Consider the following 117618-nt stretch of genomic DNA (forward strand, 5'->3'; position numbering starts at 1 on the left):
AAAGTTTTAACCAGGCGATGTCTGTATATGAAAAATTTATATTTTGAAAAAACTGTTTATATGAATTAGTATAAGACTTATTGGTGCTAAAACTATTACTTTTACATTGAATATTAATCTGTATGTTTGTTCCGGTGTCGTATGTGAAACCTGCTACGTTAAAATTTAATACGGTTTTCACAGTAATAATACAAAAAAAAACCTATACTAATATTTTTCAAATTAGTACACCGTCTAGAAGGGAAGTTATTCCTTAGCATATAAAAAATATATATTCATGTCATAAAATACGGTATGGAGTGCGGCGTCAGGCAAGGTGGACCGACCTCTCCTTTGCTACTCAACCTGTACATAAATGAACTTATCGGTGAGCTCAGCAGCACTCATAGTGGTTGTTATATCGACAACGTATGTGTCAATAATATTAGTTACGCGGACGATATGGAGTTGCTGGGACCAACGGTGGGTGCCATTCGCAGGTTGTTGAATGTTTGTGTATCATATGCGCTGGAGCATGGACTTACGTATAACACTAAAAAAACTAAATCTAGTGTATACGTGTCAGTCTGTGTTCCTCTAATTACGTTGTACGGTGTGAGCTGCAGCGGGTAAACAGTTTTAGGTATCTAGGGCACGTGACGGACATTTCGACCGATGACGAGAATCTGGAACGTGAGCGTAGGACTCCGGCGGGCCGAGGGAATATGATAGCCCGTAGATTCGCTAGATGCTGCGTTAAGTAAAAAAAGGAATTTTGATATAAATATCCTATGTTTTATTATTTTCCTATGTTTATTTTTTCTCTGTTTCTTCATTAATTATTTTTGTATACTGCTGTTTGAGTGTATGGACTTTGTCTGAAATAAAATTATTATTATATATTATAAAATATTGAAGAACGGATGAAAACACGTTTCTTATCTGCAGACAGTTTTCTAAAACATATTTTTATAACTGTTGAAATAATAAACATTCACTTTACCGTTAGTGATCCTGCGGTATCTCTCAAGAATAAAGCTACACGTTATAAAAGTTTTGATCCTCTAGTCTTCTTATAATATATCTACTCTAGACTGGCTCGTTGGCGCAGTTTGTAGTGGCCCTGCTGTCTGTTCCGCGGGTTGCGGGCTCGATTCCCGCCTGATTCTGGGTGTAATATTTGTATTTATGTATGTAATACTAGCTGACTCGGCAAACGTTGTCTTGCCGCTAAACGCTATTTAAAAACAGGGTTAGTGGTAGAAGAGTGAAAATTTAGGGTTGTATGTATTTTTCAACGCCAAATCATAATAAAATAAAGAATAAAAAAATTATCTAAAAATTAAAAAAAAATAGGTATGGACTACCCTTAACATTTAGGCGGATGAAAAATAAATGTTCTTCGATTTTCAGACTTACCCAATATGCACACAAAATTTCGTGAGAATCGGTCAATTAGATTTCTGTAAAAAAAATATTTGACTATATCAGCCGGCTGTTACCTATAACACAAGCATTAAGTTGCTTACCTTAGGAACAGACGACCGTGTGTATATGTTGTAGGTACTTATTCATTTATTTATATTTAAAAATATATAAAATTCTCGTGTCACGATGTTTCTACTTTATGTATGTATGTACATGTTCATGTAAGTGTGTATGTAGTCAAGTATACATGTATTTTATATTATTAATTCTGAATAAGTTTATAGATTTATAATCATTATTATTAATCACTCTTGCAATTCTGTGCCCCGCGATAACAGAAATTCTCATCACCATGGGTAGACTGGTAGAGATCTCGCCTCTCGTAAGTTTGCCCTTGCCAACTTTCTTCGTAAATATGATTTTTACTTGTTTCTTTTTTTTAACCGACTTCCAAAAAGGAGGAGGTTCTCAATTCGAATGCGTTTTTACTTGACGCTTTTTTCATCGACCTACGTTGTATAATGTTAGTTACAATACTCCTCCGAAACAGCTGGACCGATTTTTATGAAATTTTGTGTGCATATCGGGTAAATGTGAGAATCGGGCAACATGTATTTTTAATACCCCTAAATAATAATGGTGATCCACCCATCAACTTTTTTTTATTTTGTTTTTGTCAATTTTTTTTATTTTATTTTATTCTAATTTGGCATTGAAAAATACATACAACCCTAAATGTTCACCCTTCTACCACCATCCCTATTTTTAATAGCGTTTACCGGCAAGACAGCGTTTGCCGGGTCAGCTAGTTGTAATTATAAATCTCAACAACAACTGTTGGCATGCCAAAAAACGTAATATCCTGATAGTTATGACCTAGTGTTTTTATGTATACAAAAATAAATAACACACAATATTTATCATTTTTATAACATAACTTTGTCAAAGTACCTGTGTTCGATTCCCTAAAGTGTTTATATGTGAACTGCGTACGAGCGGTTAGCGGTCTGCACGCGACCGAATACACTACCAATGTAGAGGATGATTGTTTTCATTTTTATTATTATATTATAAATAGTTCTAATATTAATAAAATACAATTAAAAAGAATGATAAAAAATTTCCCATAACCTTTGATTTGTTTAATTTTACATCAACTTTGGGTACAAGGAAGGTTAAATATTTGACTAATTTATTTATTTAGTTTTTGTTGGAAATATGTACAAAAATATTTCTGTTATATTCTATTCGGTAATATTTAAATAATCATAAAAATAGTTTCGGAAAGCTTAAACAAATTAGCTTAGCTATCAACAATTTGAATAAGTTTATAAATACCTACATAGCTGTGAGGTTTTTTGTTCATTTACGAATTGTTTAAAATGTCTATTCATTTATAAATCCTTGTATTCGTATCGTAAATAACCGGCTTTTTATACAAGATCATACTTCAGCCTGTACTATCCCACTGCTGGGCATAGGCCTCTTACCCCATGTAGGAGAAGGATTAGAGCTTAATCCGCCACGCTGCTCCAATACGGCTTAGCGGATCCTCAAGGTCTTTTAGTCAAAATAACATTAAAAAACCCAAGTCTGCTAGTTTTGTGTATGATATAGATAACAATCATGGTGTACAAAACCCCAGGTCTACTATCTATACAAATAAATAAAATTGGAGTGTCTGTTTGTAATAGATATTAAAATAACCGCTTTTTACTAAATGCATATGGATGTATACAATAGTACATATACCAAAATAGCATTTTTTTACAATTTTTGTCTGTCTGTTTGTTCCGGCTAATCTCTGAAACGGCTGGACCGATTTTGATGGGACTTTCACTGGCAGATGTAATAAGGAGTAACTTAGTCTACTTTGATTCTAGAAATTTATTTATTTTATAACTCTGCGATTTGAACAATATCTTTATTATTAAATTTCACGCGGACGAAGTCGCGGATGCAGCTAGTTGTTAATACAATAATAGAATGTAATGAAATCTATTACCTTGATGCTATCATTATAGCGCCATAATGACGCGAATCACAGCAGCCTGTATATAAATGTTTTGACAATATACTTTGACATTTATTTCGTGTAACGCATCGGCACGCGTTCTCATTTAGAAACCGAGTCACGTGATTGGTCGTTTCAACCCCTACTAGAAGGAGGCCCCACCCCCCCATTTATATACAGGTTGTTTGATCAATAAATGATATTTATGTGTATCTATAGTTGTAATGTTGTAGCCTTGAAAGTAATGGTGTGGTTTTGAAACTGCGTGATGCTGCAGTTTGTTGGTAGCCTTTCGTTTTTATGTTGAAAGTTTTTTTTTTGTTAAGTTTTGTTTTAATAATATAAGAGAATTAATTTATTTCGTCACGAAGGTGATTATTATGTTAGTAATTATTTAGCTAGCTGTAAGCTGTAGCTTAAAAAAATAGAGCGGAATTGAGACACATTTTATTTTTACGCTTCTGCCTGTAATATCCCACTTCTGGCCATAAGCCTCTTTCCCCATGTAGGAGACGGATCAGAGCTTAATCCACCATATTACTCCAATGCGGTATATTCCCTACTATGAGTAACAAACGCTATCTGGTGTACAGGAGAACAGGCCGGGACCGACAGCTTAACGTGCTCTCCGAGGCACAGTAGCGAGATCCACAAGGACTGCACAAACACCCAGACCACGGCAAACATCTGTATGGTCAATACAAACTTTTGTCGTGTGCAGGGATCGAACCCGAAACCTTTTTATTTCTTACAAACGGTTGATTGGTATAAAATGCTACGCAATACGTTCAGAATGTTAACGTTAGCTTCAAATCTTGTTCTCAAATGACTAGTATAAATAATTTAACTATCTTTGATTATACTCACCCTAGGTCTTTGACATTAACTGTTTACGACTGTCGTCAAAATTATATCTAGGTAGTGAAAAAACATAGAACGTAGTTCAAATTGATTATTAAAACTAAACATATAAAATTTAAATCTAAAGATTAAAAAAACGAGTGTTCTTTAGACCACACGACTGAAGTAAAACTTCTTTAGCGATAGGCCCACACTGTGTCTTAGATATACGAAACGTAACTGGCTATGAGAGAAAGAGCAAAAGAAAATTGGTGCTCGCACCTCTCTCTTGCTCCGTTTGCCTCACCCGATCACACTTTTCGTAACGCTCTCGTCACGCATTCACCAGCTTACTCCCCAAAGTTAAGCGTGCGTAAAGATGTTTTTCTTGAATAAGGTAGGCGATATAACAAGAATTATGGACGAAATTATTTCTTGGAATTCCCTCAATATATTTAGCACTTTGCTTTTGTCTGAGCTATTTAAATGACTAAATGACTTTAAACCTGCGTCAATGGCTCGAATAATAACTTACGAACTGCGTAAGGTTAGATTTCGGCTCGCTGATTTGTCCATTAAAATGAATTAGTTATAATCTTGATAAAGTAGGCTTTGTAAGCAATTTTTATTATCTTACTAGCGACCCGCCCCGGCTTCGCACGGTTGCAAAAACTATCAATGTTCCACTATTTTATTACCCATGTATTATACAGTGCTGTGTGGCTACGGCACTAAAGAATTTAGCCACCCCCTCTCTTCCCGTGGGTGTCGTAAGAGGCGACTAAGGGATAACACAGTTCCACAACCACCTTGGAACTTAAGAAGCCGACCGATGGCGGGATAACCATCCAACTGCTGGCTTTGAAATACACAGGCTGAAGACGGGCAGCAGCGTTTTCGGTGCGACAAAGCCAGTACTGCGGTCACCAACCCGCCTGCCCAGCGTGGTGACTATGGGCAAAACACATGAGTTCACGTTATTTTTGGCGTAAACTTGTGGAGGCCTATGTCCAGCAGTGGACTGTATAGGCTGTAATGATGTATTATACATATAAACCTTCCTCTTTAATCATTATATCTATTTAAAAAAACCGCATTAAGATCCGTTGCGTAGTTTTAAAGATTTAAGCATACATAGGGACAGAGAAAGCGACTTTGTTTTATTCTATGTGACAAGGCATAGACTATTTTTTCAGTATTTATTTATTTGTTAAATCAACGATTGTTACAATTTTACATACAACTGAATAAAACTTAAATTAATTGCGCTAATTGCACAAATCGATTATGTTTATACAAATTCACTCCATGCTTTTTACATTGTGTATATAAAATAAAATCTCATCATCATGTCAGTACTTTATCATAGTTAATGTGATCCCCCCACCGGTAACAGTCACTTTAATGAAACAATTTAATATATATCTTTTATATAAAATTCTCGTGTGACAATATTAGTTACGATACTCCTCCGAAACGGCTGGACCAATTTTCATGAAATTTTGTGCGCATATCGTGTAGGTCTGAGAATCGGCCAACGTCTATTTTTCATACCCCTAAGTTATAATTCGTCTCGTTCGGGACGTCTTGAAAAAAGGCCAGGTCAAGAGTACCCTAAACCGACGAGCATGTATGAAGGGAATAATGAAAGTGGATGAAGCGAAACAAGTATGTAAGGATCGTAGCAAGTGGAAAGAAGTGGTCTCTGCCTACCCCTACGGGAAAGAGGCGTGAGTATATGTATGTATGTAAGTTATAATTGTAGGGTTAAGGGGGTTAATAACATATATTGCAAAACACCGTTTGCGGAGTTAGCTAGTATAAATATACATAATATCTTTATAAAGTCAACCAGCATAAGACTTGTATGATTTTTTTCGTGTTTCGTAGTTCTAATTAGGTATCCACTCAAGCATCTTTATTATAGATATTGCTATGTACTTTTCATTATGTATTTTTAAATCAAGATTGCAATTTGCATAAGTTTCTGTCTGAAGATAATATACCTTGTTTATATAGGCTCTAAAAATTATAGTTCTTAATTGGGATACTCATGTGTGTTGCCCATAGTCACCACGCTGCTGCCCGTCTTCGGCCTATCTATTTCAAAGCCAGCAGTTGGATAGCTATCCCGTCATCGGTTGGCTTTTTAAGTTCCAAGGTGGTAGTGGAACTGTGTTATCCCTTAGTCGCCTCTTACGACATCCACGGGAAGAGGGGGTGACTGTATTCTTTACTACCATAGCCACACAGCGATTTTGTCTTTTCGTCAACTTACGTTGTAATACTTGGCTATGTAATTGAAGTCGGTTTTTTTTTCGTTTGCGAGCAAACAATTATTACGAACGCAAATAAAAGACAAATTAATATCATTATACATATAAATTATATAATTTTACCTCACATAAATTAAATAATTAGTAAAGCTTCTAAAATGTTAGGCTTTTTCATTCGTAATAGTAAACTATTTCGTAAGCCAACCACAAAAATTACTAGTGTTACATCTCTTTTTGTGCATGTTGTGACAACTTAAAATGTTGCGCATTTAAGCTAAATTGTAGTACCTATAGTTTTTATGTGAAAATTGTAATGTAGCAACTACTGTTCGTCCAAATGAAATAAATAAATAAATAAATTAATTAAAATTGTTATAACAATAAGCCGTATAAATAAATTAACGTAATTACAACACTGGTACGAACAATTCGTGCAAGTCGAAAGTCAGTCATTTTAATTGTAGCGAGATTTACAACTCATAATTAAATTCAGTTTTCAGACAACGAAAGCTCAGTAATTTTGGATATTAAATGCAAATTTCGTAATCAATATTTGACATCGTCGAGGGCGAGAACGTCATTTCAGTCACGAGATCGGCTATGGCAACGGATTGTTGGTTCGATGATCGGTTGATGCTAATGTTGAGCTGAGGACATATGAGGAAATTTAGCTATCTCACTCTAACTCAGCTATGAAGCTTTTAACTGATTGGAAATTTAATTAATATCTATATTATTATTACTATTTTAAATTTTATAGATAAGTTCATATATAACTTGAGAACGCCTTGAAGAATTTAGTTAATTTTTGTTTTAAGTTTTCTGATACTTACTTTTTATTGGAATGAAATTTTAAGAAAATTGAAAAAATTTACATAACGCAAAGATTATTTCAACTGCACGCATTTGACAGTTCGCATCGATGTCCTGCATCATCTGTTGGATAAGATATCGTAGTTGTTACTTCAGGTCAAAGGTACTAAGCGCGTTACCTCCACCATCCTCACACCTCCTCCTGATAAACATATCAGTAACTTATGTGCCAGATAATTTTATCAACAACCTGTAAAAAAAACTATAACAATAGAATATTGAGCAGTGTGGGGCGCCCTCCCATCAGACCGATAATCTAGTAAAATCGCCGGTGAGTTTTGGATAATTCCTATGTCCAGCTGTGGACCGTGATAGGCTGAAGCAAGCGAGAATATTATGCACACTAAACATAATATCGAATCTGAAGCTTATTTTCTAGATAACTACTAGCTATAAACTACTATTGACTGCTATGGATAATAAGAGCAAAATTCAATATTTTAAAGTAATTAATTGTAAGCTTAGTAATGTAAAGGAAACACGCATTAGAGAAGGTCGTGCGACCGACCGATATCATTATAAACGGTTTTGTAATTAATGTGACTGTTAGAAATTTTGATATTACAAAGGGGAGTTAGTAGTTAACTTGTTTTTATTGTTTAGTTGATCTTAATAATTAATAATTAATGTATAATATTGATAATAATTACTTTTTTTATGTATACCATTAAAAAAATTTAAAACAAATAAAAATAATTACGTAAAAAGAAAGATGAACAAAGGCGGTCTTATCACTATAAGGCTGATCTCTTCCAGAGAACTTTTGGTATAGGACATTAAAAATACGGTTAGGGAATAAATAAATAATTGTTTTGCGAATTATTATATTTTATTTTATAACGGTAATAAGATATTTTTAATGAATCGCACAATTTGAATGAAATTTGTGTCAAAATTTGTATTTTTAGCAACTAAAATTAGCTATCCTAGCCGTGTATTGTAAGAGAAAGATACCTATGCCCAGAAGTGGGATTTTACGGGCTGAATCGTAAAATTAGTGGTTGATTTTTGAGGCTAGCTATTAGAGAAATTTTAGAATGGAAGGTATTATATTTAGTCGACTATATTAGAAGGAAACCAGTGATATATAGTGTTCTTCTATCTTAATTTGATCCATTACAAAATCATTTTTAACATCTAGAACTAGAGCTTCTGGACGATCGAGAAAGCGGTGGCTAGACATCGTGACAGTAAACAGGCGTACGATCCGCCTGATGGTAAGTGACTACCGTAGCCTATGGACGCCTCCAACATCAGAAGCATTGCGGATGCGTTGCCGACCCTACTCCCGACTATCTTCTAGATTTCTGGCTATCTTACTCACACAGGAACAGAACACTACTTGAGAATAATTTTATTAGACCTTCTGTAATGTTGAAGTACTTGCCCCAGTGGGGCTGCTATAAACTGTGAACAAGATGCTTCTCCTCTCACTAGAAGTTACCTTAATAATACAGGAACACAACACTACTACATAGCACGATATTTCCTGCTGTGTTCTACCTTAATTTTATTTTATTTATTTTATTTATTTATACATACATATTTTTATTTCAACAGTAACAATGCCATTAAACTCTTATTGGGTTTGTGTTGGCATATTTACATTCGAAGTTCTATATTTTAACGTTCGAAGTTCTATATTTAATATTAATGCCAAGCAAAAGAAGATTCGATGAAGTCTTATCGTACTTCATTAGTAACAACTTCATCGTATAGGGCAAATTTTACGGCTCGGTGATACAGTTTCGGATAGTCATCTGACATATAACAGTGTCTAAGTGTAAATGTGTAAGTTTTTTTTTCTGTTTCACTTTTAACTTAATTTAACCTGACCTCAAAGGTTATCCATGTCAAAGGACCCTAAACGCACCTGCATCACGAATTAGCGTCCCATCGCAGTTCCCACGTCACGTTTGACTGTTAGGGGCGAATAGAAACAATCGTTTAGTGTAATTATTGTTTTCATTGTGATTAAAGTTTAGCCACTTTCATATTTAATTGTATTTTTACTTTGTTATTGAGATATTTAGTTATAAAATTTAACATCAATAATTGAAATGATAATAATATTGCGTAACTAACAGAGTAGATTTATTTTGTGTTCCTTAGAAGGACCGGACCGAGCATGCCCGATCTGGACCGGATGAGGTATGTAGCGCAGAAGATTTGTCTGGACCTGATCAGGAAAATCTCATCGATCCGGATGAATTTTCGGGATTTTAGAGGACCGGTCCCACTAGGTACTTCCGTTACATTTGACACTCTTTGAGACTAAATGAAGCATAGGAATATCTTCATAATACCATGCTATACTTGGTATAAGTACCAAGGTACGTACTCGACCACTAGATCATATTGTAAAATTCTCGGGACTAGCAAGGTACCTAGGAAATTTATTGCATCTCCTAATGTGTCTATGTTGCTACCTAGAGCGCGAGTTACTAGTAATACTTAGTCCATCAATGTTGTCTTTTTCTGTGATTAGCTCCGTTGGTATCTATAATCAGTAGTTCGGCTCGAACGTAAATCTCGAAACGTAGCTACAATAAAATTAATCTTTATTGCAAACTAAGTAAAACAGATACACAGGACAGGATAAGACCAATAAAGACAAATAATACTAATACAGATTACGTTGTACAAATATTTTTTCTTTTGTTTTTTTTTTCGTACTCCTCAAATCCTATAAATCAACTTCAACTATCAACAATTACTAGGTAAGTACTATGAAAAATATGAGAAATATAGGTAAGTACCAATAAGTAGGTAAGTACTATTTTATACATTACTAGCTATCCGCCCCGGCTTCGCACGGGTGCAATGCTAATACTAAATATGCTAGACTTTCTCTCATAATACAGAATGTCTTTATATACAACGTTCACAGCTTTTAACCGACTTTCCAAAAAAGGAAGAGGTTCTCAATTTTTTTTATGTATGTTACTACAGAAGTTTTGACTGGTCGGACCGATTTGTTTCGACGATTTTTTTTTTTATTAAAAGGTGCTGCGTGTCATATGGTTCCATTTAAATTCAATTGAAATCTGACTTCCTAAGGGTGTCTCCTAACGAGATCGCACCTCGGCTTAGGACAAAGTCGGTGTGGTGGGCGAAGCGCGGCCTTCGATGCGCTAGGTATTGTTTTTATTACTATTTATTTAGGCACGCGCCGCCGCCGGTTCCCCGACCGGTACCACCGCAACCGTTATGTCCCTGCATTTTAAATCTGTAATATCTTCGAAAATATTCATTTAAATTATATGCTGTAAAAAGCCATATTGATCTTTATTAAATGCACAATATATTTAAGGTACTTAATTGGATAAGAATTAGTGCTGTATTGATTAAAATCGCTTCGCCAGCCATTATTTCTCATAAAAAGTAAAGGATAAAAAATGGTTATTGTCAGTTTTCCCTAAGAGATAGACATATCAGCGCGGACTTTTTTGTAGATCTTTTTAAGGTGTACAATACTGTAGTACATTATTTTGATCCATCTCGTAGGGTTCAGTCAGCGTTTGCAATGTGAGCGCAAAAAATGTGTTTATTTACGACATCACATTAGAAACCCCTAAAATTATTAGTGTTTCTCTACTATATTATGCATATATTATACATATTGAATCACCCTATCCTAATAAACCCCATCAAAATCCGCTGCATAGTTTTAAAGATCTAAGCATACATAGGGATCTGAGCATACATAGGGACAGGATAATTCTTTTTTTGTTGCAAAGGAAATATCCCAAGTGTGGTGCCACAATAAGAAAACCAGGATCTGGTGATGGAATCCCAAAGAAAAATCGAGGGAAACCCTCAAAAATTGTTGTGACGACTAGTGCATTTGTTGATTTTTTTTCGTCTACCTACGTTGTATTACTTACTTGTCGATGTAATTGAAGTCGGTTTTTTTTTTTGTTTGCAAGCAAACACAATTATACTATGAAAGTGATGGCTCATATTTCAAAAGTATCTTGCAAAAGAAATAAGTAAGTAGGAGTGATTGATGATTTTCAAAAATATCCAACTATGAATCCAAAGTTTTCGAATATATTTTTTAGATGACATGCAATTGAATTACTTTTAAACTAAGTCCGTACGTACTGACTTCTGCTAAGATTTTCATTTGAACCACTTGGTGTATATGATTATGGTAATGTACATGCAATGCTTAAAGTAACGTAGCTTTATCTATAGAGAGGCTATTTGTGTATAAACTAAATAAATTTTTGAACCTTTCGCCTCCTATTCAAGATCAAAATAAAAATTACTTCAAGTAAGCTTTAAAGCACTTTTGAATCGTCATTTTAAAAATCGTAATTAGATATAAGGTCGTAAGCAGTATTATTTAGATGTGATCTTCTGTAAGATTGCGGTTCTTGACCAGATGGGTTGTACCAGATTTTGATCAAGATATATATCCGCCTGTGTTTTACCTCCGTATAAATATACATATAGTCACATTATTATAATATATGTATATAGTCACATTATTATAATAATAACAGTTTTTAGCATCTATGTGTGTATGTTTGGGTAGCCCAATTCGAATCCAGGTGCACCGACCCTAACGTCACACATGATCGAACCGATCGCCACCTGACGAACTGCGATTACATTACACGCGTCATTGCATCGGAAACGGTACAGCACATGGTCGCAAGGTGCTCGATTTGTTATGGTCAAGCAGTTGTTTTTTTTTGTCGCTATTTTTATAAAGTTGTTTAATTTTAATAGAGTTTGAGGATGTGTTGGAATAGTGGTCACAGCAAGTGACTGCTTTTTTCCTATTTTAATCGACTTCAAAAAAGGAGGAAGTTCCTCACAACATTTTACTGGGTGTACCGATATTGATGATTCTTTTCGAAAGCTAGTGCTTGTCGTGTCGAATACTTTTTGAGTTATATCTCTATCCTAATAAATTTGTAATTGAAGTCTTTTTTTTTTTTTTTGTTTAAGAACAAACAATTATTTTTAGTACTAGAGTGAAAAACAAGCGTACGGACCAGCTGATATTGACTGGTTACGAAGTTTCTGGTTTCCTTTGAGTTAGGGCACATCAGGGACTACCTTGTTCGAAATTTCAGAACGGCCATACCGTGGAACTTTAACCTTATTATTTGCGATGTATTTACATTTCTATGCTTGGTCACCCGTGACCGTGCCGTCTGCAATGTCGCGCATATATCGGGAATTTCAAAATGACAATCGCGGTAAATTCCGTAAAAGAAAAGTGATCGGTAAAATTTTAGTCGGTGGAAGTTTTTTTTTTATCAATTGTATTTATAGCTTGATCTGTATGACTAGATTTTTTTCCAAATTTAACTTCTTTAGATAATGGATGACCCTTCACCTACATGGAGAAAGAGGCCTATGCCTGCCGGCAGCAGGAGTGGAATGATACAAGCTGAATCAATCTATGAAATTTTAAAACGTACAGCTTCAAGATCTGAGTGCCAAAATTTGGTCAGTTATTTGTCTCCAAAAACACGTTTATAAGGAAAAGTTAAATACATAGCTAAACTGTTCTTTTGAACAAAGCATCTTCGATTTTACACTTATACATATAAACGCAAATTCATGTTTACTAAAGCTAAATATATAAGGGGCGTGATCACCTCATTGGTCAATATTTCCCTCCAAACCGCCAATGTTTTTCGTGAAAACCATAAAACGACAAATATATCCGTCTCTCTCTAGCGCACGGATCGTCACGCTTGCTGACTCTTTCACGCAAGGGTGGTAGCGATGATACACCGTCAGTGCCTTCCAGGTTTAAACTATAAACGGACGTATAAAATAACTATTCTTCTTTTTTTAAACCAAGAAAAAGGGGTTTTATATTTTTTAATAATATATTTGACAGTTCTCTGACATTTGTTCTAACAGGAGTGTGTTTGTGGACAGTTCGAGTGTCAATTAAAATTAAAAAAAAAAAACTTTTTTTTAATTATGTCTCCCGATTTCGCCCTGGACGCAACGTAAAGGAGGTTGAGAGAAATGAGTTTATTGTATTGTTAAAATGGAATTTTCATGGCAAATGGAGGACTCAGGGAGCCAAGACGCTAACGGACGGAGTAACAGGAATCAAGGCAGGAGTCAAGGTAGATTTTTTGACTCTAACATGTAAAAAAAATTAACTTATAACCAGCCAAAGTTGAGTTAATACAAATACGTAGATTTTTACCACCGAACTATAGAATTTGTTTTTTATTTATACAGCACATTGCAATAGCCAACATCTATACCTAATATTTTTGTAATAAATTTAAAATATCTATACACATAAAATTGGAGTGCTTGTTTGTTTAATAGCCGCTTTTAACTAAATACATATGGATGTATACACGGTATACACCAAAATATTTTTTTTTTACAATTTTTGTCGGTCTGTTTCTGTTCCGACTAATCTCTGAAACGGCTAGACCGATTTTGTTGGGACTTTCACTGGCTGATGTAATAAGGAGTTACTTAGGTTACTTTTATTTTAGAGATTAATTTATTTTGTAACTCTGCAAACTGAAAAAAAAAATTTTAATTCCACGCGGAAGAAGTCGCGGGCACAGCTAGTATATTTATAAATCTATTTATCTATCTATAGTTATATGAAAATGAATCTGTGCCCTTTTATAAGTCGGTCAAAGACTTAAACCTCATATACTATTACTAGCGACCCGCCCCAGCTTCGCACGGGTGTAATGCTGATACTAAATATAAAATAAATATGCGCAAAAATGTGTTTATTTATGACATCATATTAGAAACCTCTAAAACTATCAGTGCTCCTCTACTATGTTATGCACGTTATCATCATCGTTTCATATCGCAGTCCACTGCTGGACATAGGCCTCCCCAAGTTCGCGTCAAAAATGGCGTGAACTCATGTGTGTTGCCCATAGTCACCACCCTGGGCAGGCGGGTTGGTGACCGCAGAGCTGGATTTGTCGCACCTAAGACGCTGCTGACCGTCTTCGGCCTGTGTATTTCAAAGCCAGCAGTTGGATTATTATCGGCTTTTCAAGTTCCAAGGTGGTAGTGGAACTGTGTTATCCCTTAGTCGCCTCTTACGACACCCACGGGAAAAGAGGAGGATTATGCACGTATTAACCATCTCTTTATTCTCTTATATTATTATAAACCATCCTCTGGAATCACTATTTTCTAAAGAAAACCGCATCAAAATCCGTTGCGAAGTTTTACAATAGATCCAACCATGAAGACAGCGGGAAGCGACTTTGTTTTATACTATGTAGTGGTATTTCACTATAAATTTTATTTAAGTTAACTTCAACAATTAATTTTGGTCACGAGATGTTTTACTTTAATACAAAAACGGCAAAAAGTAATAAAAATAAAACTATAAATATTTGAGTTTTTACATAATCAGTACATTATTTGTCTGTTTTATTTTATATTTTTATAAAACTACCAAAATTTAATGTGCCTCGTTTTTATAGATGGATTTAAATTATATTAAGTAAATAATAAATTTATTACACGTTTTATAACTGAGGTAGTGCACACAGCTTGAATTATCTCGTTCAAAGTTTGTAGCAGCCCGACTGGGGAAGTACCTCAAGGTCGAGATCTTACAAAAGATCACAGATAAATAAAACTGCTCTCACGCAGTGTTCTGTTCCTGTGTGAGGTAGCCAGTAAACCAGAGGGTTGTAGGATAGAGTAGGTAGGTTAGGTGGCGAATGCTACCGCGACCCCATCTCGCCCCACCCAGACGGATGACTGCTAACACGTGGTGGTTTTTAGTCAGTCTGACATAACCCTCTGGCGCCCCCGCGCTGGAGGGTATCCATGATGGATTTTTCCCACGTAAAAAAAAACGTAGGGTTGGCAACGCATTCGCAAGGTTTCTGGTGTTGCAGACGTCTATAAGCTTCAGTAATCGCTTACCATCACATAAGCCGTACGATTGTTTTCCACCTTCGTAGTATAAAACACACTCAACAGACCCTGTATCCAGAACACAACACAATGACAAACGCCCGGACCACGAAAAACATCTGTATGGCCAATACAAATGTTTCTCATGTGCGGGGATAAATCCGCGACTCGCGTATCAATCAGTTGTTATGATCACCAACACGTTGTTGATTTTTACATTATTACATTCATACATAATATGTATGACTCATATTTTATATGTTTTATATCTCTCAAGAAACAGGTTTTCTTATTAAAATCTATGTACATATATTGAAGTTATTGATTTAGCCTTTAATATCCCATTGCTGGGCGTAGGGTTCTTTCTCCGATTAGGAGAAGGGTCGCAGTTTAATCCACCATGCTGCTCCATTGCGGGTTGGCGGATATATTCCGAACTAGGAGTAACGATCGCTGTCAGGTGTCTATCCGGTTTTGACTAAAATTTATATGCCTAAGTAGGTATATAAAATTATAGAAGACCGCCGTTGTGCGCGTTTGACCGAAGTAATCTTACTACTTAGTAGATTTTGATTTAGTCCATTGAGTTTTAACTCTTATACACTTGGCTCTCACTTAAAAAATGCTGTGATATCTTAATTTAATGTAAATTTATAAGAAACTATGATTATTGTTATTATAAGTACTACTTATGTATTTTTTACTAAGACATTTTTGAAGCAAAGTTTTTGCTTCTGATGGTTTCTTTTTTACGTTATGAGCTTCTTTGTAATCATACTAGGTGTGCGCCGCGGTTTCACCCTCGTTAATTTAAGAAAAAAGAGGTACTTAAATATTATAATAGGCTTCCTCGATAAATTGGCTATATAACACTGAAATAATTTTTCACCACCGGAACCATAACACCGTTTGAATCCATTATTATTTGACTGTAATCTTCCCTAATCGAGCTGCTCACGATTTTGAGCAGGATAAATTCAATACGATTATTCGTGCTTTGTGATTTAAGTGCGTATGGTATTTAATTTCAAATTTATTTTTCAAAACATTTCCCATGAATGCTGATGTAACTAGAGTTATATCCCTTTGAACCTAAAACTTTCGTTAACTGGTGAATTATGTGAATAGACGAGAGATAACATAAAAATAATAACTCTCTCTTATATATCTTTACCTTTTGTTGATCTTTTATTAAGTTAAAGGTGTAAGTCAATTTAACTGTACTAGGATCATTTCTTACAATTTTAGCAATTAAATTTAAATGTGAAAGTATAACTCATAACTTTTTCGTAAATAAAATACATATTTATTATTTACCAATGAAAACTAAAATGTAAATTGAAAAAGAATGTTTTACTTTATAAAAGAAGATATTCCTGTTGAACCTCACCCACTCAGTTCACGAACAAGAATTTTTAAAGCTTGTCTTTGCTTTCCTGTAAAATGATAAATTTCGACTTGTATCACTTGTCACAGGGGCACAGATTTAATGACTTAATTACGGTTCATCTTTTTCATTTTGACCTGTTTCATCATCTTCATCATCGATAAAGTTTATCTCGTAAATAAGTTGCGGATGAGATTTGTAATTAGGATGTAAAATAAGCCCTAAGAAGACCTTAACTTTTGCCGGTAACTAAAGTTGTCTGTTAACACCGTTAACAAATAAGAAGACAAAATTTTGGTCGCCAAAAATTTTATCATTAACTTTTGCATTTTATCTGTTACATACCGTTATATGTCAGATAGATTTATTAGTAACCGATGAAGCGGATCTTAATGTTATTAAATAACCCACGATTTAATTAAGTCAGTACAACAAAACTGGTCAAACAATGCAGAACAAATGGACCGATAAAATACAAGTTTACATATGTACCTATATTAATTGTAGTTATTCAGACGTTATATTTGTATGTACCTAATGACTAGTCTCCTGCGGTTCTCGGCGTAACCTGAATATTTGAAAAATAGTAGATTTGCTATCCTTTACGTTTTTACCCAACATCAAGAAGGAGGAGGATTCCTAATTCGACAATATGACGTCATTACGATTCCGCTACAAATGTATACAAAGTAAAAACTCCACTTCTAGAGGGTACACTAAGGTTAAATGTACCCAGACTTTAAGTCAGGCTTCCTGGATCACTACTGTGACCCGCATCCAATTTCGTGCAATAAAGTTAAAATGGCACAGATGATGTCGCTAATATCACATAAGATAGAGAATACACGAAGGAGATTGATTTGTATCGTCGAGATTACAATCTTCGTTAAAATTTTAGGATAGAAAAAATAAACTATTGTATTTTACATTATAAATCTTAATCTAGTTCATAGCTTCACTTAGCGTGAAAATTTTAAATATATTACGAGTATGTACAACGTTATATATAGTTTCATAATATAATAAGTATACTTAGAACTCTAAAATTATAGCTCGATAGTTGTTACGTGTTTTATAGAAGACGACTGTGAAACGGAACGTCAATACTCATTGTATATAAATACAGGTTTTTTTAATAAATTCTATATATCCTTATGTAAATAAAAATTTAAACTTAATAAAGATTTAAACTTAATAATCTCAATAGAATCATTCAAATAAAACAAATAGCAGCTCATTGACGTCACAGATGATAAGTTCTGCGACATCGGTAATTACGTTATCTGTGGTATCGAATTTCTAAATTTGAACGTAGCTATAAATAAAAACACACATGTATGTATCTGTTGGATAATGGCAGGAGATACTTGGACTCTGGTACATTATTAGGTTTTTTTTTTCAAATGTTTTCATTATTATGCAATAATAAATATAAATATATCGCTTTAGCCTGTAATTTCCCACAGCTGGGCATAGGCCTCTATCCCCATGTAGGAGAAGGATCAGAGCTTAATCCACCACGCTGCTCCAATGCGGTTTGGCGGATATATTCTCTACTATGAGTAACGATCGCTTTCAAATGTACATGATAGCAATCGGGGGCGACGGCTTAACGTGCTCTCCGAAGAACGGTGGGGAGACCTACAAGGACTGCACAAGACCCCACACCACGGCAAACATCTGTTTGGCCAATTCAAATGTTTGTCGTGTGCGGGCATCAAACCCGCAATCGCCAAAGCAAAAGCCACAAACCAGTGCTGTAAGCGTTGCGCCAACGCGTCGTCAATATCATAAATGTCGTAATATCAAAATATATACAAAACGTTGTTTTAAATATGACAATTATGGAAATGTATAAAAAAACATTTTAATTTCAATAATTAAAGCTCAGTTCCTATATCCATTCGTTAAACAATTCGTTTAAAAACCGTTAAATTTTTTATTATTATGTTAACAACGTCCACGACCTCTTAGTTGCTCATGCCATTTGTACTACATGAAATATTTGTTTTACTATCGGCGGCGTGCGTTTTTTTACAATAGATTGACTTCAGACCAGTAGTATTAAAACTGTCTAGGTTTGCTAGGATGGTCCGACACTGACAGCTTTTTGTTGTTATAATAATATTAAGTATAACAAATCAGGTATCAGAACCAAGACCAGACTGGTACGAGCCCTTGTATTCCCTATCTTCCTCTACCCGAGTAGAAAGTTTTTCGACTTCCTGAGAAGGACCGGACCAGGCATGCCTGATCAGGATTAGATAAGGCATGTAACGCAGATGATTGGTCTGGACCCGATCAGGAAATCTTATCTCATCCTGATCAGGTCCAGATCAGGAAATCTCATCTCATCCTGATCAGCCGGTTCGGTCCGGTCCTTTTAAAAAACACGAATGTATATTCTTGAAAAAATTGTTTAACAAAAAAAAAAACGACGATATTATAAATGTTACTTATCATAATTATTATGATATTTATTTCCGTTTATTTTACCAATGTATTATTTATTTATGTTTTTACTTTAGATATTAATTATTTTTATTTATTTTTATGTTATTAATTAATTATTATTAATTAAATTTTATTTCTTAACTTCTAATATTTAACTACTAATTAACTATTTCCTATTACTTACGACTGCTCCACTGTGTAGAAATGGACTCCTTGCTAGACTGTCCTAATAACTGTATATATACTAAGTGCGCTTAAAAACTTTAATAGCGCGATTCAGGCTCAGTTCGCGTAATTTCTTTCAGGCTATCCTGATCTGGACCGGACCGGGTCCTGATCCAGTATGCCTTACCATACTTGATTATATTTTACATCAGGCTATCCTGATCTGGACCGGACCGGATCCTGATCCAGTATGCCTTACCACACTTGATTATATTTTACATCAGGCTATTCTGATCTGGACCGGACCGGGTCCTGATCCAGAATGCCTTACCCTACTTGATTATATTTTACATCAGGCTATCCTTGTCTGGACCAGATCTGATCCTGATAGAGCTTGCCGGATCCGGCATGCCTCATTGTATCCTGATCCGGTCCAGATACATGATCTGGTTGAGCCTGACCTTTTTTCTAGTCGGGTATGGAGTTGAGAGATGGACAATCCTGATCCGAGAAAGACAAAGGATTGATGCATTCGAAATGTGGTGCTGGAGGCAAATGCTGAGAATACCTTGGACTGTGAAACCCACTAATGCATCGATTCTGGCCCAGCTCCATATGAAAACCAGGTTGTCCACCATATGCCAACAACGCATTTTGTCGTACTTCGCAATAGCACCGCAGAGGCAATGAAAATCTGGAGAGGCTGATTGTGGTTGGGAACAGGGAGGGCAAAAGATCGCGCGGTCGTTCACCAACGAGATGGGCAGACCAAGTCAAAAGCTCATCTGCCACAAAGTTTTACACGGTCGTTAGAGAAGCCATGGACAGAGACCGGTGGAGGCAAATCATCCGCTCCAGATGCAACCCTGATGCTGACCACGATCTTCACACATGAGGGACCGACAAGAGTGAGATATATATATATATATATATCTATATATATATAACAAAACGTATTTGTATGTTTTAGTTTTTTTTATTAATTTAAAAAAAACCGTTTAATTATAGAAATGGACCACTTTAAATGACTGTTATTCTTGTTATTAAAAAATCACAAAGTTAAGAGTTTTAATTACGTTTAATTGATGAATATCACAGAACTTGATCCTATTAATACTTATTAGCTGGACCCTACGGTTTCACCCGCGTTGATTTAAGGAAAAAATAGCCTGAAATTGAACAAAAAATTACCGATCGTCACTCATGATGAGATTCTTTCAAAATTAAAGCCGCCATATAATTTTAATAAGTAATTAATTTACAAAAACAAAAGCAATAATAAATTTTTTAGTTGTGGCTGCTGGTAGAGCAAGCAATTATCTATAAAATTGTATTTGCTCACAAACGAAAAGAAACCGACTTCAATTACATCGACAAGTAACACGTGGTTCAATAAGTCCCGAGACTAAGTACTAAAAAAAGGTCTTTTTTATAAAATTAATTTTTATTCATCAACATAGTCTCCTCCAAGAGCGATACAGTCCCTCCAACGCTTTTCTAACTTTTCTATCCCATGTGTGTAGAACGATTTGTCTTTGGCTTCAAAATAAACCTCCTTTGCTGCGATAACTTCACTATTTGAGTCAAATTTCTTACCCTGAAGCATTTTTTTGAGGTCTGCAAACAGCCAGTAATCGCTGGAGGCCAAGTCTTGCGAACAAGGGGGATGAGGAAGCAATTCGAAGCCCAATTCGTTAATTTTGGCCATCGTTCTCACGGACTTGTGACAAGGTGCGTTGTCCTGGTGAAACACCGCTTTCTTTTTGTTCATGTGAGGCCGTTTATCCGCAATTTCGTACTTCAATCGCTCCAATAAGCACATGTAATAGTCACTATTTATATTTTGCCCCTTTTCAAGGTGGTCGATGAAAAGTATTCCATGCGCATCCCAAAATATAGATGCCATAACCTTACCGGCCGATTTCTGAGTCTTAGGACGCTTCGGGCGGCTTTCACCAGCCGCTCTCCACTCCGCTGCCTGCCGATTGGATTCCGGAGTGAAATGGTATATCCAGGTTTCATCTATTGTTACATACCGACGTAAAAAATCCTTTTTATTATGATTCATCAGCGCCAAACATCGCTCTGAATCATTGACACGTTGTTCCTTTTGATTAGTTGTAAGCAAACGCGGCACCCACTTAGAAAAAAGCTTTTTCATGGCCAAATTTTTATGTAAAATAGTGAAAACACTACCAGCTGAAATCTTCACTATCTCGGCTATCTCTCGCACTTTTACCTTCCGATCTTCCAATACGATTTTGAGGACTTGGTTAATATTTTGTTGAGTCACTGCTTCATTTGGACGACCTGAGCGTTCCCCATCATTGGTGTCCATGCGACCGCGTTTGAAGTCGGCATACCACCGACAAATGGTTACTTTAGAGGGAGCTGATCCTGCATAACATTTTATAAGCCATTGCTGTGCTTCAACGGTATTTTTTCCCATTAAAAAACAATGTTTTATCAACACGCGAAACTCGTTTTTTTCCATTGTATCGAAATTACAACCGTAGCGTCACTTAAATGTTTCAAAATCAATAATTTTATTGTTCCATTTTTAAAAATTTGACACATATTCTTGTATTGATAGCCAGTACTTTTTAAAAATCAAAAGAGTTTTTAATATATGCGCCATTTCCAGGTTAGTCTCGGGACTTATTGAACGATCTAGTAATACAACGTAAGTAGACGAAAAAATAGTTAAGTAAATATATAATAATATACGCGTTATCAAAGATTACTCAAAAATTGTAATCCGATCTCGATGAAATTTAAATGTGACGACATGATAAAATCAGTTTTCGATTAAATTCACCCAGTAAAAAATTATGTGGTATAAATACAACGTAGGTCAACGAAAAAATTGTCAAGTAAAAACGCATTATTAGATATAACTCGAAAAGTAGTTGTTAGATCTCAAATAAATTTAAATGGGAACAAATGACACACACCACCTTTCGATTAAAAAAAAATTGTCGAAAGCGTTCCACCCAGTCAAAAGTTCTCAAATAACATACCTAAAAAAAACAGTCGAATTGAGAACCTCCTCCTTTTTGGAAGTCGGTTAAAATGATATATATAATTTTTATTTTATATTTTATTTTATAATTTATGTGGAGTAACTTAGGGTTTTTTCATTAGCGTATTAATATACAATATATGATATTTGACATTAAAACATTGTTTTCATACTATTTCTATCCGTCTTTTATCTAGGCTTAAGAAATCCTGAATTTTGTATAGATGTTTACTATCGAGGAAAATTGTGTTTGATCGGAAACAAAAAAAAAAAACAGACTTCATTTCACATCTACTAGTAGTAAAATGACATCATCGTAGTCGAAAACAATAAAGATATACTAGCTGTGCCTGCGACTTTGTCCACGTTTTGGGTATTTATATGTTCAAAGTGATTCTTTAAATTGGCATAACTTGTTTACTTTATGAACCGATTGACATGAAACAAACAACAAATAAGTAAAACCTACTACAATATATTAGTGAAAACTACGTCTAAATCTGATAGATTAGCGTGCACAAACGCACAGACAGACAAAAATTCTAACAATCATTGTTTTTGGTGCTATTTTCGTTGATAAACGTAACAATATTTTTTCTCATATATCTTTCATGTAGGTACTACGGACAGCGATCCGTTACCCGAGTAGAAATTTTTTCGTCTTCCTTAGAAGGACCGGACCAGGCATGCCTGATCAGGAATAGATAAGGCATGTAACGCAGATGATTGGTCTGGACCTGATCAGGATGAGATGAGATTTCCTGATCTGGACCTGATCAGGAAATCTCATCTCATCCGGATCAGCGGGTTCGGTTCGGTCCTTTTAAAAAACACGAATGTATATTTTTGAAAAAATTGTTTAACAAAAAAAAGCGAATTGATATAAATATGTATTAACATAATTATTATAATATTTATTTCCGTTTATTTTTTCCAATGTATTATTTATTTATGTTTTTACTTTATATATTAATTATTTTTATTTATTTTTATGTTATTAATTAATTATTATTATTAATTAAATTTTATTTATTAACTTCTAATGATTAACTACTAACTACTATTTCCTATTACTTACGACTGCTTCACTGTGTAGAAATGGACTACTGGATGCTAGATTGTCCTGATAACTGTATATATACTAAGTGCGCTTAAAAACATTAATAGCGCGATTCAGGCTCAGTTCGCGTCATTTCTTTCAGGCCATCCTGATCTGGACCGGACCAGGTCCTGATCCAGTATGCCTTACCATACTTGCTAAGATTTTACATCAGGCTAGCCTTGTCTGGACCGGACCTAGTCCTGATCCAGTATGCCTTACCATACTTGATTATATTTTACATCAGGCTATCCTTGTCTGGACCGGACCTGGTCCTGATCCACTATGCCTTATCATACTTGATTATATTTTATATCAGGCTATCCTTGTCTGGACCGGACCTGGTCCTGATAGAGCTTGCCGGATCAGGCATGCCTTATTCTATCCTGATCCGGTCCAGATACATGATCTGGTTGAGCCTGACCTTTTTTCTACTCGGGTACATGTATTGATTAGGGTCAAACTCAAAATCTACTTGTCAATTCTCGCCCAAATTTAAATTACGCGAAAATGTTTAGAATAAAAAAAAATCATCAAAATCGTTTCACCTAGTACCTAAAAAGTTATAAGGTGAAAAAAACAGCCGAATTGAGAACCTGCTTTTTTGAAGTCGGTTAAAAGAGATAATTTCCATAAGTTTCGAATAATTCCACAGTCGTAAATAATAATTCTGTTTAATGATATCTGCGCATGAATGCAGGTGAATCGAAATTATCATTGTTGTAATCGTAATTATTGACTGGCGTGTTACGATGAAATGATTAACATAGCTAAGGTTAGCTTTGTATTGCTTTTGAAGATATGTAAAGCAATGTCAAGCGAATTAGTCGCTATTTTCAATTTACTAGTTCAGTAATAAATTTTCATTTGATTATATTGTTGATGTTTTTTTTTTGTTATTATTAAAAAAAAATTGTTGATGATTTTTTTTTTAATTATTATTAAAAAAAGAATATTACTACATACAACTTATAAACTCATTCCAGCTTTACCGGTCGTCAATTTCGTCAACATTTTGAGTAGGACACAATTAACTTAATGATGAAATAGAATTTAGTTTAGTAAATAAATATTTTCTGAAAGTTTGTGGGCTTAGGTGCCGAATCTCACGCAAAATTTGACTTAATCTATACATATGTAACAAGACAGTTTTTTTTTTTTTAAAGTATAAATGCGAAGTTTCTCGCCGATTCATCTCGGCAGAGTACATTCCGAATCGGTGACAGCTTCGCTTTCAGTTGTAAATTATTTATATTAAAAACAAATATAATTATAATTTGTAAAACGACAATTCCAAAGTGATTTGAATTGAACTTGAACAAAGTAATCTTTGATTTTTATGTTGATTGATAACATAACATAACGTAACATAACATAACATAGGTACACATTGCAATGCAAACCTATTGAATAGATTAAAATAAAATAAAAATAAGGTTCAAAATAAATATATCCGTGTACAAAACCCTTAAACGAAAAATTTAAATTCATAACTAAATTAGTTAAACGTATTTTTACAGTCGAACGGTTCGGGGGTGGTTTCACACGATTATGTTTACAAATTAGCGATCGGGGGTCGAAAAGGGGTAGCTTGATCATTGGAGCGCTTGATTTTCGTGCACGCGACATTGTGATGTCAGGATATTGATATTATACCGGAAATGATAAGTACGTTCACGATTATAGTATACTAGTTCCAGACCGTGGTTTTACTTGCTCAGGCTTATTAGTAGAGAAAATTTGGAAATCATCTAATATGAATTTGAATTTGCCTTAAGTGACTGCCAAGCAGAAAGTTACCTATATAAACTTCCATCCCCAATTTAACCCTATAAACAAGGTAGGTACAGAAGTAGATACGGAAAGGTAGTCAGAGTTCCTGGGTAGAAATAGGGCAAAAGTCGGTAGTTTGCTATATTCCTGGTATTGAAGGTGTCGATAGGCTACGGTAACTGCTTGCCATCTTTAACCCTTTTTCCGGTCAAAAACAAAAGACAGAGTTGTCTTTTCCACGAGGAAATCTAATTATATTTTTCTATTAAAGAACATTTAAAAAGCAAAGTATTCAAGCGTTATTAGCAATTGAACAAACGAATAATATTCAATATAGCGTGCGAAATGACATATATACTTTCCCGCGAATGTTGAGTATAAAGGAAATTGACAAGTTTAGGTATTTCTTTTTCCTGTCTATACATCTATATACAAATAAATAAAATTGGAGTGTCTGTTCGTAATATTAAAATAACCACTTTTTACTAAATACATATGGATGTATACACGGTACATATACCAAAATGACTTTTTTATCATTTTTGTCTGTCTCTCTGTTTGTTCCGGCTAATCTCTGAAGCGGCTGGACCGATTTTAACGGGACTTTGACTGGCAGATAGCTGATGTAATAAGGAGTAACTTAGGCTACTTTTATTTTGTGTTTTGTATTTTGTGACTCTGCGTTTTATTTTTCTCTATTTATTTTATAATTCTGGAACCGAACAATAACTATTTTGCTAAATTCCACGCGGGCGGAGTCGCGGGCACAGTTAGTTTTTATATGTTGTGAGCTATTTATGGATATAACAATATTATATATGGATACAACATTATCGATATAACATAACAATAGTAGCCTTTGTTTTTCTATTGCTTTTATTTATTTACTATCTTTATACTACCAACTAACGTTGAATACAAGTATACGCGGATACCGTACGCACACATGACACCAGAAGCATCACAAGCGCGTTGCCAATTCAACCTCCAATCCACCTAGAAGCCCTGCAGGCCTAGCATGCGCGCCACGACAAAATTTTGTCTACCCCTTTTCTCATATTATCTCTCTATGTCTACAGTAGCTAACATGCGTGCACGTGATACTCTTCTCGTTACGTCAATAGAAGAGATAATCATTAAATTTTAGTGATCTGTGGTATTTATCTCTACGGAAGCTAACATGACATCGTAATTTTGTCGAATTTAGACGTTTTAAGAAGAGAAACTTCTCGTCTTCAATATTATCGACGAGAAAGACGATAAATAAAAAATAAATAAAACCGGGTGCCTATTTTTTGTATACAATGGCGTTTCCCTATTAATTATATAATTTCGGTATACGAAGAGCGGGAAGCGCGAAAATTCGAGTGAAGTGTGCCATATAATGGCACAAAAAACGTATTTGTATAACGTTGTTGCTTCTTATTCTAAAACAATGCGTGATAGAATTACAATTATCTAATGTGCGACAAGATATAAAGCTCAACACGAGCATATTGTTTTACATATATAATTAAATTCATTTACTTACGCCGTTTTATTTTCCATATTAGATTTTTTAAATGAGATATACACTTTTTATCTTAGCCAAAAGGCCGAGAACATTGTTAAATAAAACATGTGTCACTCGTTTGAAATTTACTGTGAATCCAAACGTTGGCTCATCCCGGTTTGGCACGATTGGTCAATAACCTTGTAAATTCAACTTTACGATATAAGAAATAAGAATGATATTCAGTTGTGATTATGGTTGATAATGTTTCATTTTTGAAATTCCTTCTTTATTAAAATTTCATAATCGAACGAATTACAGTGTTTTGAATTTTGGAAGTGATAGGCGAAATTTTAAGATTCTTGTATTTCTTGTTTTTTAAATTAGTTTAATAGTTAGTTGTTAGTGTTAGTTAGTAATATTTAGTTAGTGTTTATATTCATTGTATATATAGTTTAGATTTCGATTAAAAATAGTCTATAGTTAGTTGGTTTTCTTATTATTTGTTAGGACTTAGGTTTAGGTGTACAATTTTTACCTATTTAGGCATAAAAATGTTTTTCAATAAAAAAGTGAGTGAAACATCGGAATCGGTCTACCCAGTGAAAAGTTCTGAGGTAATACATTAAAAAAAAAAATACACTCGAATTGAGAACCTCCTCCTTTTTTGGAAGTCGGTTGATGAAGGGAATTGTTTAGTTTACAATGTACAAGAACAAAATTCGTTATCCGCATAAACTTAAATAACAGGTTGTTATTTTATAACAGGTATTGTATATATCTGTTATTTTTCTATAACAGTATCAGATATAACAGGTAACATGTTTCACCTGTTATAACCCACGTCTAATGCTGACAAGTGTCAATTAATACTCAATCAAAGTACTCAATAAAAAAATACAGTCGAATTGTGAACCTCCTCCTTTTTTGGAAGTCGGTTAAAAATTAAATATAATTAAACGTAGTGTAAATTTAGAATGATACCAGTGTTGCATTATAAAAAATGGTATATTTTTTTGTAAGGGCAGCACAAGTGTCTCTACTCGACAAGGCGAAGTCTTCAGAAGAGAATTTTGTCTCTCGTAGTGCGCATGTTAGGGTAATCGAGAAAATACTCGATGTAGACATTATCTCTCTCTCTCGTCAAGAGATATCTCGTTGTATGCATGCTAGGCCTGCTGGTTACCTTACCACAGGAACACAAAACTGCTTGAAAGCAGTATTATTTAGCTGTGATCTTCTGTAATGTCGAGATACTTCCCCGGGATGTTTCAGATTTTGAGCAGAATATTTCCTGCAGTGGCCTACCTCGGTTAAATATTACAACATTTGAATAGCTCTTTTCCTAGTTGTCAATGATTCTGCGTCTCGATCCAAGTGTTTTGTCTTCGTCCGCCTCGAGTCTGTGTATAAACATCCGGTCCGCCGAAACCCACATACAGCTTCCACCGACAATCTTACGATCGTCAGTTCAGTCAGCTTAAATATAGTTTATTTTATTTTATATTACTATATAAAAAGAATATATATGTATAAGAGTCAGTTGTTCGCCTTTTTTACATAATCCAATATCGTGACGCAATCGGAAAAACCGCAAATAAATTAACTGTTTTGAACAATGCCTTTTTGTACATCTCTATGAAGAAATATTTATAAAAAATGGTAGGTTTACGTTATGATCCTAAAAACTGTGTTACTATTTGTAAAAATATTTATTAAAAACAATACTGTAACATTATTTTTTGAAATTCGGCGGCGGCGTCACGCTTAGCAAGGTCTGGTCCTAGGCCTGTCCTGTGGATAATAATTACGATTTACAAAATTTTAAATCTTTTTTTGACGATTTTAGTTTTATTTTTTACGATTTACAAGTCATAAAAAAAATAGACTTATATTGCACTTATTTTTAACCTACTTGAATAAAGGATCACGATCATGATTTAGCTTGTAACATCCCACTGCTGGGCCTTATTATATTTCTATATGACTTTTTCTCTATTTGGAGAAGGATTGTAACTTAATCAACCACGCTGCTCCACTGCGGGTTGGCGGATATGTTCCTACTATGAGTATGATAACAACCGGGACCGACGGCATAACGTGCTATCCGAGGCACGATGGGGAAATATTTGTACAAATACAAATAAATATTCAAGCCGAGCCATAATTGAAAAATGCAGGATGTTGTCATTCCACTGTATTTCTTATGTGTGCTATCTCATATCTATCTATTTTGTGTTCGATAGCTGTTTCTTGTCGCGTTGATTTAAAATTGCGTGAGATCGAACAAGTAGTTTATTATATTACTAGCTGTGCCCGCGAATTCGTCCGCGTGGAATTTATTATAAAAAAAAATATTGTTCAGTTGGTCGTGTTACAAAATAAATAAATTTCTCAAATAAAAGTAGCCTAAGTTACTCCTTATTACATCAGCTATCTGCCAGTGAAAGTCCTATCAAAATCGGTGCAGCCGTTTCAGAGATTACCCGGAACCAACAGTCAGACAGACAAACAAAAATTGTAAAAAATATTATTTTGGTGTATGTACTGTGTATGCATCCATATGCATTTAGTAAAAAGCTGTTATTTTAATATTGCAAAAACTCCTATTTTATTTATTTGTACCTATTGATAAGTACCTATGCTATACGATTATCTACTTATTTTATTTTTTGCCAAGTATTAATCGTTAACGTGACTATGGTGTGTTTGCACAGTGCTCACAAAGCATTCTTTTGATGACGGCAATTGGAATTTGTATTAGTCATACAGATGTATGATGTTGTCTGGGCGTTTGTTTTGGTTTTGAGTGTTGCGGGACTCCCGACAAATTACCATGTTTTTGGGTGCTGTTTAGTGTGAAGCGTTTGATAATGTTTTAACCTATGTTAACCCTCTCCTATATTCTCCAGCTTTTAAGGGTGATAGGGTCGGCAACGCGCTTGCGATGCTTCTGGTGTTGCAGGCGTCTATAAGCTACGGTAATCGCTTACCATCAGGTGAGCCGTGCACTTGTTTGTCGACCTACTTGTAAAAAAAAATATTAAAAAACAACAACGTAGTATCTGCCTGATAGTATAGAATAACAAAAATTTAACCTAGATGTCCCGGTGGATGGAATATACAAAGTATTATTAGGGATCTCTGCGTTTTCGAATGATAAATTTGTCTATAGATTTCATCTCGTGCTCAGCGGAATAGGAAAATGTCTGAATATTTTATAATGCCTTGCATAAATAATTTTTTACATGTAAGTTATAAAAATTGAATTAATCTAGATTTCTGCTTATAGGCTTTTTATGTTTGACTGTCTTAACTATTATAATGAAACAACTACTTCGGATTCTATCGCGGTTTATTAGGTTTTTCCATGCCCGACGTTTTGGATACTTTACAGCTACAATGGTCACGGGAGGACTTTTGTCTTAACTATTATGTAGTCTGATGACTAATTGGATACTTCTCGTCTTCGGTTGGATTGGCCTGAGTGATATCACACATCTTTAAAAAATAATTGTATTTGCTCGCAAACGAAAAAAAACCGACTTCAATTACATCGACAAGTAATACAACGTAGGTCGACGAAAAAATAGTCAAGTAAATACGCGTTGAGATTACACAAAAAGTTGTTATCAAATTTTGATGAAATTTTAATATGACCACATGATAAACATCAGCTTTCGATTAAATCAAAAATCATCAAAATCGGTACACCCAGTAAAAAGTTATGCGGTATAATACAACGTAGGTCGACGAAAAAAATAGTCAAGTAAAAACGCATTATTAGATATAACTCGAAAAGTATTTTTTAGATCTCAAATAAATTTTAATGGGACCAAATGACACGCACCACCTTTCGATAAAAAAAAAAAATTGTCGAAATCGGTCCACAGAGTCAAAAGTTCTGAAGTAACATTCATAAAAAAAACACAGTCGAATTAAGAACCTCCTCCTTATTGGAAATTTGGTTAAAAAGGCGTAAAATGACTACTAGAGTTACATTTCGTATTTATAGAAAAAGGACCTGGAACCATCCGTTCCTCTTTATATTTAAATCCCTCTCAACTCCCTTCCATTCTTTTTAAGCCAACCAAGTGCTATTATCCTTTTGATCTGGTGACTCATTTACTGGTTATTTTTACAAAGCAAAATGGGTACTCAGTAATAGTCATTGGGGCCCTATTATTACAGAGTGTTAGTGGCCTCCAATAGGTAATACAGGTACATAAATCTTATAAGAAAATTATAAAGTTTTGTATTGTTCTATATGTATCAAATCAAGAAGCTTTTTGAAGACCTTTGGAGTTTTATGTTAAATTCTTTTTTGTTGCTATATAATATACCTGCCTGTTTTTTGTTCGAGGGAATCAGGCATAAGGCGATTATGAGCTTAATATGATAGTTAAATATCCAAAAATATTTGCTATAATTTTCGAATTAGTATCTTGGTGGCAGCCGTATTCTATATTTACGCGTTAATCGGTGAGACACAACTACGAGTATTTATTTATTTTAAGGCTGAAACTATTTCACTATCTACGTTTTTACCCGACTGCCAAGGAAGGGTTATGTTTTTCGCGCGTATCTTGTATGTATGTATGTTTGTATGTAATATTCTTCACTACCTCATATTTCCAGAACCACTGAACGGATTTACATAATTGAGGTATCGTTAGGTTCGTCTTAGCTGCCCAAGTGTTCTTAGATAGGTGACATTAAAAAAAAATCAAACGGGGCGGCTGGGCGAAGCCATTTTAGTTATGAAAAAAAAATTTTTTTCTTGAATACTACAATATGGGTATCAAATTGAAGGGCACAATACAAGGATTTTAAAAAGGTATATCATGATTATTATTACCGTAATACTAATAAAGAAATACAATATTAAAGTTTAATAACAAAAAAAAAAACTGACTTCAAACAGGAAACTAAAAAGTGAAAAATAAATTTACTTAGTACAAAGTAATTCGTATTTTGATTTAGTTAATCAGAAATGATTAAATAAATATTTTATAATTATGAAGTCGGTGCCAAGTAAAACAATAACTACTCTAGTATCTACTCGTAAGTTGTATTCAGTTTTCTTTCATAATTTGTTTCATTGACTATTAGGTTGAATACTTATTATTCTGTTATTGTTTTGACATATCTAATAATATTTTTTATACTTGTTTGTTGTGTGTGTTGTTTGTATTTGTTATTGTAGCCAAGTTGTTGTAGTATTTACTTGGCACCAACTTCAAAATTATAAAATATTTATTTAATCATTTCTGATGAACTAAATCAAAATACGAATTACTTTGTACTAAGTAAATTTATTTTTCAATTTTTAGTTTCCTGTTTGAAGTCGGTTTTTTTTTGTTAAAAATTATTTTATTTTACAATTTTTAGTGATGGGTAGACCTAACAAGGATGCTTTTTCTTTTGTGTCGGGGGTCCGGAAACACACATAATACACAAGCACAAACACCCAGACAATGACAAACATCTATATGGACAATACAAATGTCTGTCGTGCGCGGAGATTGAACCCACTAACGCCAGCGCAACAGCCGGTGCTGTGACCGCTGCGCTAACGCGTCGACATACTATGAGTAAAGTTCGCTATCAGGTGTACGTAATAACAACCGGGACTGACAGCCTAGCGTGTTCTCTGAGGCTAGGTTGGGAGAACCACAAGGATTAACAACTAGACCGGAAATGAATATTTGTATAAACATAAATATCCACTCCGAGCGGGAATAGAACTCGCGACCGTCGGTGTTTAGGCGCCGCCGACACGGCACATGCACCATTATATCAAAGCAGTCTTCAAACAGCAAAAGGTAACTGCTGTAAATTCTTGAGAAATTCCCTCGAGTGTTTATGGGCTCCATCGTCAAACCTGGTCCTGCGACACAGATGATCACACAGCAGGTAATTGCTATAAATCGTTGAAAAGTTCCTTCGACTATCTTTCGTCTCCATCATCAGACTGTAGTGGCACTTGTAACTCATATAGGTGCAAAGTTCTCATCAATAGAAACGAATTAAGTTCAAACGGAAGGTAATTGCTATAAGTCGTTGAAGAGTTCCCTCGACTATCTTTCGTCTCCATCATCAGACTGAAATGGCACTTATAACTCATACATATGCAAAGTTCTCATCAATAGAAACGAATTAAGTTCAAACAGCAGGTAATTGCTATAAATCGTTAAAGAGTTCCCTCGACTATCTTTTGTCTCCATCATCAGACTGTAATGACACTTATAACTCATACAGTTGCAATGTTCTCATCAATAGAAACGAATTAAGATCAAAAAGCAGGTAATTGCTATAAATTGTTAAAGAGTTCCCTCGACTATCATTCTTCTCCATCATCAGATCGACTCCAGACCGTTATTAAATAGTAGTGCTTTATAGTACCTAATGAAAACATGATTAAATTTACTAGTCACCCTTACAATTTTTGAAAGTTTCCCTCGATTTCTCTGGGATCCCATCGTCAGATCCTGGTTTCCTTATCATGGTACCAAACTATGGATATCTCCTTTCCAACAAAAAAAGAATTATCAAAATCGGTTCATAAACGAAGAAGTTATCTCCGAACATACATAAAAAAATATATATATATACGGTCAAATTGAGTAACCTCCTCCTTTTTTTGAAGTCGGTTAAAAAATGTGAACTTTGCTCTTTCCCACGCCTATGCCATGCCAAACTCGCCTCCTAGGCGACGATCAACTTCGGGGTGTAGCCTTTCTAATAAAATACAATGGTTAAAAAAAACATACAATTAAAATTACAAATAAAAATTAATAAATGTCACACCAATTTACAATTACATTAATAAAATCAATAACAAATACATAATACCAAATACAAACAAATAATTTTAATAATAATTTCATTATATTAAAACTAATAGTTGTTGACTTAAGCAGTCACCTATTTGCTAAAGGTCAGGCTTACGTTGCTTTGAGCAGAGTGAGATCTTTCTCCGGGCTTGCTATCAGTTCTCTTGACCCTAAAAAATTACTTAATCAACCACATGATGTAAACTGTTTTAATGAATTGAACCGATTACGTAATTTGTCTGACTAAAAAGACATAAATAAAATAATAATTAAAAAAAAAAAACAAAAACCCGCCTGCGTGAAGAACAACTAATAGAAAATCAACTGAAAAAGCTGAACAAGATAAAAATTCAATATGCACACAAAGTCAGCGAAATAAATAGAAACAATATCAAACATTTTGTGCTGTACATTTAAACTTTTGCGTTCAATACGAGTGCTACCGAGATGTCAAATTATAACACTAAAGCTCTCGGTATTTCGGTGACCTCACGGACATCATGGTCATGGGCGGTCTGGGGAGTTTCAAAATACGTACGGAGTCGTTGTGTGTACCGTATGGGTAAAAGCCTTGTAACTAAATTCATTGCATATCATTATTCTTAACTAGCGGTGCCCGCGGCTTCGCCCGCGTTGAATTCAGTGTTTCTGAAAAACTCTCATCAAAATCTACTTAGCCGTTCCGTAAACCTTCCTCTTGAAGCCCTCTCTCCATTGGTGAAACCGCATGAAAATCGGTTCAGTAGATTTTAAGGGAATCGATCACATACACTTTTGGGGACTTTGTTATATACTATACTAACTGTTGCCCGCGACTACGTTCGCGTGGTTATGAAGATATGCATTACTATTAAGATGTTGCACTTGAAATGCTTATCACACTGAGTAACTTTTTAAAAGGCACAATTTAGTATAATTTAATAGTTATTTTTATAAAAACCTCTCTATACACCACATTTTTAGCTTTATTTTCAGGCTGCAGTATAAATAACCTATCAGGCGAACTTATAGCTGCTGTTTATGTTTCGTACAAACTATCAACCCCAATTAAACCCTCTTAGCGGTGGAATATCGCAAAATCCGTTCTTAGCGGACGTCTACTTACTATAATCTACCTCCCTGCCAAATTTCATCTTTGTCCATCCTGGATGGATTAAAAACCGCTGGATGGTCCCAGCGGTTTTTGAGTTCTCGTGATGAGTGAGTCAGTGACCTTTCTCTTTTATATATAGATTACGATACATTATTTTGACACCTCCTCACCATCTATTGAGCATACATTTTAAATTTCAAGTCTCTTACTCAAAAACATCGGACTTTCATATAAACTTCCAACCCCCGTTTTATCCCCTTAAGGGTCAAGTTTCGTAAAAGCCGATCTTAACAGATGTTTACACTCTATAAGGAACCTACCTGCCAAACTTCAAGTTTGTGGCTATTATAGTTTCGGAGATTTCGTGATGAGTGAGTCAACCTACCATCCCCCGTTTTAACCCCAAAAGGGAGTTGATTTCTAAAGATACGTTATTTGGACACCTCCTCACTATCTATAGAGGACACATTTTAAATTTCAAGTCTCTTACTTTAAAAACATAGGACTTTCATATAAACTTCCAACCCCCGTTTTACCCCTTTAGGGGTCGAGTTTCGTAAAATCCGTTCTTAACGGATGTTTACGTCTTATAAGGAGTCTGTCTGCCAAATTTCAAGTTTTGGCTATTATAGTTTCGGAGATTTCGTGATGAGTGAGTCAACCTACCATCCCCCGTTTTAACCCCAAAAAGGAGTTGATTTCTAAAGATACATTATTTGGACACCTTCCCACTATATATAGAGCATACATTTTAAATTTCATGTCTCTTACATCAAAAACATAGGACTTTTATACAAACTTCCAACCCCAATTTTACCCCCTTAGGGGTTGAATTTTGTAAAATCCATTCTTAGCGGATGTCTACGCTCTATAAGGAGTCTTCCTGCCAAATTTCAAGTTTGTAGCTATTATAGTTTCGGAGATTTCGCGATGAGTGAGTCAGCGTACCATCCCCCGTTTTAACCCCAAAAGGGAGTTGATTTCTAAGGATACATTATTTGGACACCTTCTCACCATCTATAGAGCATACATTTTAAATTTCAAGTCTCTTAATTCAAAAATATAGGACTTTCATACAAAATTCCAACCCCCGTTTTACCCCCTTAGGGGCCGAGTTTCGTAAAATCCGTTCTTACCGGATGGTTATGTCCTATAAAGAGCCTACCTGCCAAATTTCAAGTTTGTAGCTATTATAGTTGCGGAGATTTCGCGATAAGTGAGTCAGCCTACCATCCCCCGTTTTAACCCCAAAAGGGAGTTAATTTCTAAAGATATATTATTTGGACACCTTTTCACCATCTATAGAGCTTACATTTTAAATTTCAAGTCTCTTACTTCAAAAACATAGGACTTTCATACAAACTTCCAACCCCCGTTTTACCCCCTTAGGGGTCGAGTTTCGTAAAATCCGTTCTTAGCGGATGCCTACGTCTTATAAGGAACCTACTTGCCAAATTTCAAGTTTGTAGGTGTTATAGTTTCGGAGATTTCGTGATGAGTGAGTGACCTTTCGCTTTTATATATATTATTATTATAGTAAAGTAATAATTCTACTTCTAGACTCACTTCAGCCTATCACACTCCACTGTTGGACATGGATCTCCCTAAGTTCGTGCCAAAAATGGCTCGAACTCATATGTTTTGTCCATAGTCACCGCTCAGGGCTGGCTTTGTCGCACCGAAGACGCTGCTGCTCGTCTTCGGCCTGTGTATTTCAAAGCCAACAGTTGGATGGCTATCCCACCTTCGGTCCGTTTTTAAGTTCCAAGGTGGTAATGGAAATGTATTATCCCTTACTCGCCTTTTCAGACACCCACGGTAAGCGAGGTAAGGGTGGCTATATTCTCTACAGTTTCTGCCGTAACCACACAGCAAACTTCTAGATTAACTTCAAACCTGCACCAGCTTTCAAATAATATTCTTCAGAATATTAAACTCTTAGAATTACCTAAGTTACCTAATACTTTTCCTACATGTCTCTCAGATACTAATATCGGTCGGTTACAATTTTATTATACGAACAGATTAACATTCCGGTGCAGTTTCGCCCGCGTTGACTACACAATTTTGAACGCCTTATTTTTTCGCGAAAATCTAGCCTGTGTCAGTGGTAATGTAACATTCTACTGGTAAAAGAATTTTTTAAATGGGTTTTTGAGATTGTCAATTACAAAAAAAAAATCCTTATGCCTGATTAGCCCGTCGGCGCAGTTTGTAGAGCCCTGCTTTTTGTTCCAAGAGTTCGATTCCTGCCTGAGTCTGGGTGTATTTATATATGTTTTATTTCTATGTATATTAATATGTGCTGTCTGGCTACGGCACTAAAGAATTTAGCCACCCTCTCTCTTCCCGTGGGTGTCGTAAGAGGCGACTAAGGGATAACAAGGTTCCACTACAACCTTGGAACTTCCGGCCGACCGGTGGCGGGATAACCATCCAACTGCTGGCTTTGAAATACACAGGTCGAAAACGGGCAGCGGCGTTTTCGGTGCGACAAAGCCAGCCCTGCGGTCACCAACCCGCCTGCCCAGCGTGGTGACTATGGGCAACACACATGAGTTCACGCATTTTTGGCGCGAACTTGTGGAGGCCTATGTCCAGCAGTGGACTACAATAGGCTGGAATGATGTATATTTAAAAAATATAAAGTTATAACAGTCAACACAACTTAACACAAGCATTATGAGTAAGTTGCTTATCATAGGAACAGAAGACCATGTGTGTATGTATGTTATAAGATATTTATTATTTATTTATTTATATACACTTGGGATCGATGGGGACTTTTTTCACTTTCCGTCTATTGATGCTTTAAATGTGTCTAGAAAAATTCAGCTCTGTCGGAGTTTTGTTACTTAATCACAAATTAGACATAAAAATAGTTTTTTATGTCTAATTTGACCGGACTGTTAATATTCGTATAGATAATACATAGGTTTATAATTCCAAACTCCTTTTCGTAACTAACATCGATGTCTTTGCTGACTTATTTATCAAACTAAGACGGGAATCGCGCTAGTCATAGACGCATTGTTTTTAAGATCGCTAGTTGGACTTATGGTATAATCGATGATTGTTGATTTTTTTTTTTTGTAATGTAACGCTTCTTTTTGTATACTGATGATCCAAAATAAATAAATATAATATATACTAGCTGAGCCGTGCCCACTTCTTTGGGTGTTAATTATTATTTTTGTGATGCATATATATAGTAAAGTTTTCATCTCGTTCGCATTTCTCCGACTTGATTTACATATACTATTATTTTAACTAAATTCGAAAAAAAATTCAAAAATCGGATCAGTATTTCCGAAGATTACTCCCTACAAACAAGCAAAGTTAGAAACTGTACCTCTTTATAATATTAAGTATAGATTGAACAGTTATCACTACAAAACATTTAGCAAACGTCATTCTCCTACCTCATCTGTGTAAGTGCGTACTATTATTACATCTCAAGACGTTAACCCAACTTTCACTCTGTTGGCTCTGTTGGCATTCTTCAGCGCTGTAATTTGCTATGCCGCAGTGCGGGTGTAGTTTAAGACTGTTCTTTTACAGTCGAGGTTTTGTAATTTGATTTTTTTACATTTTCTTTTATTTTTCAATCAATATTTTTTGCATATCGAATTTTAGTCATTTTATTTTATTTTATTGATAAACATTTTTTATGCTATTGTTTTCTATTGTTTACGCGAATTTCACTCGTTATAATGGAACAAATTTTTCGGATTTTATCGCGGTTCGTTTTAAGTTTTTTAGATGCCCGACGTTTCGGACACTTTACAGCAACCATGGCAACGGAGGAAGCCATTTTTATGCTTTTAAACTTGTAAAAGAAAACATAAACTGTAATAAAACACTTAATTGTTTTTTTTTTTAATTATATACGCTTATTGTTTCAGAAACCTGTGATCTTATACTTTTCACACATTAACCGTAACATTTTCTTTCTGATTAATCGTGACGCAATTAAACACGTAATAAACGTAACAGAGCACTTATTTTCTAACAATCGGACAATCAGCACGTATAAGTATACCTACATACATACGCATTGCAAAAAGAAAATTGTCATACAAACACACTTAAAAAAATAGTGTCATACAAACACGTTTGAAAATAAAAGTGTACAAACGTAGCTTAAGAAAAAAAGTTATATAAACAACAATATATATAAAGAAAAGTACAGTGTTTGTATTTCTTTCCAAAGTTGTGAAGTGTCGTGTTTTGTGTTTTTGTAAGTGAAGCTGATTTTGATGTTAATCTTTTCAGTGTATTTTGAGAAGTTTTCTTAAAAGGATTTTATCTGAAAGTTAAAGTGAGATAAGGTATAAGTAACGATCACACATTTTCTTTTCATTTATTGAAATTATTCTTCTTTTAACGACGCCGCGTTGGCGCAACGGTTACAGCCATGGATTGTACCCGTTGCGCTGGCGGTTGCGGGCTCGATCCCCGCACATGACAAACATTTGTATTGGCCATACAGGTGTTTGCCGTGGTCTGGGTGTTTGTGCAGTCCTTGTGGGTTTCCCCACCGTACCTCGGAGAGCACGTTAAGCCGATGGTCCCGGTTGTTATCATGTACACCTGATAGCGATCGTTACTCATAGTAGGGAATATATCCGCCAACCCGCATTGGAGCAGCGTGGTGGATTAAACTCTGATCCTTCTCCTATGGGGAAAGAGGCCTATGCCCAGTAGTGGGATATTACAGGCTGAAGCGTATTATTTTGGCGAGTTAGAGAAAAATGATGAGAGTAAATTTTTACGATGCGCGCGCCACCGTCACGATAAAAACCGACACCCTGAAGTTAGCTAGTCAACGAAGAAGAAGCTAGAAACGTGAGGTTAGCTAGCCAATGAAGTATAACTTCTTGCGTGCGTACATACGTATACACACACTTTTTTTTAACTAGATATTTAGTTTCTTCTTGTTATATATACGTATTGTAAGTAGTGTGATGTTATATAGGCTGTTCATTTGTGTTTATCAAATACAAACAAACACACGAAAGGTGTGATAAGCAGTTTCTGAGATTAGCACAAACGCTCAAACAAACAGAAAAAAATTCTAACAATAATTGTTTTGGGTGCTATTTGCGTTGATAAAGGTCCCAATAATATTTTTTCTTATATATCTTCCATCTACAGACAGCGATCCGGTACATTTTTATTAAATGTATTGATTACTAGTGGTCGCCCAGTGGTCGAAATTCGACCATAATTAATATAAATATTAAGTTTCAACATTATTAAGGTCCTGTTGCCAAAGACTTAGCTCTTCTATGCATAATTTATGCGCTGCAGAAATCTGTAAATGTTTAGTTAAAATAAAGAATTTATTTATTTATAATTAAAAAAAAAATACCATTCTGAACTACTTTTCCATATAAACTATAAGTGTGTGAAATTTCATAATCCTCCGTTCGCGCAATTTTCGTAAAAAGAGGTACAAAGTTTTTGCTTCACGTATTAATATATAGATTTTTAACTTTTCGAAAACAAATAATGCAATGTCAAAGTGTAATTAATAAACACTAAGATATCTCATAAACCAGAAGTTCCCAAGAACAATAATACAATAATTAATTAACGAATAAATGTAATCAGAAATATAAATAATTAATTACATTATCAAAATAAAAATTGTAATTTTTTTTATTATTTAAATTTTATTTAATTACACACCGAAAATCGTTATTTGAATTAAATATTTGCAAAAAAAAAAACAACGAATTATTACGTACCTATTTATAATATTAAATTTATTCGAATAAATATGAATAATTGTGTTTGCTCGCAAACGAAAAAAAAACCGACTTCAATTACATCGACAAGTAATACAACGTAGATCGACGAAAAATTAGTCAAGCAACTACGCGTGATCAAAGATTACTCAAAAAGTAGTTATCAGATCTCGATAAAATTTAAATTTGACCACATGATAAACATCAGCTTTCGATTAAATTAAAAATTATCAAAATCGGTACACCCAGTAAAAACTTATTACGGATTTTCGAGAGTTTCCCTCGATTTCTCTGGGATCCCATCATCAGATCCTGGTTTCCTTATCACGGTACCAAACTAGGGATATCCCCTTTCCAACAAAAAAAGAATTATCAAAATCGGTACATCCAGTAGAAAGTTATGCGGTATAATACAACGTAGGTCGACGAAAAAAGCGTCAAGTAAAAACGCATTATTAGATATAACTCGAAAAGTAGTTGTTAGATCTCAAATAAATTTAAATGGGACCAATTGGCACTAGTGTTGCCCAAATGCAAGAACAAGACGAGACTTAGCCAGTCTTGGTCTTGGTCTTGCGCCAATACACCTGGTCTTGGTCTTGGTCTTGGTCTTGCGCTCCCAGTCTTGGTCTTGGTCTTGGTCTTGCAGCAAGAGTCTTGCAAGTCTTGCAATTACCTATTAGTCTATTACTATTTATTAAAGTTTACTTTAAATCTTAGAAAAACGTATTAGAATTGGAACATTGTGAGCTTGAATTAACATAGCCATAGTAAAGATCAAGCAGATTAATAAATAACTGAAGATTTGATAAGAAATTCGAAAAATCAACTGACCTATATGTCGTTTTCCATGGAAGTAACTGTTTCTTAATAAACATTTATGATTTATAAGCTTACATTTGCTAAAACATGTAAAAAAACAAATTAATTACAATAACTTGACTGTATTTTAAAGAACAATACTTATCTGTCTAGAAAGAGATTGAACCCTCAACTTATAAGAAATTTAATAAAAGAGTTTTACGATTTATCATTTATTTGAATAAAAAATAAAATACAACACAAATCAACAGCTTTATCATTAGGTTATGATACTTTATATCAATTTTTTTGACCAAGAATTAATACAAAGTAACCATCTGGCTGACTCATCACTTAACCTATTTCTATGTTTTCTAATTACTAATGATGCTTTAGAAAATAACCTCTCAGCAGGTACTGAAGTTGCAGGTATTGAGAGAAAATCACGGGCCATTTTCGATAAAATCGGATACTCTGTCTCATGCGTCCTCCACCAATCTAAAATGTCTTCCGAGCTGGCAGTTCTTGGTTTTCTCAGGTACTCCTCCAACTCGTCTATCACTAAGCCTTGAAGACAAGATCCAGATGACGTCGAGGGACATTCATAGAGTTTATCAAAGTCTATTACGTCTTCATCTTCATCACATACTTTATTTTCTTTTTCTGGTAATTCCAGAGATTTGTTCAGTGAGTGTAGACTTTTATATTCTTCATAAAGTTCATTGAACTTGCGCAGACTTTCTGTATACCTACGTTACCTACTTGTACAGACGCGACGCGTGAATAAAATATATGTAAAGAATTAGTGCCAATCACTATTCTTTACATATAAGTGAATGTTTTGGCGTACATCTATACTAATATTATAAAGCTGAAGAGTTCGTTTGTATGTTTGATGACAGAAGTTTTAAAATAAATAAATAAGTCCTGAACGTCACTATACCTCCAAAGTTACTATTCCTCGTGGACGAAGTCGCGGGCACAGCTAGTAAATACTTACTCTCATCATCTCTCTCAGAGATATTCGGGCTGGTAAGTAATACAAAACTCTTATCGCAGGCTTTTTATTTTATTAGTAGGTAAGTACCTACGCTTTTTATATTATTTTATTAGTTTTGTAGAATTTTTTTACACGTTTCAAGTATATTTAAAAGTGGCTACAATATTTATTAAACGGGTGATATTTGAACACTTTCTGCTATTTTTTCTTGTAAAAACTTAAGAAATATAATGACTAAATGTACAATAATAGTACCTAAGTAATTAGTTTAAAACCATATAAGTAATCAATATTATAATATATACTTACTAGAATGAATTAATATGACATCTACTACCTATCCTTACCATTTTATCCTAATCATAATACTACTTGCGTGATCAGTATAATGTATTCATTTTCATTCTAAGCACTCTGAAACTTATTTATTCTTTGGAACACCTGTAGGTATTCTTAAAATTCGAAATTATTTTGCATGAGTATACCTACGCCCTATGGCGGCAATCAAATAGTGTCAAATGTTATGATTTCGGCGTGGCGGCAACGATTGTTTTAGATTTCAAAAGAAGCCGCCGGCGCGTGTATCATAACCATGTACTTCCGAAAAGCGGCAAATTTCTTTGAGAAGTAAGTACAAAACCTTTGATGCCGCATTATCAAAGTGCCGATGGTTACTACATAACTATGCATGCACTCAGTTTGATTTTAATAGATATTTTTTTATTCGCTATGTTTATGGTATTAGTCGTAATGCGCATAGGTCCAGTTTTTCATATTCTTTGATACAGTTTTTTGCGTCTCATAGAATTCCTAAGCGTACCTACCTATACACCGAACTGTTACACCTAACTACTCAGTGAAATAGCGCTAAGTCCTAGCTGCAAGACGCAAGAGTCTTGCAGGCTATGTCTTGTTCTTGCTCAAGTCTTGCACAGTCAGTCTTGGTCTTGGTCTTGCTAAAAATACGCGGTCTTGTTCTTGGTCTTGGTCTTGCAAAAACGCAAGAACAAGACCAAGACTGCAAGACCAAGACTGAATTTGGGCAACACTAATTGGCACACACCACCTTTCGATTAAAACAAAATTTGTCGAAATCGGTCTACCCGGTCAAAAGTTCTGATGTAACATACATAAAAAAAAAAAAAAAAAAAAAAAAAAATACAGTCGAATTGAGAACCTCCTCCTTTTTTGGAAGTCGGTTAAAAAGTGATTTATAAGGTTTTTTTTTTAATATTTTCTTTTATGTACATCTAATTCCCATAATTTCTGTCTGGATTGTTCGTTTTCGAGTATGGTAGAAGATATCTTTTGTATAAGGGATAAGCAAACTTTTGATGTCCTATGTTTAAATGACATGTATCTTTCATATTTCTATGCTTCTAATATTAATAAATAAACCGTTACTTTTTTATTTAGGTTGAATTTCAAATTGTTTCAGGCCCAGGATTCATAGACGAATTGGAGGCTTTCATGGCCCCCGTCGGAGAGGGATGTTACCCGCCGCAGCCTGTCGACGCGCGCCGTATTGGGTATTTGATTTATAACTTTTTAAAACTTATCCGTTCATTTACACTGTTGTAAATAATTTGGACGATGGATCTTAAAAGAGTCGATGAACATTCTAACTCTTCACTATCTTTTAGGGGCCATCAACTACCAGAAAGCCCGCCAGATTCCGGTTCCGAAAATCCCTACAGTCCGGAGACCCAAGTCTCGCATACCATAGCCGTGTCCCAAACAGTCCTAGGTACAGACTACATGCTAGTACCAGAACATATCACGTCACACGAGATGCTACACCAAAATGGCGACTACATTTACGAAGAACTCAAAGCTGACAACATTGACCATGAAGTCTTAAGGAATAATTTAAACGAAGTTGTAGTTTTACCCCAAGACCCTAACATCGATTTGGGTCTAAGAACAGTCCGCCATGATTTGGGCCTGACTGACCAAATTGCGTACCAAAATAGGTACAACCAAATCAGGGTCGAGTTACCGGATTTGGAGCAAGGTATGATCAATTCGCAGCTGGTCGCTTTAGGTCATGAGACGTTGACGCCAGTTTACACGAATCTACAGGAACCGAGCAGTAAGAAGAGGAAGCATTCGCAGGATATTAATTCTCAAGTAAAATGTGAACCAGGTAAGGAAAAGAACACTGCATAGATTAGTGAAATTAGTATATTAGATAATTTGATTATATTAGTTGCTACAATTTCTTCTTCTTATTATTTACGTTTAATGACTTTCAATGATGCCAAACCAGCACAGAATTTTTCGATTAATAATTTTAGACAAATGTTAAGTGGCATTTTAGTGACATATTTTTAACACAATAATTTCTAATTTAGGCTTTGGGATATGTTTATCTTTAACTTCAACGATTCAGCACTCTAGACTCAGTCAGAATTAAAAGTGTAAAGTAAATGAGTTAAAAGAGAGAAATATCCTTTAAAATGTTAAAAAGGCGCAAATAACTAACGAATTAGCTTAATATCTTCTAACTTTTTTCCTGACGTAAAAAAAATCCTGTTACTAGTTTTAGAGTTTATGCAGAGCATTATTTCAAAATACGAAATAAACGAAGAGTGTTTAAAAAGTAGCTTATTATTCATCATTATCATTACAGCTTATACAGTCCACTGCTGGACATAGGCCTCCACAAGTTTACGCCAAAAACAACGTGAACTCATGTGTTTTGCCCATAGTCACCACGCTGGGCAGGCGGGTTGGTAACCGCAGTACTGGCTTTGTCGCACCGAAGACGCTGCTGCCCATCTTCGGCCTGTGTATTTCAAAGCCAGCAGTTGGATGGTTATCCCGCCATCGGTCGGCTTCTTAAGTTCCAAGGTGGTTGTGGAACCTTGTTATCCCTTAGTCGCCTCTTACGACACCCACGGGAAGAGAGGGGGTGGCTAAATTCTTTAGTGCCGTAGCCACACAGCACAGCTTATTATTATGAGTAACGTATTTCAATTTTTGTGTGTAATATACATATCTCTCATCACCAAGAATTAAAGAAAATAAACAGATTTTTGTCAAATATTAATCTTAATTAACTTTGTCTAGCTGCTCTATCGCCAGAGAGCGTGGTAGCGCGGCCAACTCCGTCAGTGGATGGATCGGAAGCTGGTGACGAGTCACCGCTCCAGTGCATAAGATTCGCACACTTTCAGCAGAATATTTGGCACACGCTTTATGACTGTAACGCGAAGCCATTGTGAGTCGTCTACCTAATATTTTTTTTTTAATAAAAGGAACTCCTAATAATGTTTGAAGATAGGTTATCCAATGTTATATTATCAAGTATAAACATTTGGGATACTCGTTAATTCCAGTCTTAGGCGATAAATGATTGATTTATTCAACTTGTACGTCTCACGGCTGGGCCAAGGCACCTGTCTCCAAATAGATAGGTCAATATTTAATCCAGCACGTTGCTCCACTGCGTGTTCACGAATGATTTCCCTATCAGTTATATCGATCGCTATCAAAACAACAGGGACCGGCGGCTTTACGTGCCCTCCAAGGTACAATGAAGAGAACCACTCAATGTAGATCCAAACCAGAAATAAAAAGACAAATACGAATATCTGCCCCTAGAGAAACACAACCTGCGACCGCTGGCGTTCAGGCGACTAGACGCACCGCTGCAACAAAAAATTGTTTACCAGACACAAGAGACTTAGAAATATCCAAGAGTACTTAATTTCTTTTTTGAATTCCAGACCATCACCATCCTACATAGTCGGAGCCGACAAAGGCTTCAATTTCTCACAGATCGACGAGGCTTTCGTTTGCCAGAAAAAGAATCACTTCCAGGTCACCTGTCAGATACAAATGCAAGGTGATCCGCATTATGTGAAGACGGCTGAGGGATTCAAGAAGATAAATAACTTCTGCCTGCACTTCTATGGGGTTAAGGTAAAATATTCAATCTTCCGTTGTATGTGTAGATTAGAAGTTGCATTTATTTTATGTTTTGAAACCCCAATATTAAAAAGGAGTAGTAAATCATAGCATATATAAATTATGTAATATATATATATATATATATATATTTCAACTAGCTGACCTGGCGAACTTCTTATCGCCTAATTTTTTTTCTTAAGTATAATAATTATAAATATCAAAATAAAATATAGCCTATCTTTCAAGTTGGATCAAACCGCATACGGTATGCAAATTTTATTAAAATCGATTAAGTAGTTTAGAAGTCAATCGCGGACAAACAAAGTGACGCGTAATTTATATATATCAAGATGTTGGTATCTAAGATTTTTTTTATTTACTTTAGAATTTAATGGAACTTACTTGATTTAAAGACCCACTCTATGATATAATAATTATGTTAATTAAAGATGTATGTTACCTAAACAAGAAAAGAAAGAAACAAAATGTAAATCAACTTTAACAGTGCTAATATTTATTCACAGGCGGAAGACCCGAGCCAGGAAGTCAGGATCGAACAAAGTCAATCTGACAGAACCAAGAAACCGTTTCATCCTGTTCCGTAAGTTTGCAATAAATTATGACACTTACAGTGTCATTTCTTACACTTTTACTTATGTCAATGGCGATGGTAACTTGTAATAACTCAATTAGATAGATAGATGATTTTTACCCATCTCTAAACCTCCAGGATCAGAAATGTCTGCTTGCTCAACAACAATAAATGAAAAAAAAATGCAAAAATATCGGTTTTAACTTTTATTGCTGTCATAAAAATAACATTTACACATTACACAAAATGATATTTTTAATCTTTATTTTATGCACTTAATGTTGGTCTTCTACTAAAGCATACTGACTATTTTGCTGTAAAACATCACGGGCTCATTAGCTCAGCTGGTTAGAGCGTCGTGCTAATAACGCGAAGGTCGCGGGTTCGATCCCCTCATGAGCCAACTCGTATTTTTTATATCAACGCTATAGGTAATATAACTTTATGTAGTTCTATTTCACTTAGTCTCATAACGGGCTCATTAGCTCAGTTGGTTAGAGCGTCGTGCTAATAACGCGAAGGTCGCGGGTTCGATCCCCTCATGAGCCAAGTCGTATTTTTTTATATTAACGCTATAGGTAATATAACTTTATGTTGTTCTATTTCACTTAGTCTCATAACGGGCTCATTAGCTCAGTTGGTTAGAGCGTCGTGCTAATAACGCGAAGGTCGCGGGTTCGATCCCCTCATGAGCCAACTCGTATTTTTTTATATCAGCGTTGTAGTCTTTATTACTTAGTGATTTTCTATTTGACTTAAACTCACAGTAGTCAATAAAACAGACTAAACTATACTAAGTTATAACTAAATGTTGGCTTTTTTATTCTTCTAGCTACATACAAAACTCAATCATTTATATTTTGTGATCGTCATTTTAGCGTTGAGCTTCGTCGTGAAGGCGCCAAAGTGACGGTCGGGAGACTGCACTTCGCGGAAACCACGAACAACAATATGAGGAAGAAAGGAAGACCGAATCCAGACCAGAGGCACTTCCAGCTGGTTGTGGCTTTGCGAGCTCACACCAGCAACGCCGATTATATGGTAGCAGCGCATGCGAGTGACAGGATTATTGTTAGGGTAAGTATTTTATAATTAAAGCTAATATAATCTTGATTTTAAAGCTTACTTGAATGAAGTTGTTTTTTTTTTATTTTTTCAAACTTTTTACGACACATTAAGGCAATGGTCCTCACTGTAACTGAGGTGCTAGTGGTCTCTGGTTAATTCCCGAGATTGAGAAAATCATATGTTGTCCTCCTAGAAATTATATTGTCAGTTAGTCCTTTTGTTTTCATCATGCCATTCTATTTAATTAAATAAATAATGACCAATATCTTAAATTAATTATAATCTGATAGGATTTAGGATGGAAATATACACCATTTATAAGCATACATTCTTAGCCCATGACTAACACCTTTATATATTACTAGCTTCTGCCCGCGACTTCGTCCGTGTGGAACAATTTCTTTGGGCTAACTGGGGAAGCTCTCAAAAAGAAAAAAAAAACATTGGTTCTCTACTCCTATTGGACTTAGCGTAATTATATATAGCCTATAAGCCTTCCTCAAAAAATGGGCTATCTAACACTAAAAGAAAATCGTATCAGTAGTTCCTGAGATTAGCGCGTGCAAACAAACAAACAAACTCTTCAGCTTTTAAATATTACTATAGATTCTGCACTTGCCAAATATTATTATTAAATATCATAAATATTTGTCAAGTGCAAAGATGGGACGTGAACTGTAATTAGACATAGTAATAAATTTTTCACAGGCGTCAAACCCCGGTCAGTTTGAATCAGATTGCACAGAAAACTGGTGGCAGCGAGGCGTCTCAGAAAATAGTGTACATTATAGTGGAAGAGTCGGCATCAACACGGATAGGCCTGACGAATCTTGTGTTATCAATGGTAAGTAAATATTTACTTATTTATATTTTTTTTTCTTTAATAATTTTTAAGTCGTTATCGTAGTTTTTGTCTATTTATTATTGATTTTTCGTCCTTCATTTGTGCACACTTCTAACTGCTGCTACTGTATCGTGTCCAGTACCCAAAGGTTATCTGGAAGAAATCGCTATTCAGCGATAAGATCGCCTTTGTACATCTTGTATTGTATCTTTCTTTATATGTGACTGTTTTACAACCAAACTATATATATGGTCCGGTTTTACTCGTCTTTGCTCTCAATGTCTCGATACAAAAAAACAGTAAAACGGTATACAAGATGTCTACTCAGAAGTGTAGTCCATAAAAAGTAGATCTTTCAGCCTCTGTTAAAACGATGAAAGAGCCACAAAGGTCAACGCTGGTTTATAGTGACGGCTTTGTAGAATATTTTGTAAGTATCTATAAGTTCCTGTAGTAGGTTACTACTTTTTATAATCATTATACAGTATAAAACAAAGTCGCTTCCGCTGTCTGTCTGTCCCTATCTATGATTAGACCTTTAAAACTACACAACTGATTTTGATGTGATTTTTTAATAGATAGAGAGATTCAAGAGGAAGTTTTATATGTATAATACATGATAATATAGTAGAGATTCACTGATAATTTTCGACGTTTCTTATGTGATGTCGTAAATAAACATAAAAAAAAATCATAATATCTTATGAGCCAAATTGTTTCTATTGTTCCTATAAGAATCATTAAGTATATTTTATTGATGTCAAAACGACAACAACGATTTATACTACGCCACGCCAACTCGAATTTTCGATAAGTTGGTTTTCTTAATGCAACTTGAATAAATGTGTTTTTTTTTTGTAATAATAAAAAATGTGAAATTACAATGAATAAATTAACTATTAAAGATACCAAATTTCAAATAAGTTTCTTAATTAATATAAAAAGTATCACGTTTTTCCTTTCATAAGCCTCAATTGTAAAAATCACTTTTATGAGTTAGTATAAATTGTTGGTGTCGAAATGTCCTAGTAAAATTATAACAGACGATTCCTATTTATACGTGTTTCTTGCAGGTAATCTAAAAGTGATGGGTCATATAGTACATCCGTCAGATGCGAGGGCTAAACACAACATAGAGGAGTTGGACACTGCGCAACAGTTGAAGAACGTGCAGAGTATCAGAGTTGTGAGGTAAGACCGTGGACAGTTACTAAGAAAATAGATTTTTGTAATATTTTAGGTTCTTTGCTGCCGTTATTAATAAACTTTTATTGTAAACTTTAATGTTATTGGTACTCCAAAACTAGTGTAAATAAATATAAATAAATATATACACAATACACACACGGTCATCTGTTCCTAAAGTAAGCAACTTATTGCTTGTGTTATAGGTAACAAACGACTGGTATAGCTACATTTTTTTTTTTTCGATAAACATACATACATATAAATAATACATATATAATATATTACACCCATAAATATATATGTCGGAGATGAAGAAGAAGAAGGTATACTTTTCGGCTTGAAGGTATATTTCTCTCGTTCATCGTATCAGAGTACTCAGTCTACTGTGAGCTTCAGTGGGTAATGTTGACTCAACAAGTAAACACGATTTATCATGAAACAGGATTCACTTAACAGAAAGACAACGCAGCACGGAAGGCGGGATAGTTATTAGTTAAGGGGGCGAAGACTAACTTCTTAGCATTCGATGGATTCACGGTTCACCGTGCGGGTACCGAATCCATCGTGTGGCAGAGGGAGTAACTCAGAGCAGTGCCTAGGACTTGCGACACAGGTGTAGGTTTAACGAGGCCCCCTTTGAGATGCGCATCAACACTCACCTTCACTGCTCGAGTTATACGTCCCGCTTAGCCAAATTAATCGTAATAGGTAATAATTAATTCGTTTGCACAAATTAATTATTGAATGAGTCTAGGTTAAGCTACTAGCAGGATACAACAAGTGTATCGTGCCAAGCCAGAGCCAAGACTGCCTTAGCTGAGGTGAAACCGTTCGTTTTATACACGTCAGAACAATTCGAGTAATATAATAAATGAGGGTAGGTGACTATCGAACGATGTGCTAGGTGGCGCGTCGATCACCCCACTACTCTAACAGCTAATAATTGACAACTGACATTATCTGAATACACCCGAGTCAAACACTTGACGTTCCGTATTCATACTCTGCGACATATATATGACAGACTCAGGGTGGGAATCGAACCCACAACCTCCGGACCATAAAGCAGGGTCACTACAAACTACGGCTAGTCAAAGTGTTCCGAATAAATTGGTCACATATACCACCTACCTATCTATTATAATAACACCACTGTTATTTACAGTAACAAAGTCATTTTCGAAAGAGCTATGCCTATTTGGCACCTCAACTGAGCGAGTATAGTAGAAAGTTCATTCAATTTTTTTGAGAAGAATGCTACCGGTTTTTCTTCATTATTTTCTTGTGGCTGTTTTAGAACTGCTGCTACTCCTAGCATACAGGCATCTGTGTAAATGTGAATGGACCAAGTTTGGATCAAATATGGTTAATATTGGTTGAGAACATAATATATGTTTCATCTCATAATATTTGTTTGTCTTTTTCTCAATAGGTTATGTAATGGTTCTAATTTTATGGCTATGTTTGGCACATATGTATTTGTGATAGAAATTTATTTTTCCCAAAAATTATCTCACATTTTTTCTGTTCTTGGGGTGGGAAAGCTTTTTATTGATACTAAGTTGTCCTTCAGAGGTGTAACCGTATTATTCTGGATTATATGTCCCAGATATTTAACTGAGTCAGCTGCAAACTTGCACTTTGAAAATTTCAGTCGTAAACCCTCTTTTTTAATCGCTTGAAATATCTGTTCTAAGTGTTCGACATGGTCCAAGAACGTCTTCGAAAATATTAGGATGTCATCAATGTAACTTACTGTGAACTCTCCGAGTTTGTGTTTCCTTATTATATTACACATTATTCTCTGGAATATATCTGGTGAAGTCTTCAAGCCAAATGGTAAGCAAGTTCACTGAAAATGACCTTTCTGCGTGATGAATGCAGTTTTGTGTCTGTCTGTAACTCGCAGAGGTATTGACCAAAATGCTGAATTCAGATCCAATGTTGAAAAAAACTTACAGTCCCTTGTTTTAACTACTAGGTCTTCAATAAGAGGGAATGGTTGTGATTGTGGGACCACTATTTTATTTAGGTCGCGAAAATCTATGCACAATCTTGATTTTTTATTTTCATCTCTTTTATAGGCTAATGTAACCTGAGCCGCAAACGGGCTGTAGGATTCTTCTATTATATTTTTTCCAATAACTGTGCTATCTGGTTTTCAATCTCTTTTTTATCTTCAATTGTGCAACAATATGGCCTTTTGCTGCAGTATTTTTCTACTAGCAGGTATGCTTTATAATCTATTACCGTCCCGATGTCATACTTATCTTTCGCAAATGCAGATCTATTGGTTTCTATTAAGTCATCAATCACTGTGTGTTGTTGATCGTTCGGGCGATTTATGCTAATTTTGAAAAAATTTTCGCCAATATTTTCGTTGAAGTTAACTAAATTATCGAATTTCTGTTCCTTTGGAATATCAATGTTTGATTCTATTTCTTCATTAGAAATTATTTGCCTTGCTTGTGTAGGTATTATTTGATTGATTTCCAAGTTATAATCGAAAGTTTCTTTGCCTATTATAAACACATTTATTGTTTTCTCAACATTGAAAATTCTTATATCAAATGTTATTAAGCCTTTTGCCTTTTTTACGCCATTAACCGTTTTTAAATTAGAATTTTTTGAATAACTCGATTCCTTATTATTTATTTTCAGCAATCTTGAATTTATCAATGATACATTAAAACCAGAGTCATAGATTCCAAACACTTCAACATTTTTATTCAATACTAATTTCACCTTAATGGCGGCACTATTAGTTTTCTGGGTCTTGATATTGTAGTTCACATTCTAATTCTGCATTATTGATGAGCTTTATTTGTTTCTTATCTTTTTCTTTTTCACTATTAATTCTTGTTTTGAACCAACATGAATCTTCCGAATGATAGCGCACTCCTTTCTTTAATTTCTCGCAGATGCTACAATTTTCTTTCACCGGCTTAGTATCTTCTTTTTTTTTAATTAATTTCTTCTTTGTAACCAAATGTTCTAACTTGCCAAGTTCATTAAATAAGTGGCTTATGTGTCCAACTTCTTCTTTATTAATCTTTTCCGTTATAAAATCTGGTAAGCCGGCCGCAATTATGTCAATTAGCGTCCCATGGTCAATTGTTTTTCTAATTTCAAGCATAAGCCTCTCTTTTTTTATTGCATATTATAGTAAAGACCCTGATTGATATCTGAATGACAAGGCATACTAGCTAGTTTTTTAATACCTTGTTTTTCTTTTTTTTTGTTGACCTTCAACCAATTGTTCCAAAATTCTGACCATCTTCTGAATTATTTTTATTGATAACAGCCAACTGTCCTTGTGTAATTTCCTCTAAAAATTGATCTTTAAAAATCATGTTCTCAGCTTCATCAAAGTATGTTTCTAAGATATCTTTTGTTGTTTTTATCCACACACTTCTAGACTGGTGTCTTTTATTAAATAAATTCTTTACTGTAGCGTAAGCTTTAGAGGTTAGGATATATTTGTGAAGTGATGCCGCTTGATATTCTTCAGGCATCAGGAAAACTGTTTCATCTTGTGTGAAAATTGTAATTGATAATTATAATAATAAATATTAATAATAATATTTCAAGAAAATAATAAAATAAAATAATATTTTTTTCTTTACATACTTGACTATTTTTTCGTCTAGCTACGTTGTATTACTGGTCAATGTAATTGAATTCTGTACCTTGTCCCATACCTAAAGGTTGTCTGAAAATAATGCATCTACGTGTAATTGTACTACTCTTATTTTTGTGTTTACGAATGGTGTACGCTAAAGAGTATTATTATTATACGTGTGTGCATGCATTCAGCCTGTAACATCCCACCGCCGGGTATAGGCCTCTTTCTCCGCGTAGGAGAAGGATTTCAGCCTAAGCCACCGCGCTGCTCCACTGGCGCACTATTACACGCACGCGGCCGCGCCTGGCAGGTTCAACTACGACCCGTCGTTCGCGGCGCACTCGGGCCTGCTGGGGCTGGACCCGCGCGCCGGCGCGCCGCCCGGCGACACGGGCGTGCTGGCGCAGGAGGTGCGCCGCGTGCTGCCCGACGCCGTCAAGGAGGCGGGCGACGTGGCGCTGCCCGGCGGCGACACCATACACAGGTTCCTCGTCGTCAACAAGGTGAGGGAGGGGATCACTTACGGCAGAAGTAGGTATGCGAGTTGTGAAGTCAATGACGAGGTAACAGGAAAATCTCTTAAACGTCCTGCTTTTGGACAAAAGTGTTTTCTCCATATAGAAAACAGATTTGTCCTCAACCTGACACACCGTTTCGTTAGATTACTTGTTTGTGATAATAATCAAGGTCAATTGCTTTGCATACCCTTACAAATTATAATATTTATCCCACAACCGCTGACGTCAAGGCGATACGCACCAAAAATCAGAATATCTTGTACAGAAGGGTGATAAAAATTAAACTAGCTGAACTGAGACAGCCGGTAGACGTCCAAATTGCGAAAGATTCCTCTTAAGACAGAGAAAGGTTTTGTAACTTATCAGTTTCTCTACTGCATGTCAAGGTATGCCACCTAATGTTTAATAAAAATTGTTGCTTGCTAGTGTAAATTAATACTTAATAGTTTATTAAGGAAAGCAAATTTTAAATACAATCATTATACTTATAAATCCAAATATGTAAATCAATTGTCTCAAAAATGAAAATGTAACATATCTTTCGTCCACAGGACCGAATCTTCATGGAAAACCTCGGGGCTGTAAAGGAATTGTGCAAAGTGACGGGAAACCTTGAATCCAGAATCGACCAGCTCGAGAGGATTAACAAGAAGCTCTGCAAGATTAGTATTTTACAGAGGAGGGACAGTTCGAGATCCAGCATCAGTAATGGTGAGATAGTTATTTGCTACTTTATTTACACAACAACCGCTCTTGAATACAGTCTTTTGAAATGTGTCAAATATGTCAAATAACAGTTTGAAACTTTTTCATCTACCATTAAAATTGGTCCTAAAATGTTTTAAAATACTTATTAATTATATTATACTTCATTTTAAGGTTCAATTGAAATGTGAAATAGGTAGCTGTAACAAAAAAAATTGGTTAAAATATAAACTGTGATTTAATGGCATACAATTTTCATATTGCTCTTAGATTCACGTTTCTCCGGCATTTCAACATCATCAAAGTCATTCTACAGTGATGGCAACATTTCCATCGACCAAATAAGAGACATCGCACGAAGTATTAGAAAACACGAGTGTTGCCACAAACTGAGTCATAATTCCCCGAAATTTACCCGAAAGCAATGCAAAAACTGCCACGGGAGCTACTCGAAATATGGAAAATATTACAATTATAATAAAACAAGTGTCAGATACCATTCCAGTAAGGAAAAAATTGAAGACCCAAAAGTATATCCGGCGTATATTAACTCATCTGAAAGTACGCAAAAGTTGCCAGATGAAAATTACAGCACGGTATCGAAAAAGAAAGATTCGTGTCTATGGTTGAAAGATGAGGACAGTTTTGGTAATGGCAACACTAAATTGTCGTTCTGCTGTCGAAGGAAGTACAAATATGGGGATGCCAGTGGCGAATTAATTTCGAATAAATTATTGCAGATAGTTATAACTGTATTAATATTTATTATGGCTATATGGTAAGTAATGTTTAATATGAAATATTATTTATAGACTTTTTTGATTCAGACTTAAACTTTTCCATACCAAAACAAAAATTTTTGCGCATTGTTGATTTCAAACCACACCAAAAAATATTTTTCATTATTTCAAGCATGATGCATTTTTTGAAATTAGCTTTTAGCCATGTCTCTTAACAAATAAAATGACGTCCTAATATTCACCAGTAAACCGAACCTGCCCAAATTTCTTTTGGTAAATTGAAATCAAATTATTTATTTGTGATCTTTGTACAGTGTTACCTTTTTAACTAATTTCTCTCATTTTTTTTAAATTTTGTTAGTTAATCAACAACAAGTTGAAGTTTTATGATAGTAGACGAACGAAAATTAATATAGACAGTCAATTTCCCATTTTTTTTTTTTTTATAATTTTCAAGTGAGACTCCATAAATTCACACGAATTTCATTTTTGAGTGTGAAGTGTTTATTTCACGATATTTTGACTCCTCTCCTTCCTTGTTACAGTTGATCAGTTTGCAATTTTACACCAATTCTCACACAATCACAGAAATCATTAAATTAAAACATCAGTTTCGACATTGTTTTCGAATTTTGTATCCCCATCCCTTGTCAAAACGTGCGATGTGATATTAGTATCACCCCCAATCCACAAAAAGTAGTTGCTAATACTACATTAGGTACTTTCTTTATTAAGTGAGGTCTCCATCTTGGGTAAAGGCCTCCTCCAATGATGCCTTTTCTCTATCCTGTGCCATTTGCCACCACTTCAAGAATGTTATATCACACCCCAATTTACCTCCCTGTTGTGACATGCCCAGCCTGGTGGCGATGTCGGCGCTGTACTTCCGCGAGCACCGCGAGCTGGAGTCCCTGCGCGCGCGCACGCTGGAGCGGCCGCGGTACAGGCACGAGCCGGCGCGCGACCACAACCTCATACAGGTGACGTACCACGAGCACGGCCCACCGGTAACTGTCGGTGGTCCCACTGGCCATGTGCCTCTTCCTCCACGTAGGGAGTTTGGAGCTGGTCCACTGGGGGTTTGCGGATATATTCCCCACTATAACTACCGATCGCTAACTGGTTTGTGTGATAACAACTGATCGATGCCTTAACGTGCCTAAGGTAATATTAATGATAAGATATTAAAAAAGTTTCCCTCTCTTCTTCCCTCCCTTCTGTACATATAGATTACTATTGTGAAAATAAAAGACTTTAGTGATTATAATCTATTTATTTATGTATTATTTGTAAATAAAATGCAATAATATTTAAGTTAAATCTGTTTATAAATAAATAACTAGTCAGATCGTATACAATTTTATCAAGAAAAACACAATTATATTCCATTACATAGAAAAACATTATGCATAGCAATAAAATAATAATATATTAACAGTAAATAGTAATCACTTACACTTTTTAAGTCTTCACTGCTCGAACGTCCGAAACGAACTGGCGAGGCAATGGCGACATCTCCATTTTATTTACAAAGGGTGGGGATGGCGCCATGCCCGCGTGTTTAATAATACAAACGAAAATTAACTTGTATCTATGTTATTTAACTATTAAAAATCATTATAATATTTTAAACTACATTTGCAACCAAGTATGAGTTTCATTAGCTAACCTCATAATAAATGGAAACAATATTGTTGACACGAGGCAATGGCGGCATCTCCATTTTATATAGAAAGGGTGGAGATGGCGCCATGCCTGCGTGTTCAATAATTAATTATTAGCTAATTACATGATAATATTGTTGACAGTCGGTCATCCTATTAGTGTACGTCCTCGTACTTGACAGCAATCATTCTGTATCTAAAACGAAGACAATTTTGTTTACAACGATTAAAACGATATTGTTATATAAAATGAAACTCTTTCAAAACGACCCAATTGGTCGTAAACCTTATAAAGACCCAATTGGTCGTATTACACATGGACCCAATTGGTCGTTAAGTTTATAAAGACCCAATTGGTCGTAAACTTTATAAAGACCCAATTGGTCGTAGACCCAATTGGTCGTATTATTACACATGGACCCAATTGGCCCTAAATGTCAAAAGAACCCAATTGGTCCTAAATCACATAAAGACCCCATTGGTCTTTAATTATTAGAAACCCAATTGGCTCTGAAACATAAACAATTAGTACATGTCATTCACTATCAGAGTCATTATTAAATTCTCTGTCACTTATTAATGTATCATCGTGAGGTTGTTGAGACTCTTGAAGAGATTACTTGTACATGATAAACCACGGTCAGAAATTATACATTTAGGTACGCCAAAGATACTAATGAATTCATTTAAATATTTACTGTTATTTTGGATTTGGCACTCTTTACAGGTTTTAATGAAATATATTTCGTAAACGGGTTAATCAATACTAGAATGTACATGTTTTTTTTTGCTACTACACACAAATGGCCCAACATGATTCATATAGATGGTGTCAAACAGAGTATCTACTTTGTGGATAGGGTGTAAAAAAAAAACGGGTCTCTTACCACCGGATGTCTTACTATATGCACATTCTAGACAAGAGCCTTCATATTTAGTGACAAAACTTTATGCGTTCTAACGTCTTGTCTACCACGAAATGGCCTAGATCATCGTGGTTTTGTTTAATGATTTGCCAACGCACACCTTTAGGCACAGCCCATCTATCAGCTTCAGCTGTAATTCTAAAAAGTTTACTATTTTTGAGTTTGTAGTTACTTTTTATCTCTACCACATCGTCTCAATAATTCGTCGTATCTCCAAATCAGAATTTTGTACTGTTGAAAGCCAATCATTTTCAGTTACTGCATTAATAGTTCGTTCAGAACGATTATTATTATTATTGGTAGATGGGTTGCGGCTCAAAGCGTCCACATGCGCCATTGATGAACCTACTCTATACTCTATTTCAAAGTCAAATAAATAATCGAAAACCCTTTTACAAACCTACGAAAAAAACTCTTTAGCCTCTAAAAAAATTGTCTGACAGTATGTTTATCTACTGATGTTCGGTGTTATGTGGTGTTACGGATTTCAATTTATCGGATCCCCGTTGGATCAAAATCAAAATTAGCTTTATTCAAATAGGCTCCAAGAGCACTTTCGAATCGTCATTTTACAAATTAAAACTTTTAGAAATTAATTATTATTTTTGTAAAAGTGAAGCTACCACCGATTCGGAATGTAGATTCTGCAGAGAAGAATCGACAAGAAACTCCGCAGTTACTCTTTTGAAAATAATATATAAACTGTGTTTTAGAACAAAATTAGAAACATGTTGCATGAAATACAGCGTCACTAAGTCCACACATCTTTATCAACTATGTAATCCTGCACCGAGTAATAAGCTTTATCTATTAATTGTTTTTTTTTTTTTTTTTTAAACTTTAAATTTACGTTGAGACAATTCCAAAATCGTTTGTGGTATTTTATTATACATGCGAATACCATGACCCAGAAAGGAAACGTTCACTTTGCGCAGTCGAAAACTTGGGAGTTACAATTTTGTTATTCCGTCTCGTGTTTACAATGCGATTATTACTATTTATTTCAAAACAATGAATATTTTGGTGGATATACATAATATTGTTATAAATATACTGCGACGCGATCGTTAATATGTCCACCTTTTGGAAAACATCCCGTAGGGAGACTCTAGCTCCAAGATCGTAAATGCCGCGAATAGCCCTTTTTTGCAAGATAAATATAGTCTTAATATCTGCAGCATTACCCCACAGTAACAGGCCGTAAGACAACACTATGGAAATAGCTAAAATATATTAAGCGTGCAGTTGCAACGTCGGTCGGATACCCTTACTAAAAATAATAAAGCCTAAGTAGTTGAAATAACGTTTAAAAATTTAAGTATAAGACCTGATTCAGCTAACAATATCAACTAACTTTTCCATTCCTTCTTTGATAGTTCTGGATGGAATAATTATATCATCCAAATAAGCCATAGCTTCCTTATGGCGTAAGCCATCTAAAATCTGATGCATCATTCCTTGGAATGTCGCTGGGGCATTTGCCAAGCCGAAGGGCATCCTGTTAAATTTATAATGACTATATAAGGGCTAGCAAATGGGGATACTGAAGGCCGTACAATATAATTTTCTACAAGTTCATTCACCATTTCCCTGACTACTTCCTTTTCTTTCGTAGCCAATCTGTAGAGTCTGTAAACTACCGGTTCGACATTTGTGCAAATCAATATTCATCTCGCAAACAAAAGAGTGTCCTAACTCGGAAAAAGAAGAAGCGAAGCAATGTCGATATTTATTTAACAATATTAACAACTCATCAACCGCAGTTTGTTCTAAATCACCCGATATATTTAAATCTGCAGCAATGATTGGATTCATTTGCTGATCCTTGGATACAGAAACGTGGAGAACATTGTAATAGATTCCTGGTTCGCAACAATACCTCGAGTAATTAATATACCATTTGTTAAATTTAATGACTTAGAGCTTAAATTGTTGATTACTGATAGCCCATTACCACCATCGTCAAATTGAAACCGGGATAAAGTAAGCGGAGTTTACATCATTACACAAGCCCCCAACAACGTAAAGTGCCCCTTTGTATTTGTGCTCTGTATATATCTCCAAAATGCCTAAGCTAGTTATTTCGGAACGTTTACGATTAAGACTTCTTATTTTTTTTTTCAGTTGTCATTATGTCATCAAAACTATTATATAAAATATCAAAATGTTCACCAGTTTTCTGAATTATTACATGATGCTGTTATGTGAAAGCCTGTCTTATCATGGAAGACACTTCCATAACATAATCAGGTACAATAAGCTTTCACCCCATCAATTTCTACTTCGCCATTAATTTCACCCACAGAATGAACTACGGAATTTCCAAATCCTTTTATTACAGGCAAATCATCTATAGTTATGTGAATAGTTCCTAGTATTATGGGTAACTGCGATTTTTTTTTTTGATCATCGAGCATTAACTACCAAGGTCAACGAAGGAATCCATCTCCATACCATTAACACGCGCTTTTCTTGAAATATTTATCTAAACATATACTGTTATTCGTAGCCCTATTAATAACCTTTGCATTTTAAGTTTTTAGTGCAGTAGACGGGACCGGATTTTCGTATAACATTGCTCCGTTTCATGAACTATCCTGTGACACCTAGTACATTTCTTTAAGGGATCGGGACATTGACGAATATAAATTATAATTGTGTTTGCAGGCAAACGAAGAAAAACCGCCTTCAATTATATCGTAGGTAGACAAAAAATTGTCGAGTAAATACGTATTATCAAAGATTACTCCAAAAGTTATTATTATATTATAAGGTCGATGAAATTTAAATGTGGCCACATGATAAACATCGGCTTTCGATTAAATTAAAAATCATCAAAATCGATACACCCAATAAAAAGTTACGAGTCTTTTAGAGAGTTTCCCTCGATTTCTCTGGGATCCCATCATCAGATCCTGGTTTCCTTATCATAGTACCAAACTAGGGATATCTCTTTTCCAACGAAATAAGAATTATCAAAATCGGTTCATAAACGACGGAGTTATCCCCGAAATATACGGTCGAATTGAGTAACCTCCTCTTTTTCTTTGAAGTCGGTTAAAGTTTGCGAGCAAATACAATTATTCTTATACAACTAGGTCGGCAAACGGACCGGTCGGTTTTTTTGAAGTTGGTTAAAAATGGCGTTACTCTACGGTCTGGTATTGGCTTAACTTTTCTAGCATTTTTCAGATAACTAAGTAATTTATGAAGGTCCTCATACTGAGCCTCGGCTCCTAGTCTAGTCTCTGCATGTCATCTATGCCATGCAGAACGCATTCTACTGCTCGTTTGCCCGTTATATTACAGTGGTAATAAAGGTAACCTTCTCATAGTAATATTCTTCAAAAGAATCGTTGAAACGGGCGCGCCTAGCCAACATATCTGCTAACATCTGTCCGTAGTTCTAAACATTTTTTTTTTAAATATCATATCAAAAATCGACCGTTCCAGCGGGGATCGAACCTGCATCTCCGACTGACCGTGTCGGTGCTCTAGCCAATTAAGCTATGGAACGATGTACCGTTAGATCGAAATTTTTGATATGACGATTTTATATTCGGATTAAGCGAACCGATATGATATTAAAAAGAATTTTAGAATTTCCTAATGTGTGGGTAACACAAAAATAAAATCCTCAGGAGGAAATGCTGATAGCAATTTTGTCTGTGACTCACTCCAAGAAAAGAACACCGATGGCAATCCTTCATATCAACGCTTCGCGACACCTCGTAGTATTGTAATTGCAAAGTGATTAAATTAGTTTCTCATTTAGTTTACGTATCCACATAGACATCGTTTGTTCTTTCCTTGCAGGGTCAAATTCGGGGACACTATCTTTAAACGAGCCTATTTTGTCACTATCCGGGATCAAAGATTTCAATGTTTGCAATAGCGCATTTAGAATATCAGGTAAATTATTGTTTAGTAATGAATCGCCACTGCCTGGCCAATGTTTGGATCAGTGGTGTTACTTGGTGGTCCTTGCGTAGTCGATGCTCGGGGCTCAGGCGTTGCTATTGTGGGCCGCCGCGTCTCCGGACTACGTTGCAAGCTGCGAAGCCGGCTGCGGCGACCTTGTACGCTGCGAAGCCGGCTGCGGCGACCTTGCACGCTGCGAAGGTCTCTTCTATTTCTTTTCGGAACTCTTCCCACACAGCGGGGACTTCTCAAGTATTTTCTCCATAATCCCTCATTAAGAGATGAAAAAAAAGAGAAAAGAAAAAAAAATAAGTATACAGCCAAAAAAAAAATTAAATGAGTTACCTATCCCACTTCTGAATTGTGAAAATAAAAGACTTTAGTGATTATAATCTATTTATTTATGTATTATTTGTAAATAAAATGCAATAATATTTAAGTTAAATCTGTTTATAAATAAATAACTAGTCAGATCGTATACAATTTTATCAAGAAAAACACAATTATATTCCATTACATAGAAAAACATTATGCATAGCAATAAAATAATAATATATTAACAGTAAATAGTAATCACTTACACTTTTTAAGTCTTCACTGCTCGAACGTCCGAAACGAACTGGCGAGGCAATGGCGACATCTCCATTTTATTTACAAAGGGTGGGGATGGCGCCATGCCCGCGTGTTTAATAATACAAACGAAAATTAACTTGTATCTATGTTATTTAACTATTAAAAATCATTATAATATTTTAAACTACATTTGCAACCAAGTATGAGTTTCATTAGCTAACCTCATAATAAATGGAAACAATATTGTTGACACGAGGCAATGGCGGCATCTCCATTTTATATAGAAAGGGTGGAGATGGCGCCATGCCTGCGTGTTCAATAATTAATTATTAGCTAATTACATGATAATATTGTTGACACTATATAAATCTAAAATCAGAGGTTGCACAAGCTATATCTAGAGAAAAGTCTGCTTATTTTAATTTTCATATTAATTCTAATTTTAAAAACTCTAAAGTATTATGGAAACATCTAAAAAAAGTAATTAATATAAAGCAGAAATATAATCATGGTGTGCCTGAACATCTTAAAGACCCTCAAATAATTAACACAAATTTTCTCGATGTGCCGGGCGTGAACTGTGTCCCAATTGAAACTATTAATTTTTATGAGTCTCGTAAAGGCTGTTCAGTGGAATTCAGTTTACAGCCTGCGAGTGAATTAGAAATTTCAAAAATAATTTACTCCTTAAAATCAAATGCAACTGGCATTGACGAGATCTTTCTGGATATGGTATTGTTAACGTTACCTAGTACGTTGACCACCATAACCGGAATTGTTAATAAATCGATTTTAACGAATACATTTCCTGAGATGTGGCAGATAGCTTTGGTGAGACCGATCCCCAAAAAGGAAAACGTAAATTAAATTAAAGATCTACGACCTGTTAGTATACTGCCTTGTATATCAAAAGTTTTAGAGAGGATTGTATGTAATCAATTAACAAAATTTTTAGACACTAATAAAATTCTACCAGAGAAGCAATCTGGTTTTAGGAAATATCACAGCACGACTACGGCGCACAGTGGGCTGAAACGGGCCGGTAGAGGACTTAGCGTTTAAAAAAAAAAGTTTCTTTTTCTGAAATTTTAAATAGTGCGTTGGATTTATCTATTGATTATAAGTAATTATTTATATGGGGGTCGTTTAGATAACTTGAGTATTTTCGGAGTTATTAATAACCAAAGTAATTTTTGTATGAAGCAAAACAAAAAAACTTGAAAATCTAGAAATTCTCAAATTTTCTCAAAGAATTGACTTTACGTATGTATAGTACGTATTTTTGTTCTATTTTAGTACCTATTCTCGGGTTGCGATTTTCTGCGATTTGGTCGCAATTTCAAATTTTGTTCTCTATTCCACACCACCATAGAGGTTAAGAACCAGGCGCGTTTTTTTTTAATATAGTGGTCTCCCCGTTAGGCCTAATCCACTAAGGACTAATAAAATAAGTAAAAATCACAATCAGGTACTGGTCACTGCACTTTTTAAATTTAATTACTATCATGAGTATCCATATTAACGAATGCAAAATTTTCGTATTCGTCATTATCAAATGTTTCCGTTTGTTCAATTATTAATAAGCTTTGTGCTTCTTCTGACAAAGTTTTATGTTTTCTTCGAAGTTTGTGGCGTTTCGCTGAGATGAGTGGATCAGAGCTGGTCAACAAATTATTTAAAATGTCTTCATTTGTAGTTTTTCTACTGCATTTCCTGGAATGGTGTTGGCGGTACCTACGAAAGTCTTTATTTCTAGCTTCAGCAGCTTCTTCAGATAGCTGTCCAATTGGTATTAGACCAAAACTTTCAATAATAGCTGCACCATGCATAAGAACTTTGTGAACACTTGAAGGCATATAATACCAGCCATATAATTCCAAATACAGTCGCATGGTCACTTGAGCATATTCGTGAAATTTGACTGTGTCAATGTGGTAACCTGATGAAATTGCCTCTAAAATGGTTGCAAACCGCCTAATTAAGTCTTCACTAACACCAGTTATCTCAGCAGTCACGTTTGGGTTTGCAAAAAATCTTCTAGCAGTATTTCCGTCATTCGTGGAGCCGTGCCCTTGTTTGACGACATCTATCAGAAGTCCCATTCTATTTTTAAAAGCATCTTGTATATTTTTCTTTCTGCTTTCCATGATGCACTTGTTGTCTCCCTTTACTGTACATGTCTTTATCGTTAATCTGTAAGCTATATGCAGAATGCATTCCATCATTCGTATCCAGATATGCAATGATGACAATCCGTATTTACAGAGATCTAGATCAGTCGGTTTTGATGCAATTAAGGGTAAATTATTCATCTCAGTTGGAGTGGCTTTACAAATGTCGCATCTCTGAGATGAAGTATCACATAAAATTGATGTTGCTTTTCCGTCTATCATTGTCATTAATAGAGAGTGTGAAATCTTTATTTCTCCAACTTCTGTTTTTACTAAATTAACAATCTCTTCCTCAATAGCACTTTTTTCACGCAAAATGGTTGTTTTATTTTCTTTCACAAATTCGAAAAAGATTGGACGACACCAGTATGATGAATTTGGTGAATCGTTTTTCCACATAACTTGTTCGCCGCACATTAATTTTATTGGCACTAAACTTCCCATAAATATGCTTGAATCGTCTAGTTCACTTTCTTGTTCATCGTTTGTTTGCACTTTTTGTTTGTAATTGGCTTGATTTGAAGCACCGTCAAATCCCCACTTACTGATTAGTGTAAATTCTTTACAACCACTATCTATGACAAGTGACGTCATTATTCTTCTTGTCGTTATATCCAATAGAGCTTGTAACTTTATTTTGGCTGAGGTGTCCGTCACTGTAATAGCATCTTTTGGTGGATAGCATTCCTGTTTCGCATGTTGCACTTGATAATAAGATGGAAATATATTACCGTCATTCTCGTTAACACTTCTTCTTAAAGTATTGTATTGCCACTTGGTCAGCTTAAGTGATAAAAATAATCCTAAAGCCTCATCCGGAGAAAATACAGATTTTGTTTCTTTAACAGATATGCACTTCTTAACTTTTTTTACATCTTGGGGATTCTTAAGTAAATGTTCTAGTATTTTAGCAATCTCATCTTTTTCATCCGCTTGCAACTGCTCAAAATATGCATATTTTATTTCGTCCGAAGATAAATGAAAGTTTTCTGCTCGTCTTTTTTTCTGTTTAGGCGCTAATTCACAAAACGGTTTTCTAGGGCTTTGCTCGGTGGAGACACCAACAGAAACTTTTGCTGGTGATACATACTGAGTTGATGTACTCGGTGCTGGTTGATCTTCATTACTGATTATTAAACACTTAATAAAGTCTGGCCAAATTATGGTTTCTTGTAACCATTCGCTATTTTTAGTTCTAAATATAGTTTCTTTACGATGAGCGTTTTCCCATCTTCTATTTAAATTATAACAAAATTTTGCACAAAATAACTCTAAGATCTTTTCATGTTGATCACTTAATTCGACTAAAAATTTAGACCTTATCTCATCACACAAACTGTCATTATTTTTAATACTACCACTGTTTTTTAAAATAATAAAAAGGTCAAGGTTGGTCACTAAATCTTCAAACATTTTCACAAACACAAAATAACTCACACTCACTTCACTTATTTGTTTATGTAATAAATATGTGAGGGTAGTGCGTCTATTATGGTGGGTAATAGAAAACTGAAGTACGTTTGAATGCAATAGTACATTTTGTGCACTATTATCGTTGAACCAATCAGGTAACGACACGTGTCATAACTTGATGTTGCAGTCGCGCATTCCTATCTCTTGATTCCCGGAAATAGTGTCAAAACAAATTACGTCATACCTACCTATTACCTATGGTGGTGGAAAATGTCGAACAATTTTTTTTTTAATTTAAAGTACTAAGTAAGTATTGAAGTACTTCAGGCCGTTTAGTGTACATTATTTTCAATTTCAAATTAATTGGAATAAATTGCTAAACTAAAATTTCATGACTCTTCATACAAATTTTATATGGCTATATCTCCGAAAGTACGAGTCCAATTAAAAAAAGTCAAAGAGTAAAAACTTTTTAAATTTGTGTCTAGATACTAAAAAAATACATTTTAGTTCTTAAGACCCAACCTTGTAATCCCAGCCCACTGTGCGGCGTGGCTGGATGTTGTAGACAATATATTGTGCGCTCAGGACGTTGGAGAAGGCACAATTTTTGTACTGCTGGATTTTTCTCGAGCGTTTGATACAATCAACAGGCAACTGTTTCTGGCTAAATTAAAATACTACGCATTTAACGCTAAAACTGTAAAATGGTTCGCTAGTTACCTACAACATAGGAAACAGATAGTTGAAATCATCAATGATGATGGGTCCAGAAACCGATCGGACTGTTGTTCGGTAAGTAGAGGCGTACCACAAGGATCGATCTTAGGACCCATAATTTTTGCGCTGTACTGTGCCGACATAATAACTCATATCAAAAATTGTAAATATCACATATATGCTGACGATATACAGATGTATATTTCGTTTAATCAATCAGAAGCTAGTGTGGCTATACAGAAGTTAAATGACGATCTCGGCCGCATCTCAAAGTGGTCAGAAGATCATGGTCTTGCGTTGAATCCGGGAAAAACGAAATATATGATACTAGGCACAAAAAATCAAATACAAAAAATCAGTAGTTTAAATCCATTTATTCACATAAGGGGTGAAAGGATTGAACGGGTGACAGAGGTGCGTAATTTAGGCTTAGTGATTGATGAGGGGTTAAGGTTTGAAAGACATACAATGAATAATGGTTAAAAGTCTTGTATCAGATAAGAAACGTTCTCAGTAAGGATATGCGAGTGAAGTTGTGTGAAACGCTGGTTCTTTCAAAATTCAACTATGCTGATATTGTAATCGAACCTAGGCTACTTGCACGTACAAAAAAACTTATACAACGGGTACAAAATGCATGCATGCGGTACTGTTTTAATATACCACGTTGCGCGCATATTTCTCCTTATATTAATGATGCACGAATGATTAGGATGGAACATCGTAGGCAATTGCATCTTGCGACCTTATTATTCGACGTGATCCAAAGTAAAGCCCCTGTGTACTTGTACGATAAATTAACCTGGGCAAAGGAATGTAACAGGAATTACCCTACACGAGCATCGTCTTACATGCTCAATATACCCATGCATCGATCTGCAGCGTTCCATGGTAGTTTCCGCTATGCAGCGACGAAGTGTCGGAACAACTTGCCGCCTCCGATTCGGATCCTGAAAACCAAGAATACTTTTCGTTACAAATACAAAATGCATTTATATAATTTACAACTTCAATCGTCACAGACCATCTAGAAAGTAGAATAAGGAATAGGAATGTATAGTCATTTTTAAATTTGTGTATAGGTACGTTAATATAATTACTAATAATATATGATTATTTTTTTTTTTAAATTCATTGTGCATATTTGTAAAACAAGGCAAATACATAATAAATTCTCAGTACCTAACTGAAATGACTTCGTCGCGGGCGGTAGGTTGGTTCAGCACGTGCTTCGGTGACAGCCTCGTTGACGTCATTTGTTTTTATTTTATGCATGCCATCGTCTCTTTTTTTTTTTTTTTTTATAGCCTGTAAATGCAGGGTTGTGTAAGATAAATTAGGCACGGGAACGATTTTAAAGAAATATGATCTTACCTTAATAAATAGCCTCATTCGTAGCCTTGCTCCTTTTATATATTATACGAGTATAATGGAAGCGTGCGTCGTCGGGCTTACGTCTTCCCATGTCCGGCGCGCGCGGTGGTCTGAGCTTACCTGCATTCCGTGCACCCGACGACGTAACATCACTTAATTTCACTACTATTTATTTATTTATTTATTTATGCAAAATATATCTTCTCTGTCGTTACTGAAATTTATTTATTTATTTTGTTCCATTTTACATGTTTATTTATAATATTTGTTATATACATGTACGGATATGTATATGTGTGTATGTGTATTATATGTTTATGTGTGTGTGTATGTGTATGTATGTGTGTGTGGTGTATGTATGCGTATATAATTATATTGCTAGAAGAAAGGAATGATACTTGTCGCGCTAGTCAAAACAGGGGTATCACTGAAAATCAGCGTTGGTTTTTGTTTTTTTATGAAAGCCAACACAAAGCTGAGTAATATACCTTTTTGGGGCACAGCACTTAGCCGCAGGCGGTATTATTTGGTCATATAATCACTTATTTTCACATTTCTTGTTTATTCGTCTTTTTTTTCATAACTTCTTTGGAATTTTTTATGTACATTTTTTTTACTTTTTTTTTTTTTTTTTTGATGTTATAGTTTTTTGTAGTCTATATTACTGGTCATGTAAATTTCTTTTTTCTATATGTAGTTATTTATTGATTATTATTATGTCTATGTAAGTGTGTCTTTTTTTGTGTAAAAACTGTCTGCGTTTCTGAGTGATGCTCCGAATAAACGTGTTTCTTTCTTTCTTTCTTTCTTCTCTCTCAAATTGTGGTACATTATACTTGAATGTATCCCTTAAACAAATGATCGTATTTATGACCTTGGTTTTTTATATGAGTTCTTTTACTTATAATAATTTAATATATAACAGCCCATGTGCCATATATCAATTGCTATAATTAGAAGATTAGCTTTGCGTATCATTTAAGATGCTTATAAATATTATTAATCATTGTTACAGAACTCAAAACCAGCACAACATACAGCGGCGAAGAAAACGAAAGGTAAGATCCAAACTTCCTTCACAATTCACTTAACCTTGAATTACAATAAACTCTGCGTTATTATATTATAGTAAAAAGAATCTATTAAAAAATATTATGTTGGACGTCAACGTTTTGAATGTACGGATGATAGCAAAACAACGGGAGAACCACTTGACGAAATAATTCTCATAATATGGAGCAGCCCGACTAGGGTAGTGCCTCGACCTTACAGAAGATCACAGCTAAATAACACTGTTTTCATGCAGTATTGTGTTCTTGCTGGTGAGTAACGTGACCAGAGCTCCTGGAGGAAACTGGGGATGGGGTCGGCAACGCGCTTGCGATGCTTCTGGTGTTGCAGACGTCTATAAGCTACGGTAATCGCTTACCATCAGTTGAGCCGTACGCTTGTTTGCCGACCTAGTTACATTAAAAAAAATTGTTTTTTTATTATTATGTCAGGAAACTATTAAATAAGAACCATATTGATTATGAAGGCTGAAAATCGTTCATTTTTTACAATAAGGAGTTTTAGGTTTCTATCATAATAATATAGTATTAGAGCCATCTATGATTATTAGCAAGAACCAAATCAAATAATCGAACTTATTATCTCATTAGTTCCTAAACAAGCTACTTGAGGGCGCTACTAGGTATGAGCTGCAAACAATAGTTTGAAAGGAGTGCTTGGAGGCGTGCAGTTTTGGATTCTCCGAATATCTTAATTTTCTTATAATATATCTACGCTATAAAGTTATTTATGATTAATGTGCTTTTTTATCGTCAACAGAGAAAGGTCCATACAAAACAAGTCCAGAGTACACAACATTGACACCAGATCTACATTCAACATCAACGACTCAACAAGCATCGAAAAATTTTGTCAAAAACGTACTAAGTAAGTATCCAATACCTAATTTATATAGATAAATATTTAATCATTATTATTTGACCACATGAGTTGGTTCCTTAAAATAAGGATAATTAAGGGACGTCTTGAAAAAAGGCCAGGTCAAGAGTACCCTAAACCGAAGAGTATGTATGAAGGGAATAATGAAAGTGGACGAAGCGAAAGAAGTATGTAAGGATCGTAGCAAGTGGAAAGAAGTGGTCTCTGCCTACCGCCACGGGAAAGAGGCGTGATTATTTGTATGTATGTATGAGTTGGTTCCAAACGGTCGCAGGATTCGGACTGTCTGTGTGTGGGCATCATTCTAATTTGTCTTTATAATGCTAAATGAGCAGATTTTAGAAGAAACTCTAAGACATTTTATTCCATTTCCATTAGTCGAATCGGACGAACAATTGTAACATTATAATAAGCCATTAATCCAAATAAATAAAAATGTGATGATGATGTGAATGATATGAATATAATGGAAGTGTAGTATGAAAACATGTACTTTGAAAATCAAAACAGGAAACAGACTACCTTAGAGCATATTATTATAGCGATTGAACAATATTTCGCAATTAATAATTAAATTTCTTTTAAATATAAAATTAACAAAGAAATGTGTATAAAAATCGCGAGAGAAAGGGTTAAAGTCACATGTGCCATATACTACGGGTATCGCGTGGATATGCTTGTTTAATTAATATATATAAAATTAGCTGTGCTGACTTCGTCCGCATGGATTTTAACAAAAAGTTATTGTTCAGTTCGCAGAGTTATAAAATAAATAAATTTCTAAGACAAAAGTAGCCTAAGTTAGTCCTCATTACATCAGCTATGTGCCAGTGAAAGTCCCGTCAAAATCGGTCAAGCCGTTTTAGAGATTAGCCGGAACAAACAGACAGAGAGACAGACAAAAATTGTAAAAAATGTTATTTTATTTATTTAATATGCATTTAGTAAAAAACAGTTATTTTTATATTACAAACAGACACTCCAATTTTATTTATTTGTATAAATAATAAAATAGTATTGTATAAATTAAATAGTAATAGTTAATATATTATGTGTAATACAAATAAATATCATATACATAAATAAATGATAAATGCTTACGTAGCCAGCCAGTACACTATCTTAGGGCTTGAGTTTTAATATAGGCATTTCCAGTTTTCATTAGAGCATCTATTGAAAATATATATTCTAAACCCGGTTGTGGCTTCATGTCGATTGTAATATATTAACTGTGTAGTGATGAGTCAAAAGAGTTTTTGGAGCCAGTTCACTTGAATAAGTTTTTTTTTTTTAAGTAAAACTTATTTACGCACGCTTACTTCGGGATAAGCTGGTGATTGCGTGACGAGAGTGTTACGACAAATTTAATCGGGTGAGATGAACGAAGCAAGAGAGTTGCAAGCACGTATTTTCTTTCTCTCCTTGTCTCATAGCCAGTTACGGTTCGTATGTCTAAGACACAGTGCAGGCCTATTGCTAAAGAAGCTTTACTTCAGCCGTGCGGTTTTCTTTGTTTCTGTATTTTTAATATGAGTTTTTTTGTTAATTATAGCCATGGACCAAACCTCCCCCCCACCACAAGTTGACACGCCCGTGGTGCTATCTCACATCGCAGACGTCATCGGAAGCGGGTGTAGCTTTACGGCCAATTCTGATAATGAGCTAGACGCGGAATGTCAGGTGAGATTATTAATAATTTTTATTATAGAGTACAATGTATATATAATAATCATTTTCAACCTATTTCAAAAAGGAGGTCGTTTTTAATACGATTTTTTTTTTTTTTATAAAAGTGTTGTGTCATAAATTTTTACTCGATTATGATGATTCTAATTTATATTCGCCATGCTTGCCATGTGGTCTCTAATAAATTTGGTCGAGATTTGACAAGAAGTTTTTAGGGTTGTCCCTAATACATATTATTTTGACGACGCGTTGACGCTGTGGTCACAACAGGCTGTTATGCTGGTTGCAGGTTCAACCCCCGTTCACTACAAACATTTATATTATATATACTAGCTGCCCGGACAGACTTCGTTCTGTCAAAAGTTAATAGTAATTTTTTTTTTTAATCTTAAAACCTTTCGTGGGCCTTAGGGAACATACAAAAACAAAAATTAGCCGAATTGGTCGAGCCATTCTCGATTGGCAACATTCATTTTTATTTATATGCTTGTTGTGGTCTGGACGTTTGTGTTTGTGTATTGTGTGTGTTTTCTGACCTCCGACACAGTAGAAAATCCTACTGGAGGCCGTTGTGTGTAAAGCGTTTTATTTATTTATTATAAATTGATATCGACTACGTTGATAATGTTCACATTTTATTAGTGTTTACATTATGTTCGAGAACAGACACAATTGTTATTTTTCTATAACGTATGTACATATAAATATTATGTATGTATATATTTTCACGCTGCTAAAGGATATCAAAAGATTTTCTAAATGGATGTTGCGGATTTTGGTAAGAATAACTAATTATTTGTTTAGAAAATTTTGACAAAATTTTTATACGTTTAATTTAGGCTAAATAGAACTGAGGTAGGGCGCAGCAGGAATTTCCTGCTCAAAATATGGAGCAGCCCGACTGGGGTAGTACCTGACCTTACAGAAGATCACAGCTAAATAATACTGTTTTCAAGCAGTATTGTGTTCCTGTTGGTGAGTAAGGTGACCAGAGCTCTTGGGGGGATTGGGGATTGGGTCGGCAATGCGCTTGCGATGCTTCTGGTGTTGCAGGCGTCTATAAGCTACGGTATTCGCTTACCATCAGGTGAGCCGTACGCTTGTTTGTCGACCTAGTGGAATAAAAAAAAAATAGCCGTAACTAATTTATGTCCAATGATATGTCGAAGGCTATTAGACTACATTTTTATTATACTGTAGTTTAGGATCATTTTAGAACAAAATACTTCCTTTTTTGTATGACTTGTGTCTGGATCAAAGGTCTGAATACTTGTATGTATAGACTAATAAAATAGTTATACAAATAAGTATGTAAAAGCGCCTAGTTTTAGTTACAAATAATAAATATATTTTATTCTAGTCATCCTGCGGTCTCGATCCTCCCCAAACCTACGACAATCAAGAACCTCTAGAACGTTCCAAAACAGACAAAGAACTAAACGAGACGTATCCCATACTAGAACCTAAAGACAAACCTCTGACTCCAGTAATACCAGAAAAGAATACATCAGAAATACAAAAAAATGACGATTCTTTCAAGAATGTCATCCATGAAGAAATTTTGGCCGAGTCAAATTATTTGGATAACAAAGTGAACGGTACGAGATTGAGGCGTAATGTTAAAGAGAGTGAACTTCTGAGGTCCAGTTCTGAGGAAATGGTTATTGAGCAGTCGGAGGAGGTTAACGTGCCTGGTGAGTTTTGATAATATTACCTGTTCCATTAATTGCTGATAAAGTTATCTGATAACGGTATCTGATAGACAAAATGTTTATTTATTTATTTGTTGAGGATAGACTACTTCTAAAGAAGATACAGTATAAATGTTATAATACATACTATTTTTAACCGACTTCAAAAAAAGGAGGAGGTTACTCAATTCGATCGTATATTTATATATATATATATATATATAATATAAAGAAACAAGGAAAGCAGGATGTGATGATAGGATCTAAGAGAAATCGAGGGAAACTCTCGAAAATCCGCATAACTTTTTACTGGGTGAACTGATTTTGATGATTTTTAATTTAATAGAAATCCGATGTTTATCATGTGGCCACATTTAAATTTCGTAGAGATCTGATTACAACTTTTGAAGTAATCTTTGATAATGCGTATTTACTTGACTATTATTACGTCTACGTTGTACTCCTTGTCGATATAATTGAAGTTGGTTTTTCTTCGTTTGCCTGCAAACAGAATTATGATAAGCAACAGTGATCAGATGAGGCGAATTTTTTTATGAATAATTTAAAAAAAATATGGCTAAGCTTTAGACTAGGAAAAACCGAATTATGGAGTTTTTGGAGGTGGAGAGTGGAGGGTGTAGGGGAAGCTATACAAGGTAACACTGCCACACTTCGAAACCCCATGGTTATGGTTATCCATGGTTAAAGTTTTGAGATTAGAGGAAGAATTTAAAGCTATTATAATACCTTTGAGCTCCGCGTCTGACTTCACCTTAGCTCCGGCGCTGCGAGTAGTGCAATCCATGCGCCGTTTCGCAACTTTATAAGTTATTTTCGAACAGGTGTACGTAAAAACGATCTCGACCCGAGATCAACAAACGATACAACTTGCGGTAACCATGCTTAGTTCCGTAGCTTTCATATGTTATATTCACATTTCGCACTTAATATTAAACATTTCAGGCGTTAAGTTATTGTTTTCACACGGTTTTTTACCAACGATACAACTGATGTTTAATGACTGAGATATAGATGCTTTAAAAAAATGGCACGCCACTTATCGTTTCGCTCCAAAGCAATGTAGGCATAAATTCATTGTTTTTGTTTAAATAACTGTAAAGGCAAAGGTCTAAGATCATACAGCTTTGTTTTATGTTATGTTTTTTACTTAAATATATTTTAATTAATATATTAATTCCGGCATAATTCCATTGCAAAAAAAACCCTAACATAACATGAAACAAGGCTGTATGGTCTTAGACCTTTGCCTTTACAGTTATTTAAACAAAAACAATGAATTTATGCTTACATTGTTTTGGAACGAAACGATAAGTGGCCTTTCATTTTTTATTAAAACATCTATTTCTCACTTGTTAAACATTAGTTGTATTATTTGTTAAAAAAAACCGCGTGAAAACGTTAAATTAACGTGTGAAATGTTAAAATCATGTGCGAAATGTGAAAATAACATGTGAAAACTACGGAACGGAGCATGAGTAACGTAAGTTGTATCCTTTGCAGTCGAGATCGTTTTTATTTTGAAAATAACTTATGAAACGTGAAAATAACGTGTGAAATGTAAAAATAGCGTGTAAATGTGAAAATAACGTGTGAAAACTGCGAAATTTCTTCTTCTAACCTCAAAACTTTAACCATGGATATCTCCATAACCATGGGGCTTCGAAGTGTGACAGTGGTACCAGAGTAGCGTTCATCCTCCCCCCGGTCCCGAAATTCGGTTTTTCTTAATCTAAAGCTTTACCAAAAATATCAGCATTCTGCACTCCTCTTATCCCTACTGAATTAGAAATGTGAATGTAAGTTTGTTTGTTGCGCTTTGACGCGAAAACTACTCGACCGATCATCATGAAACTATGTACTCATGTTCTTGGAGGTATTAGAAGTGACACAGGATTCTTTTTATATACGAATTATAAAACCTCTCTACTTATTTAATGGCTTCAATGCAAGCGAAGCCGCCGGTAAAAGCTAGTAAACTATAAGTGTGCAAAGTTTCATACCCCTCTGTGCGCGCGATTTTCGTAAAAGGGGGGAAAGTATGCGCGTTGCGTATGGGTACATAAGTGACGGCGGTGCGCAGGGCCGGGCGCGGGCTGCGAGGCGCTGTGGCTGGGCGTGCGCGGCGCGCAGCTGGCCAACGACTCGCTGCTGGCGGCGCGCGCCTGCCCGCGCCGCTCGCACAACTACTCGCTGGCGCTGCCGCTGTCGCGCTGCCTGCGCGCGCCGCGCCTGGACCTCACCTTCAGGTAGCTTCAGTTTACATACAACGGCTCGCTGCTGGCCGCGCGCCTGCCCGCGCCGCTCGCACAACTACTCGCTGGCGCTGCCGCTGTCGCGCTGCCTGCGCGCGCCGCGCCTGGACCTCACCTTCAGGTAGCTTCAGTTTACATACAACGGCTCGCTGCTGGCCGCGCGCCTGCCCGCGCCGCTCGCACAACTACTCGCTGGCGCTGCCGCTGTCGCGCTGCCTGCGCGCGCCGCGCCTGGACCTCACCTTCAGGTAGCTTCAGTTTACATACAACGGCTCGCTGCTGGCCGCGCGCCTGCCCGCGCCGCTCGCACAACTACTCGCTGGCGCTGCCGCTGTCGCGCTGCCTGCGCGCGCCGCGCCTGGACCTCACCTTCAGGTAGCTTCAGTTTACATACAACGGCTCGCTGCTGGCCGCGCGCCTGCCCGCGCCGCTCGCACAACTACTCGCTGGCGCTGCCGCTGTCGCGCTGCCTGCGCGCGCCGCGCCTGGACCTCACCTTCAGGTAGCTTTAGTTTACGTACACACACACGTGCACTCATCAACCTATAGCAGTCCACTGCTGGACATAAGCCTCCACAAGTTCACGTCAAAAATGGCGTGAACTCATGTGTGTTGCCCATAGTCACGACGCTGGGCCGGCGGGTTGGTGACCGCGGAGCTGGCTTTGTCGCACCGAAGAGACTGCTACTCGTCTTCGGCCTGTGTATTTCAACGCCAGCAGTCGGATGGTTATCCCGCCATCGCTCGGCTTTTTAAGTTCCAAGGTGGTAGTGGAACTGTGTTATCCCTTGGTCGCCTCTTCCGACACTCACGAGAAGACAGGAGGTGGCTATATTCTTTAATGCTGTAGCCATACAGCATAATAAATATCCCGTTTTAAATAATATTTTAAGCAACCTTGATTGACCTTATATGAATGTGATTTTGTATATTGTCCGTATAATATGTGTGTAACAACAGATTTGTGTAGGGCGATGTGTGCCGTGTCGGCGCCTGCACACCGGTGGTTTTCGGGTTCGATTCCCGTTCGGAATGGATAATTGTATTTGTATAAACATTGCTTTCCGATTTGGATGTCTGTCCTTGTGGGTCTCCCCGTCGTACCTCGGAGAGCACGTTAAGCCGTCGGTCCCGTTATTATCATGTACACCTGATAGTGATTGTTACTCATAGTAGGGAATATGTCCGCCAACCCGCAATGGAGCAGCGTCGTGAGCTCCGTGTCTTGGTCTTTAATTTGGCTCACATAGAATCGCCTAAAATAAAATATAACTTATCTACGTTCATCTACTATATTTCAGATCGTCAAAACTAAAAGAAATCCGTCTATGCGATCTGTTTTGCAAGTACGATACGGTAAAGAAATGTCAGTCCAACCGTGAGATAGCTAAGCCGATACCGACCGGCGACTTTTGGACGTCGAAGATGACACTTGATTGTAATATCGATAGACGTATGAAAATCAGAGCGGCGTTCATGCCTCTAAAGGTTCGTATATTTATTTATCGTTAATCCCTCTTAAGTGTTTCTTTTTGGAGTTCTCTCCGTAAGAAAAAATATAGGAAGTAAAATCGTTTGAAATAAAGCTGACCTGCCTTGAGAGTGGGGACTTATGGCGCCACGTCTCTGGCAAAGAAATGGAGATAAACTCATTTGTTTTTCCTTCTTTTTTGTTTTTTCTTGTATCGATGACAGAATAAGAGTTAAAAAACCATAGATTTTTTTTTTTTGTAGATATTTTATGAGTTTGAATATAATGTACAATTTACTACGCGAAAAATTAATACCATAGATAAGTATCTTCTTGTATAGCGTTTAATAAAATTTCTTTATTATTGAATATCATGTAAAGTTGTCATAGTTGTTTATTTTTAAATCGAATTCGTTATACATATGGTACATATTTATATGTTAAACTTATGCTTCATATATTGTTTTCTAATGTTTACGCGAATTTCTCTCATTATAATGAAACATCTTTTTCGGATTGATCATCCCGTGACCCGTTTATTCGAAAAGTCGGCCATGTAAAAAAACCTAATAAATTGCGATAAAATCCGAAAATTTGTTTTATTATAATTAAGCTTATCTGAGGTAGGGCACAGCAGGAATTTCCTGCTCAAAATCTGGAGCAGCCCGACTGGGGTAGTACCTGACCTTACAGAAGATCACAGCTAAATAATACTGTTTTCAAGCAGTATTGTGTTCCTGTTGATGAGTAAGGTGACCAGAGCTCCTGGGGGGATTGGGGATTGGGTCGGCAACGCGCTTGCGATGCTTCTGGTGTTGCAGGCGTCTATAAGCTACGGTAAATCACTTACCATCAGGTGAGCCGTACGCTTGTTTGCCGACCTAGTGATATAAAAAAAAAAGCTTCATATTTTATTTGCTGATGACAACACTGTCATATGTTGTCATGTTTTGTCAAATTAATGTCAACTTCATTTTATTTTTTCAATGTTTTTAAATACAGCCTACTTTTTCAACAGGATCTATGTTACTTGAATGCAGACAGCAAAACACCATTCCTGGAATTTAATATACACATTTATAGAGATTGTCGGAATTAAATATTTATTTATAACATATACAGACTTTAAATGAAATGTACATCACGTTTTTTTTTTAATATTTCTGTAACATTCCTAGAAGTGCAATTATGTATCCGTCCTAAAATAAATATATGATATTTTTGTAAATGCTTTCAACATTCCTATAGCTTATATTTCCCAAGTATTAATTATGAGCATGCAGATATTAAATGAATGATATAATAAATACGGATTATTATTAACAAGAATGATTTTAAATGTAAACTTTTGTTAATAATGTTATCTTTTTTGTAATATTTTAGAAATATATTATAAAACTTTTTTTTTTATTTTAATTTTTGACTTTAAAATACAAATAAAGTTATATACGTACTGTGTCAGATAAGTAATATTTGTAGGTATATTAGCATTTGTCATACAAATATTTAATATGGTCACTTGCTGTCTTTTTATTTACTTAAAAACATTCTCTTGATATATTTTCGAATTTATTTTAATTTTATTCTAATTGTTGTTATAAAATTACATCACAATTTTTAATTTTTTAGGTCTGTAAATGAGATATGAAGTATGTAGGCCTTATCTATTTGGATCGGAGAATGTGATGTACGTAGTTTGTATTCTTTTTTAATTTATAATATATGAAAAGTACGTAATTGAACCTTTTTTTTTAATTTTATTGTACCTGTAGTGCAGAAATAAGTTGCTTAAGATGTTTTATATGTTCGTGTTTGAGGTAGCTATTTTTTCTATTTTTTTTTTTTTTGTTAAAAATCGTATTGTACAGAAATGAATTGATTTTTAATAGGTTTTAGTAAATAAGTTAAATACTCAAATATATTTTGACAAAAAAAAATCTTTAAAGTTTTATATTACCTTTTTTATATTAGCTTACTAATCCAAGTGCATGTGTCATTATTTTAATTAGAATTTATTAAAATAGTGTATTATTAAGTATTATAAAAACCATATTTTCATTGCTTTTTTTTTCTTTACATTCCATGCCAGTACTTAATTATTTTAAGAAGCAAATTATATACAAAACCTTTTTGACTACTTACTAATATATGAAAAAAATATCCGTCAATATCTGATACAGAGAAATATTTTTAGAATATTTTGACCTGAACACAAATTTCATTTAAATAATTTGAAAGCTTTTTTTTCTTTCACAAAAATTAAATAAACTTTGCCGTTACATTAACATATGTATATTATTTTTTAGTTCTAGTAAGAATTATGCATTAAAAATAGATTTAAAAAATTTAATGGACTTTGCACTCTGTTTATTATCTATGACAGTTAAATCGTATTTTTTAAATGATTTCAGTCTATTCCTTGTTATTTTTTTTTTGTTCAAAATCTCAGACAAATACAATATATTTTTCAATTTCTAACAAACAATACGCGGTCAATTTTGCCGCCAAAAAGAATAATAAAGAATCTCAATATACATAAATAACTTCTAAATATTACATAAAAGTAGATTATTAGATTCAATTAAATAATATAGTTTTGTGTGGATAAGGTAGTAATTTTTAAAATCACAAAATATTGTTATGATGTGAAAATTAGGGAACATTAGATTAAGGTTATTTTTAAGGTTAGTTTTAGCTAATCTTGCCATATCTTTTTGGTTTATTTTTAATCTGTATTATCTATGGTTAGGTTTCCTTATATTTTCTCATAAATCAAAAAATATATATTACATACTATGCTATATTATTATTTAACATTATTACTGGTGCGTAAAATATTTATATGTCATTTTTTAACAATTTTTTTTAAATTAAATTTAAAATTGATAATTTTGCCTTTGAAAGAATTTTAAAGTAAATTACAATTTAAATTTTAATGTTTATTGTTAACATTGCCGTCCAATTAAATTTTTAAAGCAATATTCTTATTACAGTGGTATGAAACATTTTCCTGTTATAATAAAATACATTAAAAAAAATATTAATGTTCAAGGTATATTACCTTTACGCGTATTGCTAGTTTTTTCCTCTTTACAATTTAAAATTTTTGTAAGTAAAGTAAAGTATATAAAATTATAGAAAATCATGATAAATAAAAAAGACAAGTGGACAAGTGCGAATCGTTTTTGAGTACTTTGGATAAAAAATGATAACAAAATAATGAAGTTTTTTTTTCGAAATATAATTATTATTAAATTAAAGTAATTCGACGTAGCATAATATTTTATTAATGTTTATTCCTAATATCTAAAAGTAAGTAACTAGCAATTTTTTTCTTTTTTTTTTTGTATAATTACAAACTTCATATTGATATTGTGTATAATAATATAATTATTTGATGTAATAATAACTCATACAGTGACATCCGTGCTTTGAAGCTTTATTTCGTATTATTTTGTATGTTTTTCATACTTTTGTGTCCTTAGTATTAGTTGTAAGTTATTTATACTGAGATGTAATTTCCTTCTATGTATTAGAGTAAAAAAGAAATGATTGTTTAAGAAATAAAAATATTACTAGTAGAATAAGCATTTTGTTTTGTTTTGTTTTACCTTGTTTTTTGGTTTTTTGAACAAACTTAGAAACGCCTCACGTACTTGTCTGTAAAAATATTTTTTGGAAGCGGGATCGAATGTGCTGCTTGTAGAGCAAAGGGAAGTTATGACAATTGCATCCAAATCGATTAATATTGATCAAAATTAAGTAAGAAGACCGACAAGAATCGGCAAAACCAAAAATATCCTACTTAATATTATAAACGCGAATGTTTGTATGTATGGATCTTTGTTCCTCTTTCACGCAAAAACTACCTAATGGATTTTAATGAAAGCTTACAATAATATAGCTTATACGTTAGAATAGCACATAGGCTATAATTTTTAAAGATAGTATATGAATTGTCCAAAATATAATGAAAATTGTCAAGTAAGGCGGAAAAAATCTGCCATCTGCGAGCTATTCTGGCGTTCGCTGCAAAAACTGTACCTAGAGTTTACACGTATATAATGTATAAGACAAATGTTTATCTTAATTAGTCCTACAAAAAGTCCATAACAGTATATAAATATCTATCTTTTATGAGTAAGCCATTATTGCCAAAACGGTGAACCATAAAATTAAAAATTGCTAATATATTTCTAATGCACATTTGATAGTAACAAATTGATTTTTATATCGCAGAACTAATTTTGATGAGTTTTGGTATAGAGATATATCGAGAAGATGATAAGCTACTCGAAGTACATACTAATCCTTCCTGCGCAGATGAAGTCGCGGGTACCAGCTAGTGATTATATATAAATATCCGTTCAGTACAGAGTTCGGAGTACATTTGTTTTAGCCATACAGATGTTTGCCGTGGTCTGGGTGTTTGTGCAGTTCTTGTGGGTCTCCCCACCGTGCCTCGGAGGGCACGTTAAACCGTCGGTCCCGGTTGCTATCATGTACACCTGATAGCGATCGTTACTCATAGTAGAGAATATATCCGCCAACCCGCATTGGAGCAGCGTGGTGGATTAAGCTCTGATTCTTCTCCTACATGGGGAAAGAGGCCTATGCCCAGTAGTGGGATACTACAGGCTGAAGCTACCGGTCCGTTCAGAGTAGACATAAGTAGTACTTGCAACTGTCGGCATTGTAGATTGTAATTGCCGTTTCTTAGAAAAATGCAGTGAGGTGTAAAAATGAAATCTGAATAAATTCAAAATTTTAAATTTATTTGAACTAAATTAATGGTATAATGTATATAATGGGTGTCGTAAGAGGCGACTAAGGGATAACACAGTTCCGCTACCACCTTGGAACTTAAAAAGCCGACCGGTGGTGGGATAACCATCCAACTGCTGGCTTTGAAATACATAGGCCGAAGACGGGCAGCAGCGTCTTCGATGCGACAAAGCCAGTACTGCAGTCACCAACCCGCCTGCCCAGCGTGGTGACTATGGGCAAAACACATGAGTTCACGTTATTTTTGGCGTAAACTTGTGGGAGGCCTATGTCCAGCAATGGACTGTATAGGCTGTAATAATGAAAATAATAATGGTATAATGACAAGAATAAGATACTTTTAAAATGCTTTCAATGGAATTGCTGTCACAAAAGAAATATAATGGCATCAAAATTTTACAAAAGCAGTAAATGGTTACTGTCTACCTTTACCTAAGTACGGTAAAATGATCGTCAAGTCGTCGACGGCCTGATTACGACGAAATGTAACTATATCATTACTTTTTAGGGTTCAGTACCTCAAAAGGAAAAAACGGAACCCTTATAGAATAACTTTGTAGTCCGTCTGTCTGCCAAGACCCTTTTCCTCAGGAACGCGTGGACATATCAAGCTGAAATTCATATCAAATACTCAAGTCTACTGTCCCTTGGAGCTGTAGATAAAATCAAACTTCTAATACAATGTAATCAAAAGATAAAGCCGTTTATGATGAAAATTTTCGAAACTCGCAAGGGAATCAAACCCACAGAGTACTTCCCGAATCTTGAAATTTAGTACGAAGCATCGTCTCATAGCACAGATAAAGGAAAAATTGCGCAAAGCATAAAGTTTTAGTTACATATAATAAAAATATTTTTAATAATTTTGTTTGTACGGAACCATCAGTGCGCGAGTCTGACTCGTACTTGGCTGGTTTTTTGAATGATGAAGTGAATGGTACAAGGTTAAAGAGTCATGGTCATGTGAGGCAAGCCATATTTTGAGGTCCAGATTAAATTATTTTCTCCGCAGAATCTACATTCCGAATCGGTGGTAGCTTTAATTTTACAAAAATAATAATCACTTTAAAATTTTAACTTGTAAAATGACGATTCGAAAGCGCTCTTGGGACCTATTTGAATAAAGTTGATTTTGATTTACTTATTTATTTTATAATTTATTGTATACACCACAAATATATTACAAACAAAGCATAAAGATAGTTACAGACAGTGAAGTACAATGGGCGGACTTATGGCTAATTAGCCATTTCTTCCAGACAACCCAGACATAAAAAGGAAACTTATGATCTAAATTGGGTAGGTGGTGTAGATGTATAATAAACTTACATACAAATGTCTACATTCTAATACTTATAATAAATTGTTGATATGTACGATTTTATTTTTGTTTTACATTAGGAAATCCTAAACATTTCATCTTTCATCAAATTGTTGATACTTTGATTTAGCTAATTAATCCTTGCTGTAGCTTTCCACTCGCGGTTTCATCCGCATTGACTATTATACACGATTTTGATTGTTTCTTTTTCTTCCGTTAAAACGTAATCTATATCACATAAACACATCATTACAGCCTATACAGTCCACTGCTGGACATAGGCCTCCACAAGTTCGCGCCAAAAATGCGTGAACTCATGTGTGTTGCCCATAGTCACCACGCTGGGCAGGCGGGTTGGTGACCGTAGTACTGGCTTTGTCGCACCGAAGACGCTGCTGCCCGTCTTCGGCCTGTGTATTTCAAAGCCAGCAGTTGGATGGTTATCCCGCCACCGGTCGGCTTTTTAAGTTCCAAGGTGGTAGCGGAACCGTGTTATCCCTCAGTCGCCTCTTACGACACCCACGAGAAGAGAGTGGTGGCCATATTCTTTAGTACCGTAGCCACACAGTACACATAATACACAAACACGAACAAATTTTGATGGGGACCGCTGGGTGTGAAGCGTTTGAGACGCTTAGTGTTTTCAATAGTGCCCAAATAGTATTAATGATTTTTCTAATGCCATGGAAAAGGAAAAAGAAACGAAAGAGCAGATTATATTAAATGGTTATAAAATACTGTGTTAGCCACACCATCAAACAAAGTTTTAAACACAAATTCTGCTTGAATAAAACATCAAAGCCGCATATCATAAAGTTTGATCTAACACTGAACTTTGAATAACTGATGATATAAATATTTTTCCTGCTTGTAACATAATACAAATAGGTGCATAAAAATATTGTAGGTCAAGGAATTTGCCTTGTTATTATTGTTTTTTTTTTTCCTCTATAGACTTATTTACTCTTTGTAAAATAATTATAAATTTAAAACTCAGAAAATGTAATGTCTGCTATCTCTTTCTTTTATTTATCATATAAAAAAGCTCGATAATACTTATAAATCTACACAAATAAATAAAATTGGAGTGTCTGTTTGTAATATTAAAATAACTGCTTTTTACTAAATGCGTATGTATGTATTTATTTATCTTGCTACATATACCAAAATAACATTTTTTACAATTTTTGTCAGTCTGTCTGTCTGTCTATCATTCTGTCTGTTTGTTCCGGCTAATATCTGAAACGGCTTGACCGATTTTGATGAGACTTTCGCTGGCAGATAGTTGATGTAACAAGAAGTAACTTGGCTACTTTTATTTCAGAAATTTATTCATTTTATCACTGCGAATTGAACAATAACTTTTTTGTTAAATCCCACGCGGACAAAGTCGCGAGCACAGCTAGTGCCTATCTAATATTATGTTTAAAAAAGTCACGAAAAAATGTTACTAGAACTTTGTTATTTACGGTCAAAACATCCACGGACTCTTAGTTGTCCGTGATCTTTTCACGCACACAATGGAATGAAGTGAAATTCCGCTCTTATCCGCTTGCGTTAATAAATTAACCTGTTTAAAAAAAATTAGAAAGTTCTCAATTCAAATGATTTTTTTTATATTTATTACCACAAATTTTTTGTTGGATGTACCGATTAGTGCTTGTTGTGTAGTCACACTGTGAGTGTGATCTGAGGAATAAATTTTAGTTTATTCCCGTTTATTTGTCTTCGACTACGTTTAAGGTGTTCTCGTTTTATAATTTGTCTATGTAGTAATATGCTGTACTTACTTATTACTTAATTTTTTTCACGTAGACTTTATTTATTTCGGTAATATGCCTCTGTGGTATGCCTACATGGTCCTAAACGGAAGGACGCTAATTAATGAAACGTTGAATACACGGGCTTATGTTTTAAAATTAATAATACATCAAAGCTATTATTTATAATACTATATACCTTCTATATATTCTCAAGGATGTGGGTACAAATCGGACTATTTCGCCCATCGACACCAGAGTACAGATGCAACATTGCACAGCTCTTGCGCTAACCTTGGACAGACCATTCGATGTTTGAATTACGACCTATACTTATTTGTAACTAAGTATGTATATAAATTTCATATAAAACTAGCTGACCCCGCAAACGTTTCTTTGCCATATATGTCATTAACCCGCTTAATCCCCCCCCCCCCTTATAACTTAGGGGTATGAAAAATAGATGTTGGCCGATTCTCAGACCTACCTGATATGCCCACAAAATTTTATTAAAATCGGTCGAGCCGTTTCGGAGGAGTTCAATGTTTAACACCATGACACGAGAATTTTATCTACCTATTAGAAGATAAGATTTAATCACCGAAATGTATTTACATTCAATACTTCTGAACGACTGCAAAATATAACATATTTTTTGTGTTTGTTACTGTCAGTGCATGATTAGCTTCATCATTTCAGCCTATCTCTGGACCACTGCTGGACATAGGCCTCCATCCGTTTTGCCTATAGTCACCAGGCTGAGCAGGGTTGGTGAACGCTGCTGCCCGTCTTAATAATAATATAATAAATACTCTTTATTGTACACCACAAAGAAACATTACAACAAAAGTGATACATGAAAAGAAAGATGTACAAAGACGGTCTTATCGCTAAGAGCGATTTCTTCCAGACAAACCTTCTCGTCTTCTTGATTAGCTTAGGAAAAAATAAAAAAAGAGTATATTTACGAGAAAAAAAAACGGTACTATGTTTACCGGGTCAGCTAGTACTATATTGTAAAATATATACAACCAAATTTGTAAACGAAAGGGTCATTCACCTGACAGCTTGCTTATTAGCATCCATTAATTATTCGATTTCATTAATATCATTAGTTAAATATCATATGTTTTAAAATTCATAAGACCTTGATGTCAACAAGTTATTAAAAAATCATAGGCAAGCGTCGTCTGTAATACAACCAATAAAAAAACTAATAAAATCAAGAACTAGAAAGATCAGTGACAATGACGCAAACTATACAGTAGGTATTTTAAACAAAATTTCAAACTTATAATATGGAACTATATTTCGACAATTTTGTCCTAAATTTGGTTATCGAAGGCATTGCAGACATGAAAATATATTAATAGCGGACATTGATGAAGACATCGTGGTTAATTTCTTAGTCCCTAATATTTTAACCGACTTCAAAAAAGGAGGCTTTAATTTCGACTGTTTTCTTTTGTGCGTTACCTCAAAACTTTTAACTAATTTTCGTAGATCCAATTTCGATGATTATTTTTTTTTATCGACAGTTCAATCATATCGAATTTTAATGGGCCACATGTCCACAGTACATAAACAAGTAACATTGGTGGTCCCAGTTAAATTTGATCGAGATCTATTGAGTACCTAAGTACTTTTTGAGTTATGTTCAATAGCGCGTATTTATTGGATAATTTTGCCGTCTACGCACGTTGTAACTTGTATTACCTACTGGTAGAAGTAAGAAGACGCCGCGTTGGCGCAACGGTTACCGCCATGGATTGTACCTATTGCGTTGGCGGTTGCGGGTGCGATCCCCGCACATGACAAACATTTGTACTGGCCATACAGGTGTTTGCCGTGGTCTGGGTGTTTGTGCAGTCCTTGTGAGTCTCCCCACCGTGCCTCGGAGAGCACGTTAAGCCGTCGGTCCCGGTTGTTATCATGTACACCTGATAGCGATCGTTAATCATAATAGGGAATATATCCGCACACCCGCATTGGAACAGCGTGGTGGATTAAGCTCTGATCCTTCTCCTACATGGGGAAAGAGGCCTATGCCCAATAGTGGGATATTACGGGCAAAGAAAAAGAAGTAATAAAAACGGTTTTTTTTCGTCTGTGAGCAAACACAATTATTATACACTAATAGGACAATAAACAAGCGTACTCTTGACCTAAATGTAAGCGTCTCAAGCGCTTTATTGACTCTACCTTTCATAGGCGCACTTTCAATTAAAGCGCATTCTTAGGAGCTCTGGTTACCTTACTCACCACAGGGACAACACTATTGGAGAACAGTATTATTTAGCTGTGATCTTCTTTTGATTTTGAGTAAGATATTTTTTGTTATACTCTAAGTTTCAAAATAAGAATGCACGAGTAAAAATAATTTTCATCATAACAGCTTATACAGTCCACAGCTGGACATAGGCCTCCACAAATTTACGTCAAAAATAACGTGAACTCATGTGTTTTGCCCATAGTCACCACGCTGGGCAGCAGCGTCTGTGAAGATACATCTACTATAATATAATTGATCATTGTGTGTGTAATTTTAATAAAATTCATAGGTATATGTTAAAAATATACAGGTAAATGTAAAGTTAAATTGATTAATGTTCATCGTTTTTTGACGTGTATTAAAAAGATTTGTTATAAAGTTTAATTCATTAAATAATCTTCCGCAAAAAAATTATATATTTTATGCGTGTTTTAAAGCTATCGTTAAGTTATTAAAGTGTTATTGCTATCATTATTAGCAGTTATTCTAGAAACGACGTTAAAAAAATTGTTTGTCTTTAAAGTTAGTTTACGGACGATAGTTTAACGTGACGACGTCATAACCAACTTCTAAAATTAATTTCATTGTACCATTGAAATCAGTACGGCATTATACACATATTCAACTACCTCTGGTATCCACAAATTACTGCTAAAATGCTTTCCGGTGGCGCGCGAGTAAAGGCTTAAATAATCTGTGTAAAAAGCGATTTTGATGTATTAAATTTAGGCATGGTAGTGGCGAGACGAGTATTGTGTATAACCGATTTCTTTTCTAAAAGCTTTGTTATTTGCTATTTTTGATTAATGTTTTACGAATTAAGCCGACCTTGGCAAATTATCGTTAGCGAATTTTTAACGGTATTCCAAGCCCTAGTTTTAAGTCACGTGATATACAGATTAAAATATACGACTTATCATTTCAATATAATAAAACAATAATGTGCTTTTACGATTTCAAATCAGAATATTTAACTGTATTTTTACATATACTTAAATTTTTGTCAAATTTTATTATATATTTTTTACTACCGAAAGTACCCTATTGGGCGATGGACACGAACAGGTGAAATGACCCTACCCAATCGAGTTTAACTAATTTAATACTAAATAATATGTTTAACTACTTTAACGTACTTTAAAAATTAGTAAAAAATACGATACAAATATATTATTATGCTTACAAAATAGTATGAACGATAAGTGCTCAAGTAAACCCTCTCTTAGCGCATACTTCCTTTGTTAAATCAATTAATAACTAATAATCTTATAAAAAGCCCTTTGCTTTTACCAATTATATTTATTTTACGCTTTTACTTGATAGGTGCAAAATACGAAATAAGTATGTACAGTCATCGAAACAAGAGCAAGTTTTTTACTTTCCCCAGTTTCGCGTTCCGTTACTCACTTCGGACGGTTACCGTCAGACTAACAAACCTAACAACATAAGGTTCAAATTCTACCGTTCGTAATTTAGTACGAAATAGCCCTTTTTAAAATAACTTTAACCCACTTTAACTTATAACGAATAAGTATTTGTAACGATAAACATTGTTTGAGTAATAAATTATAAGTTTTTCCGTGTAATTCCGAGATCCAGTATAGTTTTAATAAGAATAATAATAATTTACTACGAACGCGTCGTTTACTTTACTATAGTGACCAGTGAGTGAGTCAGTCCGTCAGTCGCTTGCGCGTTCTGTTTCAAATCAGACGTTGTTCATTTGATAACGATTTTGTGCTGTTATTTCCATTGAACCGGTTCAAAAGTCAATATCAAAATATAACCTTTAAACTGTAAGTATTTATCTTATAATCACTTTAAAAATGTTGGAAAATAGTATTTTAAGGTTGTTTTCTTTTAAGAGAATGTAAAGTACATTCATTTGAAGGCATCGTTATAAGATAACATATAAATTATATCGAGCAATATTTTATGTATGGATTTATGAGAAAGTGGCGTACGTATATTGCAAAAACACTCACTAGATTTTCACTAGTGCCTATAGTCCGAATGATCTCGGCAATATCACGTGGGACCAATCGGGCAGACAAGAAGAAGACTGGAAGTGTCACTCATTTTTGAAATATTAAGTATATCTTTCAACCAATGTTGTGTTCCTGTGGTGAGTAAGGTGACCAGAGCTCCTGGGGTGGATTGGGGGTTGGCTCGGCAACGCGCTTGCAATGCCTCTGTTATTGCAGGCGTCTTTAGGCTACGGTAATCGCTTACCATCAGATGAGCCGTACGCTTGTTTACCAAACTAGGTAGTTGAATAAAAAAAGCTATTCTTAAAGGAAAGGTTTGTATTTAGTGCTTTGTAATAATGTATAACCCAAATTGCTAGACCGTCTTTAAATGTTTTTATCAGGAAACTGCTACGTTATCATTGAGTAGCATAAGCTGTATTTTAACGGGACAAAACAGAAAAATTGAAATCTATTATTAGTTAACCCACGGGGGCGAAGTCACAAGCTCAAAGCTCTTAGAAACACTAAAGAAAATGTTCCGATTTTCCTTTTAATGCCTAGCCTAAACCATTAATGGTAGAAGTTTAAAATTATAATCAAAAAGGTTTTTCATAAGTCATCCCTTAACGAAGTGAAGTAGGTTGCGAAAGTTCGAAAATATAGAAGTTTAAGCGTAAGCGCTTCCTAAACTATTCATTTTGTGGAATAAAACACAGCCTCCTTAGAGGCGTGCGATATAAAATGCTCCTATAGGTCAGCACAATATATGGAAAAATATTTAAATATCTATGTGAACGTAGACGCGGGTAATATCTAGTATTTTCACAAATCTGCATGGTAATGCTTGTTTTGTGATATCGTAAATTAAGTCAATGTTTTTTTTAAGATAAATGACAAAAACATTGCAGGAAGAAGAAACACAGAAAATTGTTCGCATCTACGAAATAACATAGATTTTTTTCTCCAACTAAATTAACCTCTATATTCACTTGACGATGTTTTAAGTAGTTTTTCAAAAGCACAAAAAACATTAAAACTAAAAATAAGTACTTGTTTAGACATACGTTTTTATTTAAAGCTTAATCATTACATTGTATAAAACAAAGTCGCTTCCCGCTGTCTGTATGCTTAGATCTTTAAAACTACGCAACGGATTTTGATGCGATTTTCTTTAGTAAATAGAGTGATTCCAGAGGAAGGTTTATGTGTATATATATAGTAGAGGAACACTGGTAGTTTTTGCAACCGTGCGAAGTCGGGGCGATTGGCTAGTAACTCATAAATATTAAGTAGATACTGTTTGTAACTTGTGATCTATTTACGTATTGGTAAATTATGAATAAGTATAAATTGAAATAATTAGCCTAGCCTTTATTTTTAATAGGCATAGTTTTTGCTTTGTTTTTCATACCCTTAAGTTATAAGGGGTGGGGGAATAGGGGCTTACGCCGAGTTGCACGAAAAGAAATTAAAATTTAAGTAGCGATTAAACTAATTTAATCGCAAGAATTGTATGAAATAACGATAAACGATTATTATTATTACTTAAATTTTAATTTTGTTTCGTGCAACTCGGCGTTAATAACATAAATAGCAAAACAACGTTTGCGGGGTCAGCTAGTATATATATATATATATATATATATATATATATATATGTACGTATGTATTTTCGGATTTTTGTATGTTTATTTTTGTCAGGATAAGGTTCGTGTAAAAAAATCGATTGTCAAAAAAAGTATGGCGGTACGAAGTTCGCCGAATCATCCACTTTTATAATTATAACTAGCTGCTGCCCGCGACGTAGTCTGAGTGAACGCTATACAGCACCAAAAATACCTACGATTATACCTACCTTTTAAAATAACATTCATTTACCCGTTACTTCTTTACATTTCATATCTACAGAAAAATCTCATAGATGGCGCTGCTTTAAAATTGTCTTGTCTACTTATATTCATTTAATTATGTTTATGGGCTTAGTTACTTATATTGCGTGATTTTTATAGTGTGAAGCTAGCTTATATAGTATGGTTATTAAAACTAGACAAAAATTCTAAAAACTATATTTTTGGCTTCGGTATCGATTGTAGATCACACCCCAAGTATTCTTTTAAAAAAATATTCAATGTACAGTTTTGACTTTCCTACCATTTTATTATATGTATATGGATAATTTTCATCTAACCATATAATTACAATGAAGGTACGAAATGATATTTTGGGAACACAGAGGTATAAATCACGTTTTGATAGAAACATTTTCTAGAATATACAATAAACCGTCGTGCGTGGACTCATGGCAGCGTAACGGCGTAGGTTAGACATCAATACAGGTGAAAGGGAAAAAAATAAAATGTTTTCGAAGTACAACTTCTTTACGCTTGACTTGGGGAGTAAGCTGGTGAATGCGTGACTAGAGCGTTATGAAAAGTGTGATCGGGCGAGGCGAACGGAGCAAGAGAGAGAGAATTGCGAGCACACATTTTTTTGTCTCATAGCCAGTTACGTTTCGTATATCTAAGACACAGTGTGGGCCTATCGCTAAGGAAGTTTTACTTCAGTTGCGTGGTCTAAAGCACACTCGTTGTTTGCATCACTCCGCTACTTATAAAAGAAATTTAAAAACATATCTATATATTCCCTACTATTAGTAACGATCGCTATCAAGTGTCTGTGATAACGACCAGGACCGACAGCTTTGAATGCTCTCCGAAAAACGGTCGTAATATCGACAAGGACGTACAAATAGACGGGAATCAGATATTTACACAAATACAATATGCACTCCGAGCGGAATTGCCGCGACAACAAGCGCGAAACAACAAGCCGCGACCACAGCGGTCGCAGCTTGTTGTTTAGGCACCTATAGGCACCAACTACGTCAGAGCGGTTGTCGATGAAAAAATGCTCGCTTCGCTTCATCCTGTAATATCCCACTGCTAGGTATAGGCCTCTTTCCCATGTACGAGAAGGATCAGAGCCTAACCCATCTGTTGTTCCCTGTTGTAGCTACAATGGGAATTGGCGGATATATTCCCTACTTTTTGTAACGATCTCTATCAGGTATACATAATAAGAACCGGGACAGACAGCTTAATGTACTCTTCAAGGCACGGCGGGGAGTCCCACAAGGACTAAAAACCAGACCGGAAATAAATATTTGTATACATACAAATATCCACTCCGAGCGGGAATCGAATCCACTACCGTCGAATCGGACCGGACGGTACACGCACCATTACACCAGAGCGGTCTTAAAAAATATGCAACAAAGGTTATTTTGTAATTTTTATGTGCGTTTATAAATTGTTACACAAGTTTTTATGGCCTATTTCTATGGTTATTATAATATGTTATACGTGATCGCTATTATGGAAACTTTTATGTGTTTATGCAATCGATTGGAAGATTAAGAGAGCTTATGTCGTTATACACACTTAAAATAATTTACAAACGTTAAAATTATTATGGATAGAATACGAAATTAAAATTTAGTGTTATTGACAGTGAAAACTGAATTTAATTAATTTGATTTCACTCTAGTATAACTCACTGGGAAGATTTAATCACAAGCCGTTGTATAAGCTTTATTGGAATCAATGACCTTTTTAAATATATTTTTTTACGATATATTTGTGCTGCGTCTTCGGTGTCGTCGTCTAGCGTCTTCGGTGCGACAAAGCCAGTACTGCGGTCACCAACCCGCCTGCCAAGCGTGGTGACTATGGGTAAAACGCATGAGTTCACGTTATTTTTGGCGTAAACTTGTGGAGGCCTACGTCCAGCAGTGGACTGTATAGGCTGTAATGATATTTGTGCTGCCTGTATTCTAAATTACATACATTTTACATACACTATTTTAAACGCTTAGACCTATTATTAACAGAACGTACAATAAAATTAAATGTTCAATTATATACAGCTGTTTTATTAGTAATTGATACTCTAGTTACAAGCAACGCTGCATTCATATAGACAACGACTTTTAATATATCATAAAGGACCCCGCACAATTTGTATGGAAAATGGCTCTCGGCTAAATTGGCTGAAATTTTGCATAGGGGTAGCTTTCAACATGCTGATCGAAAGTCTCAAGGGGCACAAACCCCCAAGTTCAACCCACGACCCTCTACAACCCCCCAAACCCCCAAAATGCACTTTACAATAATCGACTGCAGTTTTGCGAAGAGATAGGCACCAACATGCTTAACATAATTCTAAACTATACCACCTCAAAATGGACCCCCGACTACCTACAGCTCAACCCCCCACTCCCACCAACCCTTATTTTAATTAGCTTAAGTTTTTGAAAGAGATGGATATCAAAATGCCAGTCAAAAATCTCAGTGAACAAACCCACTGCAAATCGTGCACAGACCCCCACGGTTCCATCTCACACCCCCAATACCTAACCCTCTACAATCCGCCCACCCCTTCTAATTCGTTAATTATTTCAATATTAAGCTACCGGACTATCTACCGGACAATCTTTTTGTGAAAGTAAATAATTTAGTATACTATATTAATAACCTAAATGTATATTCCCGCACGAGTACCAAACGACTATTTTTTTTTTTTGTTTTCGTTATACTTGGATGTTAGTTTAAAAGAAATTAAAATAACTCGAAAAGTAGTTGTTAGATCTCAAATAAATTTAAATGGGACCAATTGACACACACCACCTTTCGATTAAAACAAAATTTGTCTAAATCGGTTCATCCGGTCAAAAGTTCTGATGTAACATACATAAAAAAAAAATACAGTCGAATTGAAAACCTCCTCCTTTTTTGGAAGTCGGTTAAAAAGGAATAACATTATCACAAATCACTACAAAGTTTGCCGGGTCGTATAATTTAATAGGCAACCTTATTTAAATAATAATATAAAGTCATATTGATACAATTCGTTCTAAACGCACCAAAGTCTCTAACAACGAGTACAAATAATTAAAAAAATCGTACATTTTTTGAATTAAAAATTTAAAATTCGACATAGTAATGTAACTAACTTTCCACATACTAGCACACATATTTATAAACGTTATTATAGTTGTTTTTGCTTCCGTTATAAATAAATACATATTTTGCACAAGTCTGTGTAATGAAGAGGTCACTCCAGAGTATATATCTTGATAGAGCGCCAGGATCGTGGACGTCAGTGTCGTCACTATAATCACGTTCTTGTGATACATGTAGGTTATTTCTCTCGTAATATAATTAATAAAACTGTTTCCAATGTTAAACAATAGGTTTAAGTTTTGATAGAACAACATTTCGAATCACTTAACAGAAACAATTCTAATGTTGATAGTCCGATCACTCGATTGAGAATAATACTAGCGTGTTCGTTTCACTGATTTTATTAGCCTTTATCACCAATACATATAATAAAAATGTAACGGATCGCTGTCCGTACATGGAAGATATATTAAAAAATATATTATTGAGACCGTTATCAACGCAAGTAGCACCCAAAACAATGGTTGTCAGAACTTTTGTCTGTTTGTCTGTGCCTTTTTGCACGCTAATCTCAGCTTATTAATTAAACGGCTTATCTAATTTAGATTTGGTTTTCACTAATATATTGTGGTAAGTTTCACTTAACACTTAGTGTTTGTTTTATGTCAATCGGTTCATAAAAAAAAAAGTTGTGCCAATTTATTAATACCCAAAACGCGGACGAAGTCGTGGGCACGGCTAGTTTATTTATATATGTATTACTCATAAACGTAATAACGTCGAACAATACGTAACTATATCAGTTAGCGCATATTTATGACACAAGCTGTTTATCTTAGAAACATGTGTCGTGTCTGTATGTTAAAGGTGTTTCTTTTGCATCTACAAATACTGCTTTGTCAAAGATTTCTAATAAAAACAAAAGTCGTAATTTATTAACTGAAGTGAAAGAGGATTAACATCAAATTATATTATTTTATTTTAATTTGTTTAAACGGGTTAATGTGTAATTTAAATAAATAATTACGCTTTCCTTACTAATAGTACTTTATGCAAAAACTACTGGCCCGATATTAATTTTAAAAAAAATATTTTACCAGTTGAATGCTACGCTATCACTGAGTGGCATAGGCTATATTTTAACGGGAGAAAACGGAACACTCGGGGTGACGCCGTGGGTAGAATGATAGTCTATACTAATATTATAAAGCTGAAGAGTTTGTTTGTTTGTTTGAACGCGCTAATCTCATAAACTACTAGTCCGATTTGAAAAATTCTTTTAGTGTTAGATAGTCCATTTATCGAGGATGGTTATAGGCTATATATCATCACGCTAAGACCAAAAGGAGCGGAGCACCAATGAAGAATGTTTCAAAATCGGGGGTTCTTTTTTCCTTTTGAGAGCTTCTGCTGCGTGCGCTGTGAAAACAGTTAAAGTTTCGCAAAAATCGTGTACGACAGAATTGATCCTCTTTAAAAGTTCTAAAAAAAAGTCCGCGACAGTATACTATCTTTTACTATCTTTTATATAACTATCTTTTAAGGTTGGCTCACTATAACCTTTTTTATGCTAACCAAGTTTGTTCAAAAATAATGCATTATTTGCGAAGATGTTTTTATAAACATGATATTAAATCCTTATCTAAATAAAAACGTTAATCATCACAAGTATTTAATTTAAAACAAAATAGCCTTTTACATAATTCGATTTCAATGAGTATCTCAGGAGATATCGCAGTTTTAAACTAACATCGCAGCAAAATAATGAACAAGTATTCCGCGCGCCTCTGTTCCACGCGGACGAAGTCGCGCGCAGAAGCTAGTTTATAATAACATTAAAATTAAAATTAAGTTATTCGAGTTGACTTCAAAAGCCCTTTTGAATGCACGTTTCACAAATTAAAATTATATTTGTTTTGATAATTTAGTTATAAAGAAAGTGAAACTACCACCGATTCGAAATGTAGATTCAAAAGGGAAGAGCCGGCAAGAAAATCCGCAGTTATTCTTTTAATAAAACTGTATGATAAAATTATCATGTCTGTTTGTACAATTCACGATCTTTAGCTATACGAGTAAAGTGTGAAAGCGGGACCGTAAATAATTTTCTTTTTCCGGAATCACGCAAACACTTGCCCACTAATATTTAAGAATCAATTTACTTTCACATTGCAGTACACAGTTAAACATTAGCTATCACTCACAACTTCGTCTGTAGGAAATTTATATTTATCAGCTGGTCTCCCAAAGCTGGTACCACCATTGATTTTTTATGAAAATTCCGTTTTTTTTTTTATTTTGTTGTATTCAAACTACATCCAGATAATAACAATCACAACGCGTACATAAATTTTGGTGATTCAATTCTATTTACCCATACAGATTGCTGGTGAAGTTTATCTACAAAATAAGCTACTGATAGCCTTTATTAGTGGAAGGTGAAACAGATTAGCGTCGTATTCTGGTTTAAATTTTACCTCAACCTATAAACTGTAACTTTCAGATTCGCTGATAGTTGTCATTAGAGGTATCACTACATAGTATAAAACAAAATCGCTTTCTCTGTCCCTATGTCCCTATGTATGCTTAAATCTTTAAAACTACGCAACGGATTTTGATACCATTTTTTTTAATAGATAGACTGATTGAAGAGGAAGGTTTATATATATATAATAATATCCATTAAATAGTGGAGAAATACTGTTATTTTTGAGGATTCTAATGTGATGTCGTAAATAATTACATTTTTTCCGCTTACATTGCAAACGCAGTCTGAACCCTACGAGATTCATCAAAATAATGTACTAAGCATTTTACACATTGAAAAGGTCTACAGAAAACTCCGCTATGGTATATGTCTATCTCTTATGGATATCCCACAATACCATTTTTTAACCGACTTCCAAAAAAGGATGAGGTTCTCAATTCGACTGTATTTTTTTAAATGTATGTTACTTTTGACTGGGTGGAGCGATTTCGACAAATTTTCTTTTGATCGAAAGGTGGTGTGTGTCATTTGGTTCCATTTAAATTTATTTGAGATCTAACAACTACTTTTTGAGTTATATCTAATAATGCGTTTTTACTTGACGCTTTTTTCTTCGACCTACGTTGTGTTATACCGCATAACTTTCTACTGGATATACCGATTTTGATATTTTATGTTTGGAAAGGAGATATCCCTAGTTTGGTACCATGGTGTACCAAGGAAACCAGGATCTGATGATGGGATCCCAGAAAAACCGAGGGAAACTCTCGAAAATCCGCAATAACTTTTTACTGGGTGTACCGATTTTGATAAATTTTTTTTTTTACGTTGTGTTATACCGCATAACTTTCTACTGGATATACCGATTTTGATATTTTTTTTTGGAAAGGAGATATCTCTAGTTTGGTACCATGATGTACCAAGGAAACCAGGATTTGATGATGGGATCCCAGAAAAACCGAGGGAAACTCTCGAAAATCTGCAATAACTTTTTACTAGGTGTACCGATTTTGATAATTTTTAATTTAATCGAAAGCTGATGTTTATCATGTGGTTACATATAAATTTTATGGAGATCTGCTAACTACTTTTTGAGTAATTTTTGATAACGCCTAGTTACTTGACTATTTCTTCGTGCGATCTACGTTGTATTACTTGTCGATGTAATTAAAGTCGTTTTTTTTTTCGTTTTCGAGCAAACAATTATTTGTCATTTACTTTTTACGACAAATAATGGCAAACTTTCAAAGCGATTTTAACCAATACAGCATTAATCCTTATCTAATTAAATACCTTAAATACATTGTTGATTTAATATAGATCTATATAGCCCTTTATAGCATATGATTTAAATGAATATTTTCGAATATATTACAGATTTAAAAATTGCGGGACGTAGCGTTTGCGGCGGTTCCGGCCGGCTTTTACTCTAAAGTTAACGCGTGCGGGCCACGGGCAGTAATGAATAAATCAAAACTACTTGATCGATTTTAATCATTTTTTCAGTGAATGACATTGGCTATAATTATATTTTATATCCGTGCGAAGCCGGAGCGGGTCGCTAGTATGATAATATAGTAATTTAAGTAAAGTTTGATAGTGGAGAAGAGAAATGTAATAAGAACATTTATCGGTTGGATATCTTTACGTCATATATAGCTTTATCATCAAGAAGTAGGTACTAAATGTTGTCCAATGCAATAAGTATTGTGTTAAACATGAATAAAAACTAATTTCCCATACATTTAACAATACATACAAATATATATTGATATTTGCAATAGCCTGTGCCTACTATATATGGTACCTATGTTGGATGTTATAAGACATGGTGCTATAACATAATAGTCTCGTAGATTTTTTTTACATTGAATAGCTGTTAGATTGTTTTTTAAACTTTTATAATATTACGCTTACCTAATGTGTAAATAATATGAGAATTTGAAGAAAATAATGCTATAGTTTTGATTCGCATCGCAGTATGACCGCGAGCCAGATTCAACTTAAAAAAATATGTTTTAGAAAAATATATAGTTTAAGGAAAAATAAGTAATAAAGGATATGGTAGTGCAATAAAAACTTATCATAATTTTTTGTAAATAAGGACTTTTAAACTAGCCCCATGGACTAAACAAGTGAGGCCCAACTGGCGTTCAACGTGTTAGCTAATGACGGATTTTCAACAACCTTATCTTCTTCAAAAAATCAACTTATTTCTCGACAAGTTAATTAAAATACAAATTATTAGAATTTGCATAAAAAATGTTCGCTAGATCTCGTTCAAATGAGTTCAAATTATGTGATATATTCATCTCAGACTTTTTGTCTGATTGTTGCTCTAGACTTGATTGTCTGAAAGAGGTCATCGGCTTCATAAGTTAGGTTTATATTATTTAATGACAAACGTGTTTATTTAGAATACTTCTCCGCAGAATCGACATTCCGAATCGGTGGTAGCTTCACTTCTAAAAATAACAATCACTTTAAAATTTTAATTTGTAAAATGACGATTCGAAAGTGCTTTTGAAGCCAATTTGAATATGGTTTGTTTTTGATTTTGATTAAAAAGTCATTGGACTGCCTTTTTGAGATACTAACTGTGTCCGCGACTTCGTTCGCGCGGAATTCAACAGAATAGTTATTGTTCAGTTCGCAGAGGTATAAAATAAAAATAAATCTAAAATAAAAGTAGACTAAGTAACTCCTTATTACATCAACTATCTGCCAGTTAAACTCCCGTCAAAATCAGTTCAGCCGAATATGTTTTTAGTTATATTTTTTTAAAATGTTTTTAGACTCGTTTATCCGGTTATATCCAGATTAAACTGGATTCTGTTAAAGACCTATTACGTTGTATATATGGAACTAGATTTTTTATGTTAAATTACATATAGGTACACTAATATTATTAAGAAACATAACTTTAAAATAAATACAACAATAGAAAGAATCGTATCATTCAAAAATCGCTATTATTTCTAATTTCAACTGTTTTAATTAAGTTTATGACTAATTTTACAATTTTACTAAATAAATATTCATATTTTTCACTACGAGATTATATGAATGTAACGATGCGTGGATTTAGTAGCGCTAGCTTTCATTTATGAGAACCGATTAAATTATTAATTTTAAAAACCGTATTTTAATAGATTTTAAAAAGTAAGTGTTGAATCTCTTGCGGTTCTATATTCAAACATGATTTATATTTGGAGACAGTATGGTTTGTCGATTCAAAAGTGATTTTAAATTAATCGAAAGCTAGTGCTTGTCATGCTCCAAATTAGGTCGAAATCTGACGAGCAGTTTTTGAGTTATTCCAAATAATGAGTATTTTATTGACCGCGATTTTATTGAACGATTGAACATTTTTATCCAATTTGGTGCAGTTATGCGCGCACATTTCGGTTATTCGGTTATAAATTATATCGATAAAATATTGCACCGAGACTCAGGGCGGGAATCGAACGGTCGATTTCGTAAAGCATCTTCGGCTACGCAACCTGTTTATTATACAATAAAGCCTCTCGAATGGAAATTTTATTGGACGTTTGCTTTTATGTTGGTGTGTTTGTGGTGGTTTTATGTTTATGTTGGTGTACTGCGGTCACCAACCCGCCTGCCCAGCGTGGTGACTATGGGCAAAACACATGAGTTCACGTTATTTTTGGCGTAAACTGGTGAACTGAGGCCTATATCCAGCAGTGGACTGTATAGGCTGTAATGATTGATTGCTTTTATGTAAAAGAGGCTTATGCCCAACAGTAGGATGTTACAGGCTGAATGCTTATATTAGATATTATTCTTAAAAAACAAAGTAATAAGAAATTACGATATGGTAACGAAAGATCCGCCTTTAAATCTCCATAAATATTAATGATTAATATTCCGGCAGTTTTCATATACATTTGAATATTGAATTGGAAAAATACATTTCTTTACTTCTTTTAGGGGTCCACATTGACAGAACCTTTTTTTTTTTGTCTAAATCCTCTAGTAATCTATAATAATGTTATAAAGTGGAAAGATTGATTTTTTGCTTGTTTCTTAAGCGTAGAACAAAAAGCACTAGATCGATTTTAAGAATTCTTTTACAGGTAATGCTTAGTTATAACTGAATGACATGAGATATATTTTAACAAGAGAAAATAGATCAATCAATCGTGTTAAATCAAGCGAGCGAAGCGCTGAAAGCTAGTGTCATTATATTTTATTAAGAAAACACGATTTGTTCTGAACATGAGCACAATGTTTTCAAATGTTAACCTAACAAAGTCTTTAAATAAAAATTGATTATATCTTTGATTTTTTTAATACCTAAGTAAGTCGGCAAACAAGCGTACGACTCACCTGATGATAAGCGATTACCGTAGCTTATAGACGTCTAAAACACCAGAAACATTGCAAGCGCGTTCCCGACCCTATCTCCAATTCCCCCCAAGAACATATGTCTTTTCGACTATGATTAACTAATCCTAGTAATTACGTTCTCCATTGGAGCGCGCATCGAAACGATAAATCATAACCATTCTTTTTACGAGGCTAATGATTTCGTATTTGTGTCGACGCCAAAGTTTTGTTGCGATATGCGATAATCAAATTCGTGATTGGACAAGCAAAGGGTTTAGAAAAAATAATAATTTTTTTTGCACTTCAGGTAAAGAAAAAAGAAAAGTATTTATTTTAAATTGTTTAAAAAACAGCTGTCGGTGTACTGGTAAGAGCTCAGTATTGTAACGAAATAGTCACAAGCTTTGATTTCCGTGTGGAGACTTATTCTCTAGCTCATTGTTTAATTTTTACAACCGTAATGTTCCATTAATTATACAAATAATTGTAATGTTCCGAATTATTTTAAGTACATTTTTAAATCTTATAAATTTAATTGAATTTAAAATGTCATACAACCAACGCCTATTGCACAAAAACGCGCCTATAACTAGTTGGAATGTAGAGAATATCAAATAATTTTACTGCTACGGAACACTGTTCTTCGACGAATATACTTTTTTAATTCGATACAGCGTCGCCTCGAAACGTAAACATTGATGACATTTAGAAAAATTTCCATTAAAGCTTTGGAAAGATTCGACGTTTTTTTCTCATCCTTTCAAACAAGATATCCAAGATATATAACGATTGAGTGATATTTAAACGATCTAAGTGACCATTTTAAAAAGTATTTTATAGCTAAAGCTTATTATTAAGTTTAAGATTTAAATTAGGCTTATAATATAAATGTATCAGTTTAGTAGTACAGTCTTTCATGTAAGACATTTATAATGACTTATTAAATGATTAAGAACGTATTTTTCAACGTTTTTTTTTTTGTTGCCTATTCTCCTTTGCAGTATCTACAATACATTTTGAGTCTGTGGTAACTTCATTTTCATAATATTTTTTTTACAGACAAACATAATAACGATTTGTAAAACGACGAGTTTAAAGTAATTTTTTGAATTGCTTATTTGTTACTTCGTTGTTTTTTTTTAAATGCACACGTAACACCGCGCGACTCGACTAGTGTTTTATAAACTCTTGCCAAATTTCCTTTCACATTATTATCTATAAAATTAAAATAATTACCACGGAATATCTGTAAACAATTTACGCAATAACAAATTACGTAAAGCATTCATCAAGTTTTGCGAAATAATATTTTTTTTAATCAAAATAATATAAGAAAAAAATAATAATATAATAATAAGAAATATACAGGATATGGACATTCAACGCCAATGAAAAAAAAATCATTTTCTTTTATTTTTCTGCTACTAAATATTAGTCACAGCTTGATATTTAACCGACTTCCAAAAGGAGGAGGTTCTCAATTCGACTGTATTTTTTATTTTTTTTATGTATGTGACATCAGAACTTTTGACCGGGTGGGCCGATTTCGACAAAAAAAAATTTAATCGGAAGGTGTGTGTATCATTTAGTTCCATTTAAATTTATTTGCGATCTAACAACTACTTTTCGAGTTATATCTAATAATGCGTTTTTACTTGACGCTTTTTTCGTCGACCTACGTTGTATTATACCGCATAACTTTGTACTGGATGTACCGATTTTAATAATTCTTTTTTTGTTGGAAAGGGAATATCTCTAGTTTAGTACCATGATAAGGATTACATAGAAAGAAGGATACAGGATTTGATGATGGAATTCCAGAGAAATCGAGGGAAACTCTCGAAAATCCGCATAACTTTTTACTGGGTGTACCGATTTTGATAATTTTTAATTTAATCGAAAGCTGATGTTTATCATGTAGTCACATATAAATTTTATCGAGATCTGATAACTTCTTTTTGAGTAATCTTTGATAACGCGTAGTTGCTTGACTATTTTTTCGTCGATCTACGTTGTATTACTTGTCGATATAATTGAAGTCGGTTTTTTTTCGTTTGCCTGCCAACACAATTATTTATAGCCTGTTTTATGTAGTATATAGATATAATGCCTTGTTAGTGATAGAAATAATACCTTGTTATATGTATTAAAAAAATATTGTTAACACAGGCGTTAACTTATCTCATATAAAACGTTCCACAGAAAAAAAAATGAAATAAAACCAGACTGTTCTTAAAATAAAGATAAAAATCACACCAACTTATTTAATTCAAAAAGTATTTAGTTGGTATTAAGTTATTTTATTTTTTATTTTTTGTTTATTATCTGTATTTAAATAATGTTACTTCAAAATAACTTTAATAACAAGGTTTTTGTTATCTTTGAAGCAGATTGTTATACTTTGAGGGTTCTTGTTTGATAAATTATTTTAAGAGAAAAATAACTAAAATCGAATAGAAAAATCAACTAAGGAAAATACCTTGATCTTACAGAAGCTCCCAGCTAAATGATACTGCTTTCAAGCAGTGTTGTGTTGCTGTAGTGAGTAAGGTGACCCGAGCTCCAGGAAAATATTCGGGGTAGGGTTGGCAAGGCGCTCGCGATGCGCCTGGTGTGACTATAAGATACGGTAAGCACTTGCTATTATGTGAGCCGTACGCATGTTTGCCGACCTAGTTGTATAAAAAAATATATAATGAGATAAGTAGGTATTATTTTTATAACCCCCTTGGGTTTAAGGGTAAAAAACGGTTTATCCCGATTATTGACTAAACTACAAGTCCCATGAATAAAGTTCAATGGCACAGTTGTAGGTACTAAAAACATCTTTTTTCGCATAACCTCAAAATTCATGTGAAAAATTAAAAGTTCCGTGTTTCAAATTCCAAACCAATTTTTTTTACGAAATTTGGTGAAAATACCTTTTTGTGTCCGAAATACACTATTTTTTATTTATTTAAAATATTTATTTATTCACAACCAATTTCACAATCTCTTTTTTTGATAATGAATAAAAATATATCGATCTGACGGAATAAACTACAGTCGTGCGTAGGAGCTGACACACAGTTTTTAATTGTTTAAATAACCTGATAATAAGTCAAGGCTTTGCATGAAATAAAATTTAATTTTTTTTTAAAAAATACTAAATGTAATACTAATAATGTGTTATTGAAATGGCTTCCTTCCGATTAAGGCCATATAGAGCGATACATGGAGGCATAACATTATAAGTGAACAAAATGAAGCAGCAGTAAGTACCTACACATTACTACGTAATTTTAAATTCGATAAATTTGAAAAAATAAACGTTGAAAAGACAAAACTCAGGTTACTCGGTCATTGACACGACGCTATCGTTAACACGATGGTAATTTTATAAATAATAATTTGTTCAATAATTTATTTTATTATTTTTATCAAAGCTTTAGGGTATCTCAGTTAAATGTAAGGACATCAGTTTAATAACTCGTTGTATACACGAAGTTCTCATTTAACTAGTTTCTGCGAAACATTCAATTGCAGGAATTTATTTATTTGCCAATACTGATTTTCAATAGTTTCACATAGGTAATATTGATTTCAAATTTTTATATTAATTGCTAGTTTTATTTATATAATAGCTGATCTCACAAATTTATCTGAATTGTAACTATATTCAATAGATAAGAGTATCTGATATACTTATTTCTGTTTCAGCATCAAACTTTATTTAATTTGTCAGATAATTGTGTTCGCAATCTGTAAAACCAAACATTGTAATTTAAAAGTTGAAGTGAAACAGCTGTGTGATCCCACACCAATTTCCAAAAAGGCCAATAACCTTCGCCCGTATTGTAAGGCCATCCAATTTTAGACCAATATTTATAATAGCTCCTCTAATGCTCGACTAAAAATAATGGTTGTTCTAAAAAAAAAACACCATATTAAATTTACATAATAATAAAACCTTGTCGGCGAGATTACCGGCATGTGGAATGTCGACTCGACAATAATTGTTCATTTTGTATCGATCAATGCAATTATCAATCCATTAAATAATATAATAATAATATAATAATCCAAAAGGTTCGAGAAACTCACGCTTGACTGTTGGATCAAGGGTTGAATTCAAAAGGCAGTGTTGCTTGAAACGGCTCGCATTGTGAGGAGGTTCCTCAGCCTGGAGCCTTTACTACAAGCGGTCTGAGCCTCAACCTACCACCGGAGGACTACTGCTTTCATATTTTTAATATTCCCATTTGTTTTTTATATAGATGTTTAAAATGTAATAATAGGTAACGTCTGCGTGTCGAAAATTCATTTTCAGACTGGTTAAACGTAATTGCCGGCGTTCCACAAGGTGGCGTGTTGTCTCCTCTTCTTTTTTCGATCTTCATAAACTCTCTCGGTCCTCATATAACTTCTCCCTATCACCTGTATGCAGACGATCTCCAAATTTACTCTCATGCAAAACTAGTAGACTTACCGACCTCTATAATTGAGTTGAATAATGACTTGGACAACATTCATAGTTGGAGTAAATCATACGGTTTAAACGTCAATCCTTCTAAGTGTCAAGTCATTATCATCGGTAGTTCAAAACTAGTGTCTCGAATTGACTGGTCACTTATACCACCCGTCATTTTTAATAACACCGTTATTAATTACAGCGGTAAAGTAAAAAACCTCGGAATAATTTTTGACAGTCACCTATCGTGGACACATCAACTGAGTGAGTTAAGTCGCAAATTATTCGCAGCTATCGGATCCCTCCGCCGGCTTCAATATTTTCTTCCTATCCCTACCAAAATTGCGTTAGCACAGGCAGTCCTACTACCAATTCTTGACTATGCTGATATTTGTTACCTAGATCTGAAAGAGGAGCAGTTAAATAAGCTTGAGCGCCTCCAGAATCTCTGCATACGGTTCATATTTGGTCTTCGTAAATATGACCATGTCTCCGATTTTCGTAATCAACTCAAGTGGCTCCCTATCCGCTTTCGCAGGAATACTCACATCCTTTCTTTACTATATTGTGTACTTTTCCATCCAGATACACCGCTTTATCTAAAAAATCGCTTTGAGTTTCTCTGTGACACTCATGAACGTTCCCTCAGGTCATCTTCAACCTTAACACTCAAAACTCCTTCTCATACTACTTCCTTTTATTCAAACTCCTTTTCTGTTAAAGCTGTACAACTTTGGAACTCTCTTCCTCTCTCTATAAGAAAAGCTCAATCTCTTGCTTGAAAATATCTAAAGGCGCATTTTTTGTCACTAAATACTTCATAATTATCATTATCAGCTTCATAAATATATATATTATGTAGTATTTGTTTATGTCGTATATATGTATATATTTATTTGTATATATGTATGTGTATGTATAATGTGTATATGTATGTGTATATGTATATTTACTTCTGTTAATATCATACTACTTGTTAACTATATGCCAATTCTTTATCAACTGTTTGTACACTTCCCTACCGCTTCTCTTTTTCTTCGCTATGTCCTATGCCCAAAGGTTGTCTGGAAGAAATCGCTCTTAGCGATAAGATCGCTTTTGTACATCTTTCTTTTCATGTATCACTTTTTTTGTAATGTTTCTTTGTGGTGTACAATAAAGAGTATTTATTATTATTATTATTATTATTATATTGAAAAAAAGATAATAAAAAAAAGGAGAAAGTCGAGAACGTAGTCGAAGTAAACAAAATACGCATTATTAGGTATAACTCAAAATCTACTCGTCAGATATCGCTTAATTTTAGTGATGATTTAAACGGGACCACATGATAAGCACTAGCTATCGATTAAAAAAAAGAACCATCAAAATGAAACTAAGTAAAATGTTATGAGATAACACATTAAAATTTATAATCGAATTGATAATATCCTCCTTTCTTTAAAGTTCGATAAAACTGCACTACCTAAGAATAAAACGGTAATTTTCGATCACGAAAAGATAACGTGCCTCAATATTTATACAGTTCTAACGTCAGTCACGAATTAAAATCAAATCAAATACGCTATATAATTTACAAAGCGAAATACTTCAAAGTTATTGTTATAACCGCAAGGAGATGGAAACTGCCTTCCATGTTTTCACTTACCGTTAGAACTTTCTAGGCTCAAGTTTCTAAGTCGTTATTCTGGAATTGTACTTATAGATTTATGTAAAACGTGATATAAAATTAATTTACCTAATGCCGCACAGTCACGCTTAATTTCAAAGACGGTTCTTAATAAAACTTACATTAAAAATAAAATTCTTTACAAGTTTATCATTCATTGAGGTAGGTTACAGTCGGAAATATTTCACATAAAATTCGGATCTGGCCGACTGAAGAAGTACCTCAACCTTAAAGGACATCACAGCTAAATAATTGAGTTCTGAAGTAGTGTCACTTGCGATGCTTCTTTTTGTTGCAGGCGTCCATAAGCTACGGTATCCACTTATCATCAGGTGGGCCGGCCGTACGCTTGTTTGTTACCTTCGTAGTTAAAAAATAAAGAATCGAGGCCCTAGTTAGGCTGTGGGCGAACGGCCATTTCACCCACGCCTAGTTTTATCTCTATAATAATGAATCAAAGCTAAAACTGATACACAACAACACAAAATGTAAACAATATTATGTCGTAGTAAAATTAATATTAATAGTAATGTATTAAAATACAAAATAATGTATATTAATGGTTTTATTTTTCTAAAATGAACTATTAGGTAACAATATATTTCGCAAAATATAAGTTGTTATTTACATTAAGATTAAATACCTACCTATATCCGCTTCGATTTTTATAAACTATTTTTTTTATTGTTTATCAAAGATATACGCAACTAAAATGTTTATCAAGTTCGTTATATATCTACTCAGTGAAGTATACTTACGTTATGTTAGTTTTTATTTAAATCAATCTGGTTGATATTTATTTGACTAATTATTTTATATGTATATAGCTTAAAAATGTTACGTGTGTTAACTTATAACAGAGGCATCCTCGTTTGTATCCACTTATTGCTAGTAAAAGTCCCGTCAAAATCGGTCCAGCCGTTTTAGAGATTAGCCGGAACAAACAGACAGACAGACAAAAAAAATTTAAAAATGTTATTTTGGTATATGTACCGTTTATACATCCATATGCCATATGCATTTAGTAAAAAGCGGTTATTTTAATATTACAAACTGACACTCCAATTTTATTTATTTGTATAGATAAGGACTGTCATTTAGCGGCTTTAACCAAATATAATAATTATTTAATACGCATTATTTATACTTGATTTATGTCAACAGAGTCAACTTTCAAGTCAAAAGGATTACAAATAATTGTGAAAGGAATTTATTTATGTACTCCAAGGGAAAGTTGTTTCCAAATACACATTAAGTTATATAAAAGAAACAGTTAAAAATATGGGTATATATGTATATACTTTCGAATTAATTAGGCCGAATTGCGTTAATTTTTTTATAACTGAATAAAAGCCCAACTGTAACCAGTGAGTAAATTGATATGAATTTACGAATAAACGTTTCCATTTGTTCTAGCAAACTCCCGAATTTTCCTTACCGATTCTTCTTTACATGATTTGAATTCCGAATCATGAATCATTCCGAATATAATTGTAATTATAAAATGGCGATGCAAAAGTGCCTTTGAAGCAACTTGTCTAAGGAGATTTTGATTTAAGTAGGTTCTATGTTTAAAAAGTTGTAATTTCTAAATGATATAAAACAAAATTATCTTTATATTATCGCTCTTAAAATATTCAAATGCATCCATTATTTTAAAAATTAAAAAAAGTACCGCCTGGGAGTTCGATACATTTTATTTGGCTAGAAAATCGTAATTGCTATGCAACGGGGACAAGCTGTTAAATCAAAAACAAAAATAACTTTATTCAAATAGCCCCAAAGCACTTTCGAATCGTCATTTTACAAATTAATATTTTAAGCTGTTTATTATTTTTGTAAAACTAAAACTGCAGAGAAGAATCGTCAATAAACTCCTATATATTTTAAAATAATATATAAGCTGTGTTTTAGTACAAAATTAGTAATATCTTGCATGAAATAAAGCGTCACTAAGTGCACACATCTTTATCAACTATGTAATCCTGCACCGAATAATAAATACGCTTTATCTATTAATCTCTCTTTTTTTTTAAATAAAAACTTTAAATTTATGTTGAAATAATTCCGAAATTGTTTGTGGGATTTTGTTATACATGCGAATACCATAACGCAGAAAGGAGACGTTTACTTTGCGCAGTCGGAAAGCATTCTTGTTACCATTTAGATATTTTAGAAGTGGTCTATATGTTAGCTCTTGCTTTTTGAATACTCATAATTGTTTCATACGAATGTATTCTATTAATCTTTTGTTTAACTGAGGTAGGGCACAACAGATATTGTCCTGCTCGAAATCTGGAGCAACCCGATTGGGAAATACCTCGACCTTACAGAAGATCACAGCTAAATTATACTGCTTACAAGCAGTGTTGTGTTCAGAGTTCTAGGGCGGATTGGGGGTAGGGTTGGCAACGCGCTTACAATGTTTCTGGTATAGCAGACGTCTGTAAGCTTGGGTAATCGTTTACCATTAGGTGAGCCGTACACATATTACAAACTGTTTCTTGACAAATTGTACATAAGCGTTGCCTTAGAGAGAAAAAAAATAAAAAAAATAGAAGGGGTTGAGTATCCCTTTTGAAATTTTTATCATCATTTTTAAGCAGTGAAAGAAAGGTTTCTGCGAAGTTTCAACAAAATGTAGTGTCCACGAGCAGAGATATAGACATTTGAAGAAATGGTACATAGGCGTTGTCTTAGAGAAAAAAAAAATAAAAAAAATAGAAGGGGTTGAGTATCCCTTTTGAAATTTTTATCATCGTTTCTAGACAGTAATAGAAAGGTTTCTGCGACGTAAAAACAAAATGTAGTATCCACGAGCAGAGATATAGACATTTGAAGAAGTAGTATATAGGCATTGTCTTAGAGAAAAAAAAATAAAAAAAATAGAATGGGTTGAGTATCTCTTTTGAAATTTTTCTCGTCGTTTCTAGACAGTAATAGAAAGGTTTTTGCGAAGTAACAACTAAATGTAGTGTCCACGAGGAGAGATATAGACATTTGAATAAGTAGTATATAGGCATTGTCTTAGAGAAAAAAATAAAGTTAAAAAAATTGAAGGGGTTGAGTATCCCTTTTGAAATTTTTATCTTTTCTTGATAGTAAAGAAAAGGTTTTTGCAAAGTTACAACAAAATGCAGTGTCTATGAGCCGAGATATGATAACTTTAACAAATTTTATTTAATCGTCTGCTTAGAAAAAATCCAAAATTAAAAAAAAATAAAAGTATTTTTTTTTTTCTAATCTTTTTTGTTATTATAAATTACCTTTGTTTTCAAATTTTGACCCTATTTCATGCTTAGTAACATTAATTTTTTAGCTTTTATATCGAATTAAACTCCTTTTTTGGTTTTTAAATTTAAAAAAAATAAAAGGGGTGGTATTTACCCTTTGGATTTTTTTCCATAGTTAGATGAAATAACGATACTAATTTTTGTAAAGTTACAACTCAATCTGTTGTTTAGAAGCAGAGATATAAAGAGTGGCTGCTAGTTTCAGTGTCATATAATAATAATAATAATAATACACTTTATTGTACACCAAAAACAGAAATAATACATATCAAAGAAAGAAAAAAAATATATTGACAATATATTCATTAGGTACAAAGGGCGGCCTTATCGCTAAAAGCGATCTCTTCCAGGCAACCTTAGGGCAAAGGAAATGGTCTAGCGTCAGCATAGGTGTACAAGTTACAACAAATTTATTATAAACTAGCTGACCCGGCGAACTTCGTATCGCCTAACACAAACTTTATCGTATGGTATTAAAGTTCAAATTGACTTTTAAGTATTATCACAAATCTTTTGTATGGGAGTATAGAAAAGTGTTGTTTTTAGACTTTTTCAGGAAATTTTAAATTTTTTTTTTTTATAATTTTTCTCTCCCTAAGAACCATCCTCTTACTTCAAGGAATATTTTAAAAAAAGAATTAGCGAAATCGGTCGAACCGTTCTCGAGTTTTGCGCTTAGCAACACATTCAGCGACTCATTTTTATATTATAGATATTCAAATAATTAAACATATACATACATACATACATACATACATACATACATACATACATAAATAGATACATAAATACATACATACATACTGACATATATACATATATACCCACGTGCATGCATACATACATATAAATACATATATAATTTAGTTTTTTATTTTATTATTTATTTACCTATCCACTGAAAAAATAAATAAAACCTTGAAATACTTTTACATGGCATAAATTTAATTACGAAGCGGGAAAACCAACCTTCTTGGCACATTGCCACAAGGTGAGCCGTTGTGAAAAATATTTCATTTATATTGCTTTATTCGTTTTAATTAAAACTATGTTTAATTACAACGGGTTTCAACTGAGGAGGAACAACAGGAAATATCCTGTCCAAAATCTGGAGCAGCCCGACTGGGTAAACCTCTACCTTACAGAAGATCACAGCTAAATAATATTGATTTCATGCAGCTTTGTGTGAGTAGGGTCTTGGTCTTGGTTGGGTTTAATACTAACCCGTAAGCTTTACTCCATGTAGTAATGGCAAGTAAATTACTATTTATACGAGATACACATTGAGGCAAGTCGCTTACAGAAGAGTGAGAGTATATTTGAAGATCGTCTGCATAGAGGTGCTAGAGAGAAGTTATAACAGTACATCACTTCAGCCTAATATAGTCCACTGCTGGACATAGGCCTCCACAAGTTCGCGCCAGAAATGGAGTGATCTCATGTGTTTTGCCCATAGTCACCACGCTGGGCAGGCGGGTTGGTGACCGAGTATAATAGTACAAATTGAATTAATTAATATAGAAAATAAAGTAAATATTTCATAGATTAATGTGGAAAGACCTTTATAGTTACGATATTCATCTAAGTCGTAGTATATAATTATGCTCAATAATTTTTGGTCAGATAATGACAATGACTCCACGTGATCATGGCAACTCTCACGCTTAATATTACTATTTAGGCATTAGGCACTCATCCTGATTTTACGTACTTTGATTTTTTCACACCACATTAATTGCAAATAGGCGTAATAAAATAAGAAGAGCATATTAAATTGGTTTAATTTCACATTCAAAACTTTTTTCAAATTTCGAAAAGTAAAAAAAAAAGACTCAAATATTGCCATCCCTAAAAATAACGGATGTATTGCTGTCACGTATATTCCAAAAATGGTATTGTTACTTACGTTCCATACAAAAATGGTAACGATATAGTTAAGATCGACTTCCAATTAATATTCAAACGATTTAGATAGGTATGAGTAATTTATTTAATTATACAGATGGATACAAGCAATAGGTATGGTATTAAACCATATACATATAATTACGCTTCAGCCTGTAATATCTCACTGCTGGGTATAGGCCTCTTTCCCCATGTAGGAGAAGGATCAGGAGGATCAGTTCAATCCACTACGCTGCTCCAATGCGGGTCGGTGGATATATGCCATACTATGAGTAACGATCGCTATCAGGTGTACATATATGATAACCGGGACCGACGGCTTAACGTGCTCTCCGAGGCACGGGAGACCCACAAGGACTGCGTAAACACCCACATGTTTCTCATGTGCGGGTATCGAATCCGCAACCGCCAGCGCAACCGTTACAAACCAGTGCCGTGACACAGTCATCGCGCATCGGTGGTTCAGTGGTAGAATGCTCGCCTGCCTTTTTTTGATCTTAGTATCAAAACAAAAGAATGTATCGTATATCTTACATCTGGTGGATAACTTTATAATATGACTATATAAATATGTACATATATTAAAGCATTCCTTTATAACATGGGCGTATTTACCATAAGGACAAAAGGGCCATGGCCCGGGGTGGTATTATACTAGAGGTGACACAAGCCGAGCATAAGTAGAAGGTATGAAAAAAAATAATGAATTTATGATATTCGGGGACAGCAAACTCCATTGAACCGTAGCGCTGAATCTTAAAATACGCCACTGCTTTATTTTATAATGCCCTGACCGATCTCTTACCTTTATAGACAATATAAACCAATTAATTGTAAATGAAGTTGTTCAGTAATTTACTTGATTATTACATTATCAAGTTGTTGTTCAAACAGATTGTTTAACAAATGAACAAGCAAATTACCTACGAGCGTAAAAGACGAAGTTATGACGTTAACAGAAAATTGTTCTTATGTAACGTTCAAAGTTTACAATGTCTCGAGTACAGAGTATACAAAGATCTCTGTGTTGGATCTCTAGTTGTAATCCATTTTATTTATTTATTTATTAATACTTTATTGCACAATTCATTAAAGAATTGTACAAAAGGCGGGCTTAATGCTAAAAGCATTCTCTACCAGCCAACCCTAGGACGTCTTGATACTTTTATACCTTTATTAGTTATAATTTTTATAAAATTTATTGTAGAGGGCAGTGAAGTAGCGAGTTTTACCCGGGCCCGCCTTTTAGCCCAATTCGAAAACCATACAATATTTCCAGCAATTTTTTGTTTTGCGGACAATGTCGCGCCCCTTTGTGAGTAGCGCCTGGGGCATGGTGCCCCCCCCCTTACCCCCTCTCGCTACGCAACTAGTTGAGGGTTCCGTATGATGCCTGCCATAGATACCTAGACAAACTTATTTCAACGTGAAATTGGTGTTTACATTCATAATAAAAACAACGACAATTGTTTGTTTGAAAAAAAAAATGTATGCAAAAGTACTTCATTACGATTTATTTATTTATTATTTATTTTATTTATCATAGTTGTTTATATAGTAGATGAAAATACTAATCACAACAGTGAAAACCGCATTTTGTACTTATAGAACCGCATTTAGACTTTCAGTTAAATGTCAGAACAAACTACAGACAAAACTTCCAATAATTTTTTTTTAAATATAACTAGGTCGGCAACAAGCGTACGCCTCACCTGATGGTAGCGATTACCGCAGCTTATAGATGTCTGTAACACCAGAAATATCGCAAACGCGTTGCCGATCCTATCCCCAATTATACCCCAAGGAGCTCTGGTCACCATATTCATCAACAGGAACACAATACTGCTTGAAAACAGAATGATTTAGCTGTGGTCTTCTGTAAGGTCGAGGTACTACCCCACTCGGGCTGCTCCATATTTTGTGAAGGGAATTTCCTGCTAGGCCCTACCTCAGTTATTTTCTATTTATTCTTTCATAAAGATTTCGTTTTCAACACACAATTCGTTCTTCTCGAAAACCTCCCGTGCACTCAAATTGGCAGTAATTTACACACGAGCGTGTGTATATTACTCATTGAGATTATAGTGATGTTCAATTTGTTAAATGATTAGCCCGTTGGCGCAGTGTGCAGTGAATAATTTTGCTTTCTGCTTCGCGGGTTGTGGGTTCGATTCCCGTCTCGAGTCTGGGTGTGATATATGTATTGATTTATGTGAGTATTATTTAAATGTATTTATCGAAAAAAAAGGAAGCTATATCAGTCGGCTGTTACCCATAACACAAGCATTATTTACTTTAGCAGCAGACGACTGTATGTGAATGATAGAATGTTACGGATAAAAAAAATGCCATCGATGATATATTACTGTAATTTAACTTTTAAAAAAGATAGGCTATACTTTCATGATTAGAACAAACGACTTAGCGTTAAATCGTTAATCATCGAGTCAAAAACTATGTATAATAAATGACAAATGAAAAAAAAAAAAAATTCTAATCACGCGGTATTTTGTTTCATTAGCAATATAAAAACACGCAATTTGATTTATTTTTAACGCGTCAAGCTTAGTATTTTTTTCTGACCTTGAAAACTAATAATAAATATACTAATTTCAAAATTATGATCCGATAATATAAGAAAAATAAACAGTGTTTTCTTATATAGCTTACTAAAATATTTATTTAATTTTTTTTTCTTCTAAAATGTTTAGAAAGTTATTCGACTAGCCCGTTGGCGCAGTTTGTAGTGACCCTGCTTTCTGCTCCAGGGCTTGTGGGTTCGATTCGCACCCCGAGTCTGGGTCGAATGTACGTATATCTATATCTATATAAAAGCGAAAGGTCACTCATCACGAAATCTCCGAAACTATAACACCTACAAACTTGAAATTTGGCAGGTAGGCTTCTTATAGGACGTAGACATCCGCTAAGTTATTATGAAAGTTAAGTTAGTATGAAAGTCCTATGTTTTTGAAGTAAGAGACTTAAAATGTACGCTCTATAGATGGTGAGAAGATGTCCAAATAATGCATCGTAATCTATATATATAAGAAAGGTCACTGACTCATCACGAGAACTCAAAAACCGCTGGATGGTCCATCCATCCAGGATGGACATAGATGAAATTTAGCAGGGAGGTAGATTATAGTTAGTAGACGTCCGCTAAGAACGGATTTTGCAATATTCCATCGCTAAGGGGGTTTTATTGGGGTTGATAGTTTGTATGAAACATATACAGCAGCTATAAGTTCGCCTGATAGGTTATTTATACTACAGCCTGAAAATAAAACTAAAAATGTGGTGTATAGAGAGGTTTTATAAAAATAACTATTAAATTATACTAAATTGTGCTTTTTAAAAAGTTACTCGGTGTGGTAAGCATTTCGAGTGACTGAAATAAAAAAATAATTTGCGATAAACATCTTGATAGTAATGCATATCTTCATAACCACGCGGACGTAGTCGCGGGCAACAGTTAGTGTATTATAAAACAAAGTCCCCAAAAGTGTATGTAATCGATTCCCTCAAAATCTACTGAACGGAATTTCATGCGGTTTCACCAATGGAGAGAGGGCTTCAAGAGGAAGGTTTACGGAACGGCTAAGCCGATTTTTATAAGAGTCACTGGAAGTTTGCTGGGAAAACTTTGTGACACACTGATTTCAACGCGGGCGAAACCGCGGGCACAGCTAGTTTATATATATATATCTAGTATATATATATATATATATATATATATATATACCTGTATATATATATATACAGGATGTCCCAAAAAGTAGTGATAAGCGGAATTCCAGAGATAGGGCAGCCCTTGGGGTATCCGAATCACCCCTATGTATGTTCAGCGATTTTGCATAGTTTTCGAGTTATGAATTTTTTTATATGTTTTTGAGAATTTTCCACCTGAACAACTTAAAAATTTCTAAAAAAAAATTGAAGATTTTTTAGAATTTTTGTTTTTGTATCTAAATAGTCATGAGTTGTAGCTTCCCGCTTAAAAGATTCAGCTTCTTAATTTGATGGAAATTGTGAAAATCTAAGTATAAAGTGAAAATTTTACGTTTTGAGAACTATGACTTCAATTTTATATTATATGTATATATATATTTATTTATTTATATACTTGCATATACTTGCTGCCCGGACAGACTTCGTTCTGTCAAAAGCGAACGGTAATTTTTTTTAGTATTATTCCGTGGTACTTAAGGATGCTACAAAAAATTAATTAGCCGAATTAGTTGAGCCATTCTCGACTTCTGCGCTTAGCAATATTCAATTTTATTTATATAGATATAAGATGTATTATTTACATGTATGTTCATCAAAAAAAAATGTAGCTATACCAGTCGACTATTACTTATAACGCAAGCATTAAGTTGCTTATTTTAGGAACAGATGCCCCGTGTGTGTGTTGTAAATATTTATTTATTATTTATTGAGACTACCATTTTAACCGACTTAAAAAAGGAAGAGGTTCTCAATTCAACTGTATTTTTTATCTGTTACGATTGATTTCGATGATTCTTTTTTAAGCGAAAGATGGTACGTGTCATGTGGTTTTTTTTTTTAAATTTTATCGAGATCTGACCTACTTTTTGAGTGATCTGTAGTAATGCGTATATGCTCGGCTATTTTTTCGTCGACCTACATTGATTTACACGAGTACCTCATAACTTTTAACTGTATGTACCGATTCTAATGATACTTTTTTAATCGAAAACTGGTACTTCTCATGTGGACCCATTAAAATAGTGGCGTAGCGTAGTAGGGGCGGCAGGGCGGCCCGCCCCGGGCAGCACTTTTATAAATATCTGAACCATGTTACATTATTTTTATCGCAACTACAAATTCGAACCGATTGAAAGGAGCACGGAATTTTTATTACTTATTTTGTGGCGAAGTCAGGGAATCCCTTTTCTTTGAATGATTGTAACGACTGGTAACATCTTAACTTGTGGGAATTCCCCGTTTCTGACTAATCATCATAATCATCATAACAACCTATACAGTCCACTGCTGGACATAGGCCTCCACAAGTTTACGCCAAAAATAACGTGAACTCATGAGTTTTGCCCATAGTCACCACGCTGGGCAGGCGGGTTGGTGACTACAGGGCTGGCTTTGTCGCACCGAAGACGCTGCTGCCCGTCTTCGCCCTTTGTATTTCAAAGCCAGC

The 117618-nt window shown here is 34.5% G+C and overlaps 1 protein-coding gene and 3 non-coding genes across 4 annotated transcripts; all 4 read left to right on the plus strand.

Annotated features, from left to right (window-relative positions):
* Positions 1-294: 294 nt before the first annotated feature.
* Positions 295-78443, plus strand: LOC123668107. The gene is made up of 20 exons (XM_045601901.1): positions 295-462; positions 43604-43716; positions 43831-44333; positions 45260-45410; positions 45919-46114; positions 46627-46703; positions 47573-47771; positions 48471-48606; positions 49680-49797; positions 53730-53922; positions 54489-54648; positions 54913-55420; positions 56242-56362; positions 69160-69202; positions 69975-70082; positions 71647-71774; positions 73141-73474; positions 75573-75738; positions 77046-77232; positions 78234-78443. The coding sequence occupies exons 1-20, from the start codon at positions 295-297 to the stop codon at positions 78312-78314; spliced, it is 3690 nt and encodes a 1229-aa protein (XP_045457857.1). The 3' UTR covers positions 78315-78443.
* Trnai-aau lies at positions 47024-47097 on the plus strand. Its single transcript has one exon. It is a non-coding gene; the product is annotated as a tRNA-Ile (tRNA).
* Trnai-aau lies at positions 47170-47243 on the plus strand. Its single transcript has one exon. It is a non-coding gene; the product is annotated as a tRNA-Ile (tRNA).
* On the plus strand, positions 47317-47390 carry Trnai-aau. Its single transcript has one exon. It is a non-coding gene; the product is annotated as a tRNA-Ile (tRNA).
* Positions 78444-117618: the final 39175 nt, after the last annotated feature.

This window comes from Melitaea cinxia, chromosome 30 (assembly GCF_905220565.1).
Source record: "Melitaea cinxia chromosome 30, ilMelCinx1.1, whole genome shotgun sequence".
In the NCBI taxonomy this organism is placed as follows: Eukaryota; Metazoa; Arthropoda; class Insecta; order Lepidoptera; family Nymphalidae; genus Melitaea; species Melitaea cinxia.

Coding starts and splice junctions, on each gene's coding strand:
- LOC123668107 (XM_045601901.1), top strand. CDS start 295: ATGGAGTGCGGCGTCAGGCAAGGTGGACCGACCTCTCCTTTGCTACTC. Junction 69,203..69,974: donor AGCGGCGAAGAAAACGAAAG/GTAAGATCCAAA, acceptor TATCGTCAACAG/AGAAAGGTCCATACAAAACA. Junction 77,233..78,233: donor CGGCGTTCATGCCTCTAAAG/GTTCGTATATTT, acceptor CTTTTTCAACAG/GATCTATGTTACTTGAATGC.